Below are 132,195 nucleotides of genomic sequence, written 5' to 3' on the forward strand. Positions count from 1 at the left end.
GTTGAGTGCACTGGATGACTGACAAATGGGTGGAAAGGAAGCTGGTGGCAGGAACAGTCAGGAGGGCAGGGGATGAAGTACTTTGCAGTAACACTGCGGAACAGCAGCTCCTGTTGCAAAGGACAAGATACAGCTACAGCTGGTAAACAGGTTCCTACCCCAGCTCTGCCTGAGGGATTACAGACGGACAAACTTACTTTTGCCAGTAGCTAAATAAGTGCAGCCCCTCATCTTCTAGCCCCTTTGTCCCAAGGCCCACCCGTGAAGGTGCCCTCAGCCATGGCTCAAGTGCACTGCACCACCCCTTGGTCTGTTTGCCCAAAGCTCCGAGTGTCCTCCAGAGCAGCTCTCCCTCTAAAGAAGTCCCTCCATACCCTTCACTCAGCACTTCTCCCTGTGAGATTCAGCGGACAGACAGGCACAATTCCAATTTTTGTGACCAGCAGGCTGCAGTCACCCAAAGTCCTATGCTGTGTAACACCACCTTGACTACCTGACAAGGATGACTGTGATGACTTTTTAGTGACACACTGGTGGCAGTTCGTGACAGTATTTCTTAAAACACTGATGATCGTGTTGTTAGGTTCATGTCCCTAAGCAGTCACAAAATAATTTATTAGAATTATCTGAGAGGTATGTTTGTTACAGTGAGACAGCTGTTTTTTACTGTTAAAACTGAAGTTCTAGCATATCACCCAAGGATGCCTGAGATGGCAAAATAGTCACTGTTTCTGTGTCTACCTGAAAAACATTTCCAAAAATCTCATCTTTAGGACACTTTGATGTTCAAAAAATGTAAGGCTCATTTAAATTATGCAAGACTAGCAAATCATTCTTTTCCTGTGTTCTTCCCAAGTATTTTAAAGAACATTAAATTCTCATTGTACTTAACTTGTATTGATACTGCTTTTCTCTTATTCCTATCTATGCAAAATCCACTCCAGTCCTGATTAGCATACTTAACACAGGCAGTCCACTCCGAACATCTCTATAACTGACAAACCCTATGGCCTTTTTCCCAGGTGGCATGTCCAAATGCTATCCGTATCAAAGGCAAGCTCCTTTTCTCTGCACCTTTACCATCACAGCTTTAATTTACTACTCTTTGCCCTGCATGCTTTTTTCTTTCTCATTTTTGAATGCCGTACTTGTACACCAGCTTGCAAGGTTAAGGGCTGCAAGTTGCCCACGCCAGCCTGCTGTTCTTGAAGTCTTCTGCTGATCTGCTCTGAAAACTCACTTGTTCTCTCCTTTCCCTGATTATGGGTTTGTGCTGCATTAACAAATAGAGGGGAAGACATTGATGGGCCCTGTGGAGGATTAGCTGTTGAAATTGAGGTAGTATTGGTACTGCTGATGTTGTCCTGTTGAGACATGAGCTGTCAGTACTGCTGGTGGTAGTGCTGCAGCTTATAAACTGGAATGAAAACCAAAAAAATCCTCACATGCTCGAGTCTGTTTCCTTGGGTTCAGCACGGTGCTGTAGATACTGTGCTCTGTGCATTCCCCAGTGCTGTATGCTGTCACGGTTTTAAATTCCCTGTCTCTGGCCCTTGAGGTATTTCAGATTCAGATTTCAGATTTCGGGCTCAGGTTTTATGTAGACCTACATAGCCCAAATGCCATTAGCAGTGGGGATTGTTGCTATGCAGCACTTCTGTGTTTTGTCCAGGTGTCCTCTGAAGTGTGCTATCAGGAGACTTTAAGGATGCTATTCTAAGGCTACATCTCATCTAGAAGGATTGAATGTGCCAAGACACGTTCTCTGCCATCGAAACTGGCTGAGGCTCCATAACCATATGTTAATAAACTCACTGTCCCTCAGAACAGGGCTTTGCCTAAACCACAAGCTGGATGGTTTGAAACCAGGTATGAGGGAGCAGCAAGGTCCAGCTGCTCTTTAGTGATGGCTTGCTGGGAGCTGAGAGCAGTAACATGGCTGGCAGAGGTGATGGCCCATGTCCAAGCCCCTGCCACCTTTCCTCTCTTGCCAGTAATCGCAGGACAAGTTTCTGGCTTATTGGAGGGAAGCTCCAGTTTTTCCCACCAGGCCTGGTGGATGCTGTGGCTTAGGTGGTACCCTGTCAGCCACAGAAATAGGCCTTCTTTTGCTTCCTATTCAGAAAGCCAGATTAGTGCGGGGAATAGACACACCAGCACTGCAGCATACAACATTGACATAAAGTAAGAATATAAATCCAGCCTGTCCCAGAAGATTGACTAACATGGTTGTAGCCTAAGTAATTCAGTCTCATTTTTCACACAGGGTCACCGTCTGCCTGGACTGCTGTTTCACAGACAGGGTTGCCAGCTCCCTTCAGCAGTCAAGCGTTTACAGTCAACATGTGAAGTTAGCATGTGCACGGGTTTGACCTGAGACTTTACCCTAATCCACACAGGTTTATTCTGAGAGTATACCTTCGATGTGGTGAGCAGTCACGACATCGCTAGATCTTCTAGTATTAGTAGTGGTGATTTCCACTGAGAGTATCATCAAGCAAATAAATCTTCCTCTTTGCCTGCACAGATCATCTTTCAAGGCGTTTTTCCTGGAGGTGGATATACATGACAAAATCATAAGGTGCAGAAAGATTTATTCCAATACTCCAGTCTCTTCCTGGAGCTATACAGAATATGGCTGTGGCTAAACCCTCTGACTTGAAAGTATTCCTCCTGCTGTTTTTGTTATTCAGGTAGACCGTTGTTGGAGGGAACTTCCCTGACAGCTTTTAAATTCAAGAATTCAATGAAAAGAATTTATAGAGGCACAGTGTTGACTTCTTTATTACTCAGTACAAATGGCAGTGATGGGGCACTTACAGTTTTGATATGGTGTCGGTCTATCCAGTTTATCTGATTTATACTTCTGAAAGCATATGTTGTAATAGCATTTCCTTTTGGAGAAATCACTGGTCATTTTTACTGTTCAGGACGGTATCTGTTTGTTCAGCATCACACAAGGAATGGAGATGGTGAACACATGCACAGAAGAGCAAAGCATGAAGATTCTCAAATTCTGCAGAAAATTATTGTCATGGTTTAATGCCAGACAGCACCTAAGTACCATGCAGCAACTCGCTCACTCTCCCCTCCCTGCTCCCCAGTGCAATGAGAAGGAGAACTGGAAAAAGGTAAAACCTGTTGGTTAAGATAAGAACAGTTTAATAACTGAAATAAGGTAAAAATCATAACAACAACAGCAGCAACAATAATATTAATGAAGAGGAGGGGGAGAGAGAGAGGAATAAAACTCAAGGGAAAAACCCACAAGTGATGCATAATAGCATTGCTCACCACCTGTTGACTGATGCCCAGCCAGTCCCTGAGCAGTGAGCAGCAGCTCCGCGGCAACTCCCCCGAGTCTACACACTGAGCACGACGTTCTATGGTATGGAATATCTCCTTGGCGAGTTCAGGTCAGCTGTCCTGGCTCTGCTCCCTCCCAGCTTCATGTCCACCTGCTCACTGGCAGAGCACGGGAAACTGAAAAGTCCTTGACTTGGAGTAAACACTACTCAGCAACAACTAAAACGTCAGAGTGTTATCAACATTATTCTCATAGCAGATCCAAAACACAGCACTGTACCAGCTACTAAAGAAAATTAACTCCATCCCAGCCAAAACCCAAACAGTTCTTAACCTACAATTGGCTTTATTTTGCCATAGCTCTGAAACAAGTTTATAGCTGTGAGGTTAAAAGAATGGTAACTGGTATGGTACACTTATGTGAGGAAGGACAGGGTGTTGATTCTAGTTATTATTCTGTCTCTTCAGCTTACTTTTGAGTTATATACATGTATGCTAATGATTTATGTGAGAGGAATAAATAACACATCAATATTAAATGGGAAAACCAGATTTTGCTAAAGACCAGGAAAAGATGCAAAGAATCCTACAGAACAAGAACTTGCAAAAATAATTAATTGAGATGGGAATCATAACAGTGTGTTGTTATGCCTTTCAGCAAAAATAATTAAAAAAACTAAAGGCACTGAATGTACACCAAAACATCTGGAAATGCACATTGGGCCATTTAACATAGCTGTAAATAAAACAAGTGCTAATAGAGACTTATTCAAACAAAACTAGCCTCTGAAAACAACATACTATGTCTAGAACATCATATTTGGGTTGATACTTCCTAACATCGGTTCAAAATTACATTTTACACTACTTAGAAAAATGGGATATCCTTGATAAGTCAATAGGAATTCAACACAATTTTAAAATTTCTGCTATTTCCATATTTCTCTACCACTTATTACCTGATCCTCCTACCACTTAAGCTGATGTGAAATTTCAGGTCACATATTAAAAGCCAATGATTTGGAAAATGACTGAAAACCAAAAACTTATTTCTGCAGATTCCTCAGTGCATCAAGAAAAGAAATTATATATTTGAACCCCAGCAAATCACAAGATACGTCTTCCTAAGAAATTATATTTTAATTTACAGAATCACAGAATCATGTAGATTGAGTGGGACCCTTGAGATCATCCAGTCCCATCACCCTCTGCTAAAGCAGGGTCAGCTACAGCAGGTTGCCTGGGACTGGGTCTTGTCTGGTTTTGAATATCCCCACAGATGGAGACTTCACTGGGCAACCTATTCCAGTTTTTGACCAACCTCACAGTATTTTTTTTTCTTTGGTTCAGATTGTAATTCAAATTTTTCAGTTTGTGCCTGTTGTTTCTTGTTCTGTCAGTGGTCACTAATGGGAAGAGTCCAGCCCCTTCTTCTTCATTCCCTCCCATCAGGTATTTATATACATTGATTAGATGCCCCCTTAGCCTTCTATTCTTCAGGTTGAGCAGTCCCAGCTTTCTCAGCCTTTCTTCATACGAGAGATGCTCCAGTCCCTTCATCATCTTTGTGGTCCTTAGCTGGACTTGCTCCAGTAAGTCCATATCTTTGTTGTACAGAAGAGGCCAGAACTGGACACAGTACTTGACGCATGACCCAACCAGTGCTGAGTAGGGGTGCAAGGATCACCTCCCTCAACCCGCTGGTGGTACACTTCTTAATGCAGCTAGGTACTCAGTGTTGACCCCTGGGGTACACCACTAATCACTGGCCTCCAGCTGGACTTTGTGCCACTGACCACCACCCTCTGGGCCTGTCTGTTCAGGCAGTTTTCAATCCATCTCACTGTCCGCTTATCTAACCCCTTTCTTCATCAGCTTTTCTATGCAGATTTCATGGGAGATAGCATCAAAGATCTTAGTGAAGTCAAGACAAAATCCCCAGCTCTCCCTTCACCCATAAAACCAGTCACCTCATTGTAGAAGGCTATCAGGCTGGTTAAGCATGATTGCCCCTTCATAAATCCATCTGGCTACTCCTAATCCTCTTCTTGCCCTTCCATGTGTCTCAAAATTGCTCCACCATCTTCCCAGGGGCTGGTGTGAGGCTGATCAGCCTGTGGCTGCCTGCATCGTCCTTCTTGCCCTTCTTGAAGACAGGAGTGACATTTGCTTTCTTCTAGTCCTCAGGAACATATCCTGGTTGCCATTGCCTTTCAAAAATAACCGAGAGTGCCCTTGCAATGACATCAGTTGAAATGGTTATAATATGAGCACTTTAACCCAACTGGGAGTCCAGGGCAGCTAGATATGTTTTGAACAAACCATAAGAAGGTACCAGCCCCAGTACTAACCCATGGGAGTGAGAAACCCAGTGATCTAATGAATGTTCATGAGGTGTCTCCCATAATAAATTTCAACCAATTATTTCAAGGATGAAAAAATTATGTTATTCATATGTAACGGCTAATTAGCATTTGCTGTAATGTAATTGCTTAGTGCAGAAATAACACGTAGAGTATACATTAAATTCAAGTTCAGTAAATACTTATCACCAGGGAGATTGTGGGTATTTAATACACAGAAGGAAACCTAGCTTGACAAGACAAATCAAATAGGAGCTTGGTACGGCTATTTGACAGCACATACCCAAATACCCTCTTCTAAGGTGGATAAATATGCCTCTTTTTCAAGCTCATCAGACACAAACATGTCAGTTTATCCCAATTAAAGTTAAGATATTGCTAAAGCTTGCTAGGACAGAGTTCTGTCTTCTGAACATTGATGTCTGGATGAATTACCAGTCACTCTAGAGTAAGTAAATTTTATATTATACTCTTTCATCTATGTTCATGTTATAGAATATATCAGGGAAAAAAACCTCACATCCAAACCAACAATTTCCTTAGTATCATCTACTGGATTAGCAAAAATAGATGTTTTTGATCAATTAATTTTTAATGACAAATAGATAGCCACCATTCATTCTGCTGTACTTTCTTTATATTAGGAACAAACCCAGGATTAGAAATCAGAGCAGGCTCTCTACCATTGTTCTGTGAAGTTTTTAAAGAAAGCTTCATGCTTTTGAAAGTACTTATGAATGATACCAAAGCATTCAGTGCCTTGCCTGCAGGAATTTGTGTAACCAGCCTTGTCCTGCTATGTCCACTGGCTGCGTGGTGGAACGGTGAGTGCCAGTCTGGGGAAGCTTATTCCATAAACACAAAAAACGTGTAGCGTCAGCATGGCAGCAGGCCAAGGAAAATCCTGTGAAAATTTACATCATATAACCCATACCTGTGAGTCTTTCCTCTACTAATTTGAAAGTCTGAAGGGTGCCCTCTGCTATTCAAAATTAATACAGCAACATCAGATGTCCCCATAAAAAGGGCACAATGTTCATATTTACATTACAGTGGTAATGAAATAATAACTTTATTAACTGTATTCAGATATTACTGAGTTAAAAAGGACTGTTTCAAAAAACCACAGTTTTGATTTAGGTTGCTTATTTTGCTGCCATGCCGATTTGAAAGAGAGTTTTTTGCTCCAGCGAGGCTGGTGCAGGCAGACACCACCACCAGCAGCCAAACTGCGGGAGGCTTCGGGCAGTCTGACAAATCCTGCGTGAGGTTTGCAAGGAAACAGGCAGAGTCCTTTGGAGCCTTACAGGTGAGTTCCTCAAAGGCTGTGCAGAGGAAGGGCTGGCACTGCAGAGCTGCCACTGTCTTCTCCTTGGCCACCCCGGGGCGGTGATGCTCTCCCAGCGCTCCGCTGGAAGACTGTCCCCAACCCAGGGGGGACGGGATGGTTTTCTGCCCAAAGCCCGTACTCAGCTGACCCCGCTGGAACTGAGCCACCATGGTAGCTGAGCTGCCCCCCAGCCCCGTAACAAAACCCCCGGGTTTTTTCTCCTAAACTCCGTTTGACTTTATTCTAACACTACTTCATCTTTGAAAAATCTTAATTCAGGGTCAGGATAGGACGCGTCATCTATCCTCAGGTTTTTTTCTGCAGTCAGCGGCCATCCATGGTATCATAAGAAAGCAAATAATTTTCCAAGAAATTCTGGCAAAATTCATTTAGGTATCTATTCAAGTAATTTTCTCCAGGATTCAGACACTTCTAGACACTTTCAAAGATCATAAGGCCCTTACACTGGTACAGTGCATCATTAGTATCACTACCATATAAATTATTTCATCAATGTAGTTAATATTTCTTTTTCCACACCTCCAGGCTGTAATAGCACCTTTGTAATACTTTTATAAAATTGGTTTTATAATGCTGTGTTTTTTATAGGGGAGTTTTTCCAATGATTGCCATGAGGCCATACTATCCCCAGCATCTCTTTCCTGAAAACTTGACGATCTAGGAGGCCTTGACAGGCTACAGGTGATGGTGCTGCTAAAAGCAGCAGCAGACCTGGTTTCAGGGTTCGAAGTATGGTGTTCTATGTGGTTCTGCCAGGGAGCTGGGTCCAGGTCAGCGTTCAGTAGACGTGTAAGGAGGATGGACCCTTCCCTTTCTTCAGAGTTCTTCCTCTGCTACAAAATGAGAATGTTGCAGGGCTGATACCTTTACAGGAGTTACTGGTTCACTTGAGATGAGATTTTTCTGAAAAGTTCTAAGGCAGTTATTGAGGGGTGCTTTTAGTTGAGAATGAGCATCTGGTCTCTGGCCTGAACTCACTAGTCATGGTCCTTTCCCTGGGATTTAGTCACCAAAAATGAGTTCTGAGATGCAGTATTTCACCACAGGACTGCAGAAAGCTGCTAACAGTTCCTTTACCCTATAAAGAAGTCAGTGTCTCCAAAAATTAGGAAAGCTTCAGGCATGGCAAGACATTCTTGGTCAGAGTACAGTCTGTGAGGTGTGAGCAGAGAGAAATGGTGAAATCTCTGTAGCGTGCCACAGGGGAAACGTGGTGATGATCACATCATAGATGATGCTATGTGGGACAGTTACCAAGTAGCTATCCCACCACCCAAAGCAGCTACCTGAGGAGGTGAGAATGGCATGCAGCACCACAGATCCTCGTGTTCACTGACTGTGCGGCAGGTGAGGAAACACAGGCTGTTGGAAGATGCAATGCATTGTGTAGGGCTGGGAGCTTAGGCATTGCTAGAGGGTTGAGTGAACACAGGAGAGGAACCATAACTAGATTTCTGTATGTCAAAGGCGTATTTCTTTGTATGCGTTTGAAAAAGGAATTTGTGTTTCAGGAGGAGTCTAAAAATCTTTCCAGTGTCTCTCTGTCCCAGACATACAAATACCAATGTTGTAGGATGTGTAGTCTCCTCTGGCGGTATCCTGAAGGGCCATAGATTCCAAGAGAGGAAGGTAAGGCATGAGGAAGTCTGCTCAGTCGCCCCATCCCTGATGCAGCATACTCAGTCAAGGGGACTCCACTGAGGAGAGGGGAGGTGGCATTTTCCCTGCAGCTGGGTGGACAAGCCTAGCTTCCAGAAGGTGGGATGGGGCAGGCAGCAGTCACACAGCAAGGGAGAACCCTGAAACCAGAGTAGAGAGATGTGATCTGCTCTGGGTGCAGACCTCAAGCACAGCCTGGTACTTTCTGGGGGCTGAGGGTGCTTATTGCTTGTTTAATGCAGGAAATCACTGAAAAAACTGCAGAACTCGGCCAGGGAAGGACCAGCCTGACAGGGTAGCGTACTCAGAGGCGATTTTAGCCCCTCCACCAAGTGAAATCTAAGTTTCTTTTGTTTTCATTGTTATCTTATCCTTGTTTGCTGTTTTGTGCTTTTACAAAGCCTGCTTTGGGAGGTGGACACCTTTGGGCATGTTGTCTTCCAGAAGGAAGGAGACGTGTTCTATCTCAAGGCTTGGGTAGACAAAGGCTTTTGTAACTGCAGCATTTTGAGTAGTTAGGACAGTGTTACTCATATGGCCCTTGTCCTTATCTCGGTCCTTTGTATCCCCTCAGACTTCCTGAGCTCCCAGTACAGCAGCCACGAGTTCTTCCTTGTGCTAAGCCTTACCCTCTTTGTCTATTAGCCCCCATCTCCAGGGCTGTGAAGCAATACTGGGATGTACTGGTGTCTGAGCGCAAATTACAGCAGCAACTACAGCACTTGGGCTCTCTCTTAGGAGAATATTAAGCGTATCTGCCTTGCTTTTTGTCTGCTGTATACAGACTTCTGTGATGGAGCAGAGCCAGTATGGCTCATCCATCTGCTCCTTCCATGCTGAATCCCTACAAACTCCAAGACAAACTAAGGTTACCCAGAGAGGCAAACGAGGGCCCGTTTCTTTATGTGCTTTTTATAATAAGATTAGAAAAGTTAATAATGAAAGATGTCTTCCAGTTTCAGTTTTCAAATAAAACAGTATGGTGTAGGACATCAGGCTGCTTTGGGAACAGAAGACCTTTATTCCTTTGGCTGTACATAAGCACTAGCTCGTATTTGTGAACAAAGGGCTTTCTAAGGCAAAACCCTATCAACAAGGTAGAGAAAATCGTGCTACCAAGAATAATACTCAGGGATATGACATACCTTAGGACAAATCCTACAGCAGTTTAAGCCCCTCTGCTTTGCAAAATACTCATCTTGACTGTCTTGTGAGGATTTACGAATTTTCAGCAGCCATCACAGCGAACTCCCAGGATTTTTTGTGTCTTACAGTAAAGAATAAACAGCCTCCTCCCTGCACTGCACACTGCAAGTCACTCTCCAATCAGAGAACTCTTCCATCACCACGCGTACTGTATGGATGCAAAAGGAGTTTATTTTAAAAGTGTAATCAGTTCAGAAGCAATTAATAAACACTTTGCAAATGTTACTTCTTTGTGTTCATTAGTACCTATTCACTTCGAGTTACAAAAACTAACACAGCTTGTGAGAAAAACAGCAGAGGTGCCTCAAATACTTTTTGATAAATACTGTTGTTTTCTGTATTTCTTCCCAGCAGAATGTAAAGCAAACCAGGCAGGATTCTTGGCATGTAAATTCTTCTCATCTGGGTGTTGTTTCAGCCTCTGAGGAGCACTCTCCTGTTTAATATGTACAACAGCACTTCATGAATATATGAATCTTTTCTCAGCACACGAAATTTGTGCCCTGTTCTCCCTGTAGAGTCTGAGGAATGAAAGGAATGGGGTTTACTTCTGTAGATTGTATCACTTGTGACTTTTCCATAACCAACTATTAGATCCATAAACTATACTGAGAGCACTGAGGGGGGTGGGAAATTATTTGGGCTCTGGAATGAAAACGAGTGTTTACACATTCTAAGGCAAAAATAAATATTTTAGCACAACCTTCTCTAAAAAGCACTGTGCATTGCTGAGCTGCTCCACTGGTTGTCAGAGGGATGGGAACAGGGAAAAAGGATGGCTGTGCTAAGAAAGAGTATATGAGCCTCAGTCCCCAGCACTTCAGGGAGCACAGAGATCAAAATGTATTTTAAGAAGGTAGTGGTGTGGGAAGGATGGCGCTACACTGAGGAAAGGTGCTTCTAACCTGGGGAAGGGTGGGCTACAAAAGAGGATTTACATAAGTTTAGTTCATTTGTTTTCTAAAGCAGTTATATTCTAAAGTGCTGTTGTTCCAAGAATCCCACTGCCACAGACATCTAGGGACGGGAGACTGGTGTATCACCTACTTGCTTGTTATCTGTGATTTTGCAACATTGACATCTAAACCCTGATATTTTTTGACAATACCCATTCAAACATTATGCCATGTGACAGTCTCTCCTAATAACTGTCTTGGTGGAAACCTTATTAGCTTTCTGTTCTATGCTGCCTGCAGTGTGCTAAATGCCTAAAAGGAGCTAAATTTTCCTTATGGTATTTGATACAATTTGAAGCAGTCCTGCTGGATGCGTATTGCCAGGAAAAGAAATCCCTGGAGGAAAAAAATATTTAGATAATCCAGTTCTTTTTTAAGAATTTGTATCTGTAGTCTATTTTGTTTAATAATATTAATCACAAAGGCAGAAAATAATTTTTCACTGTGATCCCACTTCTTTGGAACCTGTGATAGTTAACGCTGTGCAGACGTGGCCACTGAAGGGGTAGCTGCTTGGAAGTGTAGGGGATGATGCTCTCAGGAGCTATTAACATCCATCTGTTAATAATCTGACATATTTTTCAGCAGTTTTCAATGGATAAGGTTTTGAGGGCTGTGAACACCCTGACATGATGACATATGTCAGACCCAGACAAGTGTCTCGTATCTGCTGCTTTGCTGGCCAATAAGACCTGGCATGAAATACCAGTTCAATCAGAATGTGTTTTTTCCTTCTACTTACCAGCCTCCTTTCTACATCTTGCATCTTTTCTCAGCTGGGTCCACTGACAGCACAAAAGCAAAGAAGCAGCAACCTTACTTTACGTTTTTTCAAGCCAGCTGTCCCCAGGTAGGATCCACTCAGTCTAGGATCCAGCATTAATCACCTCGCAACAGCATTTCCCAGCCTGACATATATAATGATGACCGAAAGGGGAAGTGAAGGAGGGTGGCACCATCCATAGGCTGAAGCATTCATGATAGAGACCTGCAGACAACCACCACAAAGCTTTCCTGGGTTCATTTCGACTCCCACCAAGAGAGAAAGAAAGGAATTTATTTTCATTGAACTTTAAAGAGGAACAGATTTTCTGCTTAGAAACAAAGAACATCCATTTTTCCAGCATTTTGGGTATCAGAAGGGTGAAATATCAATTTATTCCACTATTCATGGTTCTGGTTTGAGGTGGAACTTTCAACTTGATTTTCATATAAGAACTTCTGAAAGTAGGTGTTAATTTATCCAGCTATTTTGGAAAGAAGAAGAAAATATCATGTGCGGAAAATAACCCTGGCTTATCAACCTCCTACAGTAGCAGATGTGAATGAGCACCATTCTGCCAGACCTGGCAGTTCTTAGCACTTTGAACCTTTAAAATATGCTTGGCAACAGTAATTAACAATAAGTAATTTATTTGAAATAAACTTCCAATTAAACACAATATTTCTGCAGACTTGTATTTTGGTATTTTTAATTAATTTCTTTTCATTTTTCTTCACCAGGTTCAGCAGAAGGCTAAAGTAATTTCCTTTTAATTTTTTTTCACTACTCCTTGACCACAGTCTTGTCAGTTGTCTTCAAATAATGTACACAAGTGAGTCAGACCTGCTAATTAATTCTGTTGTTCTGCTTTAGGTTGCAAACTATAATAAAATGAGATCATTATGAAATCTATTAATATCTCCTTGAACAAAAAGTAAACTGAATACCATTTAGTAATGCACAGGTTTGGCAGAAGATATTCCCAAAGGTTTTGACACAAATGTATTTGATTATGCTAAGAAAGTTACAATCTCCAGGAAAAAAAAAAAAAAGAAAAAGATTGCTTAGAACAGCCTTTAACATAAAAGAAACCTGATTTTTACCAAATTACTTGTTCTTATGCTGGAGGAGGAGAGAGATTTTCAGCTGGTGCTCGCAGCTAAGGCAAGATGTTACCGTCAGCTGCCTCTGCAACTCAACCACTCTCAATGCCACGAACGTAGCCTAGAGCAGAATCTTTTCTCTGTTTTTGGATGCAGAGTCTGCTCTCAGAAACCAAACCGAAGCTCTTCTGTTGTGCCAGTGAAAGCAGGATCAAGCATCTAATATTATTCTTCCAGTGTAAAACCTTTAAGTCTCCTTTGATGCTCTTTCCAATCCTTTAGAGACCCATTGCTACTTCTTGCTGCAGAGGAGTTTATTAGTTACTGTCATCGTTACCTAGCTGGAAGGATAAGGCTGTTCTCCTTTACACACTGTAATCCCAGGAGAGTCAGGTTTTGGTTACAGCCTCTAAACTTCACAGCAGTGAATCCTACTTAATGTTGTGGTCTTGGGTCCTGAACTAACATTACTGAATCTGTCCCACCAGATGACTTTACAACCCCTGTTCGACACTTCAGAGATTCACAATTCCTACATTCCATCAGGCAGACAAATAAACGTCTTACATAAACAGTGGATATTTGAGTTCTTTGACCGAAACATGAGGTTTTAATACAAAATGCTTATGATAAAAATTGTCCAAAAGTGGAAAACAGGAATAGCTGGGAGGTTTCTGTCTCACACTGGGTTAGACTACTTCACTCTGCCTCTTGCTTTGGTAATTTTTAGGAGGCAGTACAAGACCCCCAGAAAACACACTATCCCCAAATTGTAGCCAGCATATATAATTTTTCTCTGTTATTTCATTATATAATTTAGCCTTCCCTTTTTCTGCTTTTAAAACTCCCACACTGTGCATGGCTTGCATCTTTCAAAGTTCCAATCAAAACCCATGCTATTTGGAGACAGAAAATAGTTTTCAAACTAATCTTATGAATAATAGTAAATTATCTTTGGCATTTCCAAAAGTGGATGAGTCTATGAAAGTCTCGACCCGGTTCTAGCAGACAGAATCCCCCCACCTCCAGCCTCAGAGACCTGATGTTATTTTGCCTTTTTTACCCTGTAACTGGCTGAGCTACGATTGCTTTCCGCAGCTCAAAGAACAGCTGCCTTTGCATAAGTAGGATGACCATTTTAGTATCAGTATCTGTAGATTGCTTTGAGATCCTTTGGAAATGGAGGCTAGGCTTGTCATGCGGTGAAACTTGCCCAAAACTATCACTCAGACAAAATGAGACCTGAACTGCTTTGCCAGCTTTAACACTTCAGATAGTTCTGGTATGTACTGGGAAAAACAAGGAAAGCACAAATAGCTGTTATGGGGAAAGCTCACCCAAAGCTCTGAACTACACCTGCCCATTCTAAATGATCCAGGCATGCAACAGAAAGAAACAAGAAGCACAGAGGAGCTCTAACAATTTTACATCCTTGTAACATATTAGTGGCCCCAGAAAAGACGATTAATTGGCTTAACATATGGAGAAAGCTAAAGCAGCCTGGGCTGACCTAAAAATGAGGTAATTGGTGACTTACTGGCCATCTCAGTTAGGCAGCAATTATTTATTTATTTATATTCATTGCGAAAACAATTGTCACTGAGGGAAGGAACCACATCCCCAGAGGTACAGCATCATACAGAAGGTGAAGCTTGAACTGGAACTGCTACACCTACAAGCCGGGCCACTAGGCAGGTCTTGGACACTCTGACAGGCTGAAGTGTCTGAAGCACCACGGGCTGTTCACATCCACTTCAGAGTTAGCTGAAAGTAGCTGGTGACTGGCGTGGGGCACCTCACTGACTCCTCCCAGACACAGCAGCCCTGCAGCCCTGTTACCCAAACCCTGCTAGTTATGTTCGTTGTTGTGTGTGTTTCATAGCTAGAAATTGCCAGCCACCTGCTAACACCAAATAATTCTAAGACCTGGAGTCACCGAGTGCTGTTCCTCTCTTGTGGCTACCTCACCATAAATTGCCCAGCACAGCTTGCTTTCTTTTTAAAAATTGTTTACTGTTTTGTTCAAGAATATGCTGCTAGACCAGGTGGCGTGTTCAGATCCCCTCTGGGAGGCAGGCTCTGACCAGGAATCCTTTGCAGGGAGGTATCTTCAAGAAGATTTTTGTAGTCTGGACAACCCAACACCAGCTGCAGAACAAGGAGAAAATGGCCATGCTGTGGGAGCAACTGACTTGCAATGCCCGAGTCAAGAGAAATGTCAGTGCGCTACAGCAAACTGCAGCTCATGCTGCCTGGGCTGTACTACCTGGATGCGTTTTCTGCTTTCTGGAAAAATATGAGAATATTATAATATAAGAATATGCTAAAACAGACTATAAGAATATGCGAAAATATGAATCTGTCTTAGCAGGTTTCTGATTTTTCCGGAGCTCAGAAGTTGGTCCGAATACGCATTTGATTCTGTCTTCTGGAATAGTCAAAGTTTTAATAAAACATTTTCCCCTGTGGCTGAGTTGGGGAAATGTGGGTTTCTTACAGGACATCCTCGAGGCAAAGTAAGCTGAAATCTTTTGTAAGAAGGAAAAATATCTCAGTCACTGCAATGATAATTTAATGTCACTTCTCCATTTTCTCAGGTAGCCATAGGGCCTTCAGTGTCTACCACTGGATAAGCTTTCTCATCTTCTGAGGCCAAGACAGAGGATGATATTTTTCTCTGACAGTGAAACACTCCAACACTCATCTCCATGACATCCACAGCAAAAGTGTAGATTTTAAAATGCATTTTTTTTTTTCAGCCAGGAAATGCTATCCTGAAAGGACAACATTTCCGAAGTGTCTTGTCTGATTTTTATTTAGACAACCACAGATACATATAACCATCAAGATTTCTTTCTGCTTTGTCATGTGACTATGTCTTCAAAAATACTACAAAACAAAACATTACTGAAAGTCTGCGGCTACAGTGGTGCATGTATTTCAGTATTTTCAAGAGTCAGTGGGACTTCAGCCCTGAAGATATAAAGCTAAATCCTTTCAAAATGATATTTAGGTTTCTAAATAATTTGAATCCTTTTGCAAATTTTATGAAACATGTTCATAATAAAATAGAAAAGCAGATACTAAATACTTGTAAATTGCCAGAAAATCCAACAAAATGCAAATGACAAGAAGAAAATGCACATTTTTTTTCCAGGCTTGCACTGTGATTTGTTTTTTGTTCTAGAGAAAGAAGGCACTGATAAATGTATCAATGAGCTTTGGAAGAGAGCTGTTGCTCAAAGACGATTCAGTAGTGTTTTCTTGGCAGTACGTCAAGAGTAGCAGCTACCTTCTTGTTGCTGGTTCTGGCAAAGAAATCGGAGCCTTTCCAGTCCGCAAATGGCAGAACATCAAAATGTTACAATGCTGTGTTCCCAGAGATGACAGGAGTTTCTTTCATTAGTGAAAGACAATATGAATATACAGAACCCACATTTCAAATTTTTCTGTGTAGTGAGTATAATCTTGTTATGAGTGGTGCTAGAGATCAGGGGTGCAAGGCTTTTTTTCTAACTCTGCTTTTAATTCGTTGTATGGCCTTGAGGCAAGCCAGTTCACATCTCTGTGCCTCAATTTCCCCAGCAGCAGCCTGGAGACAGTAAGAGCTACCCTGCTGGGCCAGTGCGAGGCTGAATAGATCAGTATTTTTGAAAGGACTGAGACTGTCACGTAGAACTTGTTATATAAGTGTAAAGGAATAAAATGCAAACTAATGAAGTATGGTCAGATCTGTCACTGCTCATCTTCTGTTATATGCCCCTTGGAACAAGTGAACTGTGAGTGAGACCTGAAACATTCCAATGTCACATCTGAGCAATCAAAGTAAAATGGAAAAATACTTATTTCGGATTCTAATGTGTATTAGCATCTTCTTCATCAGTTTTATATACATTCTTACACGGTGCATTGCAACTTGACTCCTGCCTTTCTTGGCTCTCACTCTGAAAGCCGTGCTTTGCCCATTGTCTTCTAAATGTTCCCTCCTAAATATTGGACTCTATTGCCCTTCATATCTGCATGATGATACCACTCCTTTAATTTTACGCTTGTTTTGCTTTTGGGCTCAGGATACTCCTCAAGAAAAAGAAGGGCCACCTCTGTGACAACTGTTCCCTCCCTTGCCCTGCCACGAATTTCATCTGTGATGTCAGGCAAAGGCGTTTAGGATGTCCCATACCACTGTTCACCCAGGGTCAAAGAGGATAATTGCTAGCGCTGAGGTAGCACAACAGTCACAGGGAGGTCCGATGGCTACTGCAATGACTATGCACAAAAGGACTAGATAGAGAGACAGGTAGGTAAATAACCATGGCTTCACCAGATACTCAGCTTTGCAAATTAGTCCTATATGCAGCTGGAGTTCTACTCGTAGTGACAGCAGTCTGAATGCACAGGTACCTGTTAGAACCACCACCCACGTCGTCTAGGAGGGGCTTTTTCTGCAATACCTTTCGCATTAGTTTCAGCTTTCTGTATCTTTTCACTCCTGCCTTGGAGCCACTGTGTTATTCCAGTGCTGGGCTTCCCACACAGTTCTGCCAGGTTCACTCATACCCTACAGTCCTTTCACTAGGTTGTTCTTACTCTCCTCCCACACCTTGCTCCAGCAGGCTACTATCTCCATCTGCACTCCACGAACTGCCGATACTCCAGTTTTGCCTTCCTCCTGTTCTCCCGACTCAATCCAGTCCTAGTCAGAACAGTCCTGCTTTTCCAGACTCTTAATTTTCACCTTCAGTTGCAAAGGATAGAGGAAGAGGGAGTGCTGTTTCTTCACCTCTGAAATATGGCTGTAGGTATTGGGCTCCTTTCATCCTTTCCTCCAAGGTTTCCTATGACCTGATGCTTTCCTGGCATCCTTTGCACTTCATAGATGTGCTGCATAGAGTGGCTGTAAATTGCAGTACCTCTTTTGAGCACTCCAGGTTCCTTTTTCGTATCTATTTTTACCCTTGAAAACTTTTCTGCAACCACCTGAAGCCCATGACTGTGTATTTTACCCTGTGCATTTTTCCCATCCTGTGTTTCCCTATTGATGTCCACTTCTCAGTGACCATTTTTGGCACATGGCTGTTGGCTCCAGTTGTGCTGAGTACATGTTAGCACACAACATATGTCTGTCCATCATCCTAAAGCCTGGGTGAAAGCTAGTATGCACAGGCATATATTTTGCTGTATTTCTTTCTTGATTGCCTGTACATACTGTACTTGCCAGAGTGGCTGCACTTCAGGCCTGTAAAGTGCCGCATTTGGTGTGTGCACGCATATTCCTTGTTGTTTCCTTTCTGCACTGTTTTCCAAACTTGCTATCTGTGTGAGGAGTTGAACTATCTGTTATGTCCTTTCTCCTTGAATGTATGTCAGGTGAACACTGTCAGACTGGTATGTTTTGCATATTTGCTGTGATATAAGGCTCGGTATAGGAAGCACATGGTTTTTGACAGTGTATCATGGAAACGCATGCAAATTCACTGTTGCACGGGGTACAACCTGAACACGTTCCCTATGCAGTTGCCACCCTCTTACCTGTGCTTCTAGACAGCTCCATCAGTCCTTTGGGAACGGCATTCACAGCGCTGAGCACAAGCAGAAGAGATCATAGCTGGGAGAGCAAAGCCAGGCTTCCAGTAGGAAGGGAACAGGACGCAGATTTGGTGGCAGTTGTGAGACTTGTCATGTGCATGTTACATGTGCTGGGAACACTGAATGGGGATGCTTTTGTCCCAGTATACAGCAAAAAGTTACATGCTCTGCAAATACTAGGGATTTACATTCACTGACCTAAAGGCATGCTGCCACGTGGAAGACTATTTCAAAAGGGTCAAGTAGCAAGCTGGCAGAGACAGGGAGGAATGCTGACTGAAAAAGTTGTATGAATTGGCTCAAGGATGGTAAGGTAACTAAAGGCTAGGAGAATGTCCTGCTAAAGGTTACAGGGACTGCTGCTTACTGAAAGCTCTCTAGGTTCCCAAGTGGTGTGTGGACACTGCAGGAGACTGCTGAGATGATCAGAAAGGATTGTGGCAAAAAACCAAAATAGGGTCCTAAGCTCTGACAAAGACTCCTCTAACCTATGGGGCCGAGGGGGGTGGGGGGGAAGTGGACAGGAGATGAATCAGATCAGTTTTTCTTTCAGCTAATAATCCAGTACATTCAACCTTAATACAGTTCTAGCAATGTCCCCACTTGAAAATGAGGATCTTTATGTTCTACTGCTGCTTTCACATATCACTATTTATAGCATTTATTAACAATCTTTTAATTCCCAAAGAACAATAAAACATCCAGATGACATTGTCCAGAGTGCAAAATCAGGGAGAATGAGACCCTTACTTTACAGAAAGGTGCTGCAAGACCCAGCTTTTTCAGGAGGATATTAACTACTTCCTGTAACATATGTACATCCTGGCATGAGCTGTGCTTTGGGGCACCTGCAAGCTTCCAGGAACACAAATTCCATGGGAATTGCAACACCCTCCTGAAGACTGGCAGCACAAGCTGGGGCAGCTGCTGTTTCTGGTCAGCTGTGCTCTGCCTGGGTCAGTCCTGCAACTGCCCTGCCAGCAATGTGCAATCTTGTCACACTCTGTGGCTCACCCTGGGGGACCATTCATCTGAGATTGAGTGACAGGATTGAGCTGGAGTTTCTCCCCCTGGTAGTCTTGTTTCTGTTTTGATCAGTGTTTCTTTCGTCTTAGACACGACTGTTTTATGGAAGAGAAAACATCAGTCTTTAGCATCATTTTGGACCTTTTATGTTAGCCCAGATCTCCTTCACGATGATGTTGTCGGGCCCTAATGCCCCAGGTCATCTCTTTCCTTAAGTAGCCTCTGTTCCAGGAGAATGTTTTCTTCCAAAGCAAGCATCAAGATGACTGGAGAGAGAATCCCAGGTGCTGTGACAGCAACCAAGACAGGGTATTTAATTATTTAACCTCTCTTAAACAGCTGAGCGCCTAGCTTCCCCCAGGCCTTGCTCCAATCCCATTTCCATAATGCACAGAACAAAGGTGACAGCCTTTGAGCACAGGCTGACGTTCACATACAGATCAGGCAAATCACATTCAGCAAATGCACCTGCCTGCTGTTTCTTTCAGTGGTGGCACCGACACAAACATGCAAAGCAGCATGGCCGGTACAAACATCACTGATTCACCGATTTCCTAGAAAAGGGGGGAGAGGGGGAGTGGGAGAGGCCTGCTTAGACATACTTATAGTGCTTTTCTCCTTGAGCCAGCAGACAAAGCCACAACCTAGACAGCAAAACATGCACAATGTTTGAAGCTGAAATTCGAATTATTTCAGCTGACGGTATAAGCTTTTAGCCCGTCTTTGCCCACCTGGCTGGAGTCACAGCACCGTTCTGCCATACAGGGGGAGCTTGTTTTAGTCATGATGGTGGATACAAGCACAGAAACTGCTGCTGTGGGCAGGTTCTGAGTTTACCCGGTGCAGGATGAATTACCACCTCTCCCTCAGCGCTACCAACAAAAGCCCACACTATGCTTCCACCCTGTATGCAGTGGGGAAGAGAAGATCCTATTAGGCCTAGTGAGTTTTATTCCTATGAGTTTCAGTATCATAATTCTTGGCTTCACTGCTCCAGGCTACCCTCTTGCTCAGTGCACAGCAGGGCGAGAGCTGGTGGTTGCTCCTTTGCAGCATTAGCACAGTCGGTTCCTGCCGCTCCGGCCAGCGGCACCCACACAAACTGCAGGTGGCGAGGAGGAGGTGGAAGAAGCGGCACATTCCTCACCACTTCCCCAGATGACAGCACGCATCCCATTCCTCCTTGTGCACTGCTGGTGCCTGACGTGGAGTTACGGCGCTGAGCAAATAGCGTCCATCGGTCTCGCCAGCTCCCAGCAGGACTCCTTCCCTCTCAGTGCACAAGTATCTGCAAGATAACACAGCTTAAATCTGCTGCTCCTACAGGCTTACTTTCAAGGAGTCCCAGATTTCCTTCTCTGCTTTTCCTACCTTTAGAGGGCCCTAAGGCACCGTGGGGCCTCCCCCCAGCCTCTGCCTATGGCTGGGAGTCCCACCTCAGCCTGAGCTGTCACCAGTGAGGGCTAGCGTCGCCCTGAGGGACATGGCTGGCAGGGCACCATGGCACCCACCCTACTGCACCCAGCAGGGAAGTGGGGCAGGCCCAGAGATGGTGGTCAGGCCCAGGCACCAGCCCCAGCCATAAGGTTCATCACGGTGATGAGGCAAGGTCAGGATGGTAATCCCATCTGCGGGCCAGGGCCAGGGCCAGGGCCAGGGCCAGGGCCAGGGATGGTGGGGCTGAGGGGAGCCAGGGCTGAGGGGAGCTGGAGACCAGCCCTGTTGCAGCATCACTGGGACATGAGCCAATAGCCCTTGGGGGACTGAAATGGGCTCCTGGGCCACTGGCAGGGTGATGAGTGGTCCTGGCAGGGACAGTCACGGCTGGTGGCACCCTCAGGGTCCTGTCAACTTGCTAGGACTGTTCAGGGCCTTAAAAAGGCAGAGAATGCCTCAGTGCATCCATTACTCTTCTTAAGACCTTCTGATGTCATCCGGGTCTAATTACAGTTCACGTTGGTGGCACAGCAAGACACAGCCAGGTGTGTCTGTGATGACATAACCAAAAAAAGAGACAAGTGACTCGTCCTGGAAGACAGGACAGAGCAGATCTGGCATCCTGGGAAAAAGTAACAGCAAGAAGTTCTGGCAAAGCAGTCCCTTTATTTACAAGCCCACATTGGGAAGAAATGCTAGTCACCCATTTTGGACTAAGCCTGTGATTTTCAAATGCATCTTTATTGATTGGCTGATTTAGCTCAAGTAGTATGAACTTTTTTTTTTTTTTACAAGAACCTGCAGCTAACCAACACAAAAAAAGAATTACCATCATTACCTCGTACCGGACTAGCGCAAAAACAGAAGTAAATGCCACAATCCAGTTAAAAGAACCATAAAATAACTAAATTCAACTGTAAACTCTACATGTAACAAACAGCTGAGATTAGTCCCACACATGTCACTTACAAACCCAGCAGCAGGAGGGGAGGGGAGGTCTGAACACAAAACCAAGCACCCCAGATGCCAACTCTTTCTCCCCTGAGTGTGCCTAAGCACGGGCTCATTTGAGACAACACACAACCGTGTGCTTGGCAGCACACACATGAGCAAGTGGGACAGCGGCAGAGAGATGCACACCATCTGCCCGCAACTTGTCTTTTACCCTAGAAAGCCTCCTGACTCTGTTCTCTGCTTCAGAACATTCAGAGCTTTCTAAAACAAGAGACCGATGCGGACCTGCACCCAGCGGATGTGAGAAGAGCCTGCTAAGTGGAGGAGAGTGGGCCAAAAGGAGAGGACTGAGCACTGCAGGCAGGAACTGAAGTTATCTAAGTTGGCAGTAGGTACAACTCATCCCAATGCATTTATTCCAGATGAACACATGATGGAACAACAAACCTGACATTCAGGATTAAAAACTGCGGATGCTAACCCACCCATTTCATCCTTTGTTCCCCCATTTTCTGTCTGCCCGTTACGATTGCTGTGTCTACATCCTTTGAGGTCCCCCCCTTCTCTCCCATTCTTCTACTTCCCGTACCACACGGGCAGTGACCCTCCTGCCCCAGTACGCTGCCTTCCCTGACCTTCACACAGCTCTGCCAGTGACTCCCACTTCACACTCACAGCCTGCTCTTTTGCCTGGTGTACCTTGGTGGAACAACAGTCAGAGAAGGCTGAAACCCGATTTCCCGTCTTCCACAATCACGGGAGCACTCATCTTGATTTCTCATTCCCGAGGAACGCAGAGAACTCGGATCTAACTTCATGTAAACAGAGCAAACACCTTCGATTTATTTTGGAATCTGCCTATCTTCTTCATCCTTCTTGGTCCCTCTCTTAAATGTAGGAATGTTTACAGTAATTCAGGTCCAGTTCTCTGATTTTTAGGTAAGACCCCAGAATTTTCCTGAAAGTCAGCTCACTCCCCAAACCCCATCCCCTCATCAGTTATGGCAGTTATGGGAAAATCTGCTGTTTGTGCCACTGGGAAGAAACTGCTTTGGCATGACAGCGTAAGGCTTGCACAGGACAGCATCTATCTGGCACCTTTCTAAGAACAACATTGGCTTAAAATAAAATAATTATTCCCCTTCCCCTTTCCCTCTCGCAAAGAGTGGCACTGTTGTCCAGTCACAAAAAGCCAGCAAAACACACGTGGGAGCAACTAATTTCTTCCACTTGTGCATGTGGTGCAAGGGCTGTACAGGGATGAGACATGGAAGGGAAGGCTAAACCCACAGGACTTCTGCCATCTTCAATTCTGCAGAAGACTGGTACAAGGACAACACTGATAGATAATTTTGTTTGTTCAATAACAAGACCACTAGTAGTTAGTTGCCTTAATGTACAGCAAAGGAGGCTAAAGTTAGGTAGCAAGGAAAGAGGCTATCTAGGAACTGAACAGACAGTCTCAGCAGCCTCCAGGATCTGCCTCTGTGAAGTTCACTAAGAACAAATTTGATGAGCAGCCATGGTGGACATGTTTGGTATACTCAGTCCTGTCTCAGAGCTAGAGTAGGCTAGTAATTCTCTTGAGGTCCTTTCTAGCCATGTGCTTATGAGTTTATCAGTTGACTTCACTGAAAAGAACAAAAGGGTTGTCCCTAATTTTTCTGTCCAGCACTTGCAATTAAAGCAACAAAGGAAAAAAAAAAATCCTTCCTTCTTTTCCCCAACCTTCAAGTCTCACAGCTGAGGAGTTCCCAGCCCTCAGTTAGCCCTTCTAATACTGATGGATGTGATGGGAAACACAAAACTCTTGGAACACTTCACAGGTAGCAGTTGGAGTGAGGACTGTCAGCACAGGACAGCCTTGTGTGGGCAGAGTGAAGTACTTCACAGCTCACTAAATGCTCACAGGAGTGCAGCCCGTGCCATGGGCAAGGCGTAACAAGGTCAGTGTACAATACATGGCATGCCTTCTCCATCCAATGAAAGGGTTACACAAAAACGGCCATCCTGCCCAGTCACTCTCCTGGAGCTCCACCACACTGGCTTGTCCAGCAGTACTAGCTAAATACTTCCAGCTGTGGCAAGAGAAGACCTATGAACAGTGGAATCTCCCCATTCCAGTGCAGAACCCCTCGTTAGCCTTTCAGTTCACCCTTTCATACACTGTCCCCCTACCCTCCCTCCCCTCAATTTAAAAAATAATGGTTACAATTAATGCATGGAAGGTGATGGCATTGTGCATGTGATTCACTTCCAGTTCTCTTCCCTTCTTCTCAGGCATCCTCCTTCCTCCTCTCCAACATCCCTCCCCCCCAAATCCATTCCATCAGTCCATCTCGCCTGCATGCCTGAGGGGCTGGTGCTCACTTGCCATAGACGCTTTCATCGCTGTAGGCCACATAGAGAAAATAGTCCTCCTCGTGGTTATCCTGCAAGGGGAGAAAGGGAGAACGTAACAAACCAAAGCTTTGTAGCTCACTATATGTGGAAAAGCCCAACCAAGAGATCACTGTAACAGCAAGAGGACATAACCTCTCTTTTGTTATTTCTCCCCCTTTACATTGAAGGCTTCACTTCCTCATACCAAACAGAGTGCACAGCAACTCCCTTTCTCTACTCCCACAGCTCTACTCTTAAATTCAGGCATGTCACCCTTCAGGATACAATGAATTTACTGGAAGACTCATAGCCTGAGTGTGCTGCAAACAACACACAGAAACACCTTTGATTGTTGCAGGCTGTGCAGCAGAATCTCAGCACTGGTATGGCCTTAAGATCAAGAGAAGAAACCTGGCATGCTTTAACAAGTCAAAAATCACATCTACATAGTTCATTATTTGGTAAATACGGTTATGATTCTTGCTTTTCAGAACACTTTGACAAATGGCTGTGTTTCTAGTCCTGTTTTACATACGGGAAGTAAAGTTGAGATGTTAAGTGATTACACGGACACAAAAAGTCTGCAGAGTGCCAGTTACAAGTGTCCTGATCTCAGCTCTGCATAGCTAGACCTTCCTCCTACATGTCCAGATTTGGACAACCTCCTGCACATGTTAATCTTACAATAACTTCACCAGTCCAATTACAAACTGTCCAGTTATTGTCAAAAGGTGACAGGTCAAACAAGGCTCACAGCACCATACTGGAGCTCTCCTATTAAAACATGCTAACACAACAGAAGGAGAAATCAATCCAGGCTGTAAACCAACCACGATATAATGGCTATATAACTGAGGAACATCCATCTGATAGGGACAGAATATGCCTTTAAGATCGATCAGATAACACCGCTCAGTAGAAATGCTGGGTAGCAATGTTCACAGTGTCCTACAAGGTCCTCAAATACACAGTACAAGTGATGAAAAAGTAATTCTGAAGGAAGAGTTAAGTGTTCTTTGACAATGTATTTATAGACAGTTGGTTGCCCAGTGATACTGTTCTTTTACTTACTAAAAGGAAATTTCTTTTGTACAAACAGGAAAGCTAGTGGGTATGTTCTGCCCACACCCTACCCCAGCTACAATCTTTCCTCTATACATAAAGTGGTTTATTTCAATACTTTGTTAAATTAGTAGGAGAAACATACCACTACTGAGGCAACTATTCACCACCTGATACACCACCCACTTTCAACTAGCAAACAATCAGTTAAAATGATGAGGCTCCCTGGGCTTGCTCCTCTTTATAATTGCAGGATGGAACTTCTCTAAACAGATGACGTGATACAGGCCAGGCCAAGAGGGTCTGTGTTCAGGCATCTGTGACCAAGCTGCATACACTGCCAGTTGAGTAGCACTCACGTTGTCCTTCAGTGACGATATGCATTCTTCTGGACACTCCAACAAAAGGAGAAAGAGATGGGCCAGGCTTACCTCATACAGCTGGCCCATGGTAGCACTGGTGGGAGGGATGGTATTATTGACAAAGAAGAACAGGGCATCTTCTGGCCTCAGGTGGATCCGCTTTCTGATTAAGAAGTAGAATTGGCCAACTGAAGAGGAACAGAGGAGAATGCCTTAGATGCAGAAAGCATGTTTTGGTTTTGGGTTTTTTTGGTGTTTTGTTTTACTCTAACCATAGTGGTTTTCTTTTGATGGTGGAGGTCACATACTGTATGTGAAAAGTAGGGAAAAATGAACAATGCAGGAAAGAAAGCAGTAACTTCATGATTGTAATCACATTAGCTGCCAATCCACTCTGAGCTGGCAGTTTCTCAGGTACACGCCTCAGACCATGTACCGTCTAAATCCACACTCCACCTACTTATGGTATGAAATACTCTATTGTGGGGAATGGTATACAGATCCCTAACTAGCTTAACCTTTAAATCCCATAGATCAAAGACTACTTAGAGAATTTAGACTTGGTGTAAATGTTCACACTATTGCTGAAAAAAAAATTCCTTACTATTTGCTTTAGCTGTGTTGCACAAGAAAGTATTCTGCAATCCATTATATACTGCAAGAAAAATAAATGCTGTTTCTTTAACACATTCATGCTTTCAAATGAAAACAAATGTGATCACACACAAAATGGCCATGACCACCAGAAAAGGAACTTTTTAGCCATGACTCCGACCACAGGGATGGAAAACAATGGGACTATTTCAAGAACTTGTCTCTTCCTGCAACAAGGATACAGCCTCCAGCAACTCTGCAGCTATGTCATCGACTGATGATTATGCTACTGTCTATGATACACAATTCAGTCATTTTCATCATGGCTAGAAGTCAGCTGTAACACATGCATGTTAGCTAAGTCAGCAGGATACCTCAGAAGATCTCAGAGAATTCTACATGTTGTAAGGGACATAAATGTAACAGGGCCAGCCAGCTAAACTGGGGTAATGATCAGATGTTGAGCTTGCCTGCGTATTTTCTTGGTGCTGATCATAGAGTAAAAACCACTTCTGAGACCTTATCACTGAAAAATCAGGAAGGTAGACTGTTACCTGTGAGGTCAGAAGGCACAAGATACTTCCTTTTGTCTAGATCGGGTACTCTGGCTTTTGGTGCTTTTTCCACAATTACCTGGAGAGAGAGAGAGAGAGAGTGAGAAAGCACAAAACAACCCACGAGCGTCATAAACCTGAATGGACCAAAAAGCATCAGTGCAAACGAATACTAGCCTTTGAGACAGATGGTGCTACCAAGCCTTTAGAAATTTGTTAATTTTGTAACAAATACACAACGTTAAAAAACAGATAGGTGAGAAGACGACTTAAAATCACTGGCAATAGCTATGCTGGGAGCCCAGGACTGCAGCAGTCAGCACAGTGAGTAAAAAATGGAGACTGGAACAGACATAAAAATAAACCATAACGGCCGAGAACAAAAAAAATCAGGTCACCTTGATGGTCCCAACGCAGGTTAATTTTGTATGAAGGAGCTGCCAGGAGGCTAATACATGAACACAAGAAGTATCACAAGTTGAACTGTTTCCAGGTTACAGTTCCAAACTGCCTGGCACAAAATCAGCCCTGCTCCCAGTAGTCCCACATCCTAATTTCCACACTCACCTATATCAAGTGCCCTAGAATGAAGCAAAGAATTAAAAAGAAACTACAGCTCATTGGGGAATGTTGTTTGTTGTTTTTTTTTTTAAACCCCAGTTCTTCAGTAGTTATCTTCTACTCTGAAATTCTTATCCTTTAAGGTTATTTTCCCTAGTTCATATAGTTATGGACATTTCCTTATTCATATAAATATCTAATAATTAAAAAACATGTTACCATCTGGGCAACTGGACCCACAGAGAACTTCGACACAAAATACTAACCCTCATTATACTCTAATGTCATTATGACACAGAAAAATATGAAGCTCTGCAGCTTTAAGGTCAGACTGAGAGATCTGCTACAGGAAATTTCTGTTACCAGAACTAGGCAAAATGTTTACCTCAGAAGCAGGAAGTATTCCAAAGTGACCTGAACTCCTTTTGTGAAAAGCCTTGGAAACCTTTGGAACTACTGTGTTTGTACAGAAAAAACCCTGCAGGCAGTTTTTTGGTGACACATATTTTTGAACTGGTAGAAGATTATTACATCATTCAATCTATGTGGCTTGCTGTTCTGCAGAAGCCATTTTGACCATCTAAACAAGAAGCTGGATTTTCTGAACCTCCTCAACTTTTTATTGTTATACCCTATAACTGTAAATACCCCACCTGAGACGCTACTGAGGACTAATTTCCAAGGGTTCTACCTCCCACAGCTCTGTAGCAACCCAAACCAGCAACTCTGTGTGTTGTGTAACAGAAAGGGCTGAGCTGCTGTGGACTAAGCCGCCTTTGGAAGCAAAATGGAGTTGTCACATCAGTGAGACACTATGCCAGAGAAAAATGCTATGATGATGAGCTCGGTGTATTTAGTCTGGACAAAGTGCCATGCTAACTTGGCTCCTTCTAGATCCAAGTCACGTCACACCACAGAGGTGCTAGATTGGACATCTCTTCCCTGTGCTCCATTGGGATGCTGCCAACACAGTCAACCCCCCTGAAAAAAATCTAAGTTTGTTTTTAAAATAGAAACATGATTGTCTCTGCTACTTCAAGAACTTCAAGAGTCTCAATTAGTACAAGGCACTCAAGCTTTTTCAGGCAGTTTGCGGTAGGACATGCACTTCTGTACGAGATGCAATTGGGAAATGCTACGAAGGAAGGACCGTTCCACAAGCTCATTGAACAGGTGCAGGCTGAACAGCAAAATGCACTTAGCACAATTTTCACCCACACATCCAATAAGGCAATATCTAACGCAATAAATTGCAGTGGAGAGAAACCATTAGCTCTTACCTCCAATTTCAAAAACTATTGACAAGCAGAACTGTTTGCTAGCAGCACTGACACGACCACCCTGACCCAAAAGGGTAGCTTGGTCATTAGATAATAAAGGAAAAGAAGCCATGCTTATGATGAAGAGGTGCGTGTTGGGGCTTCTAAGCCCCTAGGAAAGACTTAAATGAGATCACTGAGCTTAAGAGAGATCGCCCTCTTGCAAAGGGGCAGGGGAAGGATGGAGGTGCTCTGCTAACCTGACCATCAGCTGTAGTCAGTATGCCTGATAACACAGCTATCTCTTCTGAAGCACCAAACCCTTCACACACACAAACCTACGAAGAAAATCCAAAGGGCTGATACAGATTCTCTCTCTGTCTGTTGCTGCTGGGTGGTGACTGTGGTAACGTGGGACTGTGCCAACAGTATAATCTCAGCAAAATGCTGAGATGTACCAGGGTGCTGCAGTGTAGGCAGCCAAACGGACGTCATCTTCAAGGATCCTGCTCTCGGAAAGGGCAGAGACAGAAATGATGTAAAGAACAGTTGTCTGCTGCGTTTATTTGCTCCACATGCAGCTGTAACAAAAGCCTACCCATGACAATTCATATGGGCCTCGCCATGCACCATTCTCATTTATCCTTAACTACAGCACACCTTTTTATTCTGGTCCGGCTCTCTCCATAAAGGTCTGCCAACACCCCCCTAACTTGACCTCTTGCCAGACTGGGCCTGGTCCTGGGCTTCTCACACGTCTCTTCCAGACTCATCTATCACAATCTGCTGTACGGTCCGCCACATTCATCCTCAGTTTACAGCTTGTCTCACTCCTGACCTACCAAGCCCTCTGCGGTCCCCATCACGGGCCACAGAACCACACACACCTCACCACTGACTCGCTGCACGCGCAACCTGCTAAACTATGCCAGGGGTCCCGAAACCTCCTAGGAGAAATGCAAATACTGGCTTCCACGAACTTTTTGCAAGTCCAGCTGAAGGCCACTCCCAAGATTAAAAATGGTGTTAGCCTGCAGGGAAAATGCATGGTGTAACTGCTTCCCCTTGTCCTCAGATTTATGGGAGCGCCTAAGTTATTTTGCGGGCAGTACCCCTGGGCAGCAAATCCGGAACAGACCTCTCCAGCGGGGATGGAAAGAACGAACATTTGCAAAACGTTTATTAAAAAGGAACCAAAAAATATATCGCAATTAATTTGATTCGTCATTTCTTTTCCGCCTATTATTATTCGGAATTATAAAGCTAGAAGTTTTCCACAGGCACTCCAAAGGGACATAAGGATGAGGAAGCAAAGTTTAGCTGGATGACCTCGTTTTCCAAGTAATGTTTTCTCCACAGGATGATTAAACAGGAGGGCAGGAAGACGGAGAAGTATCATTTTTCTCTCATGCAAAGGAAAAGGACAGCGCAAGGCTGTATCCAAAAGACAGGCCAGAGGAAAGCAAAACACAAATAAAGGGAAAGGATCAGGTGACAGGGATACAGCCCTTGTTTTCAACGAAGAGCACCCGATTAACCCACTCATTGTTCTCCTCCATTTTCCCGGAGCCGGCGGTAAGCTCCCTCCCGCTCCCCGCTCCCGCCCCGCCCCCACGCACGCAGGCTGCCCGAATTAGCGGCATTGCCGCCGGCCAGGCACTGCGGCTCCCAGAAAAAAGGGGGTACTGCCCCCGCACCCCCCCGCCAGCACAGCCCGCCCCACGGAATAAGCAGCCACAGTTGTGCGCTAAAGAGAAAAGCGGCCTGGAATCTGTATCAGATCGTCAAGATCGCAACCGTCTCGACGAATCTCGTTGCTTTTGCCTTAAAAAAACAAAGCAAGAGGCAGGCGACGAGGAGCACAAAGGCGCCGAGCGCGGCGGCCGCCAGGCAAGGCGGGCAGCCCCGCCGCCCCCTCCCCGCCACTCACAGGGACTCTGTCGGGGTATTTCTTCCGGATTTTCTCCCCTTCTTTTTTCCTGTACTCGAACGGGTGGTCTTCCTTGTACTGGAACTTCATGCTGCCGCGCTGTCCCCTTCCCTCCGAGGGCTGCTGCGGCTCCCTGCCTGCCCTGCGGCCGGGTGCTCAGCCAGCCCCGGACCGGCGCAGCGCGACCCCGAGCCCTGCCGCGGGAGCGCGCCGCCCGCTGCCGGCAAAGTGCGGGCTGTGACGTCACGGGGAGGCACCCCGCCCCCACCCCCCGCCGTCTGGGTGCCGCCGGGGCGGGGGCTGTCGCTGGCTGCGGGCGGGGCTCGGGTTTGCGGGGGGGGGGGGGGGGAGGGGCACAGCCGTCACGTACCGGGGAGGGGGCAACAAGGGACGTGCCCCCTGCCAGCCCGCGCGTGTCGCCCCGCCTGCTGCGCGCGGCGGCGCGTGTTTTTCCTGCTACATTGATTTATTGCGCGGCAGTAAATAAATAAGAAATAAATAACCATACATTAAAAGTACTATTTTTTTTTTTTTAATTTAAAAGGCAGAAAAATAAACACACCGTTCAGCAACAACGTCCCCCACTACCCCCCCTTCCCCCCTCCGGGTGACTTCAGGGGTTATAAATACAACGTGAGCAGGCACATAATCCAGCCGGGGCTGCGGGGGTGGCTGCTCTGCTCCTCCTTCCCTGCCGAGGGTGGGGAGGGGGTCCGGGGGGTCCAGGGCTTGATGTTGCCTGTGTGAGGCTGGAATGCCTCTGCTCGGCTGAAATGGGGGTGGGTGAGCCTGACCTATTCTTTAAGTGGCTGTGAGACCTAAGACCAAAAAGCCACTAGTTTTCACGACCATCCCTGTTGCTACCAGATCTGGATTATTGCCTTGTTTGTAACATCTCAGCTAAACAACAAGGGGCAGAAAGCGTGTCGTGTAATGTGCCAGACCAGATGCACGTTACAAACAGCAGACAGTTAAAGGGAACTGTCTGCAAACAAGCCAAAATAGCCGGCCAATTTTAGCCCAGTTACTCAGCTGATACATACTTGGAATATCTTTGGGTTTTTTCCTAGGAGTAGTTGGGCTCACCATTTTTCACTGACCAGCAAAACAGAAGGTATTAATGAGTGGATCAGCATGCTAAAATCAGCACAAAAATTAATTGCTGCTACCCTGGGGGCAATGCATGGGAGTGTATCAAATTCTCTCTTTGCATGCCTCAGCCAGAGAAGCAGAACTTTTCCAAGGATGATCTTTTATTTTTATAGTAGTTTTAGCTGTGATAGTAGGAGCTGGGTGGGACAGCAGACTGCCTCAGACGCATTAGGTGGCTTTCCAAGGCCACACCAGTGGGCAGAGGTGAGAGGACCCAGGTTTCCTGTATCCGATTCGACCCTGTGCCAGTGCACTGACTCAGAATGAGCAAGGGTATGAAAAGACATCGTTGCTGCTTTCCTGGCACTCTGCTTTTACAGTGTGATTAGAATAGAAAAAAAATCCAGACTACAGCAAAGAGTCAGTTTGAATCCTGAAGAAACTGAAGAGCAAGCTTGATGCTCCTTAATGATTAAAACAGGATTAGGGGAACATAAAGCCCAGGTGTTTTTCTAGAAGTACTCATATAAATCCTTTAGGCGGACCCAAGAAACTCACAGGGCTAGTGCCTTTATCTTTATGTATTGATACGCACACTTGAGTTGCCTGCAGGGTGGGACTCATGCCGACACCTGGGGGATGAAGGGCCTATTGCAAATCCTCACAGCAGAACTGGGTGTTAGCTTCTGCCCAGCTGGTTCATATACTGGTCACCACCCACTTCTGCACTCAACCACTGTGGCTTGAACTTAGAGGCCTTTTGGTAATGCTCCCTCTCCAAGCCCTGGTGCACTGTGATCTCTCATTTTGAACATAAGTAGGAGAGATACGGAGGAAACACATTTACCTGGTTGCAGATACAGTCAGATGGTGGCAGCTCCTAGGTCATCTTGCCTGGCACAGGAGTGTAAATGGGCATGGGACAGAAATCTCAGCTACACTTACAGTGTAGATGTGTGCGGCTGAGCCTGTCACCTTAAATGGCTTTTGTGGTCAATGGCAATAAATAGGCACATTGCAGTGGAATTTTTCTCACCTGAATCATGACTTCTACTTTTGGATGGCCAAAGTGTGCCCCCAAGAACTCTGGCAGGTACTTTAGTGTCTACTCATTATGGTGTAGTGTGACCACCTGCACAGCTCACTGGTCAGCTCCAACAGGTGGACACCCAAATCTCTTAAGGATAGAGTGGCCCACAGTGGGAATGGCGTAGATTGGTGTGTCCCAACCTTCACGAGTTCATGTAGATAAGGTTTATACAGGAAGCATCATCAACTTATTTCTGTCTGTCCTAGGCCATGTGAACATTTCCCTATGTTTGCAGGCAGCGTCAGGAGACCTCAAAAGGATGAGTCAGAAGGAAGGCATTATTTTTGTGCAGTGCCACAAAACAGCCTAGACTGAAGGAATCCCAGAGTTTGGGGAAAATTCTGGTTTCATGGCATTGCACCCTTCTATAATACCTGACTCCTTGCTTCCTAACTGCCTGCAGCATAGCAGTTGCTAAAGTGTATTTAAGGTCTGTACTGATGCAGATGCCTCTTCCTCAAGGACAAAAGAAAGGAAATTTTCTAGTCTATTTCACCCAGGCCACAACACATTCTGGAAATCTTAACAGACTGATCTCCAGCTCTTGTTGTCCTGTAAATTGCTGTTTCCATTTTCAAGACTGTACACAAGGCAGTTGAGCTAGCGTCTAGTTTGTTTTTCAGTTGACAAATCAGAGAGGAATTTCAGGGTTCTTTCCTGGTCTGATGCAAAGACGTGACCTGCAAGTGCATTGCTAGGTGACTTCTCCCCCAACAAACCCACGTGAGCATCATAAATCTGCTTACTGAACTCCTCCTGCCTTGATGATGCAGCCCTGGATATGCAGCCACAAGCCGTGCTCCTCCCACTTCCCTGCTTCCTCCCCATCAGGCACCGAATTCCCAGCCCTCTCCTCCAGCTCAGTAATAACAATAACATCACTGGCACAACAGCAGGCAGGAAGATGATACATGCAGAAGCAGTGACAAACAGCTAATCATCTGACTTAAGAGTTCTTATTAAAATGTCAACCCATGGGCATGTGACAAACCTCACATTCTGGGTCCCTGTGCTAGAGGGAGGAACTGGCAGTGGGGCTGGCTGGTTTTCCTACCTTGGACTGCCAGCACTAAGTGGTCCTTCACAGAGTGTCGAAACAATATAGTCTTTCTTAACCTAGAGTGTCAGAACAGCTCTGAGCACGTGATGTATTACTGTGTCTGCAGCTCACATAGGCAGCGGTTCACTCTAAAAGGGATTCCCCAAGCGCTGCCAGTGCTGTAGCTGTAGAAGCAGGAGATAAAAATATTTGTGCCGAATCTGGGGGCAGGGTTTGCAGCCATGTGCTGTATGTACCACAACAGTGTTGCAGGGGCACTGCTGGGAGCTCTGCAGTGCACTATTGTGAAGTGAAGCTAGCTTAGGTATCTAACTGGCTAAAATTTTGTGAATTAAGGATAAAAATATGCATTATTTGCCCCATGTTTCTTCGACATGTCATCTAGGTGGATGTCTCTTGTTCAGCTACTGTTCAGCTACCTGTAACTCTGGACTCCCTTAGATATTTCTTTCATTAGTACCTCTTCTTGGCTACTTACTCCATTTGTGTTATCATAGGCTGACTTTTTTGTTTTCTTTTTTTTTTTTTCTTTAGTGTGGATTCAGCTTATCAAAGCCTCTGTGGTCAGAACATTTCTACTCTGTAGTCTGAATGGTAATTAAACCACAGAGGGTGTGATGAAGTCACTTGTGATTCTGCTCTGTTTGATGTCCATCCATGGCACAGTCCTTGACTGTTTTTTCTCCTGCACCACTCCTGACGGGTCACCGGTTTCATTTGACGCTGGATCTATAGCAGCCTCAGAGCAAGTATGGGCACATTGGCCCTGGGTGAGGACACAGGGTTAGTCACTCCCATCAAACAATGGCTAATTGTGTAGATGTTTTCCTTTCCTCTAGGAAATAGCTCTGTGTTGTCTATGCTGAGCTGCTGTCTCACTGCTCTGTTTTCTACAGCTTCTTACTTTTTTACAAAAAAAGCTGCTCATTCCTAATTGCGTGGCCCACCCTCAGCTCAAGTTGCTTAAATGCATGTGAATGATGTTATGAGGAGCTTAAGGAATATACCTTGTCCTGTGGTGAAAAGCAGCAATAAAGGACAAAAGCCCAGATGTGAACAACACAAGTCTGAGATCCCTTTGTTCCAACCAATGGTCTGGAGTGGCCTGCTGGAGAAGGGGATCACTGTTACTAACAGTCCTCCGAAAACAGAGGAGCAACACAACAGTGGGGTCTGTGGAGTGTTTCTGAATAAGATCGGTCTTTCTCAAGTACTCCGTGTTCTACAGGAGCTTAAGGGTGGTGTGGACAACTCCTCTGCGGCACCTGGTGTTGTTTACTCCTATTCCCCTCATGTGATTCCAGCCCAAATTACTCCACGCGCAGGCTAAAGGTAGCCAGTGGAGACGGGTTGCAAGACTCCTTTGAGATCACTTGTCATATGCTTGCTCGGGTCCCACCCTTTTCACAGTGTTTGGTGAAAGGTTGAGTAACAGGCGAGCCAAGGGTCAGTGACTTGGTTATGGTGTAGTTATTTTTAGTACTTTGTGCATCATTTCCCCCATCTACACAGGGAATACTAAGGCTTGTCTGATACATAGACAGCGTGACAACATGGGTAAAGTCTATGAAGTGCATGAGGTTCTTTGGATGCAGGTACTTAATTATTCATAACTAAAGAGAATTGCTCTTGATGGTATTCTTTCCCTTGTCGTGCAGAAAATGAGTACTCCAGTACAGCCAGCTTGACACAGCAGCTGAACAAACCCTAAAGTTATTTAATGATTAGCAGAACCCTTTTATTTATCTTCAAATGTGTATCACTCTTTATTTGTGAGCAATTCACGCTGCTATTGCTCTTAAGCATGGGGAAAACAGTTGCTACTTGAATATTTGTTTAAAAGTTGTATGGAAGTATTAGTTCCTTATATTTAATAGTATTTGATGTTTAATTTTTAATCTGGAAGCATAAAAGTTTTCAAAGTGCTTATTGGCCAGTATAATATAATACACAAAGATATTGAATGTCCAGAATCAACAGTGAGATGGAACCACCGCCAACGGAGTAAAAAAACTAGCTGAGTAACAGTAAATTGCAGTACCAAGTAGCAGTTTAGCTCTGTAAATATGTAAACTTGCTATATTTTTATGGGCTGTGGTCCTGCTTCTTCACAAAGTACCTGTGTTCTTTATTGACTGTCCTCATTTTTGGGTTGTTTGTGAGGAGAGTATGTTTTTGAATCACAACAGATCTGAGGGCAAGAGTGAAGTGTCTGCAGTCACTGACACCTGGTCTTTGCTTTCATATATAACCTTGTATGGTTAATTAGAGTGCTTGTAGGTCTGCTTCTGGTTTTTGTTTGTTGGCTTTGATTTGGTGTTTTATTATGTCCTATGGGCTCTTGAGTGCTTATCTGAAGTCACATTTAGTAGGAAACAATCCCTGAGCAAGTGGAGTGCTGTCTATCATTATTTTCACTTGAAATATTTTGGATGTCTTGCCAGTAAAAAAACCCTTGAGGGTACCTGCTTTAGCACCTAACAACTAAGTGAGACAAACAAAGAAGGATGTGAGCAGATGGGAAGGGCTAGGAGAGTTAGGTGGTACTAGCTTTGGTCAAGGGAAACCTGCTGAAATCAGCAGGTAAGGCCCACCTCTGGATACGAGTGACCTGTTACTCTTCCCCTTGAAACTCAGAAAGGAGATAGCAGAGGTGATTTGATGCAGAGGAGGGGAAACCTAAGAATTTTAAAACTTCCCTTTCTATTGCACATCTTAGAAAAAAAATTACTATTGTGAATTATTAACAGTTGTCCGTTCCTGTTTTGCTAGGCAGGATCGCTGCCCTGTGGAGCAGGGCTGCCATCTCCTGTTAAATGCCCGCAGAGCTTGGGGCTCGGAGGCAGGAGGAAAGGGGTGGAGGTGCGGGAGGAACGGTATGTTCCCCCTGGAAACGATTGTGAAGGCTTCCAGGAAGTTTCTGGGCTTGATAGTGCTTGACGCATGTTCAGCAGGTCCAAATGTTTGCTTCGGGCTTTTACTGTGCAGTACACAAAAGCCTTCCAGGAAACGTTCTGCAGCATGGTGGAGAAGTCAGGCTTGAACTGGACTTCAGAGGGCAGCTAATGAAATAGGTCACTCTAGCAGATGTTCCCCAAACAGTTATGATTTCAAGTGTGCTGCATAGCAGAAAAGACATAACCTTATATGTCACTTATTTATCTATTTATTATATTCCAGTTTATCATTCATTAACGGTACCGTTAGGTAATGACTAGGCAATTCAGGAAGAAGATTTTGGCCTAGGAAATCAGGACCCTCATTAAGTTCTTTTGGATACAGAATTCATGTGACTGGGCAAGGTCTGGGACATCATCAAAGATGTATTGGTTGTTCAATTTGGCTCTATGCTGAAGCTATCTTATCAACCTCTAAAATTGTCTAAGACTGTAATCTCAACAGCAGTTAGACTCCTAAAGATATTCGTGGACCTTTCCTTATCTACAAAATAACCATTTTTTCTGTATTTCACAGGAGAGAAGATCAGCATATTAAGGACATGAGAATTTGGGTACCCCAGTAGGAAGGGTCATGCAGCCACTTCAAGAAGGATGTGATATCCATGACCTGTGCATTCATATCAACATTAACATACACACGCAATTCATTCTTGGCTGCTTATCATTTGATTTTTGATGTCCCTCTGCTTGAATGTTTTCAGTTGCTGAACCTGGGGTGGATATAATACTGATGTAATTGAGGTCGCCTTCTCAATGAATACCTAGTCCAAGAAAACATTTTACAGATGGTCCATACCTATGTTCATCCAAACAGTTTGATTAATATTTCTGGGTCATTCAACATATTTGTATTCATCAGGAAAGACTCACAAATTATTTCTATCTGAGAAATGGCTGAAATGTTTTAAATGGTTGTATTAAATTTGACCTGCTTTTGACAGCAACATTAGGAATAATTTATAAATGATACAATATGAATGCAACTAAAATATGATTGACTTTATTTCAGAGGTACTGTTCTCGCTCCTTCCCTCGTTTGATCGGCTAGCATAGACATCATATTTGTTACTTAAAATGTAAGAGCTTGTGACTACTATTTTAGAATTGCTATGTATCGTATTCAAAACCAGACTGTCTTCATGACATATATCCTGTAGGGCGTTCAGGACATCTACTGCACATACGACCAATGTATGCTGTCTTTTGTTTACATGAAGATTGTGTTCCTACACAGCTCCTTTTTTCTTTCTTTTTTTTTTTTTTTTTTTTTTTTTTTTTAATTTACTATAAATGGTTGGCACTTTTGAGAAGTTTGATGTTACTAGGTATTAAGATCTCACATGTCTTCATTTTTTCTTTTCTGTTGTGAAAATCTCTCTGCCATCCCCAGGAAACTTGGGTGGATGCAAGCAGAATGAGCCAGCATCTGCCATCTCCCTGCAGGTCACTAGCCTGCAAAGTGGCTCAGCACCTTGACTCTGCTGCCTGCTTATTCCTGCAAACTGTGACAGTAGTGATGTGTGTATGTGGACATGGAGAATGCCAATGGCCAGTTATCTCAAAAAATGGTCAAAAGGAGCCATCAAAATATGCTGGATCTGAAAATATTTGGAATTTAGTCTCTTTTTTTGCTTTTCCCTAATGACTAAGAAACTTAATCTGATATTCCGAACCCTGACCAGAAGAATTAGTCTCTGCATGTAACTACATTCAGTAAAACCAGGTACTAATGTCCTGGGAGGGATGGCTGGGCATCCTTGCCCTTGGCAGATGCCTGCAGTCTTTCCTCTGGCACTGGATCCAGGTCTGGCACTTTCTGCCCTGCCTTGGCGACGGTGAATCTGCTCATGTGCAGAGCTTCTTCATAGACTGGAGGAGTGTCTGATGCCGAGAGGGGTGGTGGTCCCTGCGCAGCGTTATGGGAGTGTGCCACCGCTAATATCCTCCTGGCAGCAGGCCCAAACACAGAATGGAGAGCTGAAAGGGAGGAGACAAATGCTGTTTGCCACTTCCTGAAAGCACCGTGCGATTAGAGGAGGACAGGTATACCTGCAGTGCACAGGCTTTTCTTTCCCCACAGCCTGAATGTTTTCCTGCCCTTGTCCTTCCCTAAAAGGGATGCGCGGAAAACCCCATCAGCAACATCCCACACTTGCTCCTTCCTCAAATGCCACCAAGGCGTGTAGCTGCCCTAATTCCACCCAAATGTGTCTCACAGCTGATTCACCATCTGGCTGCATTTGCTACAAGAAGGCTGGTGAGCACCTGCATTTGTACTGTGTCCAGATGCTGCTTTCCCTGCATCCTGCCATGAATTTCCCTCTGTCAGCCCTGGGATGCTGCAATCTGGGCTTTTTACAGTGCAGCCCTTCTCTTTGGTGTGTGCTGAGGTCCCCAGGCTCCATCAAAGCCAACTCACAGGTAATGGTGCTCTGGAGGGTGCTGTCATGATCAAAAGCAATGACGGTGACCTCATAGGGCTGAGGACCTGATTCCTCCCCTGTCTGATGGCAATGAAAACAGCATCTCACGCAGATGGAAACCAGGCCACACAGGAGCAGCAGCCCACCGATCGCCACCACCAGCCTGGTAAGGGAGAGGACATAGAATTAAGACAGGAAGATTTTGTTGGCAGAAGTCCTCTAATGTTTCTCCCTGCTTAAAGCAAGGCTAACCTGAAAGCTAGACAAAGTCATCTGGGGCCTTGTCCAGCACAATTTGGACAGTCTTCAGGGATGGAGATCCCACGTTCCCTCCAGGCAGCTGTTCCAGTGCTGCACCCTCCTCAGGGGAAGCATTTTTTCTGTCTAATCAGAATTTCCATGTATGCAGCTTGGCCAGTCGCCTTATGTCCTGCTGGGCACCTCTGAGAAGGCTCTGGCTCTGTCTTCGCTCAAGATCCACCTCAGGTAGTGGAAAACTGCAAGCAGGTTGCCCCCTTTGCCTCCTCTAGGCTGAACAAACCAGCCACTCCGCCATCGTGTCCTCTGGTTCCCTGACTATTTTATTGGCTCCCCAGTGGACTTGCTCCGGTTTGTCAACATCTCTTTTGTACTGAGGGACCAAAATGGGACTAGATATTCCAGATGTGTCCTCATGAGTGACATTCAAAGAGAAAAAAATGTCACTCTCAATCTTCTGGCTATACTCTTATTGCAGTTTGTAGACATCCAACAGCTACCATCCTTTTTAATCTAATCCTGGTGAGAATTACTAAGGAATCAGAGTGAAATTACTAAAAATATGGGCCTTTTAAAAGGCATATTGTGCCATGAATTCTTTACTAATATTGTTCATCCAACTAAATTAATACGTGGAATAAAAAAGGAGACTAAGAAGTCAACATTTGTTAAAGATGATGCAATAGCTAAGGGGTTGCCTTGCTACTGATGTCCCAAAGGAAAGCAGGTGGTGGTATCACACTTGAACAGGTCACATTTAATCCCACTCTTTGCTACTGGAATTGTCCAGAGATGCAGATATTTAGAGTAAACATATGCCATCTTACCAGATATACCACAAACGGTCCCACTCTGTACCTGAACAGCTGAGGAGAAGAGGGTACAAGAAATAGTTAGCCACAGAATACCAAATAAATGGAAAGATCCTTACTGTACCCTCTTCCAGCTCCCTGCATGTTCCTCACTTACCACCTGGCTTCTAAATGGCACAGTGATGAGAAACTCGCTGACCTCATCAATCTCCCTGTTAGGTGAGTTTCCTTTCTGTTTGACTTTATCACTTTATCATTCTCCTGATATTTTTGCCTGTCTGATTCTGTTTGCAAACTTTAGGGATCTGCATTCACATTTGTTTTGTCTTTTTTGACAGAATATAATTTCTGTTATTCTTATGAATGACATAACCAAGAGATATTCATCAAAGCAGTGTATTTCAAACCAATTTTTCAAGGAAAGGTCAATTCCCAATTCATAATCTCAATCAATCAAAATTACACCAGAAAGCTCTTAACCACTGCAGGTATGCAAGGAGGTAGCAGGAACAGTACATGATCAGTACGTTGGTTAATAATAATACACTTCACATTCAAAGCAATGGAAATTTTATATGACTTTTCAATAGTCGCAATTAAATAAGCTTTGGTGGAAAGTGTCAGCCACCACATCATAACACTGATGTCTGCTACTGCCTTTGTCCTTCACTGTCTTCTTAGAGTGCAAGATGGTCAAATACTCACAGTTCAGTGTTGAGACAGCCTTCCTCACCTCTCACTTGGGGGAACTAGAAGGAGAAAACCAAAGACACAACTAGAGTGAACCAAGTCTGTCATATGCAGCTTTTATCTCTGTTACCTGGACTATTGCCAGTCTGAATCTCCTATGGTAAGGACTTACTGTTATCTGTCTTCCGTTGTTTCCGTTGTATATTCTGCTGTAGATTTTGAAGTTACTGTAATATCAACTGCATTGTTTCATATCTTAACTTCCTGTAGTCATTAAAATCCTACTTAGCACTGTTCCCAGCAGACACTGACCTGCCTTCACCCTCACCACAGGTTTCCCTTTCCCTATGTCATGTTGCAGATGTAGATCCTTCTCCATGCTCAAATATTAAGAACTTTTAAATGCCCTGCTTCGTATTATACCCACACTGACTTGAATTCTGCTCTGTCCCTCCAGCACTCTTACCCATCTCATTCCTGACTTCTGTGTTACCATCTCTGGAATAGCAGCAAATACTCTCTTCTCTGTGTCTGCCTTTTATATGTCCAGTTCTTTCTAGTATGAGGGAAATTATTGTGACTGTCAATTGCTAACGCCCCTCCACCTTTCCAAGATAACTCTCTAACGGAGCAGAGAGCCCATAAAAAGGAACCTGAGGTGTGACTTACCCATAAGAAACACCCTAAAATAAAGCAGATCATGGCTGGGCTATGCATCCCCTTAGGGCGGTTCTGTGGCTTCTTGGTCTCTCAAGCTGCTTGATGCCTTCTTGTCCTTTCTAGTCTCAGTTCATCCTCACCAGTCCACTGACCAGGAGAAGGAGCAGATTCCTTGTTGTACGTTGAATCCAATCTCTTCTTCCTGCTCTGCCTCTTTCTGTCCTCTGGGTCTATCCTTCTACCTGCCCTTCAGGTTTTTGCTTTCTCTCTTTCCCTGTTTGTCACTGACAATTCCTGTTTATTTCTGCCTGTCTCCTTTTGTATTCTTTTGGCCTGCTTCTCTCTCTCTTTTGACGAGATCTCTAAAGCCTTCCAGTCAGATCAGGAGAAAAGCAGTGGCTACGAGTTCTTACTTTAGATGTTGAGCTAGTCCAGTGAAGGGCATCGTGAGATCTCTGCAGACCTGACCCTTCCCTTCTGTGAGCAGAAAGGGTCTCTCGAGTTTGTTCATTCCCAATTATTCCTCTCCCCGCCCCTACCCCGAGGGAGGTGGGTTGAAGGTCATGTTATTGACCTGTTCAAATGGAGTTCAGATTCCTCTCCCTCTTCCAGTACCTTTTCTGTCCCTGCACTCACATTGTCCTACCTATATGGATACAATCTGTTGACTTTAGCTATATGATCAACATCTATAGTGTATGTTACAAGCAAGATGTTCCTGCTGAAGTGAATTTGCAATATTATAATTGTATATAGCATTTTGAATATATGGTTATATGTATATGTGTATGTGCATTTATATATATATATATGAATGCAACACATATAAACACATAGATGCATATATATGTATGCATAATGCGCATATATGTATGCATATGCAACACCCCTTATATCGCCCATTTTAAGGCTCTGCCACCATCCCTCTTACCTGGTAGTCCCTGCTATATCCATCCTGCAACTGAGACTCTGCTCACTCACAGGTCCCACTCCTGAACTTCCTGCATGGCCAGCCAAGTCCCCCGAAATACTTTGCACCACAGGGAATAAATGTTGATTCTCCTATCCTGGATACTACTTATCCTGCAGCTGGTTGCATTAGCAGGTTCCATTCAATGACCCATTAATTTTCTCTCTCTTGTAGAACTGCTTTAGATTTCTGTTAGTGCTCATGGCTATTCAGAGTGTTATTACATGCATATAATCGTGTTCACCTTCCCTTTCTCTTTTGAATAGCTGAGAGAGAAAAAAATGCTTTGCAGTAATGTGTTACTATTTGTGTTTGGGAACCACTTGGAACTGGTGCATGAATATATGTTAACGGCAGGATAGCAACTAGAGAAACTTGTTGCCCCATGTTGCAAGCACAATGCATTCACATTAAACTGGTGAATCATTAGCCTTGGTGATGCAAATTAGTGTTGCAGAGCAGAACCAATGGATTCATAAACATAATGTATTCTCCCAAGGCAAGCTAAAACCATTTAGCATTCTCTAATTATAAAAGTAGTGGTGCAGTATAAACATGTCTTAGCATGAGTTTATCTATCTACCTATCTATCCATCCTTCCATCCATCCGTCCTAATCTACTACTGGAAGAACGTTTCCAATTCCAGGTGGACAAATAAGAAACACAAAACCATGAGCTATTGACTTTGTACTTATATGGGAATTGCCCAATAGTCTTTCTGTCTATTTCTCCTTAAACTCTTTTGAGTATTACGGGAGTTTTAGAAGAAAAGACCCAGCAGAACTGTAAAATAGTGTTCCTTGTATGTACAGCTTTCAAGCCTGGTGGGATTCAGTGTGGAAGGGAAGAGAAGTACAAATTAACAACGTTTTCAGGGGCTTTTTATTATCAGTGCGATAATTCAGTATTGATTTTTAACTTGATTTTTAACTGAAATTCAGTCTCATGAGAATTCCGAATTTTAGAAGGATCAAACTGGAGCAATATCATATAGAGTGATAAAAAATTTCTCTAAAGGAAAAGCAGCAGTATGACATGCAGCTGTGTGACATGAAACAGTGTCCTCTCCAAAAGCATAGTATAACTCATTCTTGCTGAAACTTATTAATCACTCTTTTTCTATTCCTATGGCATTTTCATTAATACTTTCCTTCCAGTAATCCACCTATCATCCTGCTGTCTTCTCATTCAACAATGGTTTCAATTTCTCCATATTCCCCATGTCTTTTGCCTCAGTTATCTTAATATTTTATTATTTGTTTTATGTTGTATTGAAGTGACTTTTCTCTTTGATATTTCCCCCTTGCCACCTTTCAAAAGGTTCTAAGAATGTGACCAGAGTCTTACAGAGCTGCTAAACCAAATAAAAATATCCCATTATTGACTTTTCTCTGTTCTTTGTGATTGTTTAAAATCTAAGGGTCCGTTCTGTGGTAAGCTATGTGATTTGAACATAACCTTCCTTGGATGCCAGAGAAAGCAGAATGTGGTAAGGACAGAAAATACTTCTGTCATCTCTGCTTCCCTGTTCTGGTTGTATCAAGGTATGCATCTCAAGCCTGTTCTATTATTTCCTAGGTAGCATGGTCTTAACTGGGAGTAAAGCTTCTCAATGAGCTGAAAAAATGCTGTTGTGCTGTTCTTAGAAGTTGTTGAGAAATTGCTCCTTGGTCCCTGTTACTCTTCAAAGGAGTATTCTCCTAGAGCCAGCTCGATTAGTCATACCCAATACTTCCCCATGGGCATTTAGAAATGTAAAATATGGGAACACATTTGGGGCTCAGAAGGACCCCTGACACTTTTGCAGGTGTAGTAAGACATTATCATAGCTTTCATGTATTTTACACTGAATGATGATAATCCAAAAGCCCTCTGTTGCTTATAAAACAAAACCAGATCATTTTTTAATAAACTGTGCATAAAGAAGCAGAACGCTTCCCCCCCACATTTCACACTTGTGGTTTAACCCCAGCTGGCACCACGCAGCCGCTCACTCACTCCCCCCTCCGCTGGGATGGGGCAGAGAATAGGAAGGGTAAAAGGAAGAAAATTCATACGTTGAGATAAAAACAGTTTAATAGGTAAAGTAAAATCTGTGTATGCAAGCAGCAAAGTAAGATATTCATTCACTGCTTCGCTTGGGCAGGCAGGTCTTCAGCCATCTTCAGGAAAGCTGGGCTCCAGCACCAGTAGCAGTTACTTGAGAAGAGAAATGCCATCACTCCAAACGAACGTCCCCCCTTCCTCCTGAGTATGACACCATATGGTGTGGGAGATCCCTTTGGCCAGTTGGGGTCAGCTGTCCCATCTGTGTCCCCTCCCAGCTTCTTGTGCCCCCCCAGCCTGCTTGCTGCTGGGGTGGGGTGAGAAGCAGAAAAGCCCTCGGCTCTGTGCAAGCACTGCTCAGCAGGAACTAAAACATCCCTCTGTTAGCAACACTTCTCAGCACAGATCCAAAACGCAGCCCCATACTAGCTACTATGACAAAAATGAACTCTATCCCAGCCAAACCCAGCACACATGCTCTTTCCACTGGGGACATAAGGGTTGTTATCTCCCCTTGACAGAAAACATGACAGGGGGTTCAAAAGCAACAGCTCATTGGAGACAGGGTAAGGATCTCCTGGAAATTAACGTTTATTTTTCTATTTATGTGTGCCCAGATGCTGGAGTCTAAGTCACTGCACTCAGGTTTTCCACTGTAAGATAAAAGCCTGTGGATGCTTTCTGCTCAGTACACAGGGAGCTTTGATCTCCAGCAGCCTGGGGCTGGCAAAGTCTCCAGTGAGATGTGGTGCTGGGGGGTATCTTCTGTGCTACCTGGTGCTCATCCTTGTTCCTGACTTAATAGCTGGTGAGACCAGCAGTTCTTGGGCTGTGTGCGGTACAGCCACATGAAATAAACCCGAAAATCTCATTCCTGTCATTTTGCCAGAAGACCTAGATATACCAGGAAATGTAGGACCAGTTAAGTTTATCCATCTTATTCCTCGGACTCAAAGTTCGAGAAAGCATGGTGCAGGTGCTCAAGCTGACAGGTGACCCCTCCTGGCACGCAGCCGCAGCCCTAGCAGAATGGCACGCTGCTGTGCTCTGTTAATCACTCCGGCTAAATGGCAGTGATTTTCACATGAGACTGCTTCCAGCCCAGAGCTAGTCCCGAAAGCACAGCATCATACTCTGGTACATGAATTTTCTACCCAGACTCCCAATTAGTTCAGCATATTTCTTCGGCTCATTACCTTTTACAGTGCAGACATACCTGGAGCAGCAGCTGGGGAACCTGGATTCATTTCTTTGTCTCCTAGGACTGGGCAACGGCTGTGAGAAGTTGATGTGCTACCCCATCAGGGTAAGCGCGATGTGCTTACAAACAACGAGCAAAGGTGATCAGTATGTTTCTCCCTTCCATTTGCCTCTAGTCCTCCTGTGCTGCCTAAGAGATCGAGGAGCCCTTCTGGCTGAATTTATTTAATATTAATCATTGTGTAATAAAGCCAGGAAACACCCCCCCCCCGCTGCTGCAAAACTTCAAGGGATTGTTTAGACTTAATAAAAAAGTAATGTAATTTCCTCTTTGTCTCTCCCCTTCCTTCTTTGTATTTCCACAGAAAGGATGGGCTCCCAAATTGGGTAACTCTATGCATCTGTTCCAGGAACCGAGAACTGCGAGATTTCTGTGCCCCATTGCATTTTTGCACACACAGGAGATTTAAATACTATTCTGGGACTCTGCTGCATGTAAACAACCCCCAGTATCACTGTGTCATAAAATCCTTTAGTATGAGCCAAAAAAACCCTTCTGACTTCTGCGTGAATCACTCTGCTAGCTTCCAATGACACCGACCAGTCCTTTGATCCCAGCCAGGACCTTATCTCTGTTTCTCGCGTAGGACCAAGCAAACTTTTGAACCCTCCTGTAACCTTGCCAGAAATGACAAGTGGAGAAGTGACATATGCAGACCTGAGGTTTATAACACTGGAAAAATCCCAGGACCAGGAGCTCCAGACTGCCAGAGCAAAAGGTAGTGGTGGTGTTGGGAGGCAGCTCTCTCCAAGGCAAACTCTCACCTTGGAGAACATTTTTCATGTGGCACTCAGAGGAGGGTGTCGCCTGCCAAGAAGCATCTGGCTTCTGGGAGCCCTTTGGACTCAAATTTTCTAGGAAATTGGGGAAAGAAAGTAAAAAGAGACAGGAGCTTAAAAAGAATGGAAGGGTGGAAAATGTGGAAAACCTGTTCAGATTTGAGAGGAATCATGTAATTATGGTTGTGGGGTGCAGTTAAGTAAAAATAAACATGTTCCAGTTAGACATTAGGTGTTAGCTCCTGGAAGTTAGTGAAGTAATCTGCCTAAGGGACCTTGCAAAAGTCTTTCAGCTTTACTTATTCAAATGTGACTAACTGAATAAAGCAAATGCTAGGAAAAACCACATTTTCTCTTAAGGGAAGGAATAGATGGACAAATACCTTTCTGTACTTAAAAATCATAAATATTATGCTGCATAGCTTCACAGAGGAAGAGAGGAATGTGACTGATCCCAAATCCATGTTCCTTATGCTGTGCATTAGTGCTTTAGAACTGCTCTGTATAAAAGGTAGTAGCAAAGTAAAGACATGTTATGTTACAGCCCAACTAAATGCCTGGAGATTAATTTGATAAATTTGATAATAAATGATAATAAAGAGCTCTTTCTGAAGGAAAATTCCACTTACTGGCTAGGCAGTAATTATCTCATTCTCACTTGTTGAGGGGTCCTTGAGTTTTATACCTGGAGGCTGAAGGTGAACTCCCAGTATCTAGTAGGGTTCTTACTCACTGTTCGGTGAAAGGTTTAGGGAACAGAGAGAATAAAAGGCAAGAATACCACAGACTGGTATGCCAGTTATTTCTGTTGGTGATTTCAAATTAATATTAGTATTCCCACTGGAATTTTGTACAGGAGTCTAGTAAAAGAACACAAAATTTTTAAATTGGAAGTAATCCTTTCCTCTGTGATTTGGCACTGTAAATTCACACGGGTGTTTGCATTTGCCCACATTGCAAGAATGGGTATGTGCATTTCCAGATGTGAGACTGTTCCTGTGCAACTGCAGGTATGTGGTTTTATTCACATCTGTATGCCATAATTTCAGATTATTTTGCAGAGGCCTGAATTTCATTGCTGACTGTTTCTGAGGTTATTTTCTGAAAAGGTGAATCCTTTCCTGATTCGGCAGTTTAGACACTCAAAACACACCCCAATACCTGGATGCATATGAAAATTTCAGCCATGTTGTAAGCACAAATACTTCTTTGATGTTCTTTTCCCACATGCAAAATTCTGTGCTGTTCAGCTTTATTTTTTCAGTTTGTTTTCTTTTAAACATGGCTTGCTAGCTTCCCAGCCCCCAACTCCTAAGAAGGACTGGCCATGGCCAAACAACAGGAATATTTTCATAACGCGACACCACATACTGGTGTGAAGCTCAGCAATTCACTGAGCAGACTACCAGTCATGTTGTCATGTGCAGTGTAGGAGCTGCAGATACAAAGATGAAAGGCTCCTGTTCTTGCTGTTTTTTTTTTTTTTTTTCTTTTTGTCTATTTCAGATTCCCCCTTTCCATCTTCCTGTTGGCGACTGGCTACAGTAGTTCTTGGGGTCTTCTGCATAAGTTCAGTGGCAGCTGTAGGAGTCTTGGCTGCCAGGCGTAAGTATGGTCACAGAAGGGGTGTTTGGAGTTCAGTGTGGACAGCTAGACGTCTAGGAAATTAATTAAGGGGGAGGGAGGGTTAGCCTGAGGGATTTAATGATGAAAAAAGTATCCCTTGCTGGCAGAGTTTACCCTCTCAAGGGATCTCCCAGTCTTTGAAATTGGGATGTATTACATCTTGCTCCTAGATGTGCACAGACTATATGTAGGTCAGGTATATTCAGTCATGGGGAGGTACATGTGTCCTTGGTAAGTTTATTCAGGCTGCATTGAGCAGTTTAGCTTTAATATTAATGCAACAATTTCATTCTTGTTTTGCTGTGATTCAAATCATCCTGGTCCGCCACCTTGTGCGTGAAAGGGGTGAAAACTTCACCCTGCAAAAGGCAATTATGGAAAGCCTCAACCAGCAGCTGGAGCTCCTCCAGGCTCAGAATTTGAACTTGACAGAGACTGTAAAGCAACTTACCACCTCCAGAGGTACACAGTGGTGGGAAGATGGTGGTTCCATCACATTATGGTAGCCACAGATTTTTATTTTTTCTGTCAACCATACTGGAAGAAAAAAAATCAAAATCTCTAAAATTGCCCTGAATTATTTCATTTCAAACCAAGTTTCAACCGAGTCAGCCAAAAGGCTGCATTTCCATTTTGATTATTTTTTAAGTAAACTTATCTTTCTGAAGTAAGTTTATTGAATTTTTGTAATGGACCTGATTTATGCCCTAAAACAAATATTTTCATTCAGAAAATACCATGATGGTGACCCTTTTCTAAAAAAACACACCCATTTTTCTAATAGGTAAATTAATTGTTGCTACCATTCCTTCTTTCACAGTCAGTTTCAGGGAATTCTAGTAAAAAAAAAAATTGACAGAAAATTTCTGCTGGCTTTAATTGTCTGAAATGCTTTGACTCCTCAAGACAGCTTCGTTCTGTTATGGAGTAGTGGATGCAGCAGTGTAAATACTGCTGCTCTCTACCAAATGGGATTGTAATCACTGGCTTCAACAGTTCACGGACTATATCCTGAGGGTATTCTTTTTTTCAGTGCAAAACAGTGGTGCGAAAATTTCATGATGGGTGAGCTGAATACACTACATTATCATATAGCAGAGGAAAGAGAATCATAATAAATTAACATCTTGTGAGAGAGTGGCAACGTTATAATCTATATAAATGTCTGCATTTGAATTTAGCACAAACCAGAAGCTACTTCTAAGAGCCAAGTGCACTGTGCTGTGCTATCTGTTGCCATCCGGCATCAAGTTCTGGAATTCCCAACTGGCACTGGTTTGTTACACTATGGTCCTGTGAGCTGCAGAGCAACAAACATGATTCACCCTATAGCTGGGACCCAGTCCCCAGAGATGTCCAAAATATTTTGTCTGACAGGTTTTTCTGCTGCTTGCAGTTATTTCAGTTTCTAACTAGAAACAGAGCTCCCCAAATGGTGCGAGAGTGAAAGAAAAATCCAGCATCTGAATTCTTTGTGGCTTCAGTATTACTCAGGGTCCCAACAGGTATCTAACAGAATAAGGTGTCAGAAAGAGTCAAAAGTGCAGCTGTCAGAAAGGTATTTTCTTTAACAGCAGTGGGCTCATTAACTTTCACTTCAGCTGGTCATCACTATCTGATGTTTGCACACTGAATCCATGGCAAGTATGAAATGCCGTCAGAAAAGTTGAAGTATAAATTGAATTGTAAAACATATAGCAGGGAAGAGCTGGCCCTGATATTAACAAGAAGTTAAAAGTAAGTTCACATGAATAGACATGTAGTCATATGACTGAAAGTCTAAGTTTCCTTTTACATCCACCTATATCCATGTCTCTGTGAACATGGCTCAACCTTCCAAAATTTCCTCTATTTGTGTTTTACTAGCACACTCCAGGTTTGCTGGTCAGATTAAAAAAGTCTTTATTATTTGTTTTTCTGATTTTCATGTTTCTAAAAACATTTTTCTAGTCTTCTGGCAACTGAGTTTATTAAGTCTCCGATGAAGACATGAATTTAGCTGCAGAATGAAGGCGGAATTGTTGCTCCTCTGTGATAGAGAGGCTGTGCACTGCTCTAGTGATCCTGCAGGGATCCACTAGACCACTCGAGACTGCTGAGGCTGCCAAACCTGATCAGGAGCTCTTTTGTTTTCAAGGACATAAATGTATTCCTTGTCCTGAGAACTGGCTACAGCATGGGGAGAACTGCTACCACTTTTCAAAGGAATGGAAAACTTGGCAAGAAAGCAAGACTCGGTGCTCTGCTCTGGATTCCAGACTTCTTAAGATAGAGAGTAAGGAAGAGCTGGTAAAGATTATTTTTTTCTCTCTTTCTAATTATATACTCTGCTTTTTACTGTGGCCTGAACAGCCACTTCCATCCTTCCACTGGTGCAGTATGCTATGGCATGCGCGTGCTGGACTGAGCGGCAAAACGTGTCCATGCCCCTTTGGAGCCCCTCTACCTGAGCTGTGGCTGCACCCTCCCTGGTGCATCTCTACTGTCTTCAGTGAACTTAACTGAGACACACCAGCTTGGGTCTGCATCTAGATCCTCATCCCACCTCAGGGCAAAGACATCTGAGCTAGTACTGGCTGCAAAGTCTTTTGTTGCCTTGCTGGAGCAAACTATTTAGCAAATATCAGAAGCCTGGCCTTCAGCTTCCTGCTGTCCACAGCTAGAAAGCTCATCAGCCTGGCTTGCTCCCTGAACTCTTCTCCCACGTGAGAAGAGGATCCATATCTTTTTCTGACTTGTAAGTTGTAGATGAAGCAGCAGATAAAGCACAGCTAGGGGAGCTCTTCACTGTGAAGGAATTTCTACCCAGACTCTTAATGGCAACGGGATTATGTCTTGAGCTCTGTTGTTTTACTGTATTTTGAATTTCCTGTGTACAATGATAGCAGACAATGCAAAGGCCTTTTCATGCCGGACTTCTGCAACCAGGGTGTTGGAAGGAAGTAGTTATCCTGTACCCATTGCCCAGCTAATGTGAAGGCTTCAGTTATCTCAACTTCCTCTTCAGTTGAGAGCTGCTGAAAGCTACTGAAAGCTCTCAGCAGGTTCTTTTTCCTTATTTCCAAAACAACACAGACTGCCAGGAGTAAGAGGCACTGCCCAGATTCACTTGAGAAACAAAGCCTGTTATGCAGGGTGTGAGCAGCTGGTTTTCATGTGCCTCTCTCCTTCTCCAAATCATAGGCCATTATGACTGAAGCAGGGATGTGATTCACGGCTTTGCATTTATTTCCATACAGGACTTCACAATGCGATCAGCAGAGCTTTACGGTTCTGACTCTTTCTGGATTGGGCTGTCGCGCAATGGAGCTGAGGGGCCCTGGCTGTGGGAGGATGGATCAGCTTTCTCCCCTGATCTGTGAGTCACTGCGCAGATAGGAACAGACCACATCCAGGCGCATTTGTTATTAGCCAGAGCAGCAATCTTTACTCGCCACTCAGTAACCGCCTGTCCCCCCACCTGCTTGCCAGCAGATTACCCATCACTCACTCACCAACCTGGGCAAGCCCCCGTCAGAGAGCTTATATGCTGTTGTGGGTCAAATGGGTAGCAGCAGCTGGGAATTACTGTATCAGCCTGTGACTTTTTCCATGGGATGATGAATATATCTGCTATTTTTTCACAGGTTTCAGATCCGAGCCAGCTCAAGTCCTTTCCTGGATTGCGTGTGGCTTCAACGTACAAACATAGACAATGCAGGATGTGGCGAGTACAAATTTTACATTTGTGAGAAAGTGGTGGATCCTGCGGTGGTCGAGCAAGCGAGCTACTCGAGGAAGCACTAGCGTGCAGAGCTCTGCGGAGCCCCGTCCTGGGATATGCTGTTGTGGGGGTGAGTTCTGCCCCGTGGTCTGCGACAGGGAAAATGATTCTGAGCTCAGGTTAATGTAACATCAGGCATAATCTAAGCTTAATTTGCCCTCTGGCAATGCACATCAGCCAGATTCCTTCTTGGACTTTTTTTTAAAACAACTTCATTCCCTCTTTCTTCTTTCAGCCCTTGTATTCTTGTGAAACTGTTTCTATCCACTTCTCAAAAATTCCTTTCTAAATGAAACAAAAATAAGTATATGATTTCAGAACTCTATTTTAAAGATTCATACCTATCTCCCAGAAACAGGAATTAATGACTGTTTGTAAAAGCAACACATCATGTTTTCAAAAATATATCCACTGGTTATTCACGGATGTGAGCTCCCAATTTGCAATAAATTTCCAAATATTTGATTTAATTTCACTCCCCACCTGTGATAACTAGAAAGTGCAACAGAATCATCCTGAATCAGAAGATAAATAAAAATATTTCTAGTTCTCCTGGTCAGAGAAAAGAGCTTTCAAATTGGATTGCATGCCTTTTGGGCTTATAACCCAGAAGGCGAAGACACAACACATTTTTATTGAGGGAAGTCAGCAATGTTTAATGCCCAGGACTTCCAGTCCTGCCACTAGTGGATTGTTCTGCAGCACTGGGCATTAGTGGGGAAAATGCATTCCTCTAAGACATCTGTCCTGATAATTATCCGTGTCACACTTGATCCAATTCTTTGATTTCTCAAATCCATTTTCCATTTTGTTGCTGAATTTCACAACTGGAATAAATATCGCTGCTACTGACCTTTCCTGTAGTGTGTCTTTTTAGTAAGTCACTGTGCACAGTCGGCTCAACAATCATCAAATACAAATTAATGACACAAAGCTTCTTGCTGCTTTGCTGCTGTTTAGGAGGCTGTTTGAAGAAAAGACTGCATCAGAGAGAGCATCTCTCTTCTATGGCACTAGCAAACAATAGAGGTGTTCCTTTGAAATTTCTCGGGAAGAGTCAAGTTTATAGTTGGGACTTCTGTTCCTGTGTATGTTTTGTACTAATTTCATCCATTCAATGAAAATTGAACTGTGAGTCAGGGAAGGTCGAGGTATTTAGGCAAGCCCCTAATTATATTTATTTCAGACATAAAGCTATGCATCAGAATTGTGCAGCAGCAACAGCCACGAAGTGTACTGCATCCCTCACTAAATGAGCATTTAGCAATACGCCAATTATCTTAATTATGGATATGAAGAAGTAATTTAGAGGAGCAGGGACAACAGAGAGTATCTTGCCACACAGCGCTCTCGTAGTCTGGAAATGCTACATTTTCTAAGTCTAAGCACAGGACCTCAGCAGCCATGGAGATTCTGCCTGGGATCCCAGCACTGGCTGGTCTATAGGGGATGCAGAAATGACGTGAATGATGGGAGGGGTAACCCATACAGGCTGTTGTTCTAACGTGCAGGGCATGTTGGGACACCCCATCTCATAACCCTAGATAATTCAAGAGGATCTTAAAGATCACACCACAAGGAAGCAGGAAAGTCCTCCCTGAGGGGGCTGGTATGAGGAGTCGTCGGTGAAGAGCTTAAGAAGTGAGTGAGACTGATGTGAGGGAACTGGTGTGATGGGCATGGGAACAGTGGACCAGTGAGGGGATGGCTGACTGAGGGGGGCTGGCTGAAAGAAAGTATTGCATGAGAAAAGCACTGTTATTATGGACTATTGCTGGGAGTGAAATGCTGCAGAAAATGAAGAAAGGAAACGTTGAGTGAAAGTCTGCTGTTCTGTACTGGGTTTGAGAGGAGAATTCTTTAGCCTGTCTTGTCTACCTGTCTGGGACATGAAGGTCCCTGTGCCTGGCTGCTGAATATTCACAAGCTTAGGAACTTATAAAACAAGTGGAAAGTTCCTTGTCCTCATTCCTGTCTGGATTTTTTCATTTTATACCACATCTTCATGCCTCAGTGACTTGTAATTATAATCACTACATGATGAGCCAAGTTGCACAGAATAGAAGAGCATGGCATCCAGTAATTGCCCTGAGATGTGCAGTGTACAACCTATTACTGTGTGTGTTTGGGTAATACCGAACCCTGAATTTGCTTAATATGCAGCATAAATTGTTTCTTGTATTTTGGCTTAAACCAGGAGAGAAAAATTTAGTTATATGTAAAATTGCAAGACAATAATTATTTTAACAGATATCTTTTGTTATATGAGGTTCAAATGTTCAGAAACTTAGAACAATTCAGAACAAAGCAATTTCATGCACGTATCTTCTGCACATTACACTTTCCCTTAGCCACCTACGCACATTGGTTAATCACTCTGTGCATTCTTCATGCAATTCTTCTTAACTCCCTTTGAAATAGCCTGTTCAGAAATCTTTCTCAGATTTCCCAGGGTCCATTAAACGAGCTGGCTCGCAGGAGGCTGTGCTGCTGAGTAAAGTAAGCAAAGAGTTCGAGAAACAGGCTTTCCACTGAGCTTCACAAGTCATGCTAACCATTGCATTTTGCACAGCTACCTGGAAAGTTTGGACCTTTGAAATTAGTGCAACTTCAATGTTAATTTGTCTTAAGGGTGATGTCATCTCTGCTATCATTTGGCTGCAGAAGGCATTTAAAACTGAGAATATTCAAAAGGCAGCATGCAATCATATTCTCTAATTGAATGAACTGAGTCATTTCAAGTCATACAATGCTCATAGGCAAATCTTTAGAATTTCCTGCACACTGAAAAAGGCAGAGTGAATTTTTTTGTTTTATAGCCACCACTAGATTAGTAATTAGTTGCTGTCTGTTCTTGCCATAAGGTTTTCATAGCCCAAAAGTTCTCTGTTCCTGATGTTAGGTTGTTCACAGTAATAAAAAAATCTCAAGTTTATAATTAGCCTTTTCAGTTCAATACAACATCCATTAAAATCAGAGTATAATCAGCGTTGTACCCATGCCACATTGTTACACAACAAACCTTCAGCTCACAGACCGCTCTCAGTGCTTCTTGGCAAACAACTTCCCTACTGCTCCCAACGTGCATATTTGGCTCAATAGATCTACCAAACTCATGAATGTTTTTCTTCGTAGTGCCTGTGCGTTTCTAAAGACAAACTGTTCTGCTCAGTTTTCTTATATTGCTTTCATGGAGTCACAGAATCACAGAATGGTTGGGGTTGGAAGGGACCTCTGGAGATCATCTAGTCTAACCCCCTGCTAAAGCAGGTTCACCTAGAGCAGGTTGTACAGGGTCACACCTAGGTGGGGTTTGAACATCTCCAGAGAAGGAGACTCCATAGTGTCTCTGGGCAGCTGTAGAGGAATTATAGAGGAATGAAGGCAGTTAATTAACATTGATAATATACAGCTGTGGGCTGGCTTCAGGGGCGGTGGGTTGGCTGGTGTGGATAATGTGCAGCTGTGGCTGGTTCCTGCTAAGTAGTTAAATGGCTCTGAGAGGTGAGGAAGAGGAGCACTGGGTGAAGAGAAACCTGGAAGAAGCAGCAGGAAGAGAGAGTGTACACACACTCTGAATGCAGGAGAGGCCCTAGGAGAAGAAGGGGGCCTGGATGAGGAGAGGCTGGCTGGAAGAGAAGCACTGGATGAAGAGAGAATCTGGATGCAGTAGAGGCGAGAAGCAGGGTGGACTGGCCTGAAGAGGATGAAGAAACAGCACGGGCAGTAGATGAACTTTTGAAACCTTGTGGAGGATTGGTGGCTGTGCTGGGGCAAGGTGCAGGAACTACTTATTGAAGTTAACCTGGTATGGGATGGTAAAACCTCTGTTGTAGGTGGGTAGGTTTGATAGTGCTGTAACAGAAGCCTGTTACAGTGCTCTGCTACCCTCAAAAGTAAAGAAGTTTTTCCTCATATTCAGATGGAACTGCTCATGATGTCATTTGTGACTGTTATCCTGTCACTGGGCACTACTGAAAAGAGCCTGGGCCCATCCTCTTGACGCTCTTAAGATGTTTGTAGACATTGATAAGATCCCCTCTTCATCTTCTCCAGGCTGAACAGGCCCAGCTCTCTCAGCCTTTCCTCCCAAGGGAGATGTTCCAGTCCCCCAAGTCAGCTTTGTAGCCCTCCGCTGGACCCTCTCCAGTAGTTCCCTGTCTCTCTCTAACTGGGGAGCCCAGTGCTGGACACAGCACTCCAGATGCAGCCTCACGGGGGCAGGATCACCTGCCCTGACCTGCTGGCCACGTTTCTCCTAACACCCCCCAGGATCCCATTGTCCTCCCTTCTGATAACCTTCTCCACATTCTTTGAGATGACCTCCAGGATGAGCTGTTCCATCACCTTTCCAGGGATGGAGGTGAGGCTGACTGGTCATAGTTTCCTGGATCCTCCTCTTGCCCTTTTTGAAGACTGGAGTAATACCAGCTTTCCTCCAGTTTTCAGGCACCTCTCCTGTCCTCCATGACCTTTCAAAGATGATGGAGAGTGGCCTGACAATAACATCTGCCAGCTCCCACAGCATTTGGGAGTGCATCCCAGGGATTTGTGGGTTTCAGTTGCTTCATATTGACATATAGCTGCACAATTAGCTAATTCGTCAGCAAAGCTCAAAGATGCAACCTTGAATGGAGTGTCACAGCTTTGCTTCTTAGTGAGTTTTTTTTCTCTGCATAGTTGTGCTCTTTACCTTTGGTTGCAGACAGTAAACCACCTGTGCCATGAAAACTTAAACAAATCCAAGTGGGGAAAAATGTTCTTGCAGCAAGATCCCAATACTCATAATTAGCAGAGAAAATAGATGTGTGTCTGATTTCATGTGGAGAAAGAAGCTGCTGCCTTTAAACCACAGGTCTTGCAAAATATACTGTCATTTTTCAAGTTGCACAGCCACATGATATATGGAAAATGTTGCTAAATCACCTCTGCTAAGGACTGCTGAGAGAAAAAGGAAGCAAGGAGAGAAGCACAATGATTTACTGGAAATGTCACTGTAAATGCAGCTGCATATTGGATGCTTTGAGTGAAATATTTAAGTTTTCTGAGGTTTTCAGTTTTGTTTAAAATGAGTGTTCATGTCCTAGACCTAAAATCAAAGTCAAAGCCATGAGAGATGGTCAAGAGAGTTTTTTTCTGTGCACTTGGAATTCTGCAGACAGTCAGGATTTTGGGAACTTACATTTAAACCTATACATTCAAGTTTGTTTAGTCTAATCTTTTGCCCTCTCTCCAATCTTTGATTCTTTTCCCACCACCATCTCATGCCTAACCCTCTTGGGTAAAAGAAAAAGGGAGCATTGCTCACCCTCCAGTTCTCTGGCTAGAGTCATGTGGGGATTTCTTCTTTTGCTAAATTAAGATTCCCATCCTGCAAATTTATCAAAAAGAAACTTGTGATTTTACATTTGAAAACTAAAATGCAGAGCTTGTCTAAATGCTTCAAGAGAAGCCCATTTCTATTTCAGAAATTCAGATTCAGTAGTTTGCAATCACATATATATGCCTGCTATCCTGAAAACTTAACTACCTTCCCTGCTCCTTACCATTCTGGAGGCCCCCCAGGAAACTAAGCAGGAAGAAATACTCACTCTTCCTGTAGAAAGGTTGCCCTTTTGTTCTGATTTGAAAAATAATTGTTCAGAGTTGCGAAATATTCTTTGGCAGAGAAAGACCTCATAAGTCTGATTAAGCCATCAGCAGCAAAGCCAGTATTTCCTCCCTATTCAGTGTTTCCTGCATTTTATTCCTCTCTCATTCTTTAGTTTTATTGGACTTTTTTTTCAGAAGAACATAGCTGTTGACAGTAGGCACCTGAAACAGACTCAACTGACATATGGAATTGGAGCACTCAGTTGGAACACACTTAATGCACAGGTGGCCTTTGTAGGTAAAACATTTCCAGGATATGGACAGTCAAATGAGCATGGTGAAGTCATATTTGCTGTTATTTATAATGTCGAATTAAGTTGAAGGCTTGTCATAGTACAAGTTGTGATGCATATATTTAATAAGAACTATGTAGCTGGAAAGAGTATTTGGTAGGGGGAAATAAATCATTAACATTAACTTGCCCATGTTATTATGGCCAAAGTCTTATGTGCTTAAATAAATCTGCATTTAGAAGCATAATACTACAACCCAAGGGAAGGGAGCAGTTTCTTCTGCTGTATAAGTAAGACTATCACAAATATCACACACTTATAGACCAAGATGTGTCATTGTTGAATGTGATGGAGCCAGCTGAATCCCTGTGCAAAATGTATATAGAGATATGCATCAGATTTCTAGTAGACACAATGTAGTGTCACATAAAATACATCATGATAACCTTTTCCAATTTTCCACTAAATTCAATTTTCCAACATGAAGTAAAGATCTCAGTTACTTTCAAACTTGGAACAATAACAAGGGGATTTTTGTAATCAGCGTTCCTATTAAAAAATGGCAAGCACTGTTAAATTGAGCATCTTATTTGAGCATGGCCACACTGGTATCCCACAGAGATTTTATTCACTAGTGTCTAAAACCTGAGTTCTTGAAAAGACACAATCACTGAATGGTTGAGGTTGGAAAGGACCTCATATCAGAGAGCTAGAACAGCTCTCCCATGAGGAAAAGCTGAGAGAGTTGTGGTTGTTCAGCCTGAAGAAGAGAAGACTCTGGGGAGACCTTATTGCAGCCTTTCCATATATGAAGGGAACTTATGAGAAAGGCACAGAGAGATTGTTATTGAGGCCTGTAGTGACAGGGCAAGAGGCGAAGGTTTTAAACTAAAAAAAGGGTAGATTTATATTAGACAAAAGAAAGAATTTTTGTATGAAGGGGGTGATGAGGCACTGCCACAGGTTGCCCAGAGAAGCTGTGGATGCCCCCTCCTTGGAACTGTTCGAGGTCAGGTTGGATGGGACTTTGAGCAACTTGGTTGAATGAAATTTGTCCCTTCCCAGGACAGGAGGGTTAGGCTAGATGGTCTTTAAAGATGCCTTCCTACCTAACCATTCTGTGAATCTGTGACCTCTGGAGGTCATCTGCTCCATCCCCCCTGCTCAAGCACTGCCACCTAGAATCAGTTGTCTGGGGCTATGTCCAGAACACTTTTTGAATATCTCCGTGGAAGGGGACTCCACAGCCTTTCTGGGCAACCAATGCCAGTGTTTGGTCACCCTCACAGTAAGAAAGTCTTTCCTGATATTCAGAGGGAACCTCTTGTGTTTCATTTTGTGCCCGTTGCCTCTGGCCCTGTCACTAGGCACCAGTGTAAGGAGCCTAGTTCCATCCTCTTTGTACCCTCCCTTTAGGTATTTATATACATTAAGAAGTTCCCTTCCAAACCTTCTCTTCTCCAGGCTAAACCATCCCAGTTCTCTCAGTCTTTCTTCATAGGAGAGCTGCTTCAGTCCCTTCATCATTTTCGTGACCCTTCATTGGACCCTCTCCAGTATGTTCATGTCTCTGTTGTACTGAGGAGCCCAGCACTGCACCCAGCACTCCAGGTGTGACCTCACCAGTGCTGAGCAGAGGAGAAGGATCACCTCCCTCGGCCTCCTGGCGACACTCCTCCTAATGCAGCCCAGGATACCGTAAGTGTTCTTTGCCACAAGGGCATACTGTTGGTTCTTGGTTACTTTGGAGTCCACCAGAACCCCAGGTCCTTCTCTGCAAAGCTGCTTTCCAGCTTCTCAGCCTTCAGCATGTACCAGTGCATGGGGTTGTTCCTCTCCAGTTGCAGGACTCTGCACTTCTGCTTACTGAACTTAATGAGGCTCCTGTCAGCCATTTCTTCAGCCTGCTGAGGTCCCTCTGGATGGCAGCACAATCCTCTGGTGTATCAGCCACTCCTCCCAGCTTTGTGTCATTAGAAAACTCCCTGATTATCCAGATCAATAATGAAGATGTTGAACCAGATCAGATCCAGTGTTGACCCCTGGGGTTCACTGCTAGTGACTGGCCTCCAGCTGTAGAGTTTATGCCACTGATCACCACCCTCTGGGCTCATCTGCTTAGCCAGTGTTCAATCCACCCTACTGTCTGCTCATCCAGCCTGAACATCAACAGCTTCTCTATGAAGATCTTATGGGAGAAAGTGTTGAAAGCCTTACTGGTGTCTAGTCAGATAATATTCACTGTTCTTTCCCCATCTACCAAGCCAATCATATCATCATAAAAGGTTGTCAGGTTGGTCAAATACGACTTCCCCTTCATGAATCCATGCTGGCTACTCTCAGTCACCTTCTCTTCCGTCATGTGCCTTGAAATGGTTTCCAGAATTAGTTGCTCCACCAGCTTCCTAGGGATTGAGGTGAGGCTGACCAGCCTATAGTTCCCTGGGTCCCCCTTCCTGCCCTTACTGAAGATAAGAGTGACACTTGCTTTCCTCCAGGTCCTCAGACACTTCTCCCAGTTGCCATGATGATGATCAATCAGGCAGTATTGACAGTTGTCGTGCAATGACATCTGCCAGCTCCCTCAGCACTTGTGGGTGCATCCCGTCAGGGCCCATGGACTTACGCATGTCCAGCTTGCTTAAACATTCCCTGACCTGATCCTCTTCCACCAAGGGTACATTTTCCTTGCTCTAGACTTTTCTCTGGTCTCAGGGACTTGGGATTCCTGAAGGCTGCTTTTGCCATCAAAGACTGAGGCAAAGAAGGCATTCAGTACCTCAGCCTGTTCCAGGTCCTGTGTCACCAGCTCCCCTACCTCATTCAGCAGTGAGTCCACATTTTCCCTAGTCTTCCTTTTGTCACCCACGTACTTGTAGAAGCTCTCCTTTTTGCCTTTGTCACCCCATCACCAGGTTAAATTCCTTTTGGTCTTTGACTTTCTTTGTCAAAGAATTTCTTTTTCAAATTTCTTTGGTCTTTGACTTTCCTAACTTCATCCCTGCATGCTCGGTGTCTCTGTGTTCCTTCCAGTTACCTGGCCCTGCTTCTACCCTCTGAATGCATCCTATTTATGCCTGAGTTTTGCCAACATCAGCTTGTTCGTCCATGTATGCTTCCTGACATTCCTGCCTGACTCCCTGCTCATTGAGACAGACCGCTCTTGAGCTTGAAGGAGGCAATCCTTCAATATTAACCAACTTTTTTGGGCCCCTTTTCCCTCCAGGGCCTTATCTTACGGGACTCTTCTGAGCCTTTCTTTGAAGAGGCCAAAGTCTGCTCTTATGAAGAAGAGCTGTGATCTTGCTTTTTGCTTGCCTCCCTTCCCTCGGGATCCTGAACAAGATACACCAGATACAGTTATTTAGATTTAGAAAATAATTAATTCCAAATGAAAAATAATAAATAATACCATAAATGTGTGGTTTCCAATGTATTTGTATTAAACATTATATTACACCCCTTCTCTGAAAAATCTAAACATCAAAATCTTCGTACTCTTCCAGTTCTTTTTCTGTTGAGAATCTTTTCAGATCAGCTGAACTGCTGCCTTCTCACAGATCCAGGGATTTTTCTCATAACAATTTTCGCTGTAAACTCTTGACTTACGATAAAGCACATATGCACAGTTTTGCTTGGTGGACAAATGAATCCTAGAAAAAAACCCACATCATCTTGTTAAAAGCTCTCATGTACCAATTTTAAAGAAAGGCATAAAGCATAATGTATGATTTGGACAATCACACATTATTGCAGATGTTGCTTAATCATTTTAAGGTTCATAAAGGTTTATACAAAATATTGAAGAACATAACAGCTCTTTCAATTCAAGACCGAAGGATCATTCTCCACCTGCCTTCAGCTCAAAGATGTAAAAAAGAAAGCCTACGTATGGAGCATCATGAAAGCAGAAAATAGCACTAGTTCCTCAACTGTGGTTATGTCACTCCAACCATTGCTTTGTGTAGTGGTAATTTGGGTCTGGAAACTGAAAGGCAGTGGTTGGTCTGCCTGCACAGAAACCAAATCATTCTGCTCGATGTCTAGTAGCTGTGGGAAGTGTAAGAATTTGCACCTGTTTCCAAGGAGGCATTGGAGAACTTTCACTTCACAGAGAACAGTATGGGAATCTGAGTTTCCCCCCACACGGTTACTAAAGGTGAAATACACCAAGTAAGCTGATGAGATTTTACAGAAAAAATAAACAAGTTCTCTTCAGCTAATGTTGACTACTTTTGTGTAACAAAGGTTTCAAGATGTTGCTGGAAAAGGGAAGTGAATTTGGATAATTGTGGCTGAGTAGGGAGGAAGGCACAGGCAGACTTTGCAGGAGGTAGGATGTCTTGAAGGAAGTGTGGGTTGCTTCTTATAGAGTAGTGGCATGTTTCATAAAATGAGTAGGTTTAAATAATAAAAGCAGTCACCGGTTGCACTGATTTGTGGACTCCTTCTCCTGCTCACACTTCCAGTTTTCTGAGACTCTTTCTCTGTTTCAGGGACTGTCATGGTTTAACCCCAGCCAGCAACTAAGCACCACACAGCCACTCACTCACTCCACCCTCCAGTGGGATGGGGGGAGACAATCAGAAGGGTAAAGGTGAGAAAACTCATGGGTTGAGATAAAGACTTCAGTGCACAGGGAGGACATTGTACAAGAGATTAAAACCCACCAACTATTTAAGTTCAGAAAACTTACCAGTCATTTCTCTTTGTAAAAAGTTTTGTATCATCTACCCAAGACCAGCCATCAACTCCGTATGATAATCCAATCCAGTAAGATTGTTTTTGTGATATTTGAGATATGCTGATCTATAAAAAAATGCAAAACCTTTATCACCAAGGAGCTTGTGGGTATTTTTCTTTTTGCAGTACCTGAACAACTACAGTAGAGAGAGGGGGTGATCAAGAAAGAACCAAAGAATGTAATTTCACAATGATTCTCTAAACTCCTCATCAGGCCCTCGTAACAGTTTCCAAGAGACAACATCTCTGTTCGGCATGCAGTCAGAAATATTTTGTGTCTGGCATCTCTACTAAATTTAAGACCAGGGGAACAATTCTTAGAGCCCTCTCTCTCAGAGTATTCAAAGACAGTTCCTGAATGAAAGACTCACTGTTAACAACTTTCACAGGATTCATGACACTCATGTTCACTCCTTGGCTGAATAATATCCTGTGTTGCTAGCTACTTCATCATCACACACTTGTGGCTAGATGTTCCGCAGTCTGCATTGCCTCAGACCTTGGAGACAGGACCCCAAGGTCTGTATGTAACATCAAGACGTACTTGCTGACTGGTGGGGAATTTGAAATAGTTGATACCAATGCAAAGAAATACCAGTATGATTGGAACCATACCAACTTGCTTTTGCTTTTCAGTGTAAGAAGGGTGGCATTCTGGGAGAAGCAAAATTCTTCACTTTCCGGCCACGTGGCCTTTTTTTCTGAAAAGTAGAAACAGGTGTCGCCTCCAACCCACTTCCAGTTTACAGGGCAGAGTGAACATGTGGGTCCTAGAACAAAAAGAAACCATCAGTCCCTGATAAACAGCCGAAGGGAGAGTGAAGTCAACACCCATAGGCCTAGAAAGTCAAAGTTTCCAGCTGAAATGTATATGGTCCTTTATAGGTCATATCTACACTCATTCTTTTAAAAAAACACTAATTATTTAATCTGATATAGCATATAGAAGCCTTGCTTAATCTGGTATAAGGCCTAACACATAGATTTCAGGCTGTGTGAGCAGTAGTTCTACTTACTATTGCTGTTACTGTTTGCATCACCCATTAAACACAATCTCTCCTTTAGTCCTTGTGAGTTTTCATTACATCCTGCAGGTGCCTTAGAACCTCTGAGACCTGGAATTTATGGAGATATAGAGATATGAGACAAAAAAGCTGTGATGATGCTACTGCACGATACATGCTTCATCATATATTGCAATTAAATTTTTGCAGTAGTGTGCTCACATGCAACTCTGATGCTAGTGTCACATATTGGGAGGAGATTAGCAGATGAGAAAATGATGCATAAAGAGATTTCCAAATTTTAAATGCAGTTTAATTACAGTGCCATTGCAGGCCACTTGGTAACCTAATAAAGACTAAAATAATGCAAAAAAATATGCTTAGGAAGTAATCATGTTGATCTTAAAGGTAGTTTTATAAACCTTTGAAAAAAACTAGAATTCTAAACATACTTCAGATTGAAAAAACCTTTTATTCTTAAAGGCTGGTAAAACTTCTCTGAAGAAAGAGGGGAGGATTTTTTTATGTCTCCTCCTCAACGGTATTTAGATACCAGCTTTTGGTAGCAATGGCTCCGAATGACTATGTCTAGGCTCTGTGATAGAAAAGGTAGGTACAGTCATGTCACACATGATAAAAGCTAATACAAAGATGAGAGTTTTCAGTTCTCTTGCACATCCCAGGTAAACTGGGATGAGTGAGTGAAAGAGACAGAAAAAATGGGATTTCCCTGTGAATCTGAGTACTAGAAGTGTGTCCATTTGTAACATACTAGTATGAACTAATATAAGACAGTCATATAAAAACATGAAAAGTTTATCAAAGGAATGAGACAAGAACTGTTATGCCAGTAGAGACTTGAACAACAGAAGAGGAGAAGGGAAACAACAAACTGATTTATGAAAGTCAACATTAAACTTTTAGCATTGAATTTGAATTAGAAAATAAGCAAGTATTAGATGGATAAGGATCCATTCCTTCCACTCTTTCCAAAATATATCATCTTCACTTCTATATCCTTGCTCTGGGCACAGGTCCAGAAAAAAAACCTGTGTCCCTCAAAGCCTTACGTTCATCAAGCTGCAGGTTGATTCATTGCAGGTGATTAGGAGAAGAAAGGACAGTATATGTGGGGAGGATGAGCTATGACTGTCCTTGTAGCAGTCAGTCTGCCACTTTTCTTCATTGCAGTTATTCCCAAGGTGTTAATATGAATAAAGGAACACTGTAGTTCAGCACTTACCTAGGACTATTATTCCTACGGTGAGGGCCAGGCACAGTGTAAACAAAATGATGATAGCTGGCCACCTTACAGCAAAGGGAGGAGAGTGCCCTGGGAGAAAACAACAATTTATCAGAGGGCAGGGACCCTGTTCAGCAGCACTCCCAACCCTCCATCCCTCCATAAAGAACCATCTGGTGACTCTTGAAAGAGTTTCTCTTCCAGGCTGTATTATATTTTAAGGAGCAACCCAAAGGCCAGTTGAGAAGAAGATGTGGTGCCTCGGTTAAAGAGGTCTGTTTGAAAGGAGATACTGGACATGGTTTAAACAGAACAGATGGGGTATTCCTTGCCTTTGACAGATGATGAAACTATGAAACATTGTAGTGATCCTTTGACTTAGAAGTAGGTGATGCTCCTGTTCTCTTTTGGCAGTACTGTATTACTCTGCTTTGTCAGAACAGACTAAGGAACTGTTTGCACACCATCTTACACTTTGCACAAACCCTTCCCACTCTCAGGGTACGCAGTGTTCAGGCTGTGTGCCAGCTGTAGGCTGAAACCCAGCTCAGGAAAATTACGAGTCCAAAATATCCAATGAGGTTTCCCTGGATTCAAAAGTTCCTGAGAGTTACCACCACCGAACGGTCATGGCAATGCAGTTACGATGGACCTTTCAGATGAAGGAATACTTATCTCAAGACTGGATGCCCTCTTGAAGTACATGGTTTAGCCTAACTGGAGCTATGGGACCTGAAGAAGGGAAATGACATGACCTGTGCATTCAGGATTGGTGCTGCCTCATCCCTTCTGGCCTTAAAGGCTATGAATCTTAAGCATTTCCTGAAAAACTGAGGTCCAGAAGGCAAAATGTGGTTTTTTCCTATTAGAATCTGATTGTCCTGTCTCTATAGCCTTTCCCTATAATAATATATAAGCAATAAATAAAACTAACTACATCAAAGCTGATTCCTGCATTCCAGAGTTTGATCCTGAAGCCATCTGTCTTTTCATACAGAAATTTAGGGCAAGTAATGGCAGTAGTTCCACTCTATGCATTTTCACATTCATGCATACTGTTTTTTGTCAAACAAAATGATACAAACAGTGCATTAAACATGTAACATTGAACCTATAAGTACATATTTTTCTTATTTACTGAGCTGGACAAGAGAGACTGTTCCTATTGTCATTGTCTACCATAGTACAGAAAGTTCAAAGAACAAGTGTCAGTCATACCTTGGTTGATGTTCAGGGATGTGTAGTGTCTGGCTGGATGCTGTGTCAGGTGATTTAATTTAGAGTATCCATCCTCTTCATCTGTATTTGTATGCATTATCTGAGAACTCATTCGTGGTTCAGTAACAGTCCTCTTAAAAGACAGACTAAATGATTTATGAAGGAGGAGCAAAACAAAACAAGAAAGGGCAGAGAAAGGGAGGGGATAGGAGAATGAATCACACTTTAAAGCCATAAGGCAAGATATTCCTATTCAAGTGTTATGTGTGACTCCTCCTTTTCCTCTCTCAGGGGAAGAACTCCTCCCTTCCCACCCATCACATCTCAGCCTGGGTCTGCATCCCCAGGTCTAGAGACATGTAGGGGTGATGTGAGTCCCAGTAAATCTGTGGCCTGGTAGTTCCCCTCTTTTCCATTTAGTGTTCCCATGTCTGTCATCTCCTTTGAACTTTCCACATTTTAAAACAGGACAAACACTTTTGGTTCATCTCAGAGGCAGAATAACCTCAGCTCTGTGCCTTTTTCATTATTCAGTGCTAAGAGCTAAAAATCTAGATGTCTGTATTCAGTTGAGAGCAAAGTTTGCTGCTGAAGCTATTTAGTCACACAGAGGAGGTAGTAAGTACTACCCACAGTCTGATGTCATCTTCTCAGAGGCAGAATTGGGAAATCAGTGTGAGGAAAAAGACACAGACAGGATTTAACAAATAAAAGAAGTGAGCCCTTGTGGCAAAGGCTAACCACATACTGGACTGACCTAGCAAGAGTGTAGCAAACAGGGAGAAGGAGGCGATGATTCTCTTCTTTCCATCACTTGTGAGTGTGCACCTGGACTACTATGTCCAGCTTTGGGATCCCCGGTAAAAAGAAAAACAAAAAAATCCCTTGTAAAACATGTCAATACTAAAACTGGTCAAGGGGAGAGCCACCAAGATACTTAGGAGCTGGAGCACTTTATTCACAGGGACAGACTGACAACTAGATTTGTTCTGCCTGGAGAAGGGAAAGTTAAGGAGAGTCCAGTTGCAGTCTCTTACTGCATAAAGAGCCTATGGAGAGATGGACCCAGATGTTTAGAGGTATACAGTGAAAGGACAAGAAGTAATGCTCATAAGTTGCAGGTAGGGTGGTCAAATATTTGAAGAGGTGCCCAGAGATGGTGTGTCATCTCCATCCTTGGAGATTTTCTGAACTTGACTGGACAGGGACTGGGCTTATCTGATCTAGCTTTGAAATCAGACCTGCTGAGCAGGAATTTGGACCAGATGGACTTCAGAGATCCCTTCCAAATTAAATCTTTCTGTGGCTCCATGATCTATGAGTATGAAGGGAAGACTCATCAGATTTTTTAGGGGAGAATGCCCAAGGGAAGGATAGTAGGCTGACAGAAACAGCATCATCTGTTCCCCTTTCTTGTAACTTGGAGAGAAAAATTTAGAAAGTGAGAAACAGACTGGATGCTACTTTCTTTAGTAACTCAAATTCTCTGCACCACCCAGCTACAGTAGGACCCCATTTTTCTTTTTGCAAAGCTTGACTCACAGCTTGCTGACCCTTCTGCACAGTGCTGTGTGCTCTTCCCTTTTTCCTCTGGAAGTTCCCCTACCAGGAGAACATTAGATATATTAAAAGAATGATGTCAAGAGAGAAGTTTCTGAAAGATTTGCACCTCCCTTGATGCCTCTGATGTTTCAATTGAGTAGAGGTATATTTAACATAAAACAAATAAAAAACCTGAACAAGTGAAGGCAGTGACAGAGTGAAGGACTGTGCTCCAGGGACAAAGTTATACCACTTGAAAAATCCTGTTAAACACAGAAGATACTGTGGAAAAGACCAGGCAGGCTTAGAGCAATGTGAATCTGTAGGGTGATGTGTAAATGGAAACCTGTAATTGGAGATGCATGAGCCAGAGCTGAGACCTGTGTCAAGGAGTCCAGGCATCTCCAAGAAAAGATGCATGGCAGAACCATGGTACCTTAAGTCTTAAGACTTATGTCTTAAGTGCTTTTGTTTGAAAGGAACCTCTGGAAGTTGTGTGGTTCAACCTCCTGTTCAAAGCTGAGGCAGCTTTGAACTCTGATAAAGTTGCTCAAGGACTTGTGCAGTCAAGTTCGCACAGTCTCCAAGGGCAGAGATCTCCCAGACTCTCTGGATACCTGTTCCTGTTTTTGGCCACTCCCACTGTGAATAATGTTCTCCTTGTGTCTAACCAGGATTCCCCTTACTACAGTTTCTGTTAGTTGCCTCTAGTAGGGCTCTAATCAGCCCTGGCAGAGCACAAGTATGAGTATGGTGACAAGATAGAGGGCTCCAAAGGAGCACCTGCTGATAGTCCCATGTCTACCGTTGTAGCTGTTGTCCTGGGCACCTTCTTGTCATCTTTTAGTCACCTTTTACTGATTTAAAAGCATATCAGTGAAAGATGTTATAATGGTTAAATGTTTTAAGATTCTGATTTGAAATAGATGGATCAGAGAAGGAAGATCCAGGGACATATAAGCATCAAATTCTTTAGCGAATTGGCTGACCTTCACAGAGAAGGGGTATTTTTCTTTGTTGCTTTCTACAGACAGTGCCTGTGAACACAGATTGTCACCATATTATTTAGCATCTTGCTGACAGTGTGTTTCAGCCTGCGAGCACTGGCATCTAGTGGCAAGTCTGCACCCCTTCCAGGGCAGCAGTGTGCTCATAACAAGGAGATGGAGGCCATTGGGAATGAGAAAGGATGCCCTTGGTGCAAGGCCTGGAACAGAGAGTGTAGTGGGGGACGTGAAGAGGCACTGTGTAAGCCAGGGTGTTTGGTTCAACTCTTTTATTTCTGAACCTGCCTTCCGGACATCCATGAATTCTGCTTTTTCCTATCCAGCAGCTGACGTTTAGGGTCCTCCCCTTTCACTGCCTTGGTTATCTCGTTGTAGATGGGCAAATGTGAAGCTGTTGTGCTCCTTGCACTTCAGAACGGCACTGCAGGGCTCATTCCCCCAGTGCATCCCTTTATTCACTTCGTCCCTATCTTCTCCACTGTCCATGTCCTGTTTGAAAGGATGTCAAAGCCAACAACTTCCCTTTAGTTCCCAAACCTTTCAGATTTATGATGTCTCAGGATCTACCAAGGGCTTTGCTCTCACACTTAGCATACCATACTGGGTTTTGTTTTCCATACAAAATGTGCTTCAAATGAACTGCTTCTCTGAATTCCCGGTGCCGCGGAAGGATTGTGGACCTCCCCTATCCTGACAGGTAGTCAGCCTCTCTGAGTAGCTTATGTTTTGGGCTCCATACATGCATAGTGAGAACTTTGACAGCCTCTGAGACAGAAAGCAGACTGGATGAAATAATGGATTTGCTTGAATTTAAAATACTAAATGCTATAAATTCTTCCCTCTGAAATATGCCACTGGTAACAGGAGAAAAGCCCTTTCCAGCATGCTGGACCCAAGATTTGGGCTGAGACCAAATGGAGTTTACTATATGAAGACACAGAAATAGTTTATAAAGATCATCCAGCCATAGTAATGAAAGAAATGTACCCTGCAAGTTATCACCATTGACCTGACCTTTCTGCACTAATAGTGAATGCTCCCCAAAAAGTCACACCAAGCAGTCAGCAGGAAACCAAGAGGCTAGCATTTATTTTCATAATACAGCCAGCAAAGGCATATAGCAGATTGCTAGAAAAAAATCAAGTTTTAGTTTATGGGAAGAAAAAAGGAAAAACATGACAGCTTAGATACCTGCTGTGAATTATTTTTTTCAAGTTTCATGAAAGACATGAAACGTTGTACCTTACTTGCATTCTACTTTGTACTTCCTACTGCAATAGTAGGGAATTCTGGATAGTTCAGCTGGTAATTGTGCCCATGAATTATGACTTGGCTCTACTGAGTATAGTAAATGTATTCAGTTCACAAACATATTTTGGCACATTAGGAAGATGGGCTCATTTTTTTGCCAAGCGACTGCTTCAGTCTTTGAGAATATTTTCCAAGGAAATATTGAATATTAAAGACATCTTATTATTTTTTAATTTATTTAAGGGAAGTCTCCAAATAATAAGGCATGTACACATAGATGCAAGTGTATATATATATATATATATATACACACACACAAGGAACACAAGCATATGTAATACAAAACAGATGCTGACGTACAAAACTTTAAAGAACTCACACAATGAAACTGCACCCAGAAAAGTGGAAGTATCCTTTTCTTTCAAGAAATATGACAAGTTCTTTAATAACGGGCGATGCATAGTGTGTACGTTGGGTTCCAGGGATCCCAAACAGTATGGATATAATACAAGAGCTCACGTAAGATCTATGGCAATGGATTCTGCATCAGCTTGAGAAGTGATTGTATGTAGCTCTGAATGGAGCACATAATTATTATCCTCACTGCTATTTGCACAGCAATTATTGTTATGATAGCACTGAAGTTATTCAGGTAATGTTATAATCCAGTCATGACATTTAACTCTACTTTTCACAGAGATTGCTTCCAGGGATTCCCTGTAGTCTTCTCACAAATGGCCCTTGGTTTCTATAAATATTAATGCATATATGAAAATAATTTTATGGATAAATACAGCCTTGTTTTCTTTCTGTACCCCTGGACCTCAAACAGAGGAACAGTTGGAAGAACAGTTTTAGGGAAGAAGGCAAACCTAGGCAAACTGCTCTAGAAAAGGATTATGGGTGGATGATAGTTACTGTGTACAGTAAGTAATCCAGTGAGTAAAATCATCAAGGATGTAGTTAGGCTGGTTTATAACTGGCAGGTGTTAGTGTAACATGCTGACTGAAGCTTAAGAAATATAGAGATTTGTGAGAATGTGTGGTTGTCAGCCTAGAAAGTCACGCAAGGATCATTTCTTGGCAGTAGCTAATTCTTTCAAGTTGCTTCCTAGGCTGCTAGTTTTTAGCTTTGTAGGTTTTTGGTTTTTTTTTAATTTCTGTCATTTGTGAGCCTGGGCGGGAAAATGCAGACAATGACCTGTCCATTTGAATCACTTATTCTGAGAAACCTGCATGATAAACAAACAAAGAAACAAAAATACTTAGAACTTGCAGTTCCTAAAGTTGTTGTCTCACAATGGCAGATCCCACATCCCTTTGTGCAATGTTTCTTCAGTTGATAGGGACAGCCACTCTCTCACAGATCCAGAATTGCTTTGTTAGGCAGGAGTGGCTGGCGTAAATAATCCGTCCATATAAGGAGGCGCAGAAGCTGTTGTCATAGATCACAACCCTAGGAAATTAAAAGATATGACTTAATGATGACCTGGTGACATCCTGTGATCTATATTTGGATGATATAATCGTAGTGTAATCATAGTGATTTGCCACTGGGATGTAGAGCTATTTCCCCGTCGGAGCTATTTTATTTGTGCAAGATGGTGCTTTTGGGTCTGGTGCATGTGATCAAGCTGTACTTTGCCACCCATCGTTCCTTATACAGGACATGAATTTGGAGCTCCATAGCAGATACTACAGTCTCCATGTTCCTTCGTCATTGCACATGTGACAAACATGGGAAAGGAAGAAGAAACACAAGTCTCATACAATTTACTGGGGCCCATCGGATAGAACCGTGCTGGTCCTGTTATGAAGGCTTACCAACTCGTCACTTCTTTTGAAAAAACTGTTCCATCCTCCCAGTACCAGCCGTTACTTTCAGATATGTATGATAATCCAACCCAGTAAAACTGTGAGTCCTGTGGCAGAGAAACCTGTAGGCATAAGAAAATCATCACAACAATATTTCAAAAGTAAGACCTAAGTTCCTGTATCTTCCAGCTGTGAATTTTCTGCAACCAAACGAGATAACTCTTACTCAATAGAAGAGTAACCTGTTGTCCATGCTGTTTTTCCATGAGGCAATGCTGACTGCTCTGATTATAGGATCATTCAAATACTGTTGGTTGTTGAATTGCCACAGGAAAATGTACCCTGGATCTGTAAAAACACTGTTTTTTTAAAAGAAAGAAGCAAAGCTGCTTTATCTGGTCTGTCTTTAGGTATCTACACTGCCTTTAGGTATCGGCAGTTTAGGTATAGATAAGGTAGCACCATTTAAGCCCCAGTTAGAGTCAGCAGAGGTCTGACCAGTGGATCCAGTAGCCTGAGAGGTGCTTCACCCGACCCGGTGTGAGTGCTGCTAAGCAGTGACTGTGTTGGCCACATCCCCCCGGCTGGAACAGAGCCGGGGGCAGTGGTTCTGAAGTTGCAGATGTGCTTATACACTGTAGATACCTGAAGTTAGATGAGATGAATCCCAGCCTAGAGAGCAGAACCTGTTGCCTAAATAGAGGCCTCTAGCACCTTCTGAGATTCTCCAGCCTCTCTGAGGTCTCCACATACGGCTAACAGACAAGACCCAGAACCTATAGGAGAACTGTGCCTTGCTGAGGCGTTGTTTGGAGGTCAAACAGAATACCCCTAAGCATCTCAGATTGCCCTAGAGACCTATGCTTAGGCACCTGAACCATTCCCCCAGTGTCTAAGAGCTACCTAAGAGGTTCCTTTGCATCTTAGCCTGTTCAGATCTGCCAGATACTCTACTGTTGCTTAGTAGCACGTTTAGGGACTCACCCAAAATATATAACCCACAGCTGGCTTAAACTGGTCTGGCCTCAGTCTGGCTGCAGCTGCATATACCAAACATAGAAAAAAAGCAAGCACCCAGACATCTGGAAGCAAACTGTCCAGGAATTTATATAGCATACCAAAATCATCTCTTGGATTCAGCACTGAAGGCGTGGTGTTCAGGTGTCTCCCAACTGAATCGTGTGAGCCACGATTCTGACCTCAGGATGCTACTGAACTCACTAATAACCCTTTTTTTCTCACTTTATGTTTTGTCTCTGCCCGTTTGATTTTCACTTGAAAAAAAGGTATTCAAAAGGCCAGCCTTTATAACTCAAAATAGAAGAGCTGAGAACTCCCAGCTGAAACTAACTCCATCTGGACAAAGGAGAAAGATTTCCAGGGAAGCTTGTTTCCTTTTTGATGTTTTATGTAGCAAAAAGAAAATAAAGATATTTCGGCTTTGTGTGAGCTTAATTACTGTTGAAACAGATGTTCCTGAGATATGTGTGTACAAAAAGGGAAAATATGGTCTTGACAGCAAATTCCAGATTTTCGTTAGTCAGCAAACCCACCCCCCTCCCCAAATTAGGAAGACTACTTAGAATTATTAATTCCCTAAGCCTTATTCAGTCATCACAGCCTAACCCTCTGCTGTCTAGCCTTTGTGCCACCATTAACATTGCTTTGTGAGGGTATAATATAAGGTCAGAAAACAACCTTTTATAGTCACTTTGCGCTGCAGTGTGCAAATGACAGCAGCATGGTGAGTCAGTGGCTCTCTAGATTTCACATAGATGTGGGTTTTCCTCAGTTACAAAACTTGTGGAAAGAGATAATGAAAACATGCATTCTGTGTTCTGGGTCTCTCCTGAATGCTGATAATATGCAATTTATTTTCTGCGTGAAAACTGAAGTATTAGCTAATTAAGGCATTTTATATGATGGCTTATTCCGTTTCTAATGATACATAATTTCTCACAGCACGTTTAGAAAGTGTTGCAAGTTGTGACAATATTGTGACTTGCAGGAAGACTATTCAACCCAGAGAGAATGAAATGCATGCACTGTAAATGACCAAACTAATTTCTTCCTGCAAGATTGATGGAAGTTAAAACACATGACATAAAGGAATGCATAAGATTAAGACTGTACCATCTTTGCTTTGTCTTTTAGCACAAGAAGAGTGGAGTTTCTTGAGGAACAAAATTCCTGGCTTTGCTTCCATGTTTTCTTCTGCTTTGAAACGTAGATGCAGTTGTCAGCTCCACTGTTTTGCCAGCTTGCTGGACAGAGAGCACATTTTGTTTCTAGAAATCAGAGAGAGTATTATGCAGACCTGCGAGGAATACAAGGACTTTAGCTACTAGCTTGACCAAGAGAAGGTTAAAGGTAGGCAGGAACCAGCTGAGCTCTTGAGGAGTGAAAGAGAAGTTGTTTTGCATGTTAGCGGACATGTATCCACATGTCAAATACTATCACAGTTAAAAACAGACACTAACCCATTGGATCTTGTGATTTTGTGGTCTCCCGGTCAATGGGCTCTGAAAAATGGGTCATTTGTGTTTATTTACATGATAACCACATTTACCATTTTTCTCCTTCCCTTCAAAACACAATGCTTCCCTCATTTCCTGCAGTTTCTTTCCTTCCTCTGGATCCTTGGAAACCTGAAAAACTGAAGGGCATGAAAACACTTATCAGATTGGTTTTAAAAATTTGTAGTTTTAATTTGTAACTTTTGACGAGCTTCTGGTTTTTTTTGTCTACTTCATTTTTATGTCCACCATTGTGTGTACATCATCCTCATTTTCTTCACCAGGAGGGTTGTGCAGCACTGGAAAAGGTCACCTGGGAAAGGTGGGAGCATCTCCACCCTCGAAGATTTTCAAAGGTCATCTGGACGAAGCTACAGATGAGTTTATCTGGGGCTGGTGGTAGTCCAGCTTTGAATGGTGCGGAGGAAAGGGTGAGTATCAGACTAGAAACCTCTGAGCTAACATTTCTGTGATGGAACCACCCTGAGTGTTCATCCTGGACACTTGCACCTGCTCCCCTCCTGCCAAAATGGAGCCGGGGACTTTCTGCCTCTGCTTCCAAATGTAACGTGGCATCATATTTACTTGTTAATTGAAATGCTTGTATGGAAAAAAACCCCTGTTTCTGCGGAAAATCTGCTGTAACCTTTGGGCAAAGGCACCAGTCACGACGCTTTGATGCCAGAATTGCCCTCCCTGCAAAAAGCTTGCGATCCAGGAGAGGGAACTGGAACTGTGAAATATCCCAGTAACAGTCACAGGAGGGCACCATTATCCAGACAGTGTGGCTGACGAGGGGAGCTTCTAGCTGTGAAAACCAAACGTTTCGGAAACGGGTTAAGAGTTAGGGGTTAGAGTTAGGGTTAAGGTTAATCAGTGGTTAGGGTTAGGAGTTAGGGGTATAGCTTAGGGTTGGGGTTAAGGTTAGTTTTAAGGTTGGGGTTATGGTTAGGAGTAGGCTTAGGGCTGGGGTCATTGTATTTAGGCTTAGGGTTAGGGATTAGGTGTTAGGATTAGGGCCGTGATGGTTAGGGCTAGGGTTAGTGTTAGGGGTTGGGGTTATGGCTTGGCTTAGGGTTAGGCTTAGACTGAGGTATAGAGGTATAGGTTAGGGTTAGTGTTAAGGTTGGGGTTAGGGCTAGGATTAGGTTTAGGGTTAGGGTCATTATGGTCAGGGTTATATTTAAGCATTAGGTGTTATGTTTAGGGTTGTATTTTAGGATTAGGTTTGGGGTCAGGGTTAGTTTAGATTTATGCTTAGGGATAGCATTAGGCATTTGCTTTAGTGTTAGGGTCATTAAGGTTAGGATTAACATTAGGAGATTAATGTTAGGGTTAGGATTAGTTAGGTTTAGACCTCGCAGTAAGATTAGTTAACCCTTAGGGTTAAGGTGGCTATAAGTGCAGATATTAGTGATCGTGAGTTGTAGAGGAATGCAGGCAGTGGGCTGATTAGCACTGATAACATGCAGCTGTGGCCTTGCCTCAGCGGCAGTGGGTTGATTGACATGGATGATGTGCAGCTGTAGCTCTTCCTGCTGAGTGGTTAAATAGCCTTGAAAAGTGCGGGAGATGGTGTTGGGTAGAGGAGCAGCAGTGTGGTTTGATCTCTGGGGGAAGGAGAAACAGCATGGACAGTAGAATCTGACCAATGGTAAAGCCTTGTTGCAGCTGGCTGGTTTGTTTGTGCTGCAGCAGCTGGTGCCCTGTGTGAGGCTGCCTGAGTTGGACTCTGACTGCAACAGTGAGTGACCTGTGGTGACCCTTGGCTGTGGAGGTACTTCTGTGGGAAAGCTGTACTGTTGCCCATCTTCCTTTATTATTTCCCCGTGGGGAAGAGGGGCAGCAGGGGCAGTCTGCAGGGGCAGTGGAAGCAGCCATACATGTGGAATTCATTCCCACAGCAGGAGCTTGGGACGACACAGTACTTACACAGCGCCAGCAGGGCTACCAGCCCCATCAGCAGCACCAGGCACAAAGTGAGGAAAGCAAAGGCCACTGGACGCCATACAGAAGATGAGATGGAGGCTCCTTGGACAAACAAAAAACCCCATTCAGCAACAAAACCAGCAGCTATCCTCACCTCACACCGGTATTACCTCCTCTCTGACAATACGAATTCACCTTTATCCCTTCTGCAGAGCCTTTTTTTTTTATTACTGCATTTTTTGTTATCACTGTTCTGAATTTCCTGGAGTGATTTTGAGAAAATATTTATCTATCTACCGATATTATTAACCAAGGCTCTTGCATTTTAGAGTAAAACCTCTTCTAATGAGACAGGTAAACAGACTAGATTTTGCAGTTCACACAATCCTGGAAATAATAAAACAACCCCTTAGACTGTTCCACCTTGGAAAAAAAAATATTGCCATCTAGTTTTGGACAGCTACTTCTGGAACATTAAACTGTGCATCTTCCCTCAGGCTCTTTCTCTGGATTTCCATTGTGGTTCAATGTCTAATCAGGAATATAGTTTTTACTGGTTTTTATTTTACAACTGACTATCCCCTGATTAAAATATTTTCTTTTGTATGTATGTATCTATTTATTTATCTTCGCAGTTTTCCCTTTTGTGGAAGCAGTGCTCTGCACTTTTCTGTAAGTGTCTTTTATATCTTTCCTAGAGTGTTCAGGTTAATTGGAAAGTATGATACACATCAGGTATTTTACTGGAGTCCTTCACACCCTCCAGAAGCGCCCAGATAGACATGGCAACCAAAATTTACGTAGGCAAAGTTAAGGGAGCTGACCCTAACCCTCACCAGTTAAGGCAATTTTAAAAGACTGCAGGTGACACCACATTGGGGTGGTGGCTGATGTGCTGGAGGTTAAGGCTTCCTTTTAAAGGGAGCTAAAAATCCTAGGAACGGGCTGGAAGTGCAACAGCTCAACAAAGACAAATGTGAAGTCCAGCTCCTGTAGCAGTACAACTCCATACACGAGTACAGGTAGGGGACTGAGTGGCTGGAAAGCAGCTGTGCTCCAGGGTCCTGGTGTACCCTTGGCAGCGAAAGCTGATCGGCACTGGGCTGCACTGGCAAGAATGCAGCCAGCAAGTGGAGAGAAGAGATTATTCCACTCTACTTGGCAGTCATGAATATTGTCTCCAGTGCTGAGCTTCCCACTTCAAGAGAGATGTCAGCTAACTGCAGAGTCCAGCAGAGGAACACGGAGTGGTCAGGGACCTACAGAGAAGCTGAAGGACCTGGGCTTGTTTAGCCTGGAGAAGGCTAAGGGAGACCCTAGTTTCAGTCCTCTGCTACCTAAAAGAGCTTTACAGATGGAGCCAGACTCTTCTCAGAGAGGCGCAGTGAAAAGACACAATACAACAGTCACAAGTTGCACCAGGGAAACTTGTGATTAGATGTGAGGAAAAAAAATTCTTCCCTTTCAGCACTGGAACAATGACTCAGAAAGACTGTGAGATCTCCATCCTTTGAAGTTTTGGCAACTCAAGTGGACCAGGGCCTGGGCAACTTGATCAGACTTTAGAGCTAGTCTTTTTGAGCATAAGGTCAGAAAAAGATGAACTATAGAGGTCCTTCCCAACCTAATCTGGTCATATGTCTACTTTACTTGTTCTCTGTGCATATCAAAAAGCTGCTTTAAGAGTTTTCTGAGCGTGCCAACCTGTTTCTTTCTGGTAAGCTCTAGATCATACTCCCTAATATTTTATCCTTGGTTTTCTGACTGCTACTTCTCAACAGCTTCTCCTTCATCCTCCTTGTCAAGCGGTCATTCTTGATGGATAGCTTGAGATCTTTTTCAGATAGCACCAGAGTGATGTCAGTTTAGTCTTTGCCTACTCTACCCAACCTGCAAATAGCAGCAATGATATTTATGTCACACATAAGCCTCATAGTGAATTTATGAGGAGCAGCAGTACTTAAGTCATCATTTTATGGTCTTAAGCATTCCACAGGCAGAACCCACTACCTTAGTTAACACTCAGCTTGTTCATAGAAAAACTTTGAATATAAACAAATAAAAACATATGCTTCTATCAAAACTTACATTCACTATTAAGACTGATAAACAGGGCACCTTTCTACTCCTCGTAGGTGAGGAAATTGCTTAATTTCCAAGGCCTGCATTATCTGATAAAACTATAGCACCTTCCCCTCTTGTCCTTTGCTGCAATAAATGAATCATACTAAAATGCAAAAAAAAATCCATAGAAAGGTGGAATTTTTCTTTTGTGTTGAAGTAAATGGAAAAAATAATTGGAGTAAAGATAAGCTTCAGAAAAAATATCATCTAGGATCGTAAACAATAGCACATAAGACTCCATTATGATTATACTTTCTGCTGTTTCTATGAATATTTGTCGAAGAATATACTCTAAAGTTTAGAGGGATTCTAATAAAGTTATGCCCTGATTTAGATAGAAGAGCTAATTTCCATCTGTACTTACTGTCTACAGTAACAGAACTTGCTGGAGCCTTAAATGCAGAACGTTTGTTGCTTCTCGAATATCCAGGAGTAATTACTAAAGCTGAGGGCCGTAAATTCAGAGTGGTGTAGCCTTCCTCATCCTCCATCTCCAGCTCATCACACTTCTTTCCTGCAGTAGCAGTACTGTGGGAGTCGGGGCACACTGCAGCGAGACTGATGCTGAGGCGATGAGAATGGTTCACGTTTCAGCATTTCCAGTGAAACCACGCAGGAAGCTGGCTCTGTTCTGATTACTGTGTCATAGTAAAAGTGTAACATACTGAAAGCACATTAAGGTGTTAAAATGGCACTGTCAAAGATGGGTATATTTCTCCTGAATACGAAGATGGGAGTCTTGGGTTTTGGCTGGAACGTGAGACTGTTTCATCTAACTATCTACCTGATCTGACCCTGTAAACAGAGCAAATGTCAGGATTTTCTACCTCCTTAAAATAAGATGATGGAGAAATAGTTGCTATTTTGAGTTATCAAAGATGTCTGTTCGTGTATCAGGGCACAAATACAACGCAGCAGCTGCATGGAAATAATAGGCTGTATTTCCATACTCTGTTATGAAATAAATTAAAAATGAAATTATTTTTTTTAATTTTACTGAAATAAATGCTAAAAGGGGAGAAGCTGAGCTGAAAGAAATGTGAGGCCAGGAGCTTGGCAGGATTCATGTGATTGCTCAACCTGTGTCAGAGAAAGACCAGACCACACAGAGCACCTCTCTGCTGTTGCACTGTAGACAGAAGTCACTGCGCAGAAGTGGCTTATCCATCCCCGCTCTCCATCTCTAGCTCTCTGCAGTGCCTTGCTCCAGTGCTGAGCTGTAGTTCTTAAACATCTTCAGTGACCAACTCTCCTTAAACAGAGCACTTGCCCAGACATGATGAATCATGTTGTAGTGACAGGGTTAGTCAGAAGGAAATTGCAAGAGAGGAATTTCTGTGGTAGCTGTTTGTGCTCTTGTTTGTAAAGTTCAGAGTCTCCCATTTGCAAAATCATATCAACAGACTGGAAACAAACTGTAATGACTGGGCTCTTCTTCCTGCCTTGCTGCACAGATGATAGATGTTTTCAGAGCACAGGTATCTCTGGCTGTGTATATTTCTTGCATTATATCTTACCTGTATGCAAAGAGAAGGCATGGTGGAAAAGTTGAGAGTAAAGGATGCCTACAGTCAGTTTTGTTATACAGAGAGGCACACAAGGAGTAGCAGTCACTGTGTATTCATGGTATATCCACAGTATCCTCATAAAAACCTCATACTAAATATGGGGCAAAAATACTTGTCTATCAGGCCTGAAAACTGTATGTTGGCAATTTAGTGTGGAAAGGGCTTTTCTGCAGCTAACCGGGAGTCAAGTGTGGTTATGCTACTGAATTTCATTGCAATTTTTCATGGCAGTATCTTCTCCAGTCATAGCAACAACTTCTCAAGCATGTAATGAATCACCTTTGGGAAGCTTTTCTCCAACCTGATCTTACTTCTGCAGAGAAAAGAGGAGGTTAAGTCATTTTCTTGTATTATCTTGGTAGCTCTGAATTCAATAAGCAGTCTGTTAATTATATTACTTTACTTTTTTTTTTTTGAGTCACCTTTTAAAACAGATCCTGCTGCAAGAACAGAAGTAACAAAGGTTCATCATACTCTCTGTTTTTGTAAGGATGAGCAGGCAAAGTGTCTTCATTTCTTCAGAATAAAATGAAAAGAAAGGTGAACTAAGGCAGGAGGTTTGGGTCTACATTTGATCACAGCCCGTGTATAAATGTTGTCAGCAGGCTGCACAAAATAACTGTGTTTATTAACCAGAATGTTACCTTGCAAATTGCATTAGCTAGAGGCTGAGGGAGGTGGTGTAGGGAGGAGAAAAATTTAGACATTGGAAACACACTGTTGGATGGAACCATGATTCAAAAACGCCATCTCAGCCAATACACAAACGCTACATTTTTATGTCTCTTCCTCTGTAAGGAAAAGCTCCGTTCAGTGGAAGAGGGGCTGGAGTCAGACAGCACATCCTTAAGCCCTACCTGGTTACACCACCACCAGGGTATGTCCTTTGCCAGTTTCAACCTTGCTGGATGAGGTTGTTCGCTGGCAGCACTCTGAATGCTCACAGTGAACAGTAGTGTTTGGATTTGTGGGTTTTGTTTTGTTTTGTTTTGTTTTTTTTTCTTTTTTGGTGTTTCAGTCATTGGTTTTTGAGAAGAAACTAGCTCCTCCAGTTTCAGTAGCACGGCACACTGTGAGACTGTGCTCTACCCCCTCCTGCCTTCACAGTCACAAATACAGCTGCTGCACCAGAGACTGCTTTTGGGCTGGCAGTAAATGAACCCAGAAGATCAAGGCCTGTGGCTGCCTGTCAGTGTGAGGAGCTGTCAATCTCAGCTCATGTTTGTCTTCAACAAACTGCAGAAACACCTAAGATTCACCCCTCTGCTCTTAGGCATGCCCCATTGATGAAAAAACGTCCTGGAAATATTTTTCTTGTTTCCTCACAGTCCCTCTAATGGAAAAGAAAACAAGATCAGACTTTTTTTTCTTCTTTCTTTCTTTCTTTTTTTAATATTTCTGGCAAATTACAGCAAAGCCTTTCATTATCAAGAAAGTATGCACCATGAATACCGTTCAGGATACCTTCCACGTGAGATTTCTTATTTCAGTGTATCTGGTATGAATGCTGAGAGACACTCTGGGAAGTCACCAGGGCTGTGTCTGTACTGCAGGATGGAAGTGTTCTGCCTCTTCACCCCCAAAGACAGGAGCAGCTGGAAGAGGAACTGAGAGGAGCAGCTAAGAGAGATTATGTCAGAGATGTGAATGGTGAGTGTAAACAGCAGAGAGTAAGAGAAATCCACAAAGGTTTCTGAAGCATGAAATTGGTATTTGAAAATAACGCCCCAAATGTTCATGTTGGTGATCAGAAACTGCTGTGTAGTGCTGAGTTCAGTGGGACACTGGAACAGCCTCTTGATGGGTATGACCAATTCTTCAGCAGCCCAGCTGCTACACCAGTAGTAAATGATCCACAATAAATAATCTGGAATCCACAAGGAATACACAAATCTCCAGGGAGGACCGAGCTAGGAATTCATGAACTTTTTGCTCAAATCAAAACACCGTTATGGGACTGAGATTTATTTCAGCTTCACTGTCATTGTTCCACAGCAATGTGGAGGGAGACGTTTTGTTCATTAACACTGCTTGGGGTGTTTTCACTGTGGTTGGGTTTGTAGACCCTTGCTCAGCACATTAGATTAGTAGTGTGGCATTCCAGGAAGTATCCTAAAAATTCATAAAAGGAGGTTCTGTTCATGCCTCTGAACATGACTGTGACTCTTGCAGTAGATCAAAAATGTAGAAAAGTGGAAGAGTAGAATTATTACTAGGAAAAAAAAAAAGAGAAAAAAAGAGAAAAAAAAGAAAAGAAGAGAACTAACAGTGCCAGTAAGAAGTATAAAGCACGGAGGAGAGCTAGACATTCATAGCTGAAGGATGTCTTCTTCTGTGACACATGCACAAGTCCTTATGAGGACTATAAATCTCTGTGTCCCAGAGCAATTATGATTATTAATACAGTTCGGGAACACTTTGGCCCACCTTCTGAGGATAACTATATTTACGTGTTGTATACTCCAGCCTACTAATGCATTAAAGCAGTCATATCAACAAGACATCAGAAGTCTCTCCTGAATGGAAGTGTTTAATCCTCATCACTTGTGTTATGTTACAGCTGTACAGTTAGAACTGACGAGTGGTGTTAGGACTGTATCAGGGGATGCTGGGAGAGGAGCAGTACCTGTAGGTGCTTGCCTTAGCATTTTGGTTTTTTTCCTGGACATGACTTTTGGCCGTTTTGGCATCACTTGTGTTGATTAAAACTGAGTAATCATGTAACAGTTTTTTATCTGGATCAACAGACTTGGGTAGCTCCTGGAGCTTGTTACCGTGCCCATTTCCTTAGTATGAAAATAGTTTTACATATGTCTAGAAGAGAATGAAAACAGGGAAATGTATTAGGTGCAATCCAATGCATTTAAATTTTCATGTGATAGTTCTCAAAAGCAAAATAAAAAATTCCAACCTTGCAGAACATCTTCTAGCTTCTCATAATCATTTTGGTCTGACAAACCAGTCCTGCCAGTGGTTGCTGCCTCGCTGGAATAGGATGGCAGGCTTTTCACAGACATAGTAATACTTTCTTGTACATGGAGTACTATATATGGAATCATAATAAATATATCCACAGTATTGGGGGTGTAGGTGCTTTACCCTATGAAAGAAAAATCTTTGTTGTTACATCTCACCTCATTCAAATGGTACATTCTTGCCCTTTCTTCTAAAAAGAGCTGTCTTTGCAAGAATTACTTATGTGGCTTTCACGAAGAGTGTATATGCCCAACAAAAAAATAAAACATTTAGTGACATTGTGCACCAACTTGTAGGAAGATAACTCTGTCCTGAACATGCCAACAAGCACTCCCAACAGATTCCAAGGGTGGATCCTAAACCATTTTTTGTACCTGACAGCAAGAAACAGTAACTCCTGGATACCAACTGGAGGTGTCAGTGGCTCTTTCAACAGTGAGTTGAGAGGAGACTGCCCAATAATGAAAATCGGCAAAGCAGATTTCAAAGCAAGTAGAAAAATATATTGTCTTTCTGAAACAACATGTTAAACTGAAGTGAAATGATGGTAGAGAATAAATAAATTTAATATATAATTTTATATATGTATATAATATATTATAATAGATTATATAATATGTATTACGTAACAAGAAAAAATCAAAAGCATTAAATTAAACACCTTTTCATTGTAGTTTTTTCCTTGTGTCCTCACTGAAACAAGATGTCAAATACAATGTATGACATTTATGGTCAATCTGAAACTAAATTGTGGAAATACATTTTCTGGGTATTTTTCCCCCCCGCAGTAATAGTGCCTAGACCACCCTCTAAACAGTTCTGGGAAAGGCAAAGAAAAATCTGAAGTGGAAAAAATGAGACCCAGAACACAGAGAAATCTGCATAAAAGTTGGCTGTTGGATGTGCCCTTTGTGTCAGACAAACTGGGAGTTGCATGTGGATGAGGACCGACTTTGTGTACTGTGGGAAAGCTGCCCACTTACCAAGGCATTTGTTTTGTAAGAACTGTGTTGTCTGTCCAATACCACTCTCTCTGTTCATCTCTAAATGTTAATCCAAGCCAGTAGGTTTCTCTAGGAAATTCTTGTACCAGTTTCTATGCAGAGTAAGGACAAACCGAAACAGACATTCAGGAAGATATTAAAAACAAATATTTAGACTCAAAAGTTGAAAACATTGATGGAAATTTCTTAAAGAACATAAATAGCACAAATTGTTAACCTGTCAGGAAAAGTTCTGCACTTAAAGGAAAAGGCTAGTGTCAAAGGAGAAATGACAGTGGAGCTGTTTTTAATTGGAGAGAAGACATGCTTCTAGCTCTGAAGAGCAATGTCACCCTCATCAACCTGATCAAAACACTGTGGGTGACACGCTTGATCATTCTTCCCCCTTTAGTCATGAACCATTCCTCCCCTTTTACTCTGTCCTTAGCATTTATCAACAGTGAGAAGGAAGCCTCTGCAGGGAGCTGTTGGGTTTGATTGGTTGAACTTTCACCCTTGGCTCTAGAATTGTTAACTTATTCCCAAAAGCTGGACCATGACAAGTAGAGGAGGTGTTAAAGTTAGGCATTTAGTGATATTCTGCTCTTAAAAACTGCTCTGAGCCGAACAAGTAAGAATGTAAACCTGAATAACGCCACCTTTTTCACTTGAGGGAAATCTCTAAAGGTTTTGATTAGATTTTCCCGGTTTTCTCTTTCTTCCTTCACTTACCATTGTCACTCCAAGTGCACTTCTTCATTTTATCTTTTTCCTCATACCTCTCAATGCCGTGATTAAGACAGCTAGAACAAACTGCACCTAAAAACTTTTGCTGTCACCAGTTTGGGAGGGTGAGAATAAAGCTACTTCCCTTTACTTCCAGGATAAACCTTATGGCCTGCAGCTCCGTGAGAGGGGAACGGGCATTTGTCAGTTGCTGGAGAGCAGGCATGCCCAGCCCTGACTGCCAGTTCTGGGGACATCTTTTCTGCCCTCAAACCTTCCAATATATCTGCTGGCACCCAGAGGAAAAAGCATTATTTCGCTCTACACCTGGCATTTTCTCTTCCCACTTCAGTTTGTTTTCATTGACTAAAAGATTAGGCCACGTTTTGGCAGCTAGCTGCCAAGTGTTTTAGTTTTGATTGAAAAGATGAGTTCGACTTCCATGGGAAGAAATTCTACGAAGTAAGGAGGACTATGCTTAGCCCATGAGGAGACCAGGTTAGAAGAGGTTTTCCCACTAGTATCTTACCAAATCCTTGTATGGATCTGAAACAATTGTTAAGTCAGTGAAATCATTGCCCACAACAAAACAGTCATCCCATTAAGTAGCCAGCCATAGCAAGCTGAGGCAAGGTGGGCTGTCCCCAACCATCAGCCACTCGAAGGGCTGCACTTCATATGGCAATGGCCAGTCCTGTGCCTGAGCACTGCCCAGGGCAACCTAACCACTGCAGAAAAACTCCTGCTCACGGTGCCATCTAAGAAAGTTATGTGAGGTGAGTAGCTGATTGGGTGTGTGAATGTCTTGCTAAATGAATGTCATGCTAAACAGGGTGAGAAACCAGTCCATACCATCTTTGCTGCATCTTTTATCAGAAGAAGAGTAGAGTTCCTCGAGGAACAAAACTGGTGACTCTGTTCCCATGACTTCTCTTCCTTGGAGTGGTAGTAACATGTGTCGCCACCTTTCCACAGCCAGTTTGCAGGGCAGAGTACACAGTTCTGGCCTGGAAAAGGAAAACCATCACCCTGTTTCTGTTCCTATGCTGTCCCTCACAGAACATTGCTCTAGGCCTGTGATGACAAGATCTGCAGGGACTGAGGATATTTAAGGCAGTCCTCACTCAGTCAAAATCCCACTGTGGCCCTAGAAGGTTCAGGTAATAACAGAGATGAAAACTAAATCATCCCCCTGTCTCTCCCATTCCTTTAAGCACTGGGAGGAAGTTCAGGTGCTGCAAATGGGATTTGCTTTGCCTAAATTTAGGAGTCTATAAAGGTGATACGAGTCAAGCCATCTGGAGTCCCATTTTGGTCAACGGACAAAAGTAGATGTGTCTCACACATGCTTTTTCTGTTGTTCCAGGTGTGTTGCTTGGGAGGAAACAGACTGTATCCTTGCACTACCAATTTCCCTTCATCGACCAAAAGGGAGACCTAGACAGTTAGCTTGTCTGTGGAACAATATCCTGACAAATGAAATCCCCTTTCCCAACAGTCACAACAGGATCCCTTTGCCCAATGCCCCTACTCCCCAGAGTGTGATTTCCCAACAGAACTATTTCTCTGGCTGGCACATTGTCAGATGCCACTTAAATAACCAAGCTGTGGCAAAGTGATTTCAGAAACAGCCCTGTGCTGTACACAGTCAGGAGACAGGGAATGAACTCCCAGGTTGGTTTAGCTTCCCCATATCACTTCTGACTTCAGGAGATTCCTGTCTTACTTGCGGTCAGTACTAGCCCACTGCCCTGTGTGTGGACTGCTGTTCACACGGAGTGCAGTAGGTTGTTTAATTCTCAGACACCACTGTAAAATTGCCTATTAGATGCAGATGAGCATGTTGTAACGATCCCTGAGCTAGTGCTGATGGGAACTGGCATGTCCAGAAAGCATCCTGCAGAACCCTTTTCTTATGGGAAGTAAATCCTGAAACCCTGGCACCACTGCCATGTCCCATGCCAGTGCACATGTGGCCAGGCTGGGTCCCTCTCTCCAGGAGCTGCATGAGGCAGACCTGCTCCTTGCCTGCTTTCTGGGTGATCACATCTGAGAAGACACAGGCTCACCTGAGGAGACAGACCTAAGTAGACACAGAAGACACATATTTCCTTCTCTGCTATGTTGCAAGATGAGCCCTCACCAAAATGTGTTGATTTACCATTATTTTTGAGGTTTTTTTCCCCTTCCAAGCACAGCTGATTTCCTATTGCTTGCAGAATATTTGAGAAATTTGCATGCAGCTGATTCTTTGTCATGTTGAGGTCTGTAAGTTGTGTCCTGTAGTCCTTGGGAATCTGGATAACTGAAATTCACAATAAGACATTTTCCAGTGCTGTCCTTCAGGAAGGGTGGGACACAGACAGGGAATGTATTAGCAGATCATTAGGGATAAATAAACCAATTGGGATAAATGTTAGCCCTCCCTGTCAGTCTGACGTTATTCAGTAGCTTGACCCCCCCTCCCCCGCAAACAGAACTGCATTAGTACTTACATAAAACTGCCAGGGTCACCAGCGCCATCAGCAATGCCAGGCACAGCATGAACAAGATCAGGACTACTGGCCAGTAAGAGCGGGACGAAGTGGGAGGCCCCGGCAGGAGTTCAGTCGTGAAATGGAGCTGCGATGCTAAGGAATGGTGAACACAGTAGTGTCACTAAATCGCAGCCATCTTTGTGGTCAATATGTAATTGCTTTTACTTTATCCTTGTGTATTCCTACTGCATAGTCTTTGCACACAGCAAAAGATGCCCAAAGTAAGAGAGTGAGAGATCACAACAGCTCAGTGGAGACTGTGGACAGCCTTGGTCCTTTCAAAGGCCATAGACTGTGCCAAGAAAGATATTGAGAAAGCAAGATACTGCAAAATCTAGAAAATTGTTTGCTCAAAGCTGAAAAAAAAATATCCACTGTGTGGTTGTGGTAATTTGTGATGTGTGGCATGTATTTGTGGTAATCTGGTTAATCTGAGTGCTAGAGTCAACTCCTTTGATATTCATGGTAGTTTGAGATTTCTAGCTGGGAATTCATAGATAATTTTAATGTAATAAGGATTACAAAGTAGATACAGAAATGAGCACTTAATGAGGAGAAAAAAATCTCAAAATTTTCCTAAGCAATGGAAATACTATGCATGTCGATCATTCAGAAGGCACCCTGTTTGCAAGAGCTGGAAGATTTCATGGGATAAGATGCACTGAAGGAGGGAGCAAAAGCATTAAATTTGTCACGGAAGCACTAAATCTAAGGCCGATATTAAAGATGCCACTATATGAACTTTGTGGAGAGTTGCAACAAGCTTGACAATCCAATAAAGGCAGTAGAATGCGAATGTGAAGAGGAAATTCTAGCCTAGAAAAGGGAAAGAGGTATTTACAATTGGGTGGGGAATTGCTGAAGGAATAGGAACTGAAATTTAGTGTGCCAGGCTGAAGGAACAGGAATGGAAACTACGCAGTATGCTTCTCCTACAAGTAACCTGTGGTCAGCTTCTGTGCTAAAGCAATCCTGGGCAGAATGTTTGTACAAGACCTCACTCTACAGAAACTCAAGTTGATGAATATTCAGGTGAGAGAAGACCGAGCAATGGAGGTTGTCTTGACCTGGGACACAGATCACTGCTGGCTTATGTTCAATGTGCCATTCACCATAAACCCCAGGTCTTTTCCAGCTTCCACAGCCAGCCTGCTCCCAGGTTGTCCCACCGCCTGGCAGTCCAGCCTCGGTGCACAGCAACTTGTGAAGCTACATGGGGTTTCTGCTCACCCAGTCCTCAGGTTTCTCAAGGTTCCTCTGTTTTAAAGCTCTACCACTTCATAGCATCAGCCACCACCCCTAGTTTAGTATCATTATAAATTTGCTGATAACACACTCTGTGTCATTTTTCAGGTCGTTGATGAAGATATTAAACAGTATTGACCCTTGACAGACCCCTGAGCAACTCTACCACCAAACAGATGTTGAGCCATTAGTTACTCCTCTTTGAGCCTGGTAGTCCAGCCAGTTTTCAATCTATCTAACAGTTCACCATCCAGCTCATAACTTCCTCAGCTTTGAAAAGACAATACTGTAAGAGACACAGACTAAAGCCTTGCTAATTATGTATTACATCTGCCACTCTCCCTGCATCTGCATTTCACCACAGAATGTAAGCCCAGTTTAAGGAAGTGCTCTAACTGCCTGGTATTGCATAAAAGAGAAATACACGGGCCTTCATGAAGAGAAAGAACATCTCCCTTCTGCATTATTTTCCAAAGTCTGATCTCACAGACATATGACAGATACAGACAGAGATAAAGCCTGCACAGGAGAATCACATACCTTATAGATCCTAAAAAGACTTCAGGACACATTGACTGCTGGGATATATGGATATTTTTAAGGTCACAGTGCTTTTGTACATGCTTGGAAGCTGAATATTAGGTGCCTGGGGAACTTCAGTAATAGAAATTTGACTCCCTAAGGCAGGCTGCTAAACAGACTCATATGAATTACAGCTAAAGGGCAAAAAGAAATTGTTCCTACCACTACAAAGTCACAGCCCCAAGACAAAGACTGAAGGCATTATAGTCCATGCTTCCTGGAGCTTTTAGATGAGAAGAGGCAAAGATTCTGTAGTTTGAAAGTTTACAAGCAACTGTGAAATATTTTCTGGGCAGCAAAACGAATCAAGACCACACAGCAGGTTTAGCTTTGGCTGCTTTAATTAAGCATTGCATCAAGAGTTGCTTTAGTTTTAGTTCCCGGTACTGTACTTTGTAACCTCACGCTGCTTCTGCTACATCTAGGACAGCTAAAGGAGCCTTCGGCTGGGTCCTCCTTCCTGTACAGTACTTTTGTTGTCCTAAAATGGGTGTATTTACTAATTGTGGTTGTTTCAACTTGATGTTTGAGAAATAATGCACAGACTGTGTGGTCTCAGAATGGTGCTTTCTCATCACAACATGCTGGGGGCAAGGGATGCCATCCAGAGGGACCTTGACAGGCTTGAGAGGTGGGCTCGTGTGAACCTCGTGAAGTTCAACAAGGCCAAGGGCAAGGTCCTGTATGTGGGTCACAGCAATCCCAAGCACAAATACAGGCTGGGTGGGGATTAGATTGAGAGTAGCCCTGCAGAGAAAGACTTGAAGGTGTTAGTGGATGAGAATCTCAACGTGGGCCATCAATGTGCACTTGCAGCCCAGAAAGCCAGCCAGATCCTGGGCTGCACCAAAAAGCAGGGCCAACAGGTTGAGGGAGGTGGTTCTTCCCCTCTACTCTGCACCTGTGAGAGTACTGCATTCTGCTCTGGGGTCCCCAACAAAAGAAGGACATGGACCTGTTAGAGCAAGTCCAGAGAAGGGCCACAAAGATGATCAGAGGGCTGGAGAACCTTGTTGGTGAAGGCAGGCTGAGAGACTTGAGGTTTTCAGCTTGGAGAAGAGAAGGCTCCAGGGAGACCTTCCAGTACCTAATGGGAGCTTGCAGGAAAGCTAGAGAGGGACTTTTTACAAGGGTATGTAGCGATAGGACAAGGGGTAATTATTTTAAACTGTAAGCGGGTAGATTTAGCTTAAAGAAAGAAATTCTTTACAGTGAGGGTGGTGAGGCACTGAACAGAGAAGTTATGGCTGTCCCATCCCTGGAAGTGTTCAACGCTTCAAGACTGAGTTGGATGAGGCTCTGAACAGCCTGGTCTAGTGGAAGATGTCCCTGCACATGGTAGGGAGATTGGAACTAGATGAGCTTTAAGGTCCTTTCCAACCCAAACCATTCTATGATTTTATGAAAATATGCACATAGAAGCAGGACATCTGGAGCAGTATGAGGATTAGTGACCAGTGTCATTGGATGTTAAAGGAAAAGAAGCCCAGAGCTTAACACAAAGACAGTTCAGATTTTTACTTTTTTTTTTTTTTTTTTTTTTTTTTGTCCCCCCTGAATTATACTTTGGCAGTGCTCAAAACCATAACTTAATAATATCCAAAAAACGTATGTTCAAAAAGTGTAACATGTTAAAAAAACATAACATATGCTCATGATCAAAAAAGGTATAAATGTTTAAAACCACTGCTCTTTGAAACAGAATTCCCCAGAAAATTCCTTCTGAATCACAAGCAATTTGCCCTCTTGTTGGTAAACCTCTGCTGCAGAGCCTGACCCCACAAACAGCTAGCACTTTCCATGGTCTTTGCTCCCATGAGTTGAACCACTCAAATCTGGATATCGTCTTTGCAATTTAACACGAATTAAGCAAAATTAATTTAAATTTAGTATTTAAAATGCATTCAGCCCTTTAACAGATATAGCCATTTCAAAGACCAGTGCCCTAATTCAGGCTACAGCTTCGGAACTGAAATAAAGTGTGTCAGTTAAAGCTGATTCCGTTCTAAGTCTGAATGCAAACACAATGGAGAAATTAAATGGAACTGATCCACTTTAAAAATCAGTTCAAGTTAACATTTTGAGGTTTAGACAATTAAGACTTTGTGGAGCTTAGTATAATGCTCAGTAATATGCTTTTCTGTAAAATGATAAGACCACTATTTCAGGTATACCTTCCAAACTCTAAAAAGTTCAGGCAGAAATGACAGCAACAAAAACCAGGACACATTTATAATCAGTACAACTTTTCTGATAGTAATAACTATAATTAAAAGTATTTCCTGCCCCATCTACTTTAGCAAGAATAAATCATAAAAGATTCATAGATACTACACCTTTTTCTTTAGTTTCTTCAGGCTCTGTGATATTATCCAGTTCATGGTTGTTCTCAAACTTCAGATTAGCATATACTATTTCTTCTGTCATAGTTGGTAAAAAGAAAAAATGTCAGAAAAAAAAGGTAGAAAAATACCTAGCATTTGCAGCTAGTAAGCTTGGAAGAAAATCTACCCCTTTGCGGGGTGCCCTCATATTGCCAGTCACAAACGAAGCAGCAGGGACATCAAGATATATCTGAGCTTCCTCATTATGGTACTGACAAGAAATGTTCCTCTCTCACTGCTATATTCTCGCTCTTCCTCTTTACCTCACTTCTGCCCTCCTTGACTGGCATATACTTCTTTTGCCATTATTGAAGAAAATGCAGCCACTTTTGCAGAACTCTTAACATTAGAACTCTTCTTCTTTTGGATAGACAACATTTAATTCCCGACTACATGAGGTTCAGGCTTGAAACACAGAATTGAATAAAATGTTAGCTTTGAATAAAATGACAGCTTGGAGGCTGGCTTTCAGTTTGGACAGCTGTGCTCAGCAGTGGATTTGTGATCACACTTCAGTTTCCCTTTCCTACCAGAATGTGCTGAAAGCAAACCAGAAGGTGGACTTGCAATGTAAAGCTGGCAAGTTGTGCTCTCGCCCACAAGAAGTAAGCACTTTTATTTGAGGTTGGCACCTCAGCTAAGATCTGTCAGGGTGTTGGCTCTTGCCTTCAATGCCACCTTCCCAAAGTGACTGTCCTGAGAGCTCTAAGTCACCAAACTAGAAGGACCTCTTGACAAAGGCTACATCTCAAAAGATTTTCTTCGACTCGTTTCTCTGGCATTGATGTTTCATTTTCATTTATGTAATAATTTTCTTTGTTCTTTATTTCTTCTCCAGATCTATGGCATGAGGAAAAGCATACGCTAACACTCAGATTTTGAGATTGCACAGTAAAGTAATTCTTCAAGAAAATACATCATATATCTCCCTCACAGACATGGACACGGCTGTAGAAACTACCTTTCTCTGAAGTGAACAAACAATCCTACAGAGGAAAAGAAATGACAAGGAGACCTGGTTAGCCGAGGAAGGAGTACGTGTTTCATTGCATAAGAAACTGGGCACCTGCTCTATTGCTGTGTGCCTCCCACGAGTCTATCCATCGTTGCATTTCTCTGGAGAACAGCAATTCTTTATTATCCTGGTAAGGCAATGCTTTGCTGGACTATTGCTGTTATCCAAGGAATTGTCTAGGGCAAATTTTGTAACATGTAACAGGTTTTTAAACAGCAGAATTGAGACCATGAGACAGGATCTTCTAGAGCAAAAGCAAAATATTCAGTTGATACTGAAATATCAGAAATTCTACCTGGAGTAGAAAGGCACACAGACACACTCCTTAATGAAAACAGAAGCAGGAGAACAGATTATCTGAGGAGTTTTATGTGTCTCTTCATGATGTTTTTTAACACTTCCACAGTTGTGAAACCTTAAACATGTGTGACGAAAGCAGGATGTCTGCGGTTTCCCGTACATTTTTTGCAATTTAGGAGAAATGATGAGTGGAACAGAAACAGATTGTGCACGCATGTTACCACCTGAGTGATTAGCGCGAGGCTTACATACACTATTCTACCCCGTGTTAGGAGTGTAAAGCATTCTAAAAATAAGCAGTAGTATAAACTAATCTTCCTTTGTATTTGTGGACCTGCATAACAGAGGCTTAGGCTTTCATTTTTCATATACTGAAAAAATTAACCAATCATAATTCTTTATAACAATGCTAAAATCAAAATGTCTGGTCTAACTTAACTAAATAAATTTAGATCATTAAGATACTGGATCAGCTATGTAGTTGGAACATTAGAAAAATATGTTTAATACAAAATATCAAAAGAATAGTCAAAGTATCCAGAAACCAAACTCTAATAAAAATCAACCTGACCTTTTTGGGGGGTCTATTTTGTTTTTTTTTGTTTTGTTGGGTTTTTTTCCCCACGTGTGTTTGTTTAGGGAAGTGTCATTGGTAAACGGTTTATTTGTAAATACCTAAGATGATTTTGTGCACCAAAATAATTCTGGAGCTTTTGAAATTTTCACTCTACATCCTCTCTTAGGCATCAGGTTAAAGGATTTCAGCTTTCAGAGGATCTTCATTGATGTGAAAGAGTCAAGTCAGCACCGAGGATCTCTGAACACTATAATGTGTTCATGTAGGCATTAAGAAAAATAAACATCTCTATAATAATATATTTTTATTTATTTATTGCATATTGTAATCTAATATTTGACTACTGCTCCAGACAATCAGAAATTATAACCATTTAAGAGAAACCATACATAAAGTCTAAAATGAAAAAAGTAAAGTAAGGCTTTAACAGAAAACCTATATAGTCATCCTATCGTAGTATGACTACTTGTCAGCTGAGAAATGCTGTCTCTTCTCCATTTCTTAAATGACCCTTACACAGAGTGAGGAAAATTCTGGCTGTTTGTAGTATTTAAAAAGGACATAAATGTGAGGATTTCAACATTTATTTGTTCTAGGCAGCTGACTCCAACAGACTTCTGGACTTAGAGGAAGCCCTCGCTGATTATTTATTTGATAGAAAAGCTGTTGTGCTGCATCTCAAAATGTATTGTGAAGATCTGGAAGGCTATAAACATCCTTTGCTAGTTGGCAGTGCTGAAGGTAAATAGATTTCTTGACTGAATCTAAAACACTGAGTATTTCTGATTTGTTGCAAGCAAATATGGCTACAGTTCATTCTCCTGGAGTTCTTAAGGAAGGGAAAAATCAAAATGGAGTGAAACTCAATAACGCAAATGGCAAGGCCACATATATAGGAACTGGTAGCCAGAACTTTCTGAATCAGAAAGGGTTCAAAAAGAGATGGATCTGAGCATAATAGTATTTCCCGTGAGTGTGAGTAGGAGCTAGGAATATACTGTGGCTGTAAAGATCCCATACCAGTTACATCAGAGGATGTATGCAGGGCAAAGGTAGTAAAAATTAGGTGCTGGTATATAAAGCAATAGTGACACCACATCCAGAATACTCTACAGCATTGTTCTGATCACCAGAATTTAAGAAAGGTAGAATCTGTTTGGAATAGGTGAAGGGAAGCACTATCTGTAAAAACCGTCAGATACAGTTTCTGTTATACTTGAGCAGGCTAAATGATCTTGAATTGTTTATCCTTGCTAGTTAAAAACAAGTAATAATGTAGGAGAGTGCTGAAGAATGTTTGCCCAAGAGTTTATGAATATTTTAAAGCTGTAAATTAGAACAAAAATTTCTTACACAGGTAATATGTAAGAACACAGGGTAAATGAAGTTCTGTAATAGCTTTTAGATAGGAGTATCCATTATAAAACAACCCTCCATGTGAGCTGATTTTACACTCTCATCGTCCTTTTTGGAATAATAGGCCTTTCCCAAAATATAGGTTGGTAGTCATACATGAAGTTCATTAATTGCTATTGCACTCATAAAAACCCATGCAAAGTCAGATACCCGGGGAAGGATCCATTCAACTATAAACTGCTTTTTTTTTCTTTTTTTTTTTTTCCACAATTAAACCACAAACCCACTATTACAAAGTAAAACCAAGCAAACAAAGGTACCAAAAGAATCCTCAAACCCCAAAATAGCGGAATACAGCAGAATTATCTGCATCCCTAAATCTCACATCTGCTCATCTGAGCATGTAATATAGCACAACTGAGGCAATACGTGACTTTGGAAGAGCTAGGGAAGTGAAAGAAATATATCAGACCTGCTGGAATATACTCAGGCCAGCAAGCTACAGTGAATAAGACCAACTAGCTGACTGCATAAGTACTTTTAAAACTCAACAGAACAATTCAGTAGCACAAAATAAAAAGCCATGAGCTTGGAAGACTAATAGTTAAAAAGACTGCTTGAAACAATAAGTTCATCTGCTGAAAATGACTGTGAAAGCTGGTCACAGGATGTGCATGGACCATTTGCATCCTGTGAGCGTGATAAACTCTGGGAAATGTTTCCTAACAGAAACGGAGACAAGCTGGTGCTCAGGCTCTGCTTCATCTGGAATCCCCTTATGGTTAAAGCATCTCTGGTCAGAAAAGTTAAATTTTCTTTCTTATTAGAAAGAATTATTGTTATTTCTGTATTTATAATAATAAAGAATATTACTATATATTACTTCTTTCTTTCTAAACCAAAATTAGAGTGCAGAAAAAGGCTGTGCTGATGATGGGAATGTGAGGCCTCTCTTGCAGGAGAATACCCTCTAGAAAGGGAAATGGTTGGCCTTTTACAGATAAAGAGGGGTTAAACATCAGTGGGAAATAAGTAGTTTAGGTTTGTGTGATATGACATCTTCTACAAAGGCAGTGACCACAGCTGGAGGCACAGGAGAGGACACCCTCAGCTCTTCTGCTTCCCACTCCAGCTAAGGGCCCCACGCTGTGACATGAGCACTTTAGTAAGAGTAAACAGAGCCACCATTACATGTGGTTTGTTCTTTTGCATGGCAAAGAACCAGCGGTAGACAGAGAGTTGCAGTCCTTCCGCGAAGGCAAGGTAGGGGCTGTCCTGTGTGCAAGGCTCTTGCTAAATCCAGTGCAGTGGTCTAATGGTACAAGGAAAGCCCTTGCAATGCCATGCGTGTGTGGGGCATGCTTCACAGGTTTTACGCAGAAAAGCATGGAGAGTCGAGTCAGGAGACAGCAACTGCCTCTCACACAGTGGGTGAGAGCACGCCATCAGTCGAGAGTTTTGTTTAAACAGTGACATCCAGAACTGTCCCAGTGGGGAAGAGTCTTCAGAGAGATTACTCAGGGTCCCCGGATGCATTTTAGTATTTGAACAGTTAAGCCCCAGAGCTGAAGCAAACCTCTTGCTCCTGGACCCCTGCAGCCTAGTCTGGCAGCTGGAAAGTCCTCTTTGGGGTCCTCCAAGTTGCGGTCCAGCTGCACCCAATAGCAAGCAGCTGTCCTGGGTCTTGGGGGACAGGGAGGAGGAGGGAAGGCAGGATGGGACATGTGTGCAGGAAACATGCTGCCAGATCAAAGATGGATGTCCTCGTCTCTGGTCACTCAAGCTTAACAGCCCTTCTTGGACTCTGGCTAGAGAGTGCTGTAAAGAGTCAGTGACATCTTATTGCTGCAGCCAGGACATGGGGCACTTTGTGCTGCATGTTGGGCTAGTGTCTCCTGGCTGGCCAAAGGCGGGCAGTTGGACACAGGCAGAAAGCTCTGCAAAGCGAGGCTGTAGCACAGCCCTTGCTGAGGGGGGAGGGCACCCACCTGCCTGGAGGGCAACTGGTCCTGATGGGCACCACCTGCCTCCAGCTCAGGTTTGCACTTGGTCTGAAAGCAGCTGCAAGGGGGACAAGGGATCTCCCGCCCAGAGAATGGGCACAGGCCATGAAGGATGGCGAGGGTGAAAGTTTCTGGAAGAGCAAAGGGCCCTGGCGGTTCCTCTAGCACCGTCCCAAGGGGGAATATGGCAGCAGAGACAGCAGAGTAGCCCACAGTCCAGCCACGTTTGCCCTTCCTGGCTGGGGAGGGTGGGAAAGCACTTGGGCTCATCATGGCCAGCACCCCAATTCCCACAGCTGCCTGCCCAGGCTGAGCCTGGTGACCGGTGTCTCCACACCTTTCTTTCCGTGGCTCTCAGAGAGCCCCCAGCCTGATCCAGCCTGAGCGCACCGCGCACCTTTCTTCCAGGCAAAGCACGCAAGGACAGGCCCTCCTGTGCAATCTTCCCATCGCGGGCATCTCCACTCGGGACCCTGTCAAGGCAGGGAAAGCTGCTTTCTGACAGTCTCTGTTAGCTATTTTCCCCACTTCTCCTGCTCATTTCCACGCTGCAAGGTCTTCTGCATGTAGCCTTTACGTCTAGTTTCCCCTGGAACTCCGTGGGAAGAGGGGGAAGAGGAAAGAAGGGCACATGTGCCATGGGGAAGTGTGTTGCCTGCTGTTGCATTCCACTCAAAACTGCTACCAACACATGACCCAGCTCGTTGCAGGATTTCATCATAGAGGCACAAAGCGCTTTGACTCAAGGAACAGTTCAAACAGCCTCTTCTTTCAGTCCCCCTTTGCTAACATGTTCCAGAAGCGGTTTCCAGTGGAGACAAGGGCAAAAAGATACATCCATCCCCCATTGTCTTTGCACCTCAGAGACAATACATAGCACGTAAACACATCTCTAGGACACCTGGGAAATGAACTCAGTGGCACCACAAACCCGTTGCTGGTGAAAATGCTACTGAGGATAAATACTGATGCTATGGGGAATTTCTGAAAAAAGCAGATAATCCTGACTAATAATCAGTCTCCAAAGGCAACAGTGTCCCCTGCTGCAGCGCTAGGAGATGTAAAGTATTGTCAGTACAGCAGGGCCATCAAAGGTTAAAAAACCAGCCCACATCTGCAAATTGGAAAGCAAGCCAAGAGTAACCACCGGTTTGATTCTCCCCTTTCCTGGTGTTGAGGGGTGCGTCACGAGGTAACCTGGCATGCGAAAGAGATACCTTATCTCGTACGTATGATTGCAAAACATCCTTAAATCTCACCCATACTGATATGTGTTAAAAAACGGCACCAGGATTTCTGTCTATAAAAGGCACCATATTTTGCATTTCTGTAATCGCAGGGTATTTTTTCTAGCTATGCGGCAAGACTGGAGTGGAGGAGGGGAGAATTCAAGAAAGGAAACAGCTGCAGAGAGGCAAAGGGGTCAGCAGTGGCTCACAGGTGCAGATTCAATGTTCTGGACAGCAGGGCACCCTGGAGCTGTAGAGAATCGTCGGGGGCAACATGGGACAGTGGGAGAGGACAGAGTCCCGTATTTGCTGGGGCAAGGCAGAGGCAGAGCTAGAGGGAGGGACTGGGCAAAGCCCTCTGTGTTACACCTTTCACGCATAAAGAAATGAAATGAGGCTGGTTTGGACTCCCCAGAAGGAGTTCAGCAATCCCAGCCACACTAGCACATTTTCGGGTTCCGCGTAACACCAGCGCGAGCTGAGCTTTTATTGCTGACAAGATGCCATTGACATACAGGTGTAGAAGCGCTTGTGCATGTGCTTGTGGACAGAAGGGTTATATTTATTATGGACACGAGAGTGGACAAGGCACAGGACGAGGTGTGTTCCACCTATGCACGGACGCTGCGGAGGGTCCGTGGGCTGGTAGGTAGGCGGCAGTCCCAGGGAGAGCCTGCAGCGTTCTGCTGCTGCGGCAGAAGGGCAGAGCTGCTGCCCAGGTGGTGCTGGCGGGGCTGCCCGTGGCGAGGAAGGCAGAGGAGCAGAGGTCACCATGTGTCCTTCTCTTGGGAGAGGAGCTGCCGTGGTGTTGGCTTTGCTCACAGCCCCGGGGACCTCCCCAGGTCTGTTCTGGGGGCCCTGCACAGCCAGTCCCCAACACCGTCGCCAGCGGGCACGTCAACGCTTTGCAAAAGAAGAACTGTGAACTTTTAACAACTCCCATCGTGGCCTGTGCTGCGGCACAGCAACGGCACTGGGAATCACCGGTGCCACGTGCAGAAGCCCCGTCAGACTCGTTATCGTTGAACCGCTGCCACCTTAACGACGCCTCATGCGGCTCCTCGCCAGGCACCGCGGGACCCTCCCCTGTGCCGTTTGGGCGGGCAGCGCCTCGGCCCGCCGGCTCCGATACCCAAAGTACTGAGTAGGGCCGTGAGACCCACACGCTGGGTTCGGGCTCCGGCACCTGATCGCCTTTGTGGGAGCCCAGGCAGAGCCACCGCTGCTGCTGCTGTGGCACTTGGTGCCCGACCACTGTCAGGTAAAAGCTGGGATTTCACCCTTCGCTTATCTGAGGTTCAGTTCCCTTCTCAGCCATTTCTTCCGGAGTTCTTCCAGACACTTCTCCACCTACAGCTGCTCCCTGAAGAGCCCTTGTCACCCACCCACCTGCTCTTCCCTTCCCTGTCGTGCTCTTCAGCTCTGCCTCCCTTGACACCTCAGGGGTGACCTGATTCCTGATGGATACCCACTGTGAAATCCCTCCCCAAACACAACCCCCAAACCCGACAGTTCCCCAGGGACCAAAATGAGCAGATTCTGCTGCTGGGAGCACCACAAGTGACTGTGGGGAGGTGGCAATGGAGAAAAAGCCCCTGATTGCAAAGCATGCAAAAAATTAGCTACCATTTATGTGCTTAGATGCCCTTGTGGACCTGGCCTTTCTTAAACAAGGAGATGTAAAGCTCTTCCAACATAGCTTGTGATGGCAATCATGCCCTGTGATGTGAAGGAAGGTCTGGAAAGAAAGGCACCCGTATCTCTGGTCAGGGAGGTAAGACTTGAGGGAGGGAACTGGAAGCAAACCTCGGGCATGAGCAGCAAAGAGCCCTGAGCGAGATGCTGGATCCACATCCTGCAGATACATAACATACTGCTTCCTCAAAGTCTGCTGTGGTGTGCACAGCCAGCCCAACCTTTGGGTATGACGGTGTTTTGCTGGGTGGCAGAGCTAGGGCAGATGCTTTCCAATAGAGGAGAATCAGAGACACGTCAACTCCCTGGCTGGATTTAACAGCACCTTTGTCTCTCTCCCACCAAGACATTGTGCACAAGTTGCAACAACAATAGCAGAAATGGGGTGCAGGGCCAGGGGATCCCCAGAGGTCTCTTCCAGTCTAACTTCTTCTAGGGTCTGTGAACGCAGGAGAAAGGAAAGTGACTTCTGTGCAGTGCTCTTACAGGCCCAGCTATTCAAATGTGGTAGGTACCATGCTAATGTTTGTGCTTTTCATGCTGAAATCAGGAATGATCCACTTCAGAGAAGGCATATTTCATTATTCCCATTTCTTTTTTCCTTTTAAAATTCTGCCAGATTTTTAGTAGTCCATAGTTTAGTTTATGACATGAGTGACTTAGAAAAGGGAATTTTTCCCTTCTGCTACCTCAGCGTTCCAGAAACAGCTACAGTGAGTTTCTAGCTTTATATAAAAATAACTTTTCAATGGTCTTTTAGCTCTCTTACCAGCTCAAAACTGTAAGCAACACAGCTGGCAGCAAGTGGTGGCTGCAGGTCAGCTTTTTGTAATGCAGTTTCTCCTGTTATGGGTTATCATAGAATTATCCAGGTTGACAACCAGCATTATTCCATATTGAATTGTAGCCTACTTTTTCAGTGCCAAAGTACAGCCCATTCACACCAAAACCTCAAGGAGATCCTTTCATCTGATCCATGTGCACAATTTTCTTCCCAGTCCTTTCCGAAGGGCCATGTGCACATCCTTGTTCCTCAGGCTATAAACCACAGGGTTCAGCAAGGGAGTCACCACAGTGTAAGTGACAGAAATCAGAATGTCCTCCTTTAGGGAATGGGTGGATTTTGGCCTTAAATAGATGGTGGAGGCGCACCCAAAGTGCACAACAATAACAGTGAGATGGGAGGCACAAGTGGAAAAGGCTTTACGTTTCCCTGCAGCAGAGGGGATCTTGTGGATGGTCTTGATGATAAAAACATAGGAGAGAAGAATCAACAAGAATGAGCCAAGCACAACCACAAAACAAAAAATGAAAATTACTGTCTCAATTCCATTATTTTGTGTGCAAGCTGCCTGAATGACAGGAGCCATGTCACAGAAGAAGTGATTAATTACCTTCTCTCCACAGAAAGTCAATGTGAATATAAAGTAGGTTACTATCAGGGACACAGTAAAGCCAGTCACCATTGCAAAGGTCACTAGCTGACTACAGACTCTGTTGGTCATCAGGAATTTGTAATGTAAAGGTTTGCATATAGCCATACATCGGTCATACCCCATTGCTGTTAGAAGCATACAGTTAGTGCCTCCAAAGCCAAGAAAGAAAAACATTTGAACAGCACATCCAGTGAAAGATATGGAGTTCTGTTCTGTTATTAGATTTACCAGCATCTTGGGAATGATAGCAAATGTATAACAAGTTTCTGAAAATGAGAGAATGGAAAGGAAGACATACATGGGCATGTGAAGGTGACGATGAAGACTAATAATTGTCATTAGCAGGACATTTCCAGTGAGGGTGAGCAGGTAAGTCAAGAAAAAGAAGAAAAATAATGGAATCTGTAGATCTGGAAAATCTGAAAATCCAATCAAGATGAACTCCATCACTTTGGTCTCATTCATCATAAAGTTTCTGATCTAGAAAGAGGTCATTGAGAAAAAGAAACCGGACTTAAATGGTGAGAAAAGCAACAAAACCATTTCTCCTTCATAATCCCAAAGCACGGTATAATCCTTCATAATCCCAAAGCAGGGAGCAGTCCTCTGACACATATGGACAGTATTTCTACAGTTAAGAAATAGGAACAGTAAGTAAGATAACTTTGTTTCTTTTCAAGTTCCCTGCTTCTTTGCAAGATCTCTGTTTGGTTTAGGAATATTATTAAATGTGGTATGATAAGATATTTCTTTGCTGTTTGTTCAATATGCAGTGAAATGTTAAGAAAACCAAGTTCATTATCTTACTCCAAAGTCAGAGTAGCAGCTCGTTCTAACAGCACTGAACATACAGGGGAAAAGCACTTGGGGATTTTTTGAGGCTGAATTCTCAATGGTTTATCTCACTACATAATGAATTTTGGTGTTCTGGGACTAGAGGGTCTAAAAGTGCAAAAGTATTCAAAATCAGACAGTTCAAATACAGGGCAAAGAAAAGACTATTTTATGCTTGGAGAAAATCCTCACTGTTCATCTGACATTGTAAAATAAAATCCAGCAAGCCTTTCAACATACGAAGGATTTCTTTCTGCGGTTCAGTATTCAAAAGCTAGTAATACCCAATAAAACAAGCCACTGATTCATTCAGTTTCACTTTTAGTGCCAGTAGCACCTTATATTAACACATTTAAATATATTTTAATGTTTTAAGTAAAACCTAGCTATAATTAATGGCTTCATCACAATGCAGAGTGAACTAGGAGGAAAGGCAAACCCAGGGTACTGTTTCTTTCAAAGCAAATAGTGCTATAAAGGAGAGAAACAGGGCTAAATCCTTCATCACTGATGTCGTGCTGCGCTAGAAATCACTGGGGTCTTTATAGTTCTCAGGACCCTATGGTTCAGCTTACCTACATATATAATATCAGAATCCAAATGCTGACTTGCAGAAACTGCTGGAATTTTTTACCGAAAGAAACATACCTTTGATGACAACTCTAAGATCACAGATTGATGCAAACTTTGCTCAGCCTTGCCAGTAATGTCTTCCCTGAGATGCCAGAAGTGGTCTTTTTTATCTTCCTGACAAGGACTGGAAAGGAAAGGGGATAGACATTGTAACTACATTCCTATTGGGAGGAAAATGAGCTGTTAGAAGTGCAGGGCATAGAAGAAGTCTTCTGAATACTTGCAATTCAGGCAAGTCACACCTTTATATATCCTGTGAGACCTCTAGGGCAGAGCCTTTGTAGTAAATCAAAACCTAGGACTAATTGGTAACAGGATCATCAACGGGACATAATAAAATCCCATAAACTTCACAGTTTTAATTCAGAAATTAAAGAAAACAAATGAAGGGAAGCTTCAATGCAATTATAATTGAAAGCTCTTTTCCCCAAAAATGTTCTGTTCAAAAATATCAAAAGTGTCTTTTTTAACATTACAACTGAAAAACTGTTCAATTTTCAGGTGGATCTTAGGGAAGATTCCTTCCACACAGTCTAATGCACAAAGCCAACTAAATGCATATTTTTCAAAAATACATTAACTGTTCTTTGGAATTATTTGTAAATAGCAAAGTACATTAACATGGTAAATTCTTGTTAGCACAACTGGAGTTGCAAGTCACAAAACAAACTTCTGGGTCAGGAAATCAGTGAGTAAACCTAACGCAATATGCCTTTATGGCATAAAATAGAAACCCACGAGTTAACTCTATCGGAATTGTCATTGAAGAGCTCAGAATATAAAGAAATTCCACTTCTCAGACCTTGTCATTTAGGTTTATTTGATAGTTCATAATTTCAGTCTTCCCTGTAAACTTGGACCCGTTTTCATTAGCAACTTCTTGGTCAAATTTTCAGCAAACTACATTTTCCTTATTTTTTATATTCTAAATTTCCATATTCCAAAACTAAACAGACTGAAATAGTAAAAAAAAAAATTAAATATCAGCATAAAATGTCCAGCATTGTTCTCTGAGTTAATATAATTCAATTACAAGAAATACAAGGATATGCATTACTTCAGAGCTCCTACAACTGGGGAGTATTCCACAAGCTTTAGTGGCACGAAGTGGGAAGGCATTGAGAGAGACAACTGAGGAGTTTTCTGTGAACCAAGAAGGTGATATGGCAAGTGGGGAATGGCAAAAGAAAATAGACCAACTATATCTCCTATTGTACCTTAAGCGGAATGATAAGTGGGTCAAGGCTTTCCTTGGTACAAGGATAATCATTCGATGTGCATTGGCACATCTACGAATGACAGTTTGTTTTCAGTCCAGAAGGCTGATCAAGCATCAGACCACAGTGTTACCTAAAATTCCTGCTGTGCTTTTAGGCTTCGGATTTTGATTGGAAACTATCGTGCAGTGTTGCTATGGTCTGAGGGACTGTAGTCCAGAAGGAGCTCCTGAACTCGATGGGTGCAGGATCAGGCTCCAGTCATGGCCTTCCTTTCCCAAAACACCAGGAGATTGCCTTAAAACCATGTAGACGCACTTTTCAGTAAACTTGGAAGAGTTCAGCAGCCATTCAGAAGGACTTGCATCATGTTTGCAAGCTTTCCTGTCCAACCATAACCTCAAGAAATTTTAATATAGCTAAGATTATTAGGAAATCCAGTGATGCCATAAGGTTAGACTTTAACAGAACCATGGACATCAGAAGATCTTCAAGAGAAAATAAGCACTCACAACACTGGTTAACACCACAACAGCTGCAGAGCTGAGGTCCGAGGCACTGTTGAACCTCATCTGTCTCATGGGTCCTTCCAAAATATCCAAGTCAGGGCTAGAAACCAGTCAAGGAGCAAGGTATGCACCTTTTTCACCTCACCTCTCTCCCCAGCTCTGGCTATAGACACTTGGAAACCCTTCCAAGGCAGCCCAGCTGGCACTCGCCAAACCTCCTGTGGCTGCATTGACTGTCAGAGGGGCCTTGGTCAATATTTGACTGTAGCAGGATGCATTCTGGATGGGACCACGTTCATCGAAGGCATAGGAGCCTCACTGCTGGTCCCTTTTGGGAGGATGAGAGCTACACTGGGTAGGTTGCACCAGTGGCAAGGCTGAGGAGGTGTCAGCAGTTAAGTGGGAACCTGGGGCATGAATCAAAGCTAGCATTGTCTCAGGTGACATTGCATGCCTGGGAGAGAGGAGCTGTAAAGCTCAGCACCTTATGAATAATAAGGCAATAGGGACACTGATTATAGGGCATAATAAGGCCAGGGATCTTCATAAGTGGAGTGAAATTGTGATGTAGGAGGACTAGCAGACTGAAGGAGGACAGAATGGGACTAAATATCCTGGAATGTGGCATTCTAATTCCATCACTGAATTAGAGGCCGTGAACAGCAAGGAAGGTGGATTTCCATGAGTCTAGCATCAACCTTAACCTTTGCACAGTGAGCTGGTGATGTCTTGTTCTGCCCACTATGTGTGGCCACTATCTTCCTCCTGCTCATGGCAACACTACAAGAGTAGGAGCTGGCCAGAGCTTTGAAATCAAACCTTCTCCCCTCCCACCCTGAAGAGAGCATCCCAAAAGTTACACTTGGTAGGTTTTCCTAGAACACACGTGTTCTGCACAGGGGAGGGTGATGAGATGGGAGAAGGAGATGGTGCCAGGTTTCTTCTGGATCTCAGTAAGAATGGCTTAATACATGATTTAATAAAACTGCTGTTGTAGTGAGATAGAGTAGGAAAAGACTTATAGGTAGCAAGTAAATCTTATGTCCCTTCAGATTCTGGGTACCCTGCATTCATGCAGCATTGGGCAGACCCCAGATGGATTTTCCCTTGGCACGCTGTACAGATCCCGTCTGTGGAGAAATTCCTCCTTATTTGGTCATTCAAGATATTGTACAATTTTTCTTAGAGGAAAACAACTCTATTCATAAAGGATGTTCACATGAGGGCTTCTTGCTGCACTTTAGAGGGAGGGCCACGCAGGTGGTGCAATCTCTGGTACTAAGCAGTAGCTTCTGCAGGCTCGTCTGTTACAATCACCAACCAAAGTTTATCCTGCAGCCAAGGGACGTGTGTGGGGACACAGCCTGAAGGCCATGCTGTGCATACAGCAGAGCACAGACCTACGCCGGCTCAGGTTGTTCTGTGGATCACCAGCTCCTTGCCGTACAGTGGCCCCCCAGTCAGGATCTCTACAACAGGCTGACAAACTGCAAGGTAGCTCAGCAACTAGAACAGATCCAGATGTTGAGGGGATGGTTAAACAAAGGGCTTCAAAGTGAATCTCTCAGCTATTCCTGTGCTTACAGCATTCTTGATCCTTTTGGGCACCTCCCAATCTACCCTAGTAGTCCCAGCTTCCTCATTCCTGCGTTCCCTTCCCTCCCTCCTTGCCCCACTTTGGCCCCTGCAGCAGCGCTCGGATAAGCATCCTTGGCAGCCCTTGGGGAAGCAGCCCCCTCCCTGCGTTCTGTGGCATTCCCCCAGCGCAGGGTGCTGTAGCCAGGACAAGGCAGTCAGACACAAGAACAGCCGCTGTAACAGAGCACGCTGCACACACTGCTTCTGAGAGAGAGGCTCGGGAGAAAACGAGCTTGGTCTCCTGCCTCTTACAGGCAGCATTTCACATCGACAGTCTTCAGCATTGGGCCCTCTCCAGACTCATTTTCCCAGTGTTGAAAGGGTTAGGTTGTATGGTTAAAGGTTCATCTCCACAAACACAAAGGAGTACGAAGGAGCGATGGCAGAAAAAGGGTCCCCAGTAACCTCAGCAGGTGCTCCAGCACCCTGATGTGGCTTGTCCCAGGGCTGTCACAGGAGAGGGGTCAACCACGTTGTCTGGGTATGAGACCCACCAGACAAGTATTGATTCTCCCCCACTAACCTCAAAGACTGAAGGGGGGAATGCGCTTCCTTGGCCATGCCCTGCACCTGAACACCTGCTGTAGACAAAAATATAGCTTAGACTATGAATGTTCACAGGTAGCAACACCTGATGAGGTGCATGTGTACAGCAAGGTCTGTGGGTGAACGTTTGAAACTGAATTCCGAACTGTCAAGCAGAATCCTGCTACTTGCTAATTGCAACCATTATTGGGCTGGTTGTAAATTTTGTTAACACCTGGAATAAGCAAATTGGCATGTCCTGAATCCCGCAATTAGTAAAGAGATAGGAGACAGAACCATTAATTAGGAGGCTGATCAGGCATTGTACTACTCACATAGACAATTTAGATTGGGGAAACTGAGGGCGGCAGGTTTCAGAAAGAAGAGGTGATGCCAGAAAGAAGGGTTCACAAAAAGAAAAAGGGATCTTGAGAAGAAGAAGGGGACCCAGAAATAAAAAGGCGACGACCCTGGCTGGAGGAAGTATCCTGGAGGTGAAGGAAGATCTTGGAGACCAGAGAGCCACATGGAGACAAATGCCAGGGGATGCCCAGGGACCTTGACCACCAACCTCTGAAACTAGTGATGGTGAGCAGCTGCACAGAAGGAACCCAACGTGACTTTCTGCCTGAATTTCCCAGGCCTGCAGTAAACTCCATGCTGGGAAGGGAAGTTGTGGTCTCTGGGTTGTAGCACTGTGTATGTGCAAAAACTGATCTGCTCACAAGTATGAGTGTGGGTGTGCATGTGTGTGTGAGAGAGAAATAATCAACTAGGGGCTAATCTTGTTGGTTGTTAAATAAACCCCATGATCCAAATACTCTACAGGTTGTTGTTTATTCTGACTTGCTCACGATACCACCACAGCCTGTCCCATCTTCTTCTTAAGTTCCATTTCTCGTTTCCTGAGGGAGGACGTCTCTACTTAGTGTGTAAGGTCTAAGCACCAGCAACCGGAAAGGGAGCCTGGGCCACAGAGGACCATGGACCGGAGGCACCAGCAGCTGTGGAGACTGCAGTGAGTGCGCATTGTGAGGGTGTGTGTGTCAGGGAGTACAGCCTCTGGTGAGCATCAGGCTGGACTAGTCAGCAGCTAGAATAAGGGTCTTGGGATCCAGGGACTGGAGTGGCCACAGGTCTGGGCCAGATGTTGAAGAGACCAGAGGGTCTGAGACAGCTACTGGGTGGCCCAGAGAGGCCCAAGCCAGCTATGGGAGACACCAGGGAATCTAGCAGGGTTGGAGGCCTGGAACAGCTATTGAAGAGACCTGTTTGTGTATGTGTGGTTTTACCCCAAGGGAGCTGGTAAACCATGGGATCCTGAGGACAAAGACTGGATAGGCTGTCTAAGGTCAGCTACTGATGGGACCCATATGGCTTCTGCATATGTATAGATCTTCCACTGAGTGTCTTTCACCCTGATTAGCCCGAGAGGGAACAGGATCAAGGCTGTTTATGCTGTGGAGGCTTTGTTTTCAATCAGTGTGGCTCTGTGTGACAGGGCATATGTATGTATGTGTGCATATCTACGATGAGTGCCAGCTGGAAAACACATGCTCAGCCTCTCTATTTGGCCAAACGTGGGGATGTGGAGCTGCAGCAGTGTACTGCATCGAGATACTAGATTTGGCAACTCCTAACCGCAGGTTTTATCCTATACTAGTATCTCAGCAACAAAAAGCTCTATACGCTGTTGGAGGCAGGGAAGTTCTATGAGTCAGCAAAGACATAAAGGGGAAAGTGATGAAGGAGACCATGTTTAAGAGAAAAGAAACCCATATGAATGAAGGGCCAGTAAGTACAGTGCTGTGCAAGAACAATGTCACATCCATTTCAGAATAAAGTTATGTTTATTTTCTGGAAGGATCCCCAGAGTTCAGGTATGTAACTCTGGGGATTTATACTTGAGATTAATTTTTGTGCTGCCTGTTGGCAATCAAAACGGTGTCCCTTCAGACACATTAGTCAGAAAACTTTGGCTTTAAAAACAAATGAACATAGAGAGATGAACAGAATGGAACAGCTCTTTGTTTTGCCTGTTGTCTGAGAAAGTACACAGAACTTTGTAATAAGGTTTTCCTGATTAAAAAAACCACAGAGCTGAACAAATCACATTTTTCCAGATGCTACAGGTAAGGAAACTCTTGTGTATAAATTTAAGTAACATTCTTTTAGCAATAATTATGTGCTGTACATCCCAGTGTAGCTCTCAGTTTGTTCAGCAATCTGAAGTGAAGTTAGATATAGAATAATGGATCAAGCAACCGAGGATTCAGTATGAATGCATTTTGCTAAGGTAAAGAGGACTTACCAATAGATTAGAAATGTTAATTGGTTTAATGGTAAAACTGGAATTATTCTGTGAACTGTGGGTTCATTTTAATATTTTTAATCTTAATTTTTTTAAAATAAATATTTAAATTTATTATTTTTTTATTTAAAAATATTTTTTAAAATAAAAAACATAATTTAAAACAGCTCCTTTGAAGATATTCTGACTTCCCCTTAATTGACACCTGCAATCTTCATCATCATAGACAGCTGTTATTTTCTCCAACAGAGAACCCCCATGCCCCAAAAGAAAAAAACAACAGCTCAGAAAAAGAAAAACATTAAAGGCAAACTAGGCAGTAAAGTTGTGCAAGATTGCTCAGAACTGCTCAAAGTTTGTGCAGAGATTAGAGCTTGCAGTTCAGGTCTATATCACTCAGCATGGTGAGGGTAGTATGCACCTTCCACTGGGGTCAGAAAGAAAAACAAGGAGCAGGGAGCTGCAGTGTAAAAGGGGAGCAACGTTCTTAGGAAAACTCAATTTTCTTTCCTTTTCCTTCTCCTTCCATTGCAGATCTCCCTGGCCGCAGTTTGTGCTGCCTCATCTCCAGTACAGCATGCAGAATGAAACGACTGTCACAGAATTCATCCTCCTGGGGTTCTCCAGCAGCCCAGCCCTGCAGCTCTGCCTCTTTGGCCTTTTCTCTGTCCTCTACTCTGCCACTCTGATGGGAAACACACTTGTCTTTGTGCTTATTTGCCTGGACCACCGCCTCCACAGTCCCATGTACTTCTTCCTCTGCCACCTCTCCATCCTGGACATCTGCCTTGCCTCCAACAATGTCCCCCTTATGTTGAGGAACCTCCTCGGACAAGGCAGAACCATCTCCTTTGCTGGGTGTGGGACACAGACACATCTCTATTTAATCTTTGCACTTACGGAGTGCGTACTGCTGGCCATGATGTCTTATGATCGCTATGTGGCAATCTGCTATCCCCTCCGCTATGCCCTCATCATGAACTGGAGGGTGTGCCTCACCCTTGCCGCAGTTTCATGGGCTTTTGGGTTCATATTTGGTACACTGCAAGCCTCTCTTGCTTTACACCTGCCCTTCTGTGGTCTCTACGAGGTTGACAACTTCTTCTGTGAAATCCTTGCTGTCTTAAGGCTGGCCTGCACTGACACAACTGCCAATAAAGTCCTGATCTTTGCTATCTGTGTGTGCTTTCTCCTCTGCCCTTTAGCTTTAATCCTATTTTCCTATCTGCACATCCTGGCCAACATTTTGTGCATCCGCTCTGCAACAGGATGGCACAAAACCTTTTCCACCTGTGGCTCCCACCTGACCATGGTGGGTCTGTTTTATGGAAACGCTATCTTCATGTACATGGGGCCTGGGAGCAGTAACTCATCTGGGAGGGAGAAAGTCCTTTCCCTTTTCTACAGTCTCATCAGCCCCAGTTTGAACCCCCTGATTTACAGCCTGAGGAACAAGCAGGTGAAAGAAGCCTTGCTGAAGCTTCAGAGAAGGAGAAGAGTCTTACATTCCGTGTAGCCTGGGCTCTGGGCTTTCATTTACTGCCTGTCTTTCTGCTCTTTCTTCTTGAGCAATTCAGGTATTTCTCACTGAATTTTAAGGGATTAAAATGTAACACGAGGTTATTCAAGTGCATTTTTGTCTGTTTCTTTGTATAGTCTCATGGATATCATAACACAAAATGCCTAATTATTATTCCTTTTATTAGAAATAAGTAATTATTCCTTATATGCAGCTGTCCTAGGCACATAGTACATTTTACCAGAACTATTGACTCAGCTGGAAAAAGCGGTTTGTCTTCTCAGTTCTAAATAGCAGTCAAAATAAACTGCTGTGTAGCAGGCTTTTTTTTAAGTGTATCAGTTGATCTAATAAGATATTCTTTTTCTTGACCATATTTGTATTGCCTTTGTCCTTAGGATGCTAGAGCATCAACTCTTTTATCAGAAAGAAAAAGAAAGAAAACATGATGCTCATGGGCTTTGCTTCTCGGGAGGGTGAACAAGCCTGTGAAGGGTTCAGCTTCTTCACACTTTTGAGTCTGACACCTCCCATGCAGGAAATGGACAGGACCACCACTGCAGTGCAGAAACTAGCTGTGTGTGGTTTTGCCAGGCTGCAGTTCCTCACACCGAGCTAGCTGAGGTATCTGCACTCTGCAGCATAGCTCTGGCATTGACCCTGACTCAGGAGGTAGGCTCTTAGCACCCTCCCATTTACCCACATTTCAAATGTCTTTCTTCTTGGGGCTCTGTTTGCTGACAGCTGTGCTTTGGAAAATATTCCCTGGTCTCTGTGTTGACACTTCTAACTAGAAGGTCTAACAGTTAAGAAGTTCCATCAGTCTCTCAGCTTTCATGGGATTAATCACCTGCAGGATCATTCCTTCCAGGAAATAAGGCTGCTAACAGGGATGGAGTTTCAAAAGGGACTACACTGAACATGTAATTCCTCTGGATCTTTCTACACGGCACAAGTTTAAAGGAGAAGAAAAAAAATCTTCTTACCAGTCACCCTAAACAAGCCTTTGAAGGTTCCTGCTTTATGTGTTCATTCAGGAGAACAAATGCAGGTACCTGTGATTGAAAAGTTCCTGTGAAATATGAAGCAGTTGTGACAGCTGTCCTCTTTCAAAAGAAGAGAAATGGGAAAGCTAGCACCCTTTGAGCAGCAGGAGCCAGCCATGGCTGCGTTCCCTGATATGAACACACTAAATGTCAAAAATTGATCAGCTGCTTCCCATGTGGTTTGAACACTTTTTCATCTACTAGATGAGACTATTGCTGATGTTCCACCCCTGAGCACTGATAAACCAGATACATTAGTCTATGCCTACTTGAATCCTGTAGACATTTGGCTTTTTCTACTGAACATGCAAAAATCAGAACTGAAAACCAGAAAAAGCACATTAAAATCAAACCAAATTCACAGTTGTATTTATAAAGCGAGACACTCGTAGCTTTTTCTGGAACACTGAGGTAACAGAAGGGGAAAATTCCCTTTTCTAAGGCATCCATGTCATAAACTAAACTATGGACTACTAAAAATCTGGGAGAATTTTAAAAGGAAAAAAGAGATGGGAGTAATGAAATGTGCCTTCTCTGAAGTGGATCATTCCTGATTTCAGGAAGAAAAGCATCAGCATTAGCATGGTACCTACAACAGTTGGATAGCTGGGCCTGTAAGAGAGCTGCACAGCATTCACTTTCCTTTCTTATTTCCACGCTGTATTTCAGTTCAGAGCCAGAGGTAATTCCTGCACACACAGACTCATAGAAGTTAGACTGGAAGAGACCTCTGGGGATCCCCTGGCCCAGCACCCCATTTCTGAAGCAGACTGACACATGCTCCTCTCCACGACTGTGTCATTCTTGCCAGGTCCTGAGATTACCACTGTGGTCCTGAGCAACGCTATTTGGTTCCTCATTTTGTTCCACCCTGCAGAGGAAAGAAGCAGAATGGCTTGTCTTTACCACCCAGCTGGGTGTAGAGCCATTCAGTGAAATATCAGTCTCCTTCAGGCCAATTCAGGATGGCCTCTCCTCCTGGAACAAAGCCTCTGGAGTTTCATTGGACTTATGGCACAGTGTGCCCCTGGGACCCCGACCAGTGGCTGATAGCTCCATGTCCATTTACGCTCCATTCAAGCTGACACTGTCGGAGAGTGCAGCTGGGCTTGTACCTCTTCTCCTCTTGGCTGCTGGGTGTGAGAATGAGGAATGCCTTGTTCATCTGGAGAACACCAGTTCTCTGAATGCAGAGACACAGGCTGACTCCTTTACACCCTTCCACCTTATGTTGGTACATTACACTCAGTAAACCCAAAGCATGGCCAGGGAAACGGACAACAGTGACTGTGACTTGCTCTTGCTACTGTGACTTGCGCTCAATGTCCTGGTGGGAGAGAGACAAAGGTGCTGTTAAATCCAGCCAGGGAGCTGACATGTCTCTGATTCTCCTCTATTGGAAAGCATCTGCCCTAGCTCTGCCACCCAGCAAAACACCGTCATACCCAAAGGCTGGGCTGGCTGTGCACACCACAGCAGACTTTGAGGAAGCAGTATGTTATGTATCTGCAGGATGTGGATCCAGCATCTCGCTCAGGGCTCTTTGCTGCTCATGCCCGAGGTTTGCTTCCAGTTCCCTCCCTCAAGTCTTACCTCCCTGACCAGAGATACGGGTGCCTTTCTTTCCAGACCTTCCTTCACATCACAGGGCATGATTGCCATCACAAGCTATGTTGGAAGAGCTTTACATCTCCTTGTTTAAGAAAGGCCAGGTCCACAAGGGCATCTAAGCACATAAATGGTAGCTAATTTTTTGCATGCTTTGCAATCAGGGGCTTTTTCTCCATTGCCACCTCCCCACAGTCACTTGTGGTGCTCCCAGCAGCAGAATCTGCTCATTTTGGTCCCTGGGGAACTGTCGGGTTTGGGGGTTGTGTTTGGGGAGGGATTTCACAGTGGGTATCCATCAGGAATCAGGTCACCCCTGAGGTGTCAAGGGAGGCAGAGCTGAAGAGCACGACAGGGAAGGGAAGAGCAGGTGGGTGGGTGACAAGGGCTCTTCAGGGAGCAGCTGTAGGTGGAGAAGTGTCTGGAAGAACTCCGGAAGAAATGGCTGAGAAGGGAACTGAACCTCAGATAAGCGAAGGGTGAAATCCCAGCTTTTACCTGACAGTGGTCGGGCACCAAGTGCCACAGCAGCAGCAGCGGTGGCTCTGCCTGGGCTCCCACAAAGGCGATCAGGTGCCGGAGCCCGAACCCAGCGTGTGGGTCTCACGGCCCTACTCAGTACTTTGGGTATCGGAGCCGGCGGGCCGAGGCGCTGCCCGCCCAAACGGCACAGGGGAGGGTCCCGCGGTGCCTGGCGAGGAGCCGCATGAGGCGTCGTTAAGGTGGCAGCGGTTCAACGATAACGAGTCTGATGGGGCTTCTGCACGTGGCACCGGTGATTCCCAGTGCCGTTGCTGTGCCGCAGCACAGGCCACGGTGGGAGCTGTTAAAAGTTCACAGTTCTTCTTTTGCAAAGCGTTGACGTGCCCGCTGGCGACGGTGTTGGGGACTGGCTGTGCAGGGCCCCCAGAACAGACCTGGGGAGGTCCCCGGGGCTGTGAGCAAAGCCAACACCACGGCAGCTCCTCTCCCAAGAGAAGGACACATGGTGACCTCTGCTCCTCTGCCTTCCTCGCCACGGGCAGCCCCGCCAGCACCACCTGGGCAGCAGCTCTGCCCTTCTGCCGCAGCAGCAGAACGCTGCAGGCTCTCCCTGGGACTGCCGCCTACCTACCAGCCCACGGACCCTCCGCAGCGTCCGTGCATAGGTGGAACACACCTCGTCCTGTGCCTTGTCCACTCTCATGTCCATAATAAATATAACCCTTCTGTCCACAAGCACATGCACAAGCGCTTCTACACCTGTATGTCAATGGCATCTTGTCAGCAATAAAAGCTCAGCTCGCGCTGGTGTTACGCGGAACCCGAAAATGTGCTAGTGTGGCTGGGATTGCTGAACTCCTTCTGGGGAGTCCAAACCAGCCTCATTTCATTTCTTTATGCGTGAAAGGTGTAACACAGAGGGCTTTGCCCAGTCCCTCCCTCTAGCTCTGCCTCTGCCTTGCCCCAGCAAATACGGGACTCTGTCCTCTCCCACTGTCCCATGTTGCCCCCCACGATTCTCTACAGCTCCAGGGTGCCCTGCTGTCCAGAACATTGAATCTGCACCTGTGAGCCACTGCTGACCCCTTTGCCTCTCTGCAGCTGTTTCCTTTCTCGAATTCTCCCCTCCTCCACTCCAGTCTTGCCGCATAGCTAGAAAAAATACCCTGCAATTACAGAAATGCAAAATATGGTGCCTTTTATAGACAGAAATCCTGGTGCCGTTTTTTAACACATATCAGTATGGGTGAGATTTAAGGATGTTTTGCAATCATACGTACGAGATAAGGTATCTCTTTCGCATGCCAGGTTACCTCGTGACGCACCCCTCAACACCAGGAAAGGGGAGAATCAAACCGGTGGTTACTCTTGGCTTGCTTTCCAATTTGCAGATGTGGGCTGGTTTTTTAACCTTTGATGGCCCTGCTGTACTGAAAATACTTTACATCTCCTAGCGCTGCAGCAGGGGACACTGTTGCCTTTGGAGACTGATTATTAGTCAGGAATACCTGCTTTTTTCAGAAATTCCCCATAGCATCAGTATTTATCCTCAGTAACATTTTCACCAGCAACAGGTTTGTGGTGCCACTGAGTTCATTTCCCAGGTGTCCTAGAGATGTGTTTACGTGCTATGTATTGTCTCTGAGGTGCAAAGACAATGGGGGATGGATGTGTCTTTGCCCTTGTCTCCACTGGAAACCGCTTCTGGAACATGTTAGCAAAGGGGGACTGAAAGAAGAGGCTGTTTGAACTGTTCCTTGAGTCAAAGTGCTTTGTGCCTCTATGATGAAATCCTGCAACGAGCTGGGTCATGTGTTGGTAGCAGTTTTGAGTGGAATGCAACAGCAGGCAACACACTTCCCCATGGCACATGTGCCCTTCTTTCCTCTTCCCCCTCTTCCCACGGAGTTCCAGGGGAAACTAGACGTAAAGGCTACATGCAGAAGACCTTGCAGCGTGGAAATAAGCAGGAGAAGTGGGGAAAATAGCTAACAGAGACTGTCAGAAAGCAGCTTTCCCTGCCTTGACAGGGTCCCGAGTGGAGATGCCCGCGATGGGAAGATTGCACAGGAGGGCCTGTCCTTGCGTGCTTTGCCTGGAAGAAAGGTGCGCGGTGCGCTCAGGCTGGATCAGGCTGGGGGCTCTCTGAGAGCCACGGAAAGAAAGGTGTGGAGACACCGGTCACCAGGCTCAGCCTGGGCAGGCAGCTGTGGGAATTGGGGTGCTGGCCATGATGAGCCCAAGTGCTTTCCCACCCTCCCCAGCCAGGAAGGGCAAACGTGGCTGGACTGTGGGCTACTCTGCTGTCTCTGCTGCCATATTCCCCCTTGGGACGGTGCTAGAGGAACCGCCAGGGCCCTTTGCTCTTCCAGAAACTTTCACCCTCGCCATCCTTCATGGCCTGTGCCCATTCTCTGGGCGGGAGATCCCTTGTCCCCCTTGCAGCTGCTTTCAGACCAAGTGCAAACCTGAGCTGGAGGCAGGTGGTGCCCATCAGGACCAGTTGCCCTCCAGGCAGGTGGGTGCCCTCCCCCCTCAGCAAGGGCTGTGCTACAGCCTCGCTTTGCAGAGCTTTCTGCCTGTGTCCAACTGCCCGCCTTTGGCCAGCCAGGAGACACTAGCCCAACACATAGCACAATGGGCCCCACATCTGACATGGCATTACAAAACCCTTTCTTGTTCCCTTATAGTGCTGAATTTGGTAAGAACCTGGCTCCAGCAGCAGCCCTTGCGTTGCCATTGTGGGGCAAGAGCTTCTGCTTACTTCTTACTGGATAGCAGCAGTGACATGGGCAGGTGCAGCCCTTTGCCTGGGGCATCTCTTCTTATTCTTGCTTGTCTTCTTTTTGGAGGGTGAGGCCACATGCTGGCTTTGGGTGTCAGCCCTGCTGTGACTCTTGGGCCTGCCGGCTGGCAAGAGATGCTTAAGCACAGAGCTCTTTTGCAGCACCATCTGCATATGTGATGGAGAAATGTGCTGCTGCTTGCTCTGCTTGGAAATTTTGCCAGCCATGTGCATGTTCTTGTGTGTCACCCGCTGCAGCATCGCAACCAGACAGACCACAGCCCTGTCTCCAAAGCGGTTAGCAAAGCTGCCTCTGAGCAGCTGCCTGTCTTCGTGGCTCACAGGGGAGAGCAGCCTGGGAGAAGTGGCTCATTTCCACCTTTGCTTCCCTGCCTTCGGAAGGCCCCACCAGAACATGTCGCTTTGGGCTCCCTCTCCTGCTCTGGCACCGTGCAGGCCTCCCTGCTCCAGGCACGCTGCTCGCAGCTTGCTCCCGCAGGTCTCTCCGCGCTGTGCCGTCCCGTGCCCTGCCTGCCTTGGCCGCCTGCCCTTGCTGGCCCTCGCTCGCAGGTCCTGTCTCTGGGCTCGGGTTGCCTGGGCTTGGCCGAGCCTTGTCCCGGGCAGGGAAGCCATGACAGACCCTGCTTTGCTCCAGCCCCTAGGAAGAAGATCTTGGGCTCAGGGCCTCTCCTGTGCAGGCTCTGGCCCTTTGCCCACCTGCACAGCAGCAGCAGTGGCTCTCCTTGAGTGGCAGGGACAAATAGAAAGGACCTCACCTGTCTGCTTGTGACATCACCCCTCTGGCTCTGCCCTGCATGGGTGAGCTCAGGGAGCAGCTCCGCTTCCCAGCTGAGCCCCTTGTTTTCCACGCTTGGCATGGGGCAGCTGCTCTAAGGCTGAGCGCCCTCCTCTGCGTTCTGCCTGCCTCCCTGCCCTGCGACAGCTCTCCCTTCAGCCCTTGCCTCTCCCCTCCAAACCAAACCCACGTAGCCACTTGTGGGGAGAGGATCTCCTTCCCTGTGCCGTGGGAATCCAGAGCTACAGGCTGCCCAGACATGGGTCCCACCGGCTTGTGAATAACTCCATGTGCGGTGATTCCATAACGTCTCTGGACAATGCCCCCGAGCCTTTTCTTCTCTGAGCTGGACAGTCCCAACTCTTTAAGCTCTTCTTCCAACAAAAATCCACATTTTCACAAGCCTTACTTTTCCTCTTCCAGTGCCTCCTTCCCTTCCACTTCCCCTTCCCTCTTGTCCCCTGTTGGGCAGGGCAGGTTGTAGAGTGACCCAGGCAGAAGGAATCCTAAACCAGCCACGATGCCTGCTGTGGTTAACAAAACCACAAGTACCTGGGGTGTGACTGCCTTGGGCAGGTGTCTGGGCAAGGCTGCAGAGGAGCAATGCCTTGAGAACACCTCAAGGACTTCAGAATATTCCTTTCTGCAGCATTGTGTCTCCTGTTTTTCACCCCAGAGGCAGTGCAGGCAATGTTCTTTGTCTGGACTTGTATTCTGAGGTCTGTTTAAGTGCCTTCCATAAGGTAAATGTGTTAGACATTTATTTTTGATTTCTACACATTCATCCTTCTGGGCTTTTTGTAGCAAATGGATACTTTTTCTTATGGCACAGAGGAGTAATTTTTTTCTTTGTTGACTTTTTTTTTTTTAAACTAAAAATTAATTCCAACATGTCATTTAGGTACTTTGGAAGTCCACTCTCTCCTCACATCACTTGAAGTGGGTTTCACACTTTCAACTCAAATAGGAAAGGCAGGTCTTACCCTTGGCCCCATCTTCCATGTCTTTTCAAATTTTCTGCTGTTTGCTCTCACAATCCTGGCTTCAGGGACACCTTTGCAAGTGTACAAGGCAGCCTGATGAGATGCAGAGGCTGCGCCTATCAAAGGGTGGCAGCTGGACTTGCTTTCCTTTTTTTCTAGGTTAGCTCTAGCAGAGACGTGGAAAAGATAAATCATGCTGCTTCATGGAACAGCAGTATCTTATGGACCCAGAGATGAGCCTTTCCTAGTGTTCTGGGAACACTGGTGGTGTGGAGTTTTGGAACCACTCTCTGGGATGATGGAGAGATGAATATCCTCCATGCATGAGGTCATTTCAGTAACAGTGTTTTCAAATGCCTGTATCACTAGCAGGAATGCACTCAATTTTATATTTGGCTTCTGGTGTTAATAATAAATTCTTGTGGCTTTCCAATTTTCCCAGAGTTCTTACCATTGATATAATCTGATTTCTAATGCCTCAGTCCGTGTAAGCAAAGATCCAAATTAATAACTGTGAATGCTGCTACTTAGCAGCCTTGTCCCTTACACGTACTCCATGAATCAAGGCTTTAATATTCATGATCTTTTCTCAAACAGCAGGAAATTCTTAATATTATAAATACTTGGGTGTCAGTATTTTACAAATCCATAATATTATAAATACTTGGGTGTCAGTATTTTACAAATCCATTGGATTCTGTTTTCCTGGCTTTCTTTAGCATACTGGAAACTAGAAATCTGCCTTTAAAATTAATAGCCAATATTCCCAATGTCATATGATTCAAACAGCTTGGGTAAAATACTAAATATTGTAGGAGACTTCGTATGCAAATACTTTTAGGAAGTCACAAAAAGAACTGAAATTCCATTCTTGAGTTGTTCTGTTCATAAAAGTCACCTGTCTGTTAAAGCTATCACTGATTTCTAGTTGCTGGGAAGACAAGGGTCTGCAGTTTAGCTTTTGCCCCAGCTCTCATGGAATTGAATCCATTTTTTTTTGTCAAAAAGTAGCTTCTTCAAAGTAAGTCGAAAGCATTCCAGGGAGACGGTGCTACTTCACTATATAAGGAATCTGGGACCCAACCACTCAGTCTGGGAGAATCAAATCTCTTCAAACCTGGGGCACAGGGTTGCTAATGTTATTAGTTAATGTTATTAATGGGAACAGGGTTCCCATGTTACTAATCATTCTGAAGAAAACCCATGCCTTAAAAATCTGCTTGCAGAGACCTCATAGGGGGAGAGCATTAAGGGTGTTCGGGAATATGAATGGGACAACGGCACCCACAGCAATGGTTTACAGGAACAAACATTGTCACCGTTCATGATTGCAAAGCACCCTTACCTGTTTGTGGCATAATAGGATGAAATGGCCTCAGGTTGAACCAGGGGAGGTTTAGATTGGATATTAGGAAAAAATTCTTCACCAAAAGGGTGGTCAGGCATTGGAACAGGCTGCCCAGGGAAGCGGTTGAGTCACCATCCCTGGAGGTATTTAAAAGATGTGTAGATGTGGCACTTATGGACATGGTTTAGTGGTGGACTTGGCAGTGTTAGGTTGATGGTTGCGCTTGATCTTAAGTGTCTTTTACAACTGAAATGGGTCTATGGTTTTATGGCCAGGAGGTGGCGGCAGGTCACACCGAGACCGTCCAGGGTCCCTGGCTTGCTGTCCTGCAAAGGCGAACTTCTCCGGGGTCTATGCCTCAGGCAGTTATCAGCAGGACACAGGGAAAAATGCTGATCTTAAACATTCAGTTCCTATTTGTCTTTCATACAGTCTTGGTCTTATCTAAACAAGATTTTTGCACGGATTAGCTATGGAGTAATGTATGTCGGTGTGAAGGTCAGCATGAGATTTCATACTGCATTCAATTTCTGTTTGATAGCATTATAATAACAAACTTTAGTATCCTAAACTTATTAATTATTATACTATACCATAGTGTAATTTTAAAATAATTAAGAATCGCTAGATGTAGGGTGCATTTTTAGGTATAAAATCCAGCTGGTTTAATTTCTATGTTACAAAAAGTGTATTTTCTAGTAAACATTACCTTTCAAGTATGTTTGCTCATTTGCTCACAGGTCCTCTACATATGAGCTTTCTATAGCTGGCATGCAAAGCAATGGAAAGCTATCCACGTGTGCCCTGTTTCTTTTTGAAGCAAACACTGCAATAAACTGCAGATCGATATAACAGAAATCTTAAATTTGCAATGAATGGCATTTGAATGGAAATATGGATATAGAGGCATCTGAATAAAGAATGGAACAAATTATAAAGACATACCATGCCTTAACTGGTTAAGAGGGTTGCCATTCAAATAAGAAGAGAACAAGGACTGCAGCAATTTAAAAACATAAAGAAAAGGTGTTAAAGAGCTGAAAAACAAGATTGCAACTATAAAAAACTCAAGTAAGAAAAAAAAGAACACTGAGACTCAGCAATTTTTTCCTGAGACTTGCAAGAGGCAAGAGAGGATAGTCAGATGAAAGATCTCAGAAAATCTCTACTCATGGAAGATGCAAAAAGTATGACGAAAATTCAGGTAATAGTTAATAATGATTGCCAATAAAGAAGAACCTTTAGAGACATGATGAGAACTCAGCCGCTGCTGACAGCTGCCCTGTGTGGCACTATTACTCCTTCCCAGATTACCTGGACAAATATGTCCTGGCACTAGTGAATATGAAAGAATAAGTGAAATCCGTGGCAGAAGGAGCATGAGTGAAATCAGTTTTGCTTATAAAAATCACCTTCCCCTGCCAGAAGGATTCGCATTGAACATTCCCTACAAAATCCATTGTAGAGAACACAGCAATTTTTTTTCACATCTAGAAAACTAGGAACAAAGCATAAAAATTTAGAGTTCAACTTCTACCTCGTAAGTTTCTCCCATTTGATTTTTGCAGTTTATTACCACTACAAGGTCTTTCATTTAAATAACCTACTCAACAATATGTACATTTATAAATTAAAATGGAAGGCAAATTTCTCTGGAAGGCAACTGTGGATAACCTAGTGCTTCCACCTTTACTCTCTTCATTTTACCTATTTTCTCCCTCATGCCTCTGTGCTTCATTGCCCCAAATTCCATGCACCAGAAAGGTTCAAAAAATATGTAGTCAAGGGAAACTAAATATAAATAACAGGAAAAATCTCCTAAAACCTAGAAGGTTTACTTGACTATGCAATCACCTTCTGGGTGAAAATAGTGCAAGACCCAGACTTAAAGGCACTGCAAATTACTGAAAACTGTAGGAGAGTAAAATCCCTGGTCTATTCTAGCTGTGGGGAAAGAAAGCAAAGGACAGCAGATAGTATTGTTCTTTTCATTGCTACTTTGTATAATTTCTTCTGCCTGAGAGAAAACATGAACTCAGACTGTTTGTTGCCTTTCCCCTGCATAGAGCTATACAGATGATGTGTCTAATAGTTTATACGCGTCAAAATCTAGATCCTGCAATGAGATCATGATGTTGTCCCAACGAAATCTTAAGTCACCTGGAATTGGCTGTGCAATTTAACAGACTTCTTCGAAACAAATGCTATTGAGTCATCTGTGTTGGAAAAATCTCACCACTGCATAACCCAAGAGTCAAGAGGTGGAAAATGGACACATACATAAAAAGGTCCTTAATCTCAACAACCACATTTCCACTGAGGACTCACACCTGAAGGCTGCCATTCCATGACCAGTTTAAGCCACCTGAATGCAGTTGCCATTGCCCTTTGCGTGTCACCACAAACATTTGCAAAGCTACAAAATGAACTGCACGCTGTACTGGTGAACTGATCCAGCCTAGAACTAGCCTACAAGACTTCATTCTACCCCAGACTGCTCCATCTGGCTAACTGCAGAGCGTAGTTGAACACATGTGCTGGCACAGGAGGAGGACACGGGGACAGTTCTGGCCACAATACTCAGAAATTCCATGTAAATTGCTACCCTAGGTTTCATTTAATGATAAACACTTTGTTTCTTGAGGGCTATAACAATGTGATAGAAGAATAAAATTTGTGTCTGGCCATAGCAGGCATTCAGCTATGCAGATATAGCTGAAACAGAAACAGCCACAGAAGAGCAACAAAACAAACCAGTGAATGAAGATGGATGCACATTTGGAAGTATAAATTCATGTTTTCAAGAAAAATAATCAGAATACTCAAGGAATAACAAAGCATCATTCTCTTTGGGCTTAATATCTTTTCCCTTCCTTCCAGAGCTACCTGCTCTCTGTCAGTCTTTGGCTTCTGTTCCAGTACTGAGCATCTGTGCCTGATGTATACTCAGAATGCCAAGTTCTGAATTGTAAATGGCACAATCCTATTGAAGATCCCAGAAAGCACACAGTATTTGGGGACCGAAATAAGAAAGTTCCTTGTTCTTTTGGTTTTCACTGCCTCTGTGAAAAATGAAAGTTCATTAGAAAGCGCATGCCTATGTACTGCAGTAATACAGCAAGACAAGCCCATTTGATTTGTCTGAGGCAGCCAAGTGCCCCCGATGCTCCTCTTGGTTCAGCTCAGATGGCAAACCCAGCCCACACATTGGCAGTGCTGTGTTTGGCTGCCAAGAAAGGCCTGGAGGAACCCAGGGCAGGACAAGCCCAGCTCTGCCTCAACGTTACCTGAGAACAGCTGCTTCAGGTGGGGGCAGCACATCATGTCCCCTGCCAAGATTGTCACCGTTACATTCAGAAAGCTGGACACCAAGGACAGCAGTTTCAGAAATACTGAAATGACGGAGAAGCCCAGCTCCAATTTCAAAGAAATCCATGTCACTTACAAATTTATTTCCTTAAAAGTCTGCTAGAATCTTACAACTGAGGGAGTCGCTAGATACTTGCCATATATGCTTATTTACCTCTTGAAATGAGCGGTCTGATTTTCAAATTGGAAGAATAACCAGAGCTTGGGAAAGTTGGAAAACAGCTAATTATCCTTTTGTCTTAGGGGCAGAGGAGGAAGGGAGAAGGTCAATAATGGTAGACAAAAGTCAATATTAATGAACTTTTTCATCCACTTAGCACCAAGACAACAACTCCACTGAGCCTGATTTCAAAAAGTGCCTGGCACATGCTGCTCCTGTGTTGCATTATTGTTCTTACAGTGGCTCGGCCCTGGGATAAAAACAAGCAGTCTCTGTCTTCAGCATAATCTTTTCATCCTGAAGGATGAGCAAAGGAAAAAGAGGTTTCTTAGTTGATGTTTCTAGTTCTAACAGACAAATAGTCGCTCCTTTCTTCAACCTTGTTACATGCTTCCTCCTTCAGTCAGATTTTGCTATTGCTTCCGAAACTTATCCCAGTTTGTGCTGTTGGCCAAGAGGACATCTGAAGCTTCTTACGTTGAAATTTTGTAGAAAACACTGGTTGTCTAATTAATGTTATGTGGTACAGAGTAGCTCCAAGGAAACAGGAAGGTTTAGAGCCTCTCTGTGTGTTCCCTTCTTCACTTTCATGCATAGATGATTTTACTTCAAACTAGCAATTTTCAGAACAGTGTTTGAGTGTACAAAAATTTAGGATATGCTGGATAATTTGTTGCTAATAAAAATTTAGGATATGCTGGATAATTTGTTGCTAATAAGCATGGCTTACAGAGATATCAGCTTGCATCTAACACTGATTCCTGCCTGAACAAGACTAGTTTGATTCCAGAATGCTTTCAGAAGAGCAGCCTATAACCATCAGGCTTGAGAAATTAAAAGCCAACTGAAAAATTTCTTCTTCAAACTTAGCTCCCAACTTCAAACCATGTTGTCGCTTAGTTGCATCAGTCACTTAGGCAGGAGATAATGTCTCTAGGATCAAAATATACTAGCACAAGAGGTATCACATATACGGGCCTGGTACAGACACCCTGTTATTCCATTTTGTGGGTCTCAGCAATTATTCAAACCCTAAGACTGCATGACCGTTGGAGATCCCTTTCAGCCCAAACTATTCTATGATTCTACAATTCTATGATGCTGTCAATGTCCCCCAACAGCCAAATCCCAGTTCCAATGGGTTAGGAGCAATTTGCAGCAGGAAAACTGCTGCTCCACTGGGAAAGAAGTTGAGGATGTGCAGCTGCTGGACTGCTGCAGGTATTAAAGCTACAGCACTATGGTTTCCACAGGCTTATGGAAAGGTGGGACTTGGTTGCCATTACTACCTCCCTCTTTTAAACAAAAAAGGAGATTGCCATTTTCAAAATCTAATTTACTACACTGCATGTTTTCAGAAGGAATAAGAGCACATGAAAAGACAAACCTACCAGACCCACATCTTATCCCCTGCAGGTCATGCTCCTTCAGAGCCAGTAGCTGAATACTGGAGCACCTACCTGTACTGGAGAATCACATATTCCCAGCTACACTTCTCCTGCTGTGTAAACATAAGTGTGTCCCAGACTGCAAACTGTGGACGTCAAGCATTGTTCAGACTTTAATCTGGATCCTTCCAAAGGGTGAGCAGCAGAAGAGTGGAACAGCCTTCCTTATTGGATGCTAGTGCTTTACCACAGTGACAAAGGCAACTCAGGTGATTACTGTTCACATTTCAAAGCAGACAATCAAGTATGCCACAGACAATCAAGTATGCCAAAGGTGGGAAAACCAAACCCATCAGTGCCATAGATGTTGAAATGCACAGAGCAGATCTACAATCAGCTGAAACAGTATACAGAGCAGATCCCTTTCACTTATTTATAGAACACTGACAGTTTATATAAATAGCTATTTTAATTAAAATTTTAAACAGGAGATAGAATTGCAAACCCAGCACCAGATCAATGAGCTGGGTGTTTGAAAAGTGCACTTCCTTTCCACCAACATCACAGCACTCAGCACGTGGTCCATACCTCTGCTGCAGTTACTCTCTAGTTCACAGATCCTTATGCATACGCATAAACACAAACCACCAAAAAATGTTGCTTGCTTTTTCACCCAACTCTTTCTGCAAAAGAAAACTTTAACAATATGGCTAGCAGACCACAAAGTCCTATGGTGTAAGAAAATAACAAGCAGAGACATGGTTATGTGAAAGAATGGCAGAGTGAAAATAAAAGGCAATGTTGAGGAGTCCTCATCATGCACCAGAGCTCTGTATGAAAAAACCAGAGCAAAGTGCCTCCCAGTGAACTTTACCACTCAAGCATTGTTATTAAATAGGAAGAGAGATTCTCAGTCTGAAAAATATTGGTGCTGAGGATTGGTTGTCTTTTCTTCTCAGGGAAACACCTACCAGGCAACTCCCCAACCTACTTGGAAGCACTGAGCTCAGGACTGGGCCACCCCTGTGCTACCTGGAGATCGCCCTGCTGACATTTACTTTTGGCTCACAGTCAAATGCTACAGTCTGGCAATAATGCTGTGCATTAGGAACTGCCTGATACAGATTATTTTCTGAATACAAACTCAGCAGAAACAACTTCCCGTGTTTCTTCTACCTTTCAATTGTGTTTTAGAGACACCAACTGAAAAGGTAATTACTTTTATGAGGTTCTATTCAAAGTCTAACTTGTCTAAAGTGCAAGTGAAGAGCTCAGCCAATGCCATGTGCATTGAAAAGAGATACGGTGACTTGGTGTGTAAACATCAGAGCTCAGCCAACAAACATTCAAATTCTCCTTCTCCAGCAGGGTGAAGAGATCAAACTCCAGAATGCAACCCATTAAGCACATTGGAAACTGTCTTTGCAGCTTCTTTTTGCTCCGTGTGAAACAGATCATGAATGAAGCTTTTACCCAAAACACACTTTGAATCGGCCTGAAGAAAGGACATAAAAATCCAAGCTGGCTGAAAGACAGAACTTAAGAGCACGTTTTAGTAACTGCAGAGAAATTGGAATTTTTCATCTTCCCTCAAAAGGCTGCAAGTAAGAAAGGCGGTGCTGTAAATCTTTAGAGAAACTAATCGACCTAGTTACTACCTTTGCCCTTTCATGGGACCAAAAGCATATTATGAAGGCACATAGTGATATAGTTCACTTCACTGCTCACTCTTCTCAAGGAAAAGTGCATCCCACAGCAGTTCAGCAGCGTAGAGGAGCACTAAAGAATAGCTCGTGACAAGCTGCAAGTTCAACATTCAACTGACATTTCAAAGCAGCCTGAGCAAAGGCTGCTGCATTATTCCATCTCCTCTGAGACACACCGCTGTCTTCACTCCTAACTCAGCAAGAGAAGAGGGACACCACCTGCAAAAGGCAAAAACTAACATTCAAGGACTGTGCAAGAAGGTTTAATTAAAAAAGCAGCACAACCAAGTACATCATGCAAATTCCGAGTCAGCATCAGCCTAAAAATCCTCATTACTGGGAGCAATCTCCCCCTGTGAAAAGTGAAAGTGGAGGAACCATCCTGCCCCAGAAAGGACCAAATATCCTTTTAGGCAGTCCCAACAGTAGAGAGTGAGGCTTCAGGAAGAAATGTACACATGGAAACATTAATTGTCTGACTCAACTAAAGTTTATTAATTTCAGTAGACTACAGTAAAGAGAAGTTTACACATCAGTATCTTTTTTTCTAACAATGACATGCTTCTAACCTGCCAGCAGAGTTTAGCACAGGGCTATGAATTAATGATTGGCTGCATTTGCCTTAGAGCAGCTGACATCTGAGATGTCTTGTGAGAGCCTGAATATGGTGCCAGAGGTACTTAAAAGGAAAGGCACCAAATAATGTGAAAAATGTGTCAGTTATCTGAGGGGTGCCTACTGCACACACAGTTTCAGCAGTTTTGGTCTGCTTAGTTCTCAGAGCGGCTCTTTTCCACTGAAATGCTCCCTAGCTCCCTTCCTAGCATAGATTAAACCAAGTCTTACTTACTCCTTGCTTCAGCCCCTTGTTTCCTGAGTTTACAGAGCATTTTCATGTTGGGCATGACAGCTGCTTGCCCACTGATGCCAGAAAGCTGCACTGTAACTTTGCTAGCAGAACCTCTGGGTTTTCATGCTGGTTTGGCTAGTGGAGGCACAAGGCCCAAGAGTTTAGATCTCCTCACAACAAGGAAATTTATTTGAAATCACAGTGCAGTGCTTCCACTCCACCAGCTGGTGCCCTTTTCTTAGCTTTCTTCAGTGACCCAGCCACTCCAGGTCACCTTGCAAAATCGAGTGGTCTCAAATTTTTGGTGGTCCCACTGAAAGATTTCCCCTGCAGAGGCTGAGAATGCAACACAGTCAGTGCAAGGAGAGGAAGAAGGAAAGCCAACAGGGAGATGCTCAGCAGCGTATGGTCTTTGTCACCAAAGCCCAGCAAGGGGTCTACTCTTGCCTCATTGCACTGCTGCGCTGATTGCAGAGCTTTCCAGGTGCACCTTTGCTAGGATCCTCAGGACACCGGTGCTGCACCACGAGAGCAGCTTCCCCTCCTGCACAAGCCTCACCTCACCATGCCAGGGCCTGGTGGTGCAGGGGGCACATAGCAGGTCACAGCTCAGGAACCTGCCAGCTCCAGAAGGTCTCATTGCCTCAGCTGTGCCAAAGACCAGGGCATATGGGGCACAGACCACCTCCCAGCAGCACTGGCCCCCATCCCAGCCCCACCAGCCCAGTGCTTGGCACTTACCACAGTAGCAGTCATGGCAGCTGCCTCAGGGTTCCCTGGGGAGTCTGCCCACTTGGCTGTTCTTCTGGGACCTCCATAGGGCTCTGTCCCCAAAGCTCTCCTCAGCCACCAGGAGCCAGGCAGGGAGGACCAGTGTGTCAGATCTGGTGGTTCCCTGCGGCTCAACAGCTCCCTTTGGGAGCCACAAGTAACAGAGAAGCAGATAAATTACAGAGACTACTGACTCCATACACTGCTACAGTAAGACATGCGCTTGTCCTCTTTTCTGGCCAAAGAGCTTTGCCTGCATCCTGGAAAGCCAGAGCCTCCCCATAGGCACAGGGTAGGGAGGCTGCAGGCGTCATGGTTTTGCTGAGGATATCTTCAGTATTGGGGACAGTCATGTTTAATATCTTTATCAACAGTCTGGAAGAGGGGATCAAGTGCACCTGAAGGAACTTTGCAGATGACACCAAGGTAGGTGGGAGAACTGACCTGCTTGAGGGCAGGAAGGGTCTGCAGAGGGATCTGGACAGGCTGTATCGATGGGCCGAGGTCAATTGTATGAGGTTCAACAAGAAGAAGTGCCAGGTCCTGCAGCTGGGTCACAACGACACACAATGCTACAGCCCTGGGGCAGAGTGGCTGGAAAGCTGCCTGGTGGAAAAGGACCTGGGGCTGCTGAGTGATGGCCATCTGAATGTGAGCCAGCAGTGTGCCCAGGTGGCCAGGAAGGCCAACAGCATCCTGGTTCATATCCAAAATAGTGTGGCCAGCAGGACAAGGGAAGTGATTGTCCCTTTGTACCGGTGAGGCCGCACCTTGAATACTGTGTTCAGTTTTGGGCTCCACACAACAAAAAAGACATCGAGGTGCTGGAGCGTGTCCAGAGAAGGGCAACGGAGCTGGTGAAGGGTCTGGAACACAAGTTTTTTGAGGATCAGCTGAGGGAACTGGGGTTGTTTAGTCTGAGGAAGAGGAGGCTCAGGGGGGACCTCATTGCTGTCTACAGCTACCTGAAAGGAGGTTGTAGGCAGGTGGGGATTGGTCTCTTCTTCCAGATAGCTAGTGACAAGACAAGAGGAAATGGCCTCAAGTTACACCAGGGGAGGTTTAGATTGGACTAATAAGGAGAAAAGTTTTCACTGAAAGGGTGGTCAAGCATTGGAACAGGCTGCCCAGAGAGGTGGTGGAATCACCATCCCTGGAGGCGTTTAAAAAACATGTAGATGTGGTGCTTAGCAGCATGGTTTATTGGTGGACTTGACAGTCCTGGGTTAATGGTTAGACCCGATGATCTTAAAGGTCTTTTCCAACCTAAATGATTCTATGATTCAGGTGGCTCCTGGTCTCCCTGAGACATCAGTTGCCCAGTGCCCACTCCATGCTGCTGACAGGAGATGTGCCTAGGGACATCTCCACCACCATGCCGCTGGTCCCTTTCCTCTGTGTCCTCAGCACACTTCCCTGTTTCTCCTTATCAGCTGTAGCCTGCAGCATTTGTCAGTATTTGCCCTGCTCTATTTGACTATTTGACGCAGGGACGTCTATCCAGTGACAGCTTTGCATTCCTGATTGTTTGTCCCTGCACCTCACACCCACCCGTGGCCGCCACTCCTGATTCCTGGCAGTCCCAAGACGGCCAAAGACGTCATTTGAAGAGTGTGTGTGATTGCTCCTTAATTACTGGGTAATCATCCCCAGATCATGAAAACTGTAATCATTGTTTATAATGATACTATTCCTGCACATCTTGTAAGGGTGGTTTGGCACTGCTGTCCAAGAGACCCAGGGGAAGATCCTATGACTGCAGCATCATCTCTGTACCAGCTCTGCTTTGGACTGCGGTTGGAGGGCCTCATTCCCCTCTGTACAGGAGATTCCTGAGCTATGTGGCAGGACTCGTTCTTGTGTTCCCTCAGGAACTGCTGTTTTTGTTTCCTCCTATGCAGCCTGAACAAGGGTCAGAAGGCTGCAACACAACAGTGTAATCCAGGATTATAATGAATATACATCTGGCGTTCACCGTAGCATGGAGAAACCATGTGGCTGGTGTCACTGTGGTGATAAAGGTTTATTCCTTCAGTTTCAGGATGCCCTTTTACTACCCGACTCTTGCCAGAGGGGCTTGGAATTCAGTAGTCGTCTCTTCCACAGCAGCACCGGTCCCCAAGCAGACTGGCTGTAGACCGGAAAGTGACACAGCCCAGTTCCAGGGTTCTTCAGATTTTCCTTCAGCTTTTGGTGGCCCAAAGCTTCTGCTTGCAGCAGATCAAACTGCGTTCACTGCTTTGAGAAAGATATGATTTGTTCCTATCACATTTAGCCACACTGAAAATTATAGCAATTACTAATGGAACAAAGTAAAGGGTTTGGGGTTTGTTTATACAATTAAAAACACTTCTACTAAAAATAAAGTTGCATGCAATAAAACACAGGCTTGGGCCACTCCCAGACTTACTCTCTTACCCTAGGTGTTGGTGCAAATGTCTTTCTGAGGTGTTTCTCATCTACAAAAAGTAAAGGTCCTACTTAGTGGTACTATGCCTTTAGAGACATGGCTTTCAGCACAAGGCCTCCCCGTGTTCAGTTATTCACTTATATGTGAGGTTCTCTAGGAACACTGAATACAAATTGTATTTCAAAGCATTTCTTTGCAAATTTAAGGGACATTTTTTTGCATCGTGGCCTTTTTTTTAGCAACTTGGCAGCTAGGAGCGTTAATAAATTCTTAAGTTTTACACTGGTGAGCAGAGAGAGACTGGGGCACTGGTGCTTCTGCTCATCTTCTTTTCCTCTTAGGAAAGGATCTGAATTATGAGTTTACACAGAAGTTGTTTTCAAATAATGTAACATCCTTTTGAGGTCTGTTTATGTCTTTGGCATCTTGTCTGCTGAAATATTTTCCCTAACCAGACAGTAGACAGAGCCCTCTGCTTGTAGTTGAATCTTTGAATCTTTAAATGTACCTTATAATGGGCACATTGCAGAAGATTATTATGGAAAGCAGAATCTGGCAGCCCAACAGAGGTGAAATTGCTGCAGCTCCTTGCCCCTGGATGCAACCAGTAGCAAGGCTAAGCATGTTATCCCCAGTAGGCACACACACACAAATGCACATATACGTCATAGATATACATACATACATGGCCACCACACAGACCTACACAGACACACAGAGCACTCCCATGAACACAAATGGCATCAATAACCCCCCTCCTTTCTTCCTCCCTGTCTGAGCAGGATAGAGGTCTACTAATGCAAAATATATATGCATATGTATATTGACAATGTTGAACCCATCAGTAGCTGGGCTCTTGCAAATGAAAATATTATCAGATCGAATAAAACACATTGATGATGCTCTCCATGGATTGAATCTGCTATATAAAGATAGATAAAATTCCAAAATTAACTTTGGGACTTGAAATTTACTTTTGATCCAGTTCGGCCTTTCGTTCCAGACCTCACCAGCAGAAAGCAGCTTTTTGCTCCTGTAAGAGTGAAAACATCCAGCTTACAACATTAGATGAGTATCAGTGTTGGGCTGCATTTGTTACCGAGTTAAGGGAGTCACTCATCAAGTTCTTGCTGTTGTCATGAATCATCTGTGGTACAGCGCAATGCTCCTCTAACATCGGATCCCAACTACAGGCTGACTGAGGAGGAACACGCTGGTAATTAAAGCACGGAAATGGGGAACCGCTTTACACTTTATATTTGACACATTTTGATCAAGCTCCAGACTCTGGACTGCACTGTGTTTCACCTTCCCAGTCTATAGGCTGAATTTTTCCTTTTAGACAAAAAAATTAGGATGACCTATGTTACGCTTCTGAGCTTGCATGTCTTATCTAAGCATTTCCCACTACAGTCGTTGTTGGTTAGCTGCTGTTGGTCACCACCCCACAAGCAGACCTGCAGGGCTTAAATTACTTAGTATAAACTGCAGGTTTTCAAGTTATCAACAAGAAAGAGAGACTCCACTGGGGGATGTAAATAGATTACCCCCAACTGCTGCAGAGAAAACTAACCTTCCAAAATATCACCATGCTCCCACATTTCCTGCTATAACCAGAGGCCAGGTAAAAGGAGACAACAGAGACAGTATCTTTATTTTTAAATGCATCCTCTTTAGGGAGGGATCTCTGATCGGACCATGTGGTGTTTAATATCCTGCATCCAGCAACTTAGGGCTCTATAACAGGTTGGAGTAGCTGAATCGCACAGTGTTAGTCTCAGGTCTTTTCTGTAAATGCAGAAGTAGCATGCAAGCTTTGCTGCAGTGTGCAAGGTTAAGTGTCGTACATCCTGACACGTACACCTCCATAGGCATGTGGGGTGACTGCCAGTGCAAAGCCTACCGACAAAGCAAAAAGGGGACCTACCATGCTGTGGTCTGACCAAGCATGACTATCAGTAGTACTCCTTGCCATGGATTATCCCCAGAATCATACATAGGTTTCTTCCTGGAAGACACTGCTTGGTTCATTCCAAATTAGTTCCCTGTGGGGAATTGACATCCATGCAGGGAGGACAAAGTAGGAACCAGAACATGGGAGCCAAGAGATCCGATAGTACAGATATACCCAGAAGATAAGGTGCTATCTGAAGGGCCAGGAGATAACCATGTGAGCTGTACCTGGCAGTGGTGTTGTGTGAAGGTACACAGGGGTGGAAAGGTTGAAAAATCCCCTCAGGGATTTCTAGCATCTAAAGTGTTTCTCCTGGAAAATGCAAGTTCTTCAACAGGATGACCTGCAGGATGATCTTATTAGCTGGAAAAAGTTAGATGGACATAAAAGTGATTTGAGCTGCACAGCCTTTTGTCCCTGGTCCCTGCAAGAATGGCTGGCTCTTCAGGCAGAATGGTCAGGGATGCAAAAGCCTTGCTTTTGCTGCCTGAAGAGTCACTCTTGAAGGCTTCTCCAGCATCTTGTTGCTTACATATTATCTCATTGAGTCATGCCCTT

At 43.9% G+C, this 132,195-nt stretch overlaps 8 protein-coding genes across 10 annotated transcripts; 2 read left to right on the forward strand and 6 right to left on the reverse strand.

The window, feature by feature from the left end:
* Positions 1 to 21,474: 21,474 nt before the first annotated feature.
* GABARAPL1 (GABA type A receptor associated protein like 1) lies at positions 21,475 to 30,660 on the reverse strand. Its single transcript, XM_037389271.1, has 4 exons — positions 30,415 to 30,660; positions 26,665 to 26,743; positions 25,586 to 25,704; positions 21,475 to 24,142 (listed from the first exon to the last, which is right to left on the reverse strand). Exons 1-4 carry the CDS (start codon positions 30,502 to 30,504, stop codon positions 24,077 to 24,079), a joined length of 354 nt encoding a protein of 117 aa, XP_037245168.1. The 5' UTR covers positions 30,505 to 30,660; the 3' UTR covers positions 21,475 to 24,076.
* Positions 30,661 to 36,869: 6,209 nt separating this feature from the next.
* TMEM52B (transmembrane protein 52B) lies at positions 36,870 to 41,295 on the reverse strand. The gene is made up of 5 exons (XM_037389786.1): positions 41,266 to 41,295; positions 40,815 to 40,858; positions 40,125 to 40,163; positions 39,036 to 39,202; positions 36,870 to 38,593 (listed from the first exon to the last, which is right to left on the reverse strand). Exons 1-5 carry the CDS (start codon positions 41,293 to 41,295, stop codon positions 38,343 to 38,345), a joined length of 531 nt encoding a protein of 176 aa, XP_037245683.1. The 3' UTR covers positions 36,870 to 38,342.
* Positions 41,296 to 46,223: 4,928 nt separating this feature from the next.
* Positions 46,224 to 52,758, forward strand: LOC119149422 (C-type lectin domain family 7 member A-like). Its single transcript, XM_037390668.1, has 5 exons — positions 46,224 to 46,455; positions 48,023 to 48,121; positions 50,280 to 50,431; positions 51,382 to 51,500; positions 51,769 to 52,758. The coding sequence occupies exons 1-5, from the start codon at positions 46,365 to 46,367 to the stop codon at positions 51,926 to 51,928; spliced, it is 621 nt and encodes a 206-aa protein (XP_037246565.1). The 5' UTR covers positions 46,224 to 46,364; the 3' UTR covers positions 51,929 to 52,758.
* Positions 52,759 to 61,208: 8,450 nt separating this feature from the next.
* Positions 61,209 to 68,463, reverse strand: LOC119148726 (C-type lectin domain family 1 member B-like). Its single transcript, XM_037389256.1, has 6 exons — positions 65,999 to 68,463; positions 64,781 to 64,870; positions 63,550 to 63,648; positions 63,149 to 63,303; positions 62,487 to 62,599; positions 61,209 to 61,443 (listed from the first exon to the last, which is right to left on the reverse strand). Exons 1-6 carry the CDS (start codon positions 66,231 to 66,233, stop codon positions 61,320 to 61,322), a joined length of 816 nt encoding a protein of 271 aa, XP_037245153.1. The 5' UTR covers positions 66,234 to 68,463; the 3' UTR covers positions 61,209 to 61,319.
* Positions 68,464 to 69,612: 1,149 nt separating this feature from the next.
* Positions 69,613 to 91,532, reverse strand: LOC119148727 (natural killer cells antigen CD94-like). Of its 3 annotated transcripts, XM_037389259.1 has the most exons (13): positions 91,136 to 91,440; positions 86,931 to 87,065; positions 86,597 to 86,740; positions 85,288 to 85,442; positions 83,710 to 83,822; positions 82,662 to 82,850; positions 82,377 to 82,564; positions 78,547 to 79,699; positions 76,062 to 76,160; positions 74,183 to 74,269; positions 73,747 to 73,901; positions 71,623 to 71,735; positions 69,613 to 71,254 (listed from the first exon to the last, which is right to left on the reverse strand). In XM_037389259.1, exons 8-13 carry the CDS (start codon positions 78,671 to 78,673, stop codon positions 71,134 to 71,136), a joined length of 702 nt encoding a protein of 233 aa, XP_037245156.1. In that variant the 5' UTR covers positions 78,674 to 79,699; positions 82,377 to 82,564; positions 82,662 to 82,850; positions 83,710 to 83,822; positions 85,288 to 85,442; positions 86,597 to 86,740; positions 86,931 to 87,065; positions 91,136 to 91,440; the 3' UTR covers positions 69,613 to 71,133. The 3 variants fall into 3 exon arrangements, with proteins under 3 accessions (XP_037245156.1, XP_037245157.1, XP_037245155.1); XM_037389260.1 differs by lacking the exon at positions 86,931 to 87,065 and having other exon boundaries at positions 91,136 to 91,532; XM_037389258.1 differs by lacking the exons at positions 69,613 to 71,254; positions 71,623 to 71,735; positions 73,747 to 73,901; ... (1 more) ...; positions 76,062 to 76,160; positions 78,547 to 79,699 and having other exon boundaries at positions 82,254 to 82,564; positions 91,136 to 91,410.
* Positions 91,533 to 100,323: 8,791 nt separating this feature from the next.
* LOC119148981 (olfactory receptor 10R2-like) lies at positions 100,324 to 101,268 on the reverse strand. The gene has a single exon (XM_037389787.1). The coding sequence runs from the start codon at positions 101,260 to 101,262 to the stop codon at positions 100,324 to 100,326; it is 939 nt and encodes a 312-aa protein (XP_037245684.1). The 5' UTR covers positions 101,263 to 101,268.
* Positions 101,269 to 109,038: 7,770 nt separating this feature from the next.
* Positions 109,039 to 109,977, forward strand: LOC119148973 (olfactory receptor 2A12-like). Its single transcript, XM_037389780.1, has one exon. The coding sequence runs from the start codon at positions 109,039 to 109,041 to the stop codon at positions 109,975 to 109,977; it is 939 nt and encodes a 312-aa protein (XP_037245677.1).
* A 5,907-nt stretch (positions 109,978 to 115,884) lies between these two features.
* Positions 115,885 to 117,700, reverse strand: LOC119148982. Its single transcript, XM_037389788.1, is given in 4 exon segments — positions 115,885 to 116,248; positions 116,250 to 116,308; positions 116,310 to 116,512; positions 117,682 to 117,700. Coding segments are annotated over 4 exon segments (645 nt in total).
* Between the last annotated feature and the right edge of the window lie 14,495 nt (positions 117,701 to 132,195).

This window comes from Falco rusticolus, chromosome 5 (assembly GCF_015220075.1).
Source record: "Falco rusticolus isolate bFalRus1 chromosome 5, bFalRus1.pri, whole genome shotgun sequence".
Lineage (NCBI taxonomy): Eukaryota > Metazoa > Chordata > Aves > Falconiformes > Falconidae > Falco > Falco rusticolus.

Excerpts from the sequence above, each read along its gene's own strand:
- GABARAPL1 (XM_037389271.1), bottom strand. The coding sequence starts at position 30,504 with ATGAAGTTCCAGTACAAGGAAGACCACCCGTTCGAGTACAGGAAAAAA. Across the intron at positions 26,744-30,414 it reads AATACCCCGACAGAGTCCCT|GTAATTGTGGAAAAAGCACC; the intron begins GTGAGTGGCGGG and ends CTCTCTCTCCAG. Across the intron at positions 24,143-25,585 it reads CCATGGGCCAGCTGTATGAG|GATAACCACGAGGAGGACTA; the intron begins GTAAGCCTGGCC and ends CTCCCCTTGCAG.
- TMEM52B (XM_037389786.1), bottom strand. The coding sequence starts at position 41,295 with ATGGTAACACAGAAGTCAGGAATGAGATGG. Across the intron at positions 40,859-41,265 it reads AGAAGTCAGGAATGAGATGG|TTCCCCCAAGTGAGAGGTGA; the intron begins GTAAGAGTGCTG and ends TTCTCCTTCTAG. Across the intron at positions 39,203-40,124 it reads GACCGTTTGTGGTATATCTG|GCTGGTGGTGGCGATCGGTG; the intron begins GTAAGATGGCAT and ends CTCCCTTACCAG.
- LOC119149422 (XM_037390668.1), top strand. The coding sequence starts at position 46,365 with ATGACAAGTGGAGAAGTGACATATGCAGACCTGAGGTTTATAACACTG. Across the intron at positions 46,456-48,022 it reads CCAGACTGCCAGAGCAAAAG|ATTCCCCCTTTCCATCTTCC; the intron begins GTAGTGGTGGTG and ends TGTCTATTTCAG. Across the intron at positions 48,122-50,279 it reads AGGAGTCTTGGCTGCCAGGC|GACATAAATGTATTCCTTGT; the intron begins GTAAGTATGGTC and ends TTTGTTTTCAAG.
- LOC119148726 (XM_037389256.1), bottom strand. The coding sequence starts at position 66,233 with ATGGCTTTAAAGTGTGATTCATTCTCCTATCCCCTCCCTTTCTCTGCC. Across the intron at positions 64,871-65,998 it reads ATCCCTGAACATCAACCAAG|GGCACTCTCCTCCCTTTGCT; the intron begins GTATGACTGACA and ends GTTTTCTCCCAG. Across the intron at positions 61,444-62,486 it reads TTTACAAAGAGAAATGACTG|GATTCATTTGTCCACCAAGC; the intron begins GTAAGTTTTCTG and ends GTTTTTTTCTAG.
- LOC119148727 (XM_037389258.1), bottom strand. The coding sequence starts at position 91,226 with ATGACAGAAGAAATAGTATATGCTAATCTGAAGTTTGAGAACAACCAT. Across the intron at positions 85,443-86,596 it reads AAAAAACCTCAAAAATAATG|GCCAGAACTGTGTACTCTGC; the intron begins GTAAATCAACAC and ends TTCCTTTTCCAG. Across the intron at positions 82,851-83,709 it reads CTTACAAAACAAATGCCTTG|GGTAAAGCACCTACACCCCC; the intron begins GTAAGTGGGCAG and ends TTTCTTTCATAG.
- LOC119148981 (XM_037389787.1), bottom strand. The coding sequence starts at position 101,262 with ATGATGAATGAGACCAAAGTGATGGAGTTCATCTTGATTGGATTTTCA.
- LOC119148973 (XM_037389780.1), top strand. The coding sequence starts at position 109,039 with ATGCAGAATGAAACGACTGTCACAGAATTCATCCTCCTGGGGTTCTCC.